Raw genomic sequence first — 123,845 nt, forward strand, 5'->3', positions numbered from 1 at the left:
ATATTTAATCTTTAATTTGGCAATTATATTTGAAATATATTCTATATGCATATTTTTTATAATTTTTTATGATAGGTATTTTTCTATAATAAACAAACATACTTCCTCCGTTTTCTTTTGCTTGCAACTCACCTTTTAGGCACGCAGTTTTAGGAGATGATTAGTGAGGGTAAACGAGCGATTTTATTAATATAATTTTTACACGAAGATTAGAATAGGGTTAAGTATCATTTGTAAAAATTATAATGAATAATTTATCCGTTTACATTACATAAACCCGACATCAAAACACGTGACACAAGGCTGTGTGGCAAGTAAAAAGAAACGAAGGAAGTATAAGGTAATATATTAAATTAGAATAATGTACTAATCCCGTACTCCGTATCATTCTACAATGTATTTTTTCTTTGAAAGTTTTTTTTTTTGCTCCAACCAGGATTAGACACTTTAGCTTTTACTATAAATTTTTTGATTTATTAATGATAATAACACTACAATTCAATAACTATAAACATAAATATATATAAAAAAAATTAAAAAAGCTTAGGGCTTATTTGGCATCATTTTTGGTTTTCAGTTTCCTGTTTTTTTGAAAACTAAAAAACAAAAACAGGAAACAAGAAAAAGGTGTTTCCATTTTTTTCTTGTCAGTTTTCAAAATTATCATGATTTTAATAAGTCTAAATATTTTTTGATCCATTATGTGACATATATAATGTACTTTTAAAAAACAAAAAACTAAAAAACAGAAAACCACAGCGATGCCAAACGGACCCTTAATTATTAATTTTCATAAAAGTTAAGTCAATTAAATTTGTATAAAACATTTTTCCGGTTATAGTATGCTATAAAATATTGTGCCGGTCAAAACATGCCAACAAAATAGGGAAATATGGGGTATATAATTACATTGCACGGGTTATAATTAACATAAATTTTATTCTCATATAAAACAGTATAATCATTAAATTTGAGTGTTTTTGTTTTAATGTTTAATAATCAATAACTTTTGATAACAATATAATATTAATTCAAGTTAATTTTTTTTTTGAAAAGAAATTCAAGTATTTGTTTTAATTTTGTTGTATATATATATAAATATATTTATGTTATTTTAATATTGTAATTCATAATTTGATTAAGTGAAACCGTGCATTGCACGGGACCTTAAACTAGTTAAGGTCATAAAGTTATAACATGACTCTCTTCTCTCATGCAAAGGCTTTATTACCATATCATGTCAATCTTTCAAATATTCCGAAATAGATATTGTTGTTACTAGATCTTTAGAATGAAAGTAGGAACTAAACCATCATTCCAATATAACATCATTGATAAACAATTTGAAACAAAAGTTAATAAATTCCTACAAATTTATATCTATACAAGATGTAGACAACTTCCAACGGTTTTATAGTAACAATAAACATGTATCATCTTCGACATTTTACCTTGACCGAACTCAGGGCCTGTTCACTTCAGCTTAATTTCAGTTCAGTTCAATTCAGCTCCAATCAGTTTAGTTCTTAATTTCCTTCTCTCATAAAATATTCATTTCAACTTTAATCAGTTCAGTTCAGCTCCAATCAGTCCAGTTCCTAATTTCCTTCTCTCATAAAATATCCATTTAAGCTCTATTCAGTTCAGTTCAGTTCGGTTCAGCTCTAATCTGTTCAGTTCTTAATTTCCTTTTCTCATAAAATATTCATTTCAGCTCTATTCATTCCAGCTCAGTTCAATTCAGCTCCAATCAGTTTAGTTCAAATGTGAACATGCCCTCATTCTCTGTTGTTGGGAAGCTATTGGTTTCATTCCCAAACTTTTAAAGTTTTAGTTTCAAATATCAAACAATTACCTAGCATATCATAATGTCAAAATTTTCTCACTATACAGCAGTATTTGAAAAGCAACACCCTCAAAACCTTTTATATACACTCGGATGCACATAGAAGTATGTGCACCCGGATGTATATTCACAACACCCAAGGACATAGCCCTGAGATAAATATATATAATAAATAAAGTATTTCAAGGAATGAGTAATTTTTCAATTTTCAATGTGCATAAGTAGTTTATATTAATGAACATGATTTAGAATCATTGTGTCCCTTGTTACTTTTCCCTTTTAATGTTTTTTCACAAAAATTAGGAAATTAAGAACATGATATAATAAATAGTTTTTAAAAAAGAATTTGACTTTAATAAAATAATGTAAGTGGGGTAGTTACAGTATTTTGTAAATTATTTAAAAAGATAATGGAGTTAATATTTTATTGAAATGTAAGAGGGAAAGAAATAGTTGTATTAGATAGGGCAACTAACGCGCACGTCATATCTAGCGATATTCAGGAAATTTATTTTGGTTTGGCCTTATGTCACAAGACTCACAACTTTAGTTAATTTATATTGTTTTCTAATTTTAAAAAATTATATTCTCCTTGATCAAGCTAGTTTAGCAACATCCCTTTGAAAAAACAATGTTTTGATCTAGACTCTAATAAGATGACGATAATCGAGGCAAGTCTAATTAGAAGCACATTGCATTAGTGTCTATCTTTTTTGAACATCGGGCAATAACATAATAGAGGAGGTCATGAGCAAAGCTTGAGTAACATTATATCCTCTCATTTAAGGATGTAAATTGGGCAAAAACATAATATATTCAAGCTTATTCGTGAGTACTTTATAAACGTACCAACTCATTTACACCCCTAATTGAAAGAAAAGATATACTGATATACACGTTACTCCATAGTCCATAGTCCATAAAAAACGATATCGGTTTTTTTATCCTATACTATTCTCGGAGTACCATAGAATTTGCGCACGGTCTACACGCTCTCATTTATCTTCCCCAATAGAGTTTACACGAGGGAATTACAAAGTTTTCACAAATTTTCGACTTCGAAAGCGACTTTTCTCACAATTCGTACTTTCATAGCCTCTCACATTATATTAGCTTCATCAATGGCAGAACATTCCAAACTACTAACCCCTTTTTAAACCCTCCATTATCACCATCATCATCTTCTCTTTCTTCTCTTCAATGGCAGCTCCGCATTTCTTGGAGCTGAAAATGCGAGGCCTAATTCTAATCTTTCTAATTCTGGGTACTTTCCATCAAACTCCCACATTAGTTTTTGGGGAAGAAGAGTTCAAAGGAGATTACAGAAAACTTTCTGGTATTATAATTCCTGGATTTGCTTCTACCCAGTTGAGAGCTTGGTCTATTCTTGATTGCCCTTATTCTCCTCTTGATTTTAATCCTCTTGATTTAGTTTGGCTTGATACTACCAAGGTAATTAACCCTTTTCCTCTTTTGTACATTCAATAATTTTTATTTATTAATTGGGTTTTTAGGTTTGATTTTGGAAATTATTTCTGGGTTTTTGTTGTTCTTGTTTTGAATTTTCTTGCAAATAATGGGTTTGGGTTAATGGGTTTTGCTTTTAGTGCAATACCCTTCATTTGATTTCTGAATGTGTTAAGGTTGTGCTGTTATTATTGATATAGTTTGTTAATTTAACTTTATGTATCATCTCTATTTAGAATGTTGCTTTATACTGTTCTTGAAGAGATTTTAGTTTGGATATGATTCTGGATCATGGAATTTCAAATGTGTGTTTGTTGCTTTATCTTATACTGAAGAAAATTCGATTGCAAATTTGCAAGGGCTCTGCAAACTGTTCATTATTTCTTTGCAAGATCAATTTTCAAATTAGTGGTTAACCAATACTTCATCAATAGTCACCCCTGTCATTTTCGATGTCTAGAAATTGTCGAATATCCTAAGATACTTCCATTTAACACAATCGACAGAAAGAGTACAGAAAGAAGACAACTAAGTATTATAATTTATATAGGGGTTTAAGTGAAACAACAGTAAAACCTCAATCTGTGGGTAATTGGGATAACGTGGTTAACTGGTTATTGATTCTAGATGGATGGATTTGTATCTTATCTTTGATCATCACCATGGTCAATTTGTCAAATTCCGCAAACCAGATGTAATGTCGAGTTACTAGTTGCCTAGCATGAAAATGTCCTATTATGTCTTAGTGATCAGTTATTGAACTTAATATTGGTAAATTCTAAGTTTAGAACACTCAGGTTTGTTCATTTGGTGACATTAATAAAAAGGGACTAATATAGATCTAAAGCTTTCATATTTGTTTGCAGCTGCTTTCTGCCGTAAATTGCTGGCTCAAATGTATCATGCTAGAGCCTTACAATCAAACAGATCACCCTGAATGCAAATCAAGGCCTGATAGTGGACTATCTGCAATAACAGAACTCGATCCAGGTTACATAACAGGTATACAATCGACATTTCTGTACATTATTATTACATACTTTGTATTTATTTGTAGTTTACTCTTCCTCCTCTCTATGTGTGTGTGTGTGTGTTGGGTGAAGAGCTTGTGTTGTGTAAAGGATCAATGGGGCTTGTTTTGTATAATAATTGATTCCTTTATCGAAGCAACTTTCTGATGGAGAAACTTTGTGAAACATGAATATGTGTATAACTGGAGATGATTTCTGGTCATACAGTCCAAGTGGGTTTTCCCCATCCAAAGAAAGAAAAATGACCAAGTATGAGCAAATATGAAGGGTTCTAACTTGTTAACCTTGGCTGACCAACCTCATGGACCTGTGTTTAAGTTGATACAGAAACATGTTTAAGGCTCAACATAAACTTGTACGGGTCTATTTTTGAAATGTACGTGACAATTACTGTAAACAAGCTGCTTGTTCCTTATATAGTTGCATTTTGTTTCATAAATTGTGATGTTGAGACATTTGTTATCTTAATAACTTATTTTTCACCAAGCGCATGATCTTAATTGTCAGGTCCCCTCTCTTCTGTCTGGAAAGAATGGGTCAAGTGGTGTATTGAGTTTGGGATAGAGGCCAATGCAATAATTGCTGTTCCTTACGATTGGAGATTATCACCATCAAAACTTGAGGAGCGAGACCTCTATTTCCACAAACTCAAGTTTGTATACATCCTATAATTTCATGCACACAACATTTGTTGTTTTTTATTTTTCTGGGTGGCCAATTTTTATTATACATGCTCGTTTACTTTGTAATTCAAACTCTCATGACTGCTGGATGTGTTCTGTGCTAAATATGCCTCTTAAATGAAAAGTGAGTGGGAAATAAGCAAAAATTCTATACGTTATGTGTTTACTCTCAGATCATTGAGAAGAAAGTACGTTGTTATTGTACTTTTCCTGTTGCTGCTGTTTAATCTGTCAAAAATTATTGTAGCATAATTGTTATGAAGTATTTTGTTATTTGACCTGCTTATTTGAAATTAAGGGTGTATAGGTGTACTGCATACATAAATCTAGAGTTCTGGATCATGATCCTCTTCACTTTTCTTTTTCTCTCCTGAATTTTCTTTTTTGGTCAGTGTTTAATTAAGAAGTTAAATTGAACACTACTTACTTTAATATCCATGGTTAATTATAGAAAATTTTCACATTCTTGAGCATATTCTGGGGTGGGGTGGGAATTTTAATGCTGTTTTGTTAGTAACCCTAAAAGACTGACTAAGGTATGGTGAAAATGTGAAATTTTCTTCTATCTTTCCTGTTCTCATAGAAAAGCCATGAATTATCTATGCATTAATAAGATAGAATTTGTTCACTTTTTAGATAACTTTTTCTGGCAGTCGCTTCTCATGCCTTGCCAACTCTCCAGTTTTAGTAGCCATTTTTACTACATGGTTTTCCTATACATATATGCACCCATTTTCATATGGAGTATGTTCAGGAATCAAAAGGTGCATTGGGTCTTTTGATGTTGTTGATGCTCTTTGTAGAAAGTTAGAAGTGATTAATGTAATGATGGTCATGATTCTCATGAAATTCTTCTCTCTGAAAACCTTCGTTGATTGGTAGTTGGTATATGCTATCTTTCCTCTCATACCTCTGTTGTCTATTAATCTTTAAATTTCTACTGATGCTGCAGGCTGACTTTTGAAACTGCTCATAAACTTCGTGGAGGCCCTTCACTAGTATTCGCTCATTCACTTGGAAACAATGTTTTTCGATACTTTCTAGAGTGGTTAAAGCTTGAGGTCGCTCCGAAAGAATATATGAATTGGCTTGATAAACACATCCATGCCTATTTTGCTGTTGGTATGCTTGCTTTAACCATTTATTTGAAAGAAGTTTTTTGCATGCACATATATGAATGATTTTGTCTTTCTACAGGAGCCCCTTTTCTCGGTGCAACTGAAACTATCAAGGCTGCACTTTCTGGATTTACCTTTGGTGTTCCAATTTCTGAGGTTCTTCGTTTCCTTTTGTATTGGGCTCATACGATATATGTTGAGCATAACTTTACCATGTGCTGTTTTTGCCTGCAATGTCCTGATGTCCATTAGACTGCCCATTAAGCATTAACTGGTTGGGAAATTGGAAATGGTCTGGAACCCTCCTTTCTTTGTTTTTTAGACGGGGGTGGGGGTTACAGAATTCAGAGGGGAAAATGGATCAATCCATTGACCAGAACACCTAGAGGGAAAAAGAAAATTAGTGAGCCATACATGTAGAAAAGAAGTTGAGGGGTCAATTCTCTTTCCGTATCCTGCTGACCCTGAACCAAATGGCTGTTTATAACTTTATATCTTTAGTGTCAAGTGCGTTTTCATTCTACATATCTTAAACTCTAAACACGTCTTTCTTATGATTTTATTTTTCTATAAAGATACAAAGAGAAGCTTTATTTAAATGCTATGGGAGATTACATCATAAGAGGACCAGGAGTCCTCTAGAAACTATTTATGATAAGATCATTGGCCAATCACTCTTTACATCATTCAATGGTAACTGCCAGAAAATTCCCCAAGGAATAGCACAACCTTACTCTGTAACCGAAAGATCCATGAATAGCATGTCAACTTGTCATTATATTCAGGAAATCCGAGCTCGCCTTAGACATTGAAGTTAAAAATCTTTCTTGTATATTTGTTCCTACACTCCTTGATTGTACAAAGATACTAACCTAATACAATATTCCATGTAGGGAACGGCTCGTTTAATGTTCAATTCTTTTGGTTCTTCGCCGTGGATGTTGCCATTTTCAAAATACTGTAAAACGGATGATAAATATTGGAAGCACTTTACTGAAAAAGGAAAGGAAGTTCATCATGCCTATCACTGTGAAGAAGAGGAGTTTAAGAGTAACTATTCAGGGTGGCCTACAAATCTGATCAATATTGAAATTCCTTCCTTTCACAGTGAGACTTTTAATACTCATACTGTCATACATATTAGTCTATACATGAAAGATGGAACCGTTTGCAATTCATTTGTTGTTTTCTTAATGTGTAATCAGGTTCTGATGCTCATCCATCTGTTCTGGATGTTATGGAGAATACTAGCATGGAATGTAGTCTTCCAACTCAGTTGTCCTTTACCGCTCGAGAGGTATCAGATGGAACCTTTTTTAAGGCAATCGAGGACTATGACCCAGATAGCAAAAGGCTTTTGCATCAGTTGCAAAAGTAAGCTTTCTGTTAGCTATTTTTGTTTAATTTTGATATTCAAATGGTTAGAGATGTAATCCATGACTTATTATCTACAAGGTATACCTAATGTTATTAACTTGCTCTTTTGAAGCTCTCCAAATGAGCAATATGTGCCCTAAGGTGAACTATGTAGGTTCTGTTAGAAGTAGGTTTCCTTGGAATCTTGCGTTTTATTTGGTTTCGAGAAGCTTAACATAATGTGAGCCATAATTTTGTTAAAAGATAAGAAGCTCTTCTTAGATCTTCTTTGGCTAGAGTCACCTTGGTATTACCAACCGCTATTAAATGGTTAGGGAAATTGTGAAGGTTTTTTTTTGTAACTGTAGTACATTGGTATTTCTGATTGCACTTTCCAGAAAATGTGGTAATAGGTCGTCTGTTTTCTGTGTGAGTGTGTGTTACTGGTAAGTCAGAATAAGCTTGTTTCACTTAATGTGTATACGTATATTTTTATCAGGTCATATCATGGAGATCCTGTTGTAAATCCACTCACTCCTTGGGACAGGCCACCACTAAAAAATGTTTTCTGCATCTATGGAGTAGATTCAAAAACAGAGGTATTGTATCCATTCATGAAAGGTTTGAGCTGGTTTATTTTTGTAAATATATTCTCTACCGTTTAGCTTGCTAATCTGTCATCACACTCATCCAATTTGTAATGTTCCTGTCAAAATTTTATGAAGGCTTTTTCTGATTAAAATTCATGCCCTCACATGTGCCAGAAATTTGATTTTCTATGGAATGTATGTGGTAGGAGGTCTTGATTTCTTTTCTCATTTGTGTGGTTTCTCATCCATATTTCCTTTTGTTTGTCCAATTTTAAGTATGATCCTACATTTAGCTTATAAAATGTGGTGCTGAATGACAGCTCTGGCATCTTGGCAATTGCAAAACAGGTTGGTTACTACTTTGCCCCCAGTGGAAAGCCTTACCCTGATAATTGGATCGTGACTGATATCATCTATGAGATAGAAGGATCTTTATATTCGAGGTAAGAAATACATATCATACATCCTATGCTTTTATATATTCAGCTTAGCTATTGTATGTGCAGATTTCTTTTCTGGAACTCTCTCTGACTTGTGATTTATTAACTTATTCAACATGAATCATTCATTGATGGCACTATATTGTATACCTGAAAGAAGACTACTTGGAAAGCTTTTGATAATACTTCTATTGGCATCTATATTCTATATTTTCAAATTTGTGAAGGGAACTAAATCCCAATTATCTGAAATACATGTCATCTCTGATTACTCTTTAAGTGTCCCTTTTTTATAGTGTTAGAAGTCTTAGAACTTGTTCTATTTTATTTATATAATTTTTTACCTGTAGGTATCACGATCCTGAACTTCTTAAAAGTAACACTATAAATTTATGTTTGTAGGTATGTATGTACATATGATTGATGGATTGATTGCTAATTATCCATTGTTATATCATGTGTGTTCGGTTGTCATCTTTGTGAAGATCACATTTTGATAAATGAATTTGCATTTCGTGAAATGTATTTATGTAATAGACTGGGAAATCTGAATATGAACTTGTAATTATAACAACAGAAATATAGAAGAAAGCTTGAAGGATTTTTGATTAATACGAAGATAACAGCTACAATGAAAGATGGCTAAAGCTACTTCCTTGAGGACTACTTCACTACACTACTACTACTACACTACTTACTACTTTCTCCAATATTAACCTCCCCTCTCCTTTCCCCCTCTTTCTCTATTTATAATAAAACTAAGGACTTAACCTAGAGAGTCTAGAATACCCAAAGTGCCCCTCCTTAAATCAGTTTATTACAGTTTAAGTTTTCTGGTAGTGTATGTATGTGTTTGGAGGCTATCTTATTTACTATTTTCTTACATCCAATATCTTCCACTATGATCTCATTTACTGTCTTAGTTAATAAGCTGTTTCATTTGAAATCCCACTGGTTATATCTTATAAACTACAATTCTGTCTTTTATCATCTCAAAGCATGGACTCTGTTTTAATTGTATTTGGCAAATTATATCTTCCTCTAGGTCAGGAAATCTCGTTGAAGGGAATCCAGGGGTTACAAGTGGTGATGAGACTGTAAGCCTCAAAAAACTTTGATTTCTATTTATTGGTTAAAGCATGCTAACTTTAGGTTGCTTACTTCTTTTGTATATAACCTTGTATCAGGTAGCTTATCATTCCCTTTCTTGGTGCAAAAATTGGCTGGGACCAAATGTTAACATAACAAGGACTCCTCAGGTATGCCAAGTCTTGTGAGGCATTAAAAATTCTACCTTTTCAACATTTAAACCTGTCATTACCTTCCTAGAGCCTATCAGCAAGCATAGTCTCCATTAAGGCATTTAAGGAAAGGTTGTTATCCTTGTTATTATACAGAAACATATTTGAGAAATTTGGAGGCATTCAGCACTGTAGTCAGGTTAGGAACCAAGCACGACATTTGTCAGGTTGGGATTTGTTGGAGGTAAGACCGTAAGATGCTTAGGCTGAGATGGTGTGTACTATGAACAAAACATAAGACCACAAAGTAGATAGGTGCATCGGATTTGGGAATAGTGGTTCACAGCAAGGAAGAGGGAGACCAAAAAATAGTAGAGAGGAGGTAACTATTCATATTTTGACCCACTCTGCGGATGTCTTTGACATTACATTAGATTATGCCTCAACAAGGAAATTTGACTAGAGGAAAGGTGTTATTTCTCAACCATATTGTCCATATACATTAGTATTGGCAAATAACCGAATTGGTCATGGTGGAACAGGTTTATATATGAACAGCAATTTTTTTTTTTTTTTTAAAAAAAAAAAAAAGAACAGCAAATGATTGAAAAGAAAATTCTTGAACACTGTATATTGGCAGTATTCTTTTCTAACTGCATATTTGTAAATGTGGTCCTCTGGCCTGTTCACCACTTTTATTTTAGAATTATGTCCCATTTGCCGCTTGAAGCACTCCTGATTGCTTATGCTTTCTGTATCACTTAGACGAGTAAAAATCATTTTGGGGTATATTTGCTCTAAGTCTACTATGTTGTTATTTTGCAGACAGAGCATGACGGAACAGATGTTCAGGTAGAGCTCAATGTAACACATGATCGTGGAGCTGACATAATTCCAAATATGACAAGGTCACCTAGAGTTAAATACATAACATACTATGAAGATTCTGAGAGCATTCCTGGAAGGAGGACAGCTGTGTGGGAGCTTGATAAAGGTATAAAATCCCTGGACTGGACTTTAGTGCGACAGAGAAGCTAGACACCTTTTATCCAGTTACTCTTTCAACTGATTTTAAGCTTTCCCTGATTTCTGTGGAAGTAGGTTGCTATGTTCATGATCAGTGAAACTGATAATCCATTGCAACTAGACTTTGGAATAGGGTACTACTTGCATTTTCCGGTTACATTATTAATTTATTATGTGTATTTATCATGCTGGGATTTTCGTGATGAAAATCTTAATTCTAGAAGTAGATGTGACAAGAGTTGAAACTTAGTATGCTGAAAGTAGCTCTTCTTTTCTAGAAAATGACTATTGAGATTTGATTGTTGTCCCTGGAGGCATGAGTCCTTAGACCTATGGTTAAAGTTTATTTTCAGTTACAGTAGCTGAGTAAGGTCTCAAGTTTAAAAACCCCACCTATCATTCATACTTTTGAGTTTTCAACTCTTTATCATCTATATGCAGAAAAAGGATTAATTAAGTGCTTGTAACCTTGAGGCATAATTACTACATCAGATATCAGAACTCTCCTTTCCTGTTATCCATGCAGGACAGCGTAGATATTTTTTGTTAAACAATTAGGGAGTATGAGCTTTCTAGTTATGCTGGAATACATGAATTCGTGTCTAACAGAGCTGGAATGCCTTCCTTTCTGTGCATCATGACATCATATTTTCCATGTGAACTTTTCTCATGTAAAGTGTTGTTCTTTCCATGTAGTAAATCACAGGAATATGGTCAGATCCCCTGCATTAATGAGGGAGTTGTGGCTTGAGATGTGGCACGATATTCATCCTGCAGCAAAATCAAAATTTGTCACAAAAGGTGATTTTTTTTTTTTTTTTTTAAAAAAACCTAGTTGGTATCTTAGTTATGTTACGTGTTCCTAAAATATGACATCAAATTGCAACAGCGAAGCGGGGACCTTTAAGAAATGATGACTGTTATTGGGATTATGGTAAAGCTCGTTGCGCATGGCCTGAATATTGTGAATATAGGTATTGTACATAATTATTGTTCTGATAGGTACTGAAGCTATGCCTTTTTATTTCAAATCTCAAGAATTTATTCCCTTGTGATGCAGGTATGCATTCGGTGATGTTCACCTTGGACAGAGCTGTCGGTTAAGGGATTCTTCAGCAGATCTTTTGCTACATTATATATAATTTCTGGTAATGTACTTACAGTTGATTTAGTGTTTGATTTGATTGCACATTTTTGGATGATTGCAGAAGTAATGCCTTTACTGTAAGAAACCAAAGAAAACTACCTAGCAATGAGCTTGGACCTCAGGGACTAGGGTATAGAAAAGCAATGAAACAAAAGAAGAGACCATATCCTCTATTTTTGGTGTTTGCTTAATACGGAGTAGTAGAATGAGTTCAATTTATTCTCCTTCAATAGCCTTGCTTGACAAATCATATATAGCAGTTGACAAATTACATAAGCCATAAAGCCCTTCTGAGCTGTGTTTGATTTCTGCTTATAGGTTATATATTTTCCCCCGTGCTAATCCCAGATTTTCATGTTCAGCTAACCAATTTTCTTGCTGCAGGAATTGATAAAGAAGGCGCTTGTTTGTGCACACAAATTGACTGTGTAGGAATTAGCTGTTGGGAGTTGTAGTCCGGAAATTAGCTGTTGGGAGTTGCACCTATCTCATTCTCTGTTGTATTTTTGCTTAAGCTTCAGATTGCTTAGTGATTCTTGACCACTACTGTGCATCCTAAATCTTCCACGAAGGCAAAACACACATATTATAGATATGAAATAGACATGTAGATCAGTAGACTGATATAATTCATTTCTGCTGTACATAATTCACCTTTGTAATATTTTTGTTGTGGCGAAGTTTTATTCAATGGATTCATGTACTTACATCTATATATTCATCGTCTCCGTAACTGTATTATTACTTGGAGAACTAATCAAATTCCAATTAGAACTACTATCAAACGTACCACGTTTTGAATGCTTCGAACAAATTCCAATTAGAACTAACTGTATTCAGCTCATATGAATGCTTTGAACAACAAACTTGGCATAAATGAATTGCCAATGCTAAGTTGATAGTTGTGCAAAGAGTGCCAATTATCATTTTTGTATCCTCTAAATAAGCCATATCTTGAGGGAACTAGAAGGCAATTAAAGAGACAATTGGAGCTGTAAAGGCAAGGAAAGCGTGGCTATTCCAATGGCAGCAATGATTTAGTTGCTAGCATCCTAGCAGGAAGCAATAGGAAATCGAGTTGAATTATTTGTCTGTACGATTGCAGCAATGACAGATGACATTGTACTTTGAAGATTGTTTTAGTGTGGTAGACCCTTAATCCATAGCCAGAAAGCTTGCATGTTTATAATAACATAACATTACAGGTACCAACTTAGGTGTTTGCGGTGCTGTTTAACTTCTAACCAATTCAAACCAAATCGTTCCGCAAAATGCGGTTCGGCACGGTTTGCAGTTTAATCATAATTTTTTTTCAAAATTATAATTATTCTTTTAGAACAAAACTTTTATTTTATTTTGAGATTGTTAATTTATAATTCAAATATTAAACTACTTTTTTTTTTAACCTTTAATTAGCTAATAGTCAAAGATTACCTCATATATTTTTTTAGTTCTTTAACATATTTTTAATTAAAATATAATATAAAAACCGCAAACCATATCAAAGTGCGATTTGATCTAATTGTTTTTTGAAACTACATCAAACCATGGTTATTTTAAAAAACCGCACCGCAATCATCAAACCACAAACCGCAAAATTACAATTTGGTGCAATTTAAACCGCACTCTGAACAGCCCTACCAACCGCAATTCGCTGCCCAACTCAACTCCATATTAGGTTAAGTTATCGGTGTCTCTCCAATTATACATCATATACTACTTTCTTTTATACTTCACTTCCTTATTTATACTTCATTGAAGAATTCTTCCATTATCTTACATTGTCATATACTACATTCTTTATACTTCACTTCCTTGTTTTACTATATTGAAGCGAATACTATCTTCCATTTTTAAGGAAGCAAATATTATCTTATTATTCTCTCTTTTATACATTTGAAAACAGAGTAGAAAATAACTTGTGACATAATTTGAAAAAAGAAAAAAGAAAAAAAAGAGAAGGTAACTTCATAGTAAAACTATCTTTTCAATTTCTTTAATAAATTGGAGCTGATAATGGCCGAGTTCTTGTCAATGTTTCAGATTCATAGGTATAGCCCTTAGCAATGGAACAACAACTTGAGTTGTAACATTCGGAAATTATCATAAACCTGATATACACACGATAACGAAAGTAACATAGCAGACATGTGCAATGAGACTCCCAGAGAGTATGAGCTAGCTTCTCTTTGTAATTTCAAAAGTGTAACTTAGCTCCATGTGGCATTTCTTGTCATCATCCACAAACTGCAAACAAGGGCAAATGGAATCAGGGAAAAATGCTCGATGAATGAAAGTACAGAAAGAAAGCTGATCTCTTTTTCCTGTTGTTATTGCATTGTGATTTGTGATTACGTGTTTCATTATCTTGTTGTCGATGGCCCTCAGCTTGACAATGACGACTTCAGCTACAGCTAAGGGTTCTAACCCTACTGTTTCAACTTTAACAAAATCTTTTAATACAATTTCAATTTCGTAGGCCATTGGTTGCTAGCATCTTGTCATGTTTGGTAGTAGGATGTATATGTATTAAAAACTTTTGCATAAAAAAGGACAATAAATTAAATAGGCAAACTACAAATTCTGTGGGTCTGTAGAACAATATATAGCCTTCATACGTGTGCACAATAGTGGAACAAAGAATGATATGTGGGTTAGTCTCCCCATTTGTAGTATATAGTTTTACTTGTGCAGTTGAGGGTTTTTTTTTTTCCTTAAACTAAGTGGTGAACCCTCTGCTTAAAACAACACAAATAAAATCTTGGAGAATAGTAGGGTGTACGTAGTGGAACTTAGCAACTTACCTTCAGTTTTGCCGAGTAAACTCCTCTTGCTAGAGCACCAGACGGGGTAATCTCCTCATCTAGGAGGTGCACATAGGGTTGCTGCTGTGGAGCAAAGGTGCCTAGCATTCCCTCACTTTGATCCACTAAAACAAATGGAACAGCTAATGAATACAATTATACATTGGTTAAAGGTAAGCTGAGAAAACCATGATAATGACAAAGTTCTATACACAACTACGACAAAAATGGCAATTGTGCATAAAAGTGACTAGCTTCCTATAATTAGACCTGATGAACAGCCTGAAACATAGAGCAAATTGCACAAGGCATACTCTCACAATAACCCACCAAAACAAAATCAATATCTAATCAAATTCTTCCAACATAGGCCACATTTAAAAGATGAAACACTGCACTTCACATTGAATAACATTTCAGAAAGTCTACTCAGGAAAAGATTTTTCCAAGTCTGTAATGACAGTCACTCACCCTACAGTACATGGGCAGGCGCAGGCCCAAACACATTTTCATAAAAAAAAAAAAAGAGTTTACATATTATCAGCTATTCCTTTTCATTGATGTCACTCTTCCTAAGTTCCTATTATGTTCTTGTACAGTAAATTTCCACTTGAGTTCACTCAGAAGAGGACACTGCAACGGAATAGCGTAATAACAACAATGTAATAGGAGTAAGGTTGGATGATTGATTGATAAAGCTTAAAGCTTGCAAAAGGTTTCCATGGCTTTAGGCCATGACTCTCCAAGGTTCTCTTACAATTTTCTGAATGCCCTCTACTTTCTATCCTTCTACTACTTATACTACTACAGCCTACACCAAAATGGCAATTTAGCCTTAATTAATACAAGTACTATTGTTTGTCATATTACTACTTTAGTCTAGTACAACAAAAGGCTAAAGCTGCATGTCCCCTTGCTGCTCCTTAACGGTTCTCTTCCCTCTCTTGCGCTGCTTGTGTCTTGCTGTTGCTGTTGTTAAGTTGCAGCCCCTGTTTTTGTCTTCTCTGGTACACCAATGTCACGGGAGGCTGAGAGTGTATTGCAATACCGCCCCCCAAAAGTGCCACCTTGTCCTCAAGGTGGAAGCTTGGGAATCGCTCTTGGATTGTCGCTGCATCCTCCCATGTAGACTCAAAATCCAGAACCCCTAGCCACTTGATTAGAACCTCGAGTCTGCCCTGCTGCTGCCCCCCTTTTCTCCGCACCTCAAGCACATTCTCCGGTTCCACTACTAATTCCAACTCTGAGGTGATTTGAGAAGGAATCGTAGGAGAGCTAGGCACAGCACCAATTGCGCGCTTCAACTGAGAAACATGAAACACGGGATGGATTTGGCATTGCTCTGGCAGTAGTAGCTTGTAAGCAACTTGTCCCACTCGCTGCACTATTTCATATGGACCATAGAACCGAGCCGCGAGCTTTTCATAAGGCCTCCTCGCAAGTGAGCGTTGTCTATACGGCTGAAGCTTGAGAAATACGAAATCCCCAACCTGGAATTCCTCGTCCCTACGCTTCCCATCGGCATTTTTCTTCATAATTTGCTGCGCCCTTATGAGATTAAATTTCAATTCATCAAGCATCATATCTCGCTCCTGCAGTAACTCTTCGGCTGACCCAACTGCTGACTGCCCTGCTCCCACCCTAATCAATTTGGGCGGTTCCCTTCCATATACTGCCAGAAAAGGTGTAGTTTGGGTGGATGATTGGGGTGTGGTGTTGTATGAATATTCGGCCCACGGAAGCCACTTAGCCCAAGTTTTCGGTTGACCACTAGCAAAGCAACGGAGATATGTCTCCAATCTCTTGTTCACCACCTCGGATTGGCCGTCCGTTTGGGGGTGATAAGAGGTACTCCGCTTCAAATCCGTACCTTGCAAACGAAATAGCTCTCTCCAAAAAATGCTAAGGAACACACGATCCCTATCCGATACAATGCTAGCCGGAATGCCGTGTAACCTCACAATCTCTCGAACAAAAATCTCAGCCACGGTGAAAGCAGTAAAAGGGTGTTTCAAACCAATGAAATGGGCAAATTTTGACAGTCTATCAACAACCACTAAAATTGTATCGAACCCCTTTGATTTCGGCAAGCCCTCTACAAAATCCATGCTTATATCCTCCCAAATCCTCTCCGGGATTGGTAATGGTTGCAACAACCCCGCCGGAGGTTGTTGTGAAAATTTGTTCCGTTGGCAAACCGTACACCCACGAATGTAATCAGCTACATCCTTCCTTAAACCGCCCCAAAACCAATCCGCACCAATCTTCAAATATGTCTTAGTTTCTCCGGTGTGCCCTCCTTCCGGTGAGTCGTGATAAGCCTTGAACAAGGCTGCCTTGTGTTTAGAGTTCCTAGGAAGAACCACCCTCCCTTTGTACAATAATTGACCATTATCCACAACATAACCACGAGGTCCCTGCCCTTTTTCGATCTCACCATTCAATTTTTGCAGCCCTTCATCCTTCATTATTTCCTCCTTCAAACTACTCCAATCTATTACTTGCGTAGCCACAAGCGCCCCACACTCCAACTCACCTTCTTCTCCTTCATCTCGGCCCCTCCTTGATAGAGCATCCGCCACCCGGTTAGCCACCCCGGGTTTATATTGCAAATCAAAGTCAAACCTGATAAGTTTGCGCACCCATTTTTGGTACTCCATACCAATCTCACGTTGTTGTGTGATATATTTGAGACTTTGTCGATCACTCCGGATAACAAATCTCCTTCCCAAAAGATAATGCTTCCACTTCTCAACCGCTAAGCATACAGCCATCAACTCCTTCTCATAGATGGATTTACTCCGACCTCTAGGGCCGAGTACCTTGCTAAAGAAGGCCACCGGTCTACCTTCTTGCATTAACACGGCTCCGAGCCCTCCCCCGGACGCATCCGACTCTACAATGAAACTCTTGGAGAAGTTCGGCATAGTAAGTACCGGAGCCGACACCATTGCCTCTTTCAAGGCTTGAAACGCTTCCTTGGCTTCCATTGACCAACCGAAACAATCCTTCTTAAGCTGCTCTGTCAAGGGTCGAGCAATATGGGCATAATGATGGATGAATTTTCTATAATAACCCGTTAATCCCAAAAAAACCCCTTAATTCCCTTAGAGTTTTGGGAGTGGGCCATTTAACCATTGCCCCCACCTTCTCAAAGTCCACTGCCACACCCTCACTTGAAATTATATGGCCCAAATAAGCCACCTTAGCTTTCCCAAATTCACATTTTTTATAGTTTGCAAACAGTGAGTGTCTTTCTAGCATGGCTAACACTAATTGCAAGTGAGTTACATGTTCCTCCATACTAGCACTATACACCAAGATATCATCAAAAAATACAAGAACGAATTTGCGTAAAAATGAACGGAATACCTCATTCATCAAGGATTGGAAGGTCGCCGGAGCATTGGTTAAACCGAAAGACATCACCAAAAACTCGTAGTGCCCTTCGTGTGTGCGGAAAGCCGTCTTATGAGTATCCTCCGGCCGAACCAAGATTTGATGATACCCCGCCTTAAGGTCGAGTTTGGTGAACACGCGAGCTCCATGTAATTCATCCAAGAGTTCATCAATCACGGGAATGGGATATTTATCGGTGACCGTCTCCTTATTAAGAGCCCGATAGTCCACGCAAAAGCGCCATGAACCATCCTTCTTCTTGACAAGTAACACGGGGCTAGAGAAAGGGCCGGTAGAGGGGCGAATAATTCCGGCTTCCAACATTTCCCGAATCAACTTTTCAATCTCGTCTTTTTGGAATTGCGGGTACCTATAAGGTCGAACACTCACGGGGTTGCTGCCCTCCTTGAGTATTATCGAGTGCTCGTGGCCCCTAGTTGGTGGTAACCCGTTGGGCTCTTCGAAAACCCCTTTGAATTTCCCCAACAACTCACGAAGAAAACAGGGCACGGCCCCCCCTGTTTCTGCCTTCCCCTGTTCTTCCAGCAAGTTCAACTCAACCAATACCCCACTTCCCTGCTTCCGAATGGTTTTAATCATTGCCTTGAGAGTAATGCCGGTTTTTGCTAGTGTGGGATCCCCTTTAATTGTTACCATTCTCTCTCCTAAAGTGAAACTCATCTCTTGCAATCGCCAATTAGTAAGGACGGAACCCAATTTCTCCAACCATTGGACTCCTAGAATCACATCGGAGTTGCCTAATTTCAGGGGCAAGAAATCCTCCACAATTTCAACCTCGGCGGTGAGCTTCACCCGCACTCCCACGCACTGTCCTTTCCCTTTAACCGTCTCACCATTACCCAAATACACTCCGAAAACTCCATCACCAGCAATTATCAACCCGAGTTTATCCACCGCTTGAAGTGCTATGAAGTTGTGCGTCGCCCCGGGGTCGATCATGACCACCACACTCTGCCCATTAATCTCCCCCAAAAATCGCATGGTTTTCGGGTTGGATAATCCAACAATAGAACACATGGAAACGGAAGTATTTGTGACTTCGTCCTCAGTTCCGTGGTTACTCATGGCTGTCAACTCACCTTGCTCTTCGTCTTCCTCCTCGTCTACAAGAAGCACGCTAAGCCCCTTAGCAGAGCACACGTGCGTGGGTCCAGTCCAATGACCATCGCATTTAAAACACAAGCCCTTGGCTCTTTTTTCTTGGATTTCTCGCTCCGTCAGCCGCCGGACGGTGCCGCTGAATTGGGTGGAGCCTTGGCTGTTGCGGTGTTGGATGGGTGTCGTGGGTTGAGTGACAGAGCCAGAGGGGTAGAATAGCTGGGTTGACTTGCTCGATTTTGAAAGTTGGGTTGGATGGGGGTGTTTGTGAAAGAGGTGGGTTGAAAATTTGGGTTACTAGTTTGGGCTGGGCTCACACCTAACAATGTTGAAGCTGGGCTTTTGTTAAAGTACGAATACGGGCCGGGTTTGGTATATGCTCCACCGGGTCTTTTAAGTGAGCTGACCCGATTCCTTTCCTCGACCCGGATTGCCAGGTCCATGGCATCCTCTAGGGTCATCGGGTTCAACATCCGGATTTCAGCTCGGATCTCCTCTTTAAGTCCATTCACGAACTGCCCCTTCATTATACTCTCCGGAACGTCAGTTAGCGGCGCCGCCTTCTCGATAAACAACCTCCGATACTCCACCACCGTGCTCGTGTGGGTCACCGCCAGCCACTGTTCGTGTAGGGTCCCCGAGTTAACGGGTCGGAACTGGTTCAGAACACGGCTCTTCATGTCGTCCCACCCCACCATGGGTCTCCTCCTACTCTCCCATTGGTACCAAAGAAGCGCGTCGTCGTCCATCGCCACGACTGCTGCTTGTAATTTCTCCGTTTCCGACAAACCGTAGAATTGAAAAAATTGCTCACCCCGGAGGATCCACCCGTCGGGGTCGGAGCCATTAAAGGATGGCATTTCCAGCTTCCGGTATCGCCAATTTCCACCCCCCTCACGGTTCTCTTGGTTGGGCTTTCGAATTCCTCCCCCCGCGCCGGCGTCCCAGTTGCCAAACCTGAGACCTCCACCTACGAGTGGTGTTTCTCCGAAATTCCCCTCCCCAAAAGGCTGATTTATCTCCCTGTTCTGCAAAGCCGCCATCATCGCCCTCATCTCTTCGATAAACTGGTCCTGCTTGCGAGTTAGAGTGTTTTGGATTGAGTTTTCCCCGTCTCCGACTTTCTCGAGAATTTCCTCCATTCGCTCTTCAAGCGCGGCCACCCTCTCCGGGGTCACCGTCAACGACGTCGGCGGCATTCTGCTCTGATACCAAATGCAACGGAATAGCGTAATAACAACAATGTAATAGGAGTAAGGTTGGATGATTGATGATAAAGCTTAAAGCTTGCAAAAGGTTTCCATGGCTTTAGGCCATGACTCTCCAAGGTTCTCTTACAATTTTCTGAATGCCCTCTACTTTCTATCCTTCTACTACTTATACTACTACAGCCTACATCAAAATGGCAATTTAGCCTTAATTAATACAAGTACTATTGTTTGTCATATTACTACTTTAGTCTAGTACAACAAAAGGCTAAAGCTGCATGTCCCCTTGCTGCTCCTTAACGATTCTCTTCCCTCTCTTGCGCTGCTTGTGTCTTGCTGTTGCTGTTGTTAAGTTGCAGCCCCTGTTTTTGTCTTCTCTGGTACACCAATGTCACGGGAGGCTGAGAGTGTATTGCAAACACCCAAACAGTTGCTTACTAGAGTAGCAAAGTTTACATAGGGGATAACAATAGAGGAATACACAGTTGTGGAATCAAATCAGAAGGAGATTTTGAAGCTGCTAGAAACCAGGAACTTGTGCATGCAAGTTCAAGTTGTTCATGTACAATTAACCAAACCAACAGCACAGTAATATCTTTAGTTAATCCACGGATGAGTTCACTAGTAAAATCCATGGATGAGGCTTGTGAAGTGAACTTGGTCAAATTCAGCATAAACATTCTGAATTTTGGTAAAAATATATAGAACACGCATGAAGTGAAATTTTAATAAGATGATCAATTTTCAAAGTAACTTATGAGTTGAGGAACTAGTTTCTATGTTACTAAATCAGTTTAGAAAATTTGAAATCACATGCTGCAACAAAACAGCAAATTTTACTGCAAATGATCTCAACTAAAGCTGAAGTTCAGAGACCAATTTCGTACTTAAACAACAACACTCACCCTGAATTCCTGCTCTCCATACGGTATTAGAATAGGAGAGACCAGAGACGATGTTGTACTTGATGGTGAAGGCTAGCTTAAAACGATATTGAGAACCCTCTTTGAGTGAAAACAGAACTTTGCTGGCCTGGCTTTCGTCCAAAGGCAAAGGAGTATTATTTTCTCCAAGCTCATCAGATATAATTCCTATGGAGTGAAATGTTACTTCAGGTTCCACTTGACCTAACAAAGAAATGCAAAAGGATAATATTTATAATTAGTATACAAGAAATTCAGTGCAAAGAGGCAAAAGAAAGGCAACAAAAGGTATCCAAAGGCCAACCATTTATATCTCCTTCAACACAGCCTAGTAGCTTCTCTTTCCACCTCCTTAAGCTCTCATCATCCTGCGACAATATGTAAATTTAACAATTATACATGATTTGATCCATCAACATGGATGTATAATAAATCTAGAATAAGAGCAAAAAAAAAGTAGATACACTCTATGTGTAAAATCTCCTTCCAATTTCCACAACAAAATGGAGAGAAATTACACATCTATTGCAAAGGATCGTTTTGTAAAATCATGTCATATCTTTAATATTAAAGGTAGAAGCCGTAGGAGTGAGGACAACATGACCACTACCTCGACACATAGGGAGTAAAATAAAGCATATGATATAAAGTGCTAAAATCAATGATTGCAGCATCTAAAAATTCTACAAAATGACAGCGAAGTGTGTTCAGTTTACCCCAAAACTATATACTTACACATTGACAGTATATAGAAGATGAAAATTGAATTATGCCTATAATTTCAGGACAATTTGGGATATTCAAAAATCGAAATTGCATAACACATTCAACTCAGTAACTAAAACACACCCCAAAGTAATCAATTTAAGCCTGCCCGTTGCATTTTCGAATTTCGAATATCCCAAAGTACATCATTCATTTAGCTTGTTCCTGTCCCAAATTCTCAGTACTTCTTTCACACAAAACAAGTGCACTCAAGGGTTCCTAGAAGTAACCATTTAACACATCGAATTTCGAAGTAACACGAAAACAATACGAGTATAATCCTAATACTTGTCCATTTTTGTACTTGATTATACTTAAGTACACTTAATACGTACTATATGCATAGGTAAACAGAGCAAATTAAACCCTAGAATTGACTTTAACCCTCTCCTATTTATTGCATCATTATTCAACTGTACATTAGTTTGATATAAAGTTCGACACAGTTGTTACAAACCCAGGATCAAATTATAAACCCAGAATCAAATTAAAAACCCAGAAAACCCAGAACATTTTATTATAAATTAACATCTCAAAAATCAAAATAGCATAATTTAACCAACAAATTAGTACCCAAAAATTAAAAAATCAAAATTAAAAATAAAAACCTTGTCTTTCTCAAGATGGTGTTGAAGAGGAACAAGAGGGGGAGGAACAAACGTAGCAAAAGACCCATCAATTGCAAACTCTTCAACTTCTTCTTCCACATTCTTCTCTTTGTGTTCTTCCCCAGAAATTGAAGATGACCCAACTTCTTCTCTTTTCCCGTCTGCCATTTTTGACTCACTACCTTTCACTCTCAATCAACCACTCTTTCTCTTTCTAGGATGAAAATGAGCAAAAATCCAAAAAAAAAAAAAAAGTTTGGGGTTTGATTTGGTGGGGCGGGAATGTCCCTGTTGTGTTCTGAATTTGGGTGTATGATTCAAGTGAAAAGAGGTGAACTTTTTTAAGATTTGTCTGCGTCACTCTATATTTTTTGATTTTGTCGGTCTATTCATACTGTGTTTTCTTTGTAGGGACTAAAGACTAACGGCTCGTTTGGGTTGCTGCACCTCGGCCCGAGTGTATCTAGACGAATAGGACTTATGTGTTTTACATGCGCATAAAAAGGTAATTTAGGTTTTTACTACTCCCTTCGTTTTTTTTATATGCATTACTTTTTATTTAGAGTTGTTTTTTTATATATGCATCACTTCTATATTTGGTAACTTTATACTATATTTTATTATCTCTCTCTTCTCAAATACCCAACTCAAAATATTTTATCATTTCACTCTCTTTCATGGTCCCACTTATATAATTAAATAAATCATTCTCTCTCACATACTATCTATTTCATGACCTACATTGTACTTTTATCAAAATAAATTAATCATCCACTTGTCCCACTTGCACAATATAATATTGAAGCAAATAACTTTCCTAAAACTCCGTGTAAATGCAAGTGATGCATATAAAAAAATACGGAGGGAGTAATTTTTTTTCTTTTCTTTTAGTGGTTCAGTGGTACATTTAATAAACCATTATGCATGTAGTGGTAGTTTTTGTCATTAAATTTTCCACCACTGTTTTTTCTCATGTTCTCGATCTCATTAATCACAAAAATGTCATCCTATTTGTTTCATTAGCATGTAGGCCTTATGCATCCATACTTCTCCCCTCGGCCTTCCCACTTCTGGAGTGATGGATTTGTGTGTATATTTGTAAAGAAACTATTTGTAGTAGTTATATTCCGTAGTTGATATGAAGTACATGAATCAAAGACTTGGAAAATAAATTAGGTTGATGCTCTAAAACGTTGTATAAGCTAATTAGGGTAGGTTAGCTATAGCTGTTAGCTTGTTATACAATGGTACATCTTTCACCAATAAGGTAAAGGGGCCAAAGTTTAAACTGAAAACTATTTAACTATTACGGCTTATTATTTTACAATCATATTTACGTAAAACTTTACATGTTAAATTGATAAATTAAAAATTATACAAGGTCTCTAGAGTCTCAATGAAATTCTTCCCAATGAAAATCTTCCCTAGATTTACATATTAAAATACAAATTACTAGTATCATGTGTCCCTTTTGCCATTTTATTTTTATTTCCTTTCCCTTTTAAATTCAATTAAAATTGCTAATGTTATTTCTTTCTTATTAACGATTATATATATTGTATGAATAAAAAATAATGCCCAATACTTCCTTTCACTTTCAATTCTTGTTTTACAATCAATATTGTGTGTGTTACTATCATAAGGATTAAAAAGTATTAGATGTGATTTTAGATATTTCGGATTAGGATTTTAAGAATATATCGTTCAATTCGTGGATATATATTTTTTATATTCATATTAGGATTGATTTGTTAAATAATACAAATATCAAACATTATGATATAATTTACTAAATCAATCCTAATATCTATATCAAAAATATATTGCAATTTACTAATGATATAATTTTCCTAATATCCAATATCACGATATTGTGCCAAAACATAATATAGTACATTAGTACTCCATCTCTTTTGAATCCAACTAGCTTTCTGGCCCGTGCAATGCACGGCTTGTTCATAGAAAATTGCATTGAGAGATGAGTGAGGAAATACCAATAAATAATTATGAGTGTAATATGTAACTGAAAACATAATTAAATAAATAAAAATCTTGGGACTTTAATTTAAAATGAGACTTAATAGAAAGAAGATGGAGGGACTAAAATCAAAGTGAGAAAATAAAAAGGTTGAATTAAAGAGGGGAGATGAAAATAAAGTATTTAATGAAAGATTTAAGAAGAATTGTATAATTAAAAATAAAAAATATAAAACGACATGTGGCACATTAAGTTGAAGAAAATAATAGAGAAGTGTAATAGAAAGATGACATATGTCTTTTTTGGTTTGCCTTTTTAAATACTAAGTATAGATTATTTAGTATATTTGAATTAAACAAATTTGGTGAGAAGTTATGTATTATGTATAGTTAGAAAGAATTAGAGGAATTTGGTGAGAAGTTGGAAAACAACATTTAAATTATCGGAGTATAAAAGATTTAACTATCACTTCATATAAAACACTAAAATATACTTTAACGTAATCATATTGAGTATTATTGAATTTGTCTCAATAAAAATAACAATAAAAAAAACGATTAAAAATAACAGTCAAATGTTCAAATGAATGGAGCTTAACTGTACTATTGTCTCTCTAATACGGGATTTCAAAGTGACATGAATTAACCAAATGATCCAAAAATCATACGTACTTAGGTTTTTCCTAACAACGAGTCATCCACGCCTAGCTACATACCTTGTAGCTAAGATCACTTCCCTCTCTCATAAACAGTTCATTTTAGTTCTATTCAAATTAGTTCAGTTCAGCTCCAATCAGTTTAGCTCAGTAAATCAGAACAGGCCCTAAGTGTAGGGAAATCGAGAAGGTGTCTCAACCCACATAGCTGGTGCACTTCGTACATATGTTGTTCTTAAATGTGATGGACTAATGTAGTCTAATTTTTCGGCCTGAGGTAGACTTGTAATCATAAACGGCCATGGAATTTTCGCTCTGATAAACAGAATCACTGACATAGTAAATGCAGTTAGGCTTACAACCATGGTCGTCTGAGGACGCCTCCACAAAAACAGATGATTTACGACTCAAGAAAAGAGCTTTATTTCCTAAACTATTGACCTCTTTAGTTTCCCCGTTAGCAGTATTCACTTCCCACATCCTGAAATAGAAAGTACCATAACGTGAGGGATTGGGAAGCTTACAACGAACTAGTAGTAGCGCGTCACCTGATTCCACCAAGTATATCTTATGCCTGTCCTCGGCCTCTTCCCATGGAGATTTAATGAGTAGAACCCGAGTGCATATGGCATTGTTTTTTATGACAAATCCAACAACTGTTTTACTGCTCTCATCACAGATATAAAATTCCCCCTTGTGAAAAGTGACAGTAACGTTTGTTCTTGTGTCATCACCGCTTAGTTTCTTCACCACCCAATAACTTTCTTTGCTATTCCAGATCGCGACAGTGTGGACATCATCGCTATCCTCAGCTTTGAAGAAACAGGCTAGGATATAATGAGAAGTGTTTGAAGGACTTTCGGACAAAGCAAAACTCACATTACTGAGAGCATAGGATTCAAAGTATTCATAATTTTTAAGTTTCCACATTAGATCACTTGGGAGCTCAGGGGTTCTAATTGCCTCCTTGGAAATTGGATGCACTAGACTAATCACAATATTCATTGCACCCGTATCGTTTACACAAACTAGCTACCCACGAGATGAAGAAACTATGTGCTGCCACATGCCATCAGGATCATCCTATGTAGTCGGCAAGTCTAGCTTTCTGATCATCTTGCGGCTGTAGAAGCTGTATAATAGTTCCTTTGAATAAATATCGCCGCTTTCAGGTGCAAGCATAATAGTTCCTTTGAATAAATATTGCCACTTTCAGGTGCAAGCATTAGCCAAGGGGTTTGACGTGATGCTGCTGATCTATTAGCAAGTTTCATAGTGCTTCTCCAGCACGTACAGACTTTACCAAATGTCTCAAAAGCTTCATAAAACTCAATGTGTTCAGCTATCTTCGTTATCAATTCTAGGTGAAGTTCGTAGGTCATAGCTTAATTGGAATGTGCAGCTACTAAGATCTTTGATTTGAAGAACCGAAAGTAAAACGAAATTCTGAAGGACTTGGAGAACCCTTGATACTAGTCTTTTTTTTTAATACCTGAAATAGAGAAATAGATAATTAACATAGATAAATAATTTTAGGAGTCTATTAGGAGATAGAAAAGTATACTGATATAATTTGTATTAGATTATGATATTATTGTGAAAGTACGAGTCTAGTATTAAAAGATAAAATTAAGTAAATAGATAAATATTTACCAAAATTCCTTCCTTTTCCTTTCTTTCCCTCCGGTCTTCCTTCCATCATTGCTATCCAAACACCTCTTTTTCCACATGCCACAACCCGAGACAATTCGGAGCAGCAAAATACATGCACGGCTTAGTTCCTCTGTTTCTGAGTTACCTGTGACCCTGTCAAGCTACAAACAGTTTGCATATATAAATATACAACGGTTCATGATATTTATAAAAAGAAATAAAAAAATAACAAGGGAGAGATTCAGAGATGTGATCATTGAATGAAATAACAGCTGAAGTTGAGCTTTACAATTGCATGTCCACTAATTCTTAAACCATCGTATGTAATTATTTACAGAAGCAGACTATCCATTTTACAAAGTATTACAAATGTATACTGGGAAAAAAAGTTATCATTTCCTTTTATTGCTTTTCCAAAAACTTGCAGGATGAAGAAATAAGAGGGTATCCATGTATGATGCTATGAGCAGTATAAGCACTACACTTACACAACCAAGGTTCATTATTATATTTGGTCATCTAAAGGGTTCCACGGGAGCAGTCTCTTCAAGAAACGCAGCAGCTTCAAAGCATTCTGCAGCATCAGAAACCGATGATTCACTATCTGCTTTGCAAAGCAGGCCTAGGTTATACCAAGCAACATGATTAGTCCTGTCAAGCTTGAGTGCGTTCATTAGGTAGGTTCTAATGACTGAATTATGCTTACAACTGAATCGTCTGAGTACCATAGCTAAAGAGATTAAGCTTGGGACATAACAAGGGTCGATATTCAAAGCAGTGTTGAAAGCATCAAGAGCTTGCTTGTAAAGGCCTTTTGCTTCATGATATGAACCTGCGCACAAATATTTACAACATGAATATATGCTTATTTAGACTCATCATTGGACTAGTCTTATTCTTTGACAATGCTTTCAATACTCCCTCAATTGGGAATTAATAACCACACATACTTCATTAGGATGTTCCAAAAATTTGTCAGCTTTCCTAATATAATAATGGTTTATGATCAGATTCCTGTTACTGATATAAGTGGTGGGGAGTGAATAAAAATGATCCACCTATTAAAGGTCTTCTGCTATCTTTTTCTGTTTCTGGCTCTGAGTAGCTTTGGGAAACGGAAACTGCAACAGTAAAGATCATTAACAGGATACTAGCTTGCACAGCAGGATATGGTAGCTCTATGCAACACCTGATTTTTTTAGAGAATTCCGATAGTTCATACAACATGAAGTTACACTCAAAAGCAGCAAATAAGCTAGTACTAGCATCATAACCACAGGGAAAAAAAAAATAATAAAAACTAAATAAATAAAAACATTTTGATGTCTTCCATCATGTGTAATTCATCTAAATCCCTTACACTAGCTTATCGGAATATACATAGGCCTAAAGTCCTAAACACCCATACTTCCTCACTAACCACAATTACATAAAGCATAAGAGTTGGTTCCTATGTCACCCTAAGACAGTAGTCTACTATCTCCAATTCTCCATACTGTAAGAATGACAAGAAACTAGTTCAGTATTGAAGTTAATTACTCTTCTGAACACCAAGCCCTTATAACAAGTTCTAGCACATTTGCCAATGAAAAACTTAACAAGAAGAAAGAAGAAAAGGGGATTAAAGGAACCAGCAATCAAAAAGGACTTTCAAATAGTTGTATCAGGGAGAGAATTCTTTTCAGTTCAAAAGTAATATAAGGGAGAGAATTCCTTTCAGTTAAAAAGTTGTATCAGAAAGGACTTGACATAGAACATGAAATTCAGGTACAGCACACGGTAAAGCAACATTTCTACCCAGAAATTAGACCTATCAACTGATCCTTGGGTTTTTGAATTGAAATTCTGTTATAAGGCTTTATTTGGTTCAACGCATTTTGTCTGAAATTATTTAATTATCTAAAGTCATTTTGTCTGAAAAAACTTCTTTTGTCTGTAATTGCCTAATTTGTGTGTAATTATGTCTAACTTTTTTTTTAAACTAATTATTTTGAACTTATTTTGTCAAAACTTAAAGAACTAATTTAAACTTTATATCGTCTGAAATAAGTCTATACAAGTTAAATAAGATAAAACAAATAGACCCCAAGACTAATATATCACTAAAACCGGATACATTTTGGCTTCTCTGAGTATTAAATTTTAAAAAACAAATCTCAGATGCAATTATGCGATAGCAAGTTGATTAAGCATATATACAAGTTAGTATAAATGACTGCATATGTACCTAAAATGTGCCATCTGGAAGCACTATTAGGACTGATGGCCTTGGCTTTAGACAGACAAATCTCAGCATCATTCCACTGTGACAAGCTGATATATATACATGCCAGATCATGCCATGTTTGCATCTCTAACTGCCGATCGTGATTATCAAGACTCTGTCAAAAAGAACAAACTTGTGAGCAAAAAAGACTAGTTAGACGGTTAATGATCGATATCTAAAACAAGACCGGATTGCAATTCTTTATGTCAGGGATGTAATTCTTTACCACAAAATAGTATCCTTGAAAAAGTTCCTATTTCACACTGCACTGATGTAGATGGAGTAAAAGTAGACATACTCACAAGACACAGCACGCACACTTCTAAGGGCATACTGAAAACTTCTAAAATGTATCCTTGGCGAAATATTCCTATTGTACCTTTAGGTATGTATGTAATAAATTCACACGCGCAAACAAGAGAGTGCGCACAAAGAATTTACGTATGTAATAAATTCACACATGCAAACAAGAGAGTGCACACAAAGAATTTTCTAACAAAGTAGATCTCCTTATCAATTTTCAACTTCATGCAGATTTAAGGATAATAAGTAAATACATTAACGCAAAAGGAGCCAGTTAATAGACCTCAATGTACCTTCCTAGATCCAGAGCTCTTCTTTTTTACTTGTAAAAGGGCAAGAATCTGCATATATGTCTCAATGGCCTTTTTAAGATTGCCCTGAGCAATTTGGATCTTAGCTTTTGTACTCAAAAGCTCTCCCTGATCCCACTTTCCAATTTGATCCAAAGCAGCATCAGTAACTGTTTCTGCATCAACATAATATTTTTGCCCAGATAAAATCCGTGCTAAGAGCAGCCATCCTTTAATGTTAGTTCCGCCATCCAACTTCAGCAATTTCTTAGAATAATATGCTGCAGCATTCAACTTTCTTTGCAAAGCATATTGTAGACTAAGATGGTACACAGATATGGAATCACTAAAATTTGTCAATTTCCCAGCAGATTCCAGAGCCAGAACAGCTTCCGTCTGCCTTGTAACCCGCTCAAAATCAGAGACTGCGGATTCAGCATACTCTGAAAAAGACATGCCTAGAAAAGAGTACATACGACCAGCTGTATGATTACATCTATCCTCCTTGTAAACTAGAGCTCTTTGAGCATATGTAATCCCCTCCTCAGCCAAGTTAGGGCTTTCACTGCAGATTTTTGATGCCATTAGTAGGCCAGATAAGTGATTTGGATCCTCAGAATGATGCAATAACTTTTTTAAAAGATTCAAAGCAGCAAAGTTGTCACCATGTGCATTATAACAAAGAGCTAGAAAGTGATACAAATCCTTTCTCTCAATTATCCCAGGAGGCAATGCTTCTATCACCCAGGCTACAGCCTGCGGTTGATTAGCAACACTTAGAGCAAAAGAAAGATGTTCCACAATTGAGGGATCCCATTCAATTTGTCGCCTAGTCACTTTTATTAACAGAAGCAATAGCAGCAGAGTAGCCTCTTCTATATTGCATTTAGGTACAAATGAACTATCGTTTTGAGAACGCAAATTTGGTGGACTTGCTTCAGCACCACTATACAACAGATAAACAGCAAACTCTTTCTGTATTCTGGCAGAAGTATCAGTGTCAAGGTTCCAACAATGCAGAAGGGCTTTTCGGTACGACAAAATTGCATCCTGTGGACAATCAGCCAGTTTCCATAATTCAGGAAGCAACTCCACAGCCCTGATTATAGTCTCTTGTAGTTTAGACTCAATACCAAAGTTTTCAGGCAAGCCAGCTGGTAATGAAGATTCAACAATGTCTAGAATAATTTTGCACGATTGAGCAGCTTCTGCACAGCAATGATAGGAAAGATTGTTAGCAAGAAAATGATGATCCAGTTCCAGCATACCCAAATATAAATTTCCCACCAATTATGTTGATTTACAACATCGTGAATACAGAATACATTTCACACAACCAATCAGCAATACTGGTTAAATCAGACGAAAAATACCAAAACAAAAGCATATTATTCACAGATTAAGGCAAGATGAATCCATGGACACCAGGTACTACACCTAATATTTGCTTATTTTAGCTTCAGGTGACTGATTTCATGACTAGCAAGACAATGAGGCCAATCATCATTTTCAAACCTGCCAACAATCCTCTACCAAATGAAGGAGAGGGTTTTGAGCAAACAAATGTCAAAATAAGGTCAGAGACAAAGCAACGATACCCCTCTCCTCCCCCAAATAGAGTGAAATAAACTAAAACCTTTCATCTCTGTCCCTTTTTTTTTTCACTAGATTTCATCTCCAGAAAGAGATAAGATTCTAGATTTCAACAAATAACAGTGAGATAATTCAGTATATGACCTGATTATTATTTAACAAACTCTATCTGATAGGATATAAAGTAACAGGCTTGACTAAAACAGGATAATGACCAAGTACTTCACTAAGAATGTGTCCATAAGTTAATAAGCTGTACAGCTCATATTGTTGTCTAGAAACAACCATATGCAGAAATTCAAAGAAATACCTTTAAACCTCCCAAGGGACTGCAATGATTTTGCTTTTAGTAACATGGCCTCAAATAATAGATTAACAGCATGCAGTGACATTGGTGGGGCCGGATCACTTTGAGAACGCCTTTTTGGACGATCTCTAATTCTGGCAAGAGTAAATTTGATCTTGGGAGTAACTGAGGTAACATTAATCCCTTCAAATACCTGCACAGCTTGCTCAATGTTTCCTTTCTGATACTCATATTTTCCTAACAACGCTCTCGCTTCCTGAAAAGTGGAGGGTTCATTTAACAGATTCAGCCATCATCCCTAAATACTTGCTCCTGTATTAATAAGCAACACTTTCACCTATTTTGATATAAAATACATTGACCAAACAAGGCAGACACCTAACAGACTTCCTTTGAACTTGAATCTACTAAAGCTACTCAACAAGGCAGCTCATGCAGTTCAACAAGTAGTTGATCCCAAGACATGGCAACATTCTCTTCAACTCAGATATGTTACAATCAAGTGTAAGACTCATAAAATAATGTAAACAAACATATTGGAAACCCTGGAAGACACAGAGGCCTCTTATCATCTCACAATCATTTCATGTAAACCATGTTGATGAATGCAACACAATTAACATTCTAACAAAGAATACAAAAGGCAAACAAACCTCATAGTTAAGACCACCACTTTCACGAAGCGATGACTCGGCTTCTTCAACATTCATAGTATCTGGCCTAAGCTGGACATCATCAAGCGAATCAGACCCCTTCAAGATCTCATCCACTCTCATCTGTTCTCCAGAACAGAAGCAATGCATGATACTCTGACAATTCCAACAACCACTACTCTTCTTCGGAACTCTTACAGAGCTCCTGTTACTCATATTGCTCGAAACAACGAAAATTTCTGCCACAAGCACATCAACCAAGATCAAACCCAATACCAAGAAAAGTCTCTCATTAACCACATTGCATAGAAATCATTCTTTTACAAACTAACTACTCAAGCCAAAAGTCAATAGAGCAACAGTACAAATGAAATTGAATTCTTAATTAAGTATAGCAACTGATAATACAGCACATAGCTAGAACAGAACATACAACATGATCAAAATTATGAATACCCATTTTTCACAATTATCAAAATTCCACAAAACCCCATCACAAATCCTCAAAACCCCATCATTAATCCCCAGAAACCCATCATAAATCCTCAAAAACCCAGAAGTTGTATCTGTAAAATCAATCCAAACCCCCCCCCCCCCCAACAAATGAATTGAGAGAAAAAACACAAAATTGAGCAAGAAATCAACCAAATATACCTAAATTATAAGTTAAATAATCATAAAATTTCTTCTAAAATTATAAGAACTGAGATTAAAGAAGTAACCTATTGTCAGAAATATTGAGGAAAGAAACAGTGGTGGCCATCATTAATTGAATTGGCCCTTCAATTAAATTTTTTTCTTCATTGATACTGTTTGATTGTCTTTTGAAGGGTTCTCTTGTTTTGATCAAGAACCATGAATTGTTCTACAGTACTTTTTTTATTTTTACTTTTTCAATTATTTAATTTGGGAATTTTGATTTTAACTCTTTTCAGGTAGCCTCTTTTTCTATTCTTCTCTAGGCAGTACTTAGGTAGTAGAGCGGGTATGTTTTGGGAATTGTGAAATTGGAGTTGTTGTAACGTAAAGGGAAAGATTATGTGACCTCACCATTTTTTTTTTTTTTTAAGAAAAATGGAAATAAATAATTTCACCTTTACGGGTTTGACAATAATAATAGGAGGCAATCTCTGGTATGTCATATTCTTTTGATGAATCTTGTATTATTGGTGACCAATTTTTGTAGGTTATATGTGTTAAAATTTAATTAGTTTATTTCATTTTTTTTAATAATAAAAAAAATTAAAACAAGGAAAAATGAAAATAAATAATCTTACCTTTGTGTGATCTAACACTAACCATCCCACTTTTTGGTTATTACGACATACGAGGCAATCCTAATAGCCCTTTAACAAGTATTTCAATATATAACGTGCATGACAACTTGTAAATTGAGTTTTCATAAGTCACATTAAACTGCTAACTTTACTAAGCAATTCAAGAAAAGTGATAGAAAGAATGAATAGAAGAAGTGGTAATAGTGAAAAGGCTACTAGAAAAGTGATAGAGAAAAATAGGGGTGTAAATGAGCCAATACGTTCGTGAATTACTCGCGAACAAGGTCGGTCAAAGCTTGGTCAAAACTCGTTTGTTAAGCTAACAAACAAGGTTGAACAAAAATCTTAAGCTTGTCAAATAGATGAACAAAACTCGAACAACATCATATTCGACTCGGTGATGTTCATGAACAACTCGTTTAAGTCAATTTATAAGTTTTTTTCACGCTCAATTAAAATTCGAAAAATTTAAATACAATATATTTTATTCATACATATTTGTAAAAAGTACTAATTATTTCATCATGTAAAAGCATGAAAACTTCGTCATTACCTTTTTCTTTAGAAAAAATATAAACATCTTATATAAAGTTAAATGGATGTGTTAAACCATTTTTTTAATGATAAATTAAGGCTCGTTTATTTAGTCAAGCCCAATTTAGACCTGTTCAAGCTCGAACTGAAACTCGAAATACAAACAAGTACGTTCATGAACAAAGCTCAAACAAGCCAACTTCTTAACGAGCCCATCTCGAACAAGATTTAAAAAACCTCATTCAAGCTCAAGATAGTTCGAACATGAATAGTTCTTATCAAGTTTAGCTCGAACAAATAACTAAAACTCGGCTTGGCCCGTATCGTTTGCTGCAAAAAGTAGTAATTACCGATTTATTATACTGAAAAGGCTACTAGCATTTGGCTGTATTTACTAGACAAAATTGCATATTTTAACGTTTTTGTCACAATTTATGACGAACAATATATATATATATATATAAATGCCTATGCGAACAATATACGTCATGAATTTTCTTATGAAATAAGGATATGTGAGGGATTTGGCCATCTTTTAGCATTGGAGAGGGAAATCATTCTATTCCTTGCAATGGGGAAGGATGGGTCACATAAAATTTTACACTTTGAAATAACATTACAATAACATTATATATTTTCTTTGTCTCAAAATAACAATTAATTTTAACTTATTGTATTATTTATGTACAAGTATAGAGTATAACCATATCCTTTACTAATATACAAATATAATTATGGGATAAAATATCTACTTTTATAATTTATGCTAATGGATAATTAAAATTTTTGATGTGCTCAAAAGAAAGGGATAAGATATATGAGCCAGGGTGAGTATAAAATATCTTATTGTGTAGCTTTGTTGTCTAAAAGACATAGATGCAACTGAGATATTCTTATGAATCATATCATCAGAAATTCAGAAGTCAGAAGTCATATCATACCATACCAATCCAAGAAAGCCAATTGAAAGTGGCAGTTTGTAGATTCTATCAATACTATATATTAAAAGACACACCATCAATGACGCGTGTCATTTCCTGGTGTGTCCATTATCTTTTTATTTTATTTATTTATTTTTTTTTGAAAAAAAAGTTATATAAGGAAAAAATCTTTCTACATATAAGTAATAATTACATATGAAATATACTATAGTAGAAGATTTGATTTAGCTTTCCAAAAAAAAAATATTGACAACTAATAAGTTAAGCAAAAAAAATTAAAAATAATATTCTTAACATACAAGAAATTTGTGTCATGTGGATGTGGCAATTTTTTTAAGGAATGAAAGACATATTATAAATTATACGAAGTATACGTTTATTACAAAAAAAAAAAAAATTATATATTAATTTCTTGATTTTTTAACCATATAATAGAAGCTACGGGCTTAAATAATAAAATGTGAATATTAAATCAACAAATAATATTTTATCATTTTTTATTTTGTCATGTTTTTAAAATCAATTATTGAAAAGTACCGTGCATGGCACGGGAACTAACCTAGTTAATGTTATAATCAGTGCCCCCTAAAAAATCAACTCATATAAAAACAATTGAGTGCTTCTAGGCGCATAGCACCTATATATTTAGCATGCATATAGGAGAGTATCATGGGGTTTTTATTATTTTTTTCATTTGATGTTTTTTCTACAATGGTACATTTTTGTGTACTATAATGTACCATTAAAGTATAAGTTGTATTAATAGTACTTTTTGTGTACTATTATGCATGCGGTGGTACTTTTTGTCATCCTATGTCGTTGATTATTTTCTCCTAAAATACCTACCACCTGTCACTTATTAGGCTGTAGTGGTACATATAGTCATCCTATATGTTTCTAAAACATATAGGCGCTATGCGCTAATACTTAACCAAAACAATTTACTTCGTATATTCTTGATAAAAATACTCCTCTAATTTCACACTTTACTTTATACTAATTCTGTTATATATTATTTGCAACGATTTAATATAATGTAGAGATGGAAAATGTCTAATTATTAGAAATAATATGTAACGACGGAGGTAGTATATTTTTTTCATGGTATTTAAAACATGGTTTAACCATTGATTTATTTAATCATGTTTTAACCAAATTAACTATTGAGAACTTGAGAAGTGGTAATAGTGGACGAGAGGAATAGAGTAGAGAAAAGAAAGGTAAGGAGTCTGAAGGAGAAAAAACATCTTCCATTTCTTACAACAGAAAAATGGTTTCCACCCAATTAAACAATTTTTTGTTGTGTTCTCATATCCATATAGAAAAATCGTTCATCCGTTCTTACAAATCTTACCAATAAACCATATAAGCTCTTTCACTACAAGCTATGATCGCAAGATCAATGTGTCCTTTAGTGAAGCGTTGTCAGGATAACCAAAAATTTTCAACTGAAGGATAATACAAGAAAAGAGACTGCAGGGAAATAAATCAAGAGTCGTCTATTAGTGACCGCAATTTTTCTCGGAATGCTGGTGCTTTGTCTGCCTCAACAGCCATCACTAGTCCCATTAGTCGATAATTTTTCAACTGCATCCACAATTATCAATAAACAAGCTAAAGTAGTCAGCATTGCTGCCAAATTATCCTTGAGAAAACACCTTCCAAGACTAGTAATTGACATTTATAGAACTTCTAATAGGCTAAATAAGTAAGAAAGCACAGGTGAATAAGAAAAAAGAAGGAATGTATCACGACACCCCTATTTATCTAAAGTATCTAGATCAACAAGAATAAGTAGGAAAATGAAGAAGAAAAGGGTGAATGCGAAGACAGAAAGGAAGTTCCAAACTAACCTCTTGACTTGCTGGAGGCTGAATGTGCAAGGGGAAAGTAAACGACCACGAACAAAGCTGAAAATCCCATAAGAAATCATCAATATCAAGTGGAGACTGGAGAGATTTGATATATTATAATTAAAACAAAGAACTGGGATTTGACAAAAACCTCGAAGAAAAGTTCATCTTCTGGTTTTACATATATAATATCCTCATCATCGCAACTAGAAGATGCCTTCCTCTTTTGTCCTATCTTCTGCTACAGGCAGAACAGCAGGAAAATGCAAAAGATAAATGAACATGAGAGCTGTAACACTGAAATGAACGGCTGAAAAGTTACCGAGAGGACAAAGAAGAAACAGAATTGAATTACCTTATATATTCTGGTGATCAACAAATAATGTTTGAAGCGAAATGATTCACGGAGATCTTTTGTTGGCTTCAGTTATTGCAAAACAAAATGATCAGTTTGTTTAGATCACTAACAGTCAAAACACACAGAAACACAAGCTTTTATAGATAGAATAAACTTCATCTAACCTCATCTTCAGTAGCCCACGAAATTTCATCAAAAAGGGCATTGTAAAGATGTGGCAGAAGCTGGGGAGGAAGATTCGTAACACGCTGAGAAACCACTAGACCAACATGGTCAGCTTGGTCTTCTAGAAGTCTTTTTAGATCACCAACTACATTCTTTTCCTCACATACTTTAAGCAAGTAGTCTCTTGCTTCAGTGATACACTTATTATCCTGGCATCACAAGAACCCAGACTCATTAACTTAGTTGATTGATTGAGTATATCAATATAGAAATGGTGGCAAACTTCGAGTTTTGTTACATGTACTAGTGCAATTTGACTGATCAAGCAATTTAAAGGGTCTTTGATGAAATTCTAAAGGGACAAGCCACACTGAAAATTGAAAATGAGACACCTGTTGTACCTTATATCTTCCTAAGTTCAAAGCTGTAAGAAGTGCAAACAATCCCTCATCTTCATCATCCTCTATCTTGACCACAGAGCCCACTGTTGTTTGCGCTAATATTAAGTCTACAAAACCACTCAAGTCCCACACCTTATCATCAAGATAGCTCTGTAGCAACATCTTTACTCCATGAAAGTCATCAGGCTTGGGGTCAAAAAAGGCAAAATCTGCCTGAATTACTTCCTTTGAGAAGAAATCAAAAAGAAGAAAATAATTAGAGCAAATAAAGATAACTTGAATGGAAGGATTCAGCTAGAATGGACATTCACAACAACCAACAACAACTAAATGCTTACTTCAGGTGCTTCTTCTTCAGAAGATTCAGATTCTGAAATGTTCTCCTTCAAATTGTGCTTCCTACTAGATCTATTGGCTGAAAATATACAGTAGAAAAGATTTCCAAAAGTCATGTTAGATCAGCACATGAGCTGCTAATCATAAACAGTATAAACAGGGCACCTATATAGGACAATGTTTTTGATAGAAAAAATACCTATTAGTTTTGAGGAAGATGTTCTGTCAGATTTTGAATTAGAAACTTTGTGCTTTGATAAACAAGCTGTGGCAACTCTAGTTACTGAACGAGCAAATGGTGAAAATGCAAAAGGTCGAGGCACCAGCTGGCCACTTCTTCGTGGTTTTCGAGGCATCCCCTTATATCTGCAAATAAGTAAAATTTGGTTAAAATCCATCTTAAAACATCAGACTTTTTTTCTCCCTTCTTTCCTCTTTCTGAATGCAAATGAAAAGGGGGGAAAAGAATCGGGCAAAGAGCATCAAAGCACTCCAACAGTAAGAATTTCAGCTAAGTAATAAGTTTAATTGGTACAAAGAGAAAGTACTATGTAACAAACACAGCTCAAAAGTTAATCTCATATGCATATCTACACATCAGAGAAACTCAAACATCCATAAGACACAAACAATTGCCTAAAGCTCATCATACCATTTTACGATATTTAACAATGACCTTTTTCAATAATTTTATAATTTTATTTTTTAGAATCTATTACTATGAAAGGATCCAAAGCTCATCATACCATGAAACCGAAACTTAAAACCAAACCAACTACCCCTCCATACACCCAAACCGCTAAAATTAGCAACACCCATCTAGTTAAAAATCAATAATCTAATCAACTAGCTACAGTCATTTAATTGGAAACTCATTACACCCTTTATTTTGAGGCAAAACCAATCTCAGGCAAAACCTCGGGCTCATCCATGAAATATTTTTATTGCTCAAGCAAAATGCATTAGTAACCCAAAAGTGATCATTTCCTGCCAAACAACTCCACATCATAAGGGACTGAACATCGAATTTAAACACCCCCATCAAATTAACTCCTCAAAACCTTGCCTCTTGATTCCCCAAATCAATCAAATTTGTAATGCACTTATGCAAATAAAACAAACCCACATAGAACTACCACAGAACAGCTAGGTTACCATAATACTCTAAACCAACAATCCCAATTCAACCAATACAAGGGGTGGCTGCATTTAGCCCAGGAGAAAAGGTCCGTTTTTATAGTTCTGTCCTAACATTAAAGAGTTATAAACAGATTCTGTAACACATTAGCAAACAAATTTGACTCAATTATCAAATTACTCCCAAAAAACAACACAAAATTCTTCTCATTTAAGCATATCAATGTAAACAGCACATAGCAAAACTATAGCAACAAAATCCCACATTATAATCATTCATAACTTGAGTAATTATAATCAATATTTCAATAATACACCTTAGAAAAACCCTAAATTGACTATACTGACAATTAAATTACTGATAGTGTGAAACTAAACCCTTGATTGTGAAATTAATATTCGATGAATAATGAAATAAAAGGGAAAAGTAGCTTACCTCAGAAGCTGCTTCAATGGAGGAGAGAAAAGCTCAGAAGCCGGTTCAATGGAGAACTCAGAGTACGCTTCAATGGAGGAGAAAGGGGTGTGCAGCGGTCCGAGTGAAAAAGCTCCCGACGAAAATTAATAATCGTAGTTAAGTACTTAAGCGTTTAACATCACGCATATTACTTCGACGGGCATAATAAATTTTCATTTTTTTAAAGGGAATTTTCATTTTAGTTTTTAGTGCGTTTCCTGTGTAGTCCGCTGACACACTTTAAAACATTGATCGAGTAATCCATTACCAAGTAACTTCTAGGCTCTGACGGTAACTCCTGACCTGCTGGCCAAGTAACATTTTTTGTATAGCCGGCTGACACACTTTAAAACATTGGCCGAGTAATCCCTTACTAAGTAACTTCTAGGCTTTAACTGTAACTCCTGACCAAGTAACTCATGATCAACTGAGTAATCCCTAATCGTACAACACTTGAATAAGTAATCCCGACCACACAGTGTGGCTAGCCATATATGAAACTTTGTGCTTAGTTTTAGTTATCGTCTCTTTATTCTTTATATTTTTTGTTTTTATTTTTATCACCTTATAGAAAAAAAAAATCTCAAATTAACTTTTACCACCTAAACAAAAATAAAATTGTATTTTGCCACATTTGAAATAAAATTTAACTTTGGTCACTAATAAAATTTAACTTTGGTCACTAATATTGTATTTTACATTTTACCACTTGCTTGAACAAATTAAGGGCCTGTTCATATTTACTGAATTGAGCTGAACTGAACTGAACTGATTGAAGCTGAACTGAACTGAACTGAACTGATTGGAACTGAACTGAACTGAATTGAGCTGAAATGAATATTTTATGTGAGAGGGAAATTAAGAGCTGAACTGAACTGAACTGAACTGATTGGAACTGAACCGAACTGAACTGATTGGAGCTGAACTGAACTGAACTGAACTGAAATTAAGTAAATGTGAACAGGCCCTAAGTTTGTAAATGTCAACTTTGGTCACTAATATTCTTAATTCCGCTAGTGGATTTCGCGTTGTCAATCCCAAGCCTAAATAAAGGAGGATGACTACGGTAGGTTAGTGACAACTAGTGTAAAGCTTGATCACATCGCTTGACATAAGCCACAATAATTGATAGTGGTGCTAGGATATGTGACCTCCTGAAAAGTTCATATGTTGGTTCATGTAGTCGACCTCACTTATGGGATTAAGGCGTTCAAACAAAAGAAGAAGAAAAACATTTATTAATTGACACATTAATGGTAGAATATTAAATTAACTTTATAAACATCAATTTATTGTCAACGATTAGTAGTGTGCACAACACAAAATTTGAAAGATAAACTAATATCATTTTTAATTGTGTTTAAAATTTTAAATAGGTCTTCAAAAGTTTAATTTTGATTGATTGACAACACTAGAGATTTTTTCCTCCCAATTTGTTGTTATTTTAGGCAAAAACTAACGAGCGTTTCAAAGGCGATGGCAACATAAAAGATCTAAAAGTGGAGATATTAAAGTAACATAAATATGAATTAGACCGATGGAAGCTTGAATTTGGTAAGCATTCCAAACTTAATTTATTTTAGGTAATATATTAATTAGGTATCTAAAGTATTGAGGTTGCTCATCAAGTTCCTTTTTATAATAATTTTGGGATAAAGTAGTAGTTATCATTATTAAGCTACAACTTAGAGTCGTGTATGATTTTAGGAACAAAATATGCCAAAAAAAATGAAGAACAGTACGAGGTAATAAAAGGTATAAGTAACATCATTGTCATGGTCTTGTTTGTTAAATGACTTTTTGGTTTGCTTTTGACTTTTTTATGTGGTTAAACAATCAAAAATCATGTTTGGTTTATGCTTTTTAGTTTAGCTGAAAAGTTGGCTAAAATGCCAAATTAAAAAAGCTAGTATGCATAGTTTTTGGCTTTTGTAATGTCAGAAGACTTTTTTACCCATAATTAATAATTAATTAGGGCTAAAAAAGTCATTTAGCATTATAAAAGCCATAAACAACTACCAATAGCCTTTTCAATTTGGCTTAAAAGCCAACTTTTCAGGCAACTAAAAAACCATTAACCAAACATGTTTTTGACTGATTAACTACAAAAAAGCCTAAAGCCATTTACCAAACGACGCTAATAAGTTGACGTCAAAATAAAAACAAAAAAAACAAGGCTAATAAGTTGTTTGCCAAACAGATTTCAATAAGTTATAAGCTCTCCAAAAACCTCTTTACCGAATAAGACCATTAAATATATTAAAAATACGGAAAATTTATTATGAGACAAATGATGAAGCGTTAGAAAAAATTAATCCCGCTAGCAGTAACTCTCGTTGGCACTATGGAGGAACTGAAAATTTCAACCTTCACTTCCATTTGTAAACTTTAACTACTATAATAATCCTATAAGATCATTACTTAATTGAGACAAATCATGCATATAAACATTCCTGCTATTTAGCATTTGCCAGATTGTTGAAGGGTTCTTCTTAACTTCATCTTGGCACTGTGTACTGTCCTCCATGGCAGCCGAAGCCGCCTTTTTCGCAGCCTCATAGGCCTTAACATTTAAAGATTTTACAGCAGCAGGAACATCATTGTTAGTAGCTAAGGTATAGAAGTGAACACAAACACCAACTGCTGTCTTCAGCTTGGGAGGGCAGGCTTTTTGCAGTCCTTGAATATAGGTTGACGTTTCCTTTGCATGAGCTTCAAGCTTGCCAAGGGCTATCTGGGCTAGCCCTTGGACACTTGCTTTGGCACTTCTTGGACCTGACCGGAGTGTAAAGACACAAAAGCCAAAGTCAGTTGTCTTCCGGCATGTTAGCACCACTGGATCAGTCTCGCTGTTCAACTTCCTCATCAGCCCATTGCATAGAGTTGATGGTGAAGCGATGAAAACAAAAAAGAGAGCCATGTTTACAATGATGGAATGCATTGTGCCTAGTTTAATTGCGTATAATACTAGACACAGAGAGAGATGAGAATACTCAACATACAAAACTGACTTATATAGACAAAAAAAGATTAGCTTGATACAGGTAATCAACCAGATGCCCACAAATCCGCAGTATATGGATGTTTTTCTCAAGCATTAAATTTCTCATGATTTTTGTCCAAATATAACAATATTGATATCTGAAGTGATATAAGTTCTCCTCATTTGTCCAAGTATAACAATATTGATATCTGAAGTAATATCCTCCAGATATTGTGCTAAAACCCAATAAAGAAGCAAATAACAAGAATCAAAATAAAATGATAACCTTCTAAATAAGCACTTAAATTCATGTCAAATAATGCCAAGCTAAAAATTTATTTCAGCAGATAGAAACTAAGCTAACATAAAACTAGACGCCTTATTTTTCTTCCTTGTTAACCTCATCCTTCGGCTCCTGCTCATAACGGCGCTTGAACTTGGCAATCTGCCCCAAGCTTTGAGCCATCTGACGTTTTGCTCTGAAGTGATAAACTTTGGGTTCTCGGTGAATTTTACTCATCATGACATTGATCAACCTACCACTCTGGGTTACATAGGATATCCATTGCATCTGAGGGTGCAATCCTTTCTTCATTTTCAAATTCTGCAGATGCCAAACAAAGCTAAATAAGAGAAGGAAAAATTGAAAAATATTCATACATGCAGCTGGTGAAACTACAATTCTTCGATATAAAACCTAACATAATCAGTGAATTTTATTCAGTCAAACTACAGATCAAGAAGAAATCTCACATAGCATCGACTACATTTTGTAAAATGTAAGTCTATCAAATAATTATCAGGCACTTGAAATGAGATAAAGTGTCTCAAAAGACACAGACACAGACACAGACACAGACACAGACACAGATTTTGCTCAGTCCAGAACACAGCCACCTCAGAGCTTTTGTGGTAGAAAAAGAAAGTGAGGATGAGAAGTTCCTATGCATAACAGTGATTGAGAAACTAGTTAAAGGGGTAGAGAAGAACAAACTTAATAGCTCAAAGAATTTTACATTTTTTTTTCTTCTGCTTCCTTATTTTGTTACATAATTATTTTTTGGCCTCTTCTTTTCCATATTTTAATAGTGTGATAACAGGAACAGGATTCTGGCTCAAGGTTCAAAACAGTATGAACACATAAATAAAGAGAATGATGGGTAAACATCCAATAAAACTTGGGTCACTATTATGGGATGTGAGATAGTTTTCAGAGGTGAACTTTATGAGGAGAAACCGAGAAATGACCTTAGTAAAATATGAGGTGACTTTGTAAAAGTTGTGGAAATTGACCACCCTTGTGTTTGAATTAATAAAACAATCTAACACACACATTTGTGAAAAACGAATACACAAGATAAATGTATTTCCACCCAAAGATAAATTTATTTCCAACCCTCTCCTTTTCCTAAGAAAACAAGAGGCTCAAAGTGCACTGGATGAGTGGATGCTAGATGGCGATGGAATTCCATTCTGACCATGGACATGGCAGGTAGACAATGCCAAGTCTTTTGGAGTATTACTATTTTTTCTATGAGATTCGTTTGGAGAATTACTATACAGTGACAATGGAAGATTATTGATTGTCAAAACATGAAAGTGTGCAGTTCATGGATCGATACTTTCCTATACATATTCTACAAAAGAACGGATTTTAGCCTAAAATTTAAGTTTTAAACAACTTGACAATAAATAAAAAATGCAGTAGATCTTTATGTTGTTTAAGTTAAAACAATCTTCTGTTTATGAGAATTATCCAATAAGACTCAAAATGAGAGGAAACACAGGAGACAAATTCACAAAAATTGGGAGGAACCAGGAAAAGGTGAATTTTAAGCATGGCGAAAATGGAAGAAATTCCTCAAAAGATCAAGAATCACGACACAAGAAATATCTATAACTGTGACATGAGTACTCTTTGAGCTTTGAAGCCTGCTTAGAAAGGACAATGGAGTAGGCCAGGGTAAAATAAGGTACTACCTCCGTTACATATTATTTGCAACGATTTGACATAAAGTAGAGAGGGAAAATGTCTAATCGTTGCAAATAATATGTAACGGAGGTAGTAAATTAAACCAGGCAAGAATACTCATTCAACAATACAAACAGATGAAAAGGTTATAGGCTGACAATTTACAGTTCTTGGATAGATGCATTCATGACTTTTTTCGCTCACCCTCAATATAAGGTGTACATGTCAACATAGCACACTTGTGTGATTGTGTCACGCTGAAACAACTGAACAATGAATAAGTCGATCAAAACATGAAGTGCAACTAGACAGGTCAATTCCCTTTTTTTTTTCCATTCTGATTAGGGGTTGGATCTTCCACAGGCTTTTTCTCATTTATTTGCTCAGCTCTATATTGGTTTTGGGGAATTCATTGGATGTATAAGGCATCAATCGCTAAGATATTCTAATATTAACAGTCATATCCATGGTACAATATATCAATAATTGTTCGTCTTAACCATCTGCATTAAGCAGTTATCAGATCAGAATGGCCGATCTAAAATTGAGCAATATTGGTTCTACAAATGAAATTCGTGTATTAGTAGTAGTTTGACTCTGGCAAGTGCATCAATAAGCTATATATAAACGCTGCGAGTGATAGAATAGCATTCAATAAGCAATTCAAGGGAATATAACAATATATGCTTTATAAAACACACTAAAATTAGTATATTGACCTAACTAGAAGAATTACTAGTAGCTCCAAATTTGCTAAATGCTCTTCAATACACCCTTTATCAAACAACCCTAATCAGCAATTTGAAACCCTTATGCCCACATTCGGCAACTATCAAGTCAAATTGCAATGTAGGATTTCGGTTAACGAATCGCAGGCAATAATCAATAATCACTTTGATTAGTAAGATTAGCTGCAAATAAACAACTGAAAATGGCGGCCGCCCTCGGCCCAGGACAATAAATTAGCAATTAAATTTGCCTAAATTGAATAAGAATATGAATAGCGAAATTCTGGAAATGTAATCGCAAGTTATAATGTTTCATAGCTTCAGCAATAGTTCAATAATCCATTTTAGAAGAACCCTAAATTGAGTATAGTGACTATTAAATTAACCAATAACATTAGATTGTAAAATTTAAATTCGATGATTAGAAGAAATTAGGTTACCTCAGAAGCTGCTTCAATGGAGAAAAGGAAGCTCACTAGCTTAGAAACCGCTTCAATGGAGGACTAAGAGTACGATGAAATGGAGGAGACAGATGGTAATGGGTTTTGTAAGCTCTAAAGCTCTGTTTTTACTGACAATTAATTAATTTTTTTTTTTCTTTTTACTAAAACTTTTTTATTTTTTGAATTTTTTTTGGTTCATTTTTTTTTTTTTTTTTTTTTTACTAAATTTATGTTATTATTTTGCTAAATCAAAGAATTTTTACAAATTAATCCGTTATTTTTTTGTTGCACCACTTGCCTTTTAAGAAAGTTTCACAAATATTGCACCATTTTCATTTTGAGAAACAAAAATGCGTGTTCACACTATATATATACTCTTACATTTAACATTTGATTCTTTATTTTATGCTACATCACATGGCTTTTTTGTACTTTTACCCTTCTCTCTCCTCATTTTTTCCCACTACCAAAAAATGTGTTCCCAACATGTATGGTGCAATAATAAAAAAACGGAAAAAGTATTTTTTATTAAAAAAAACGAATGAAGTATTTTTTATTATTGTTATTATTATTATTATTATTTTTGTTGAGCTTAATTTTGCTGAATTAACTTATTTTGGCTTAATTAAATTGAGTTTGAAGTGTGTTTTTAAAAAAATGAGTTTGAAGTAAGCAAGAGTACAAGTGAAATATAAATCACTAGTGTCATGTGTATTGCACCAAAAAAGTGAAATATTAATCATAAGTGTTACGTATATTGCACTAAAAAGGTGAAATATTAATAACAAGTGTCATTTATATTGCACCAAAAAAAAAAGTGTCATGTATATTGCACCAAAAAAACAAGTGTCATGTATATAATATACTGCACTAAAAAAGTGAAATATAAATAACAAGTGTCATTTATATTGCACATAAAAAAAAACAAATGCCATGTATATAATATCAACCGTCATAATTCATTCTCATTTATATTTTGTGTTTTCTAAATAACCAATTTCAATATTTACTTTACTCTCACGTACACTACTTTGATATTGGACTAGGTTTGCTTACCCCTATACATAACAGCCTTTTATATCATTCATGATATGAAGCAAATTCAATGGTACATCAAAATGATTAAAGGAAGACTATGGAGCAATACCAAAGAAACGAAGAAAGTATCATGATTTTATATATCTATGCTAGACTTAAACCCATGCATCAATAAACGAGTCTCTTTTTCATTTTATCCACTTTGAGCAACAATCAATTATCTTTTAACATCAAATATAGAGTAGTATATTTGTTTTAATTGCTTTAGAAGAATAATTTATAAACAATTATCATTAAACATTTATCTTTTGAAGCGGTATAATATTTAAATATTATTAAAGTACAAAGAAGATATAAAATGAAATTAGGCTAAATTACAAATTCATACATTATATTCATTAATCCTTTATCCACAATCTCACTTATGTTGCCCCCTTGCATTGTGTTGTGCACTTGTGCTTACCCACAACAAGATTCTCTAAAAAGCCAAGGTCGTGAGTGCCCTAGAAGGACCAATTGGAAACTTTGGGATCTCAACTACTTACAAAAGTAAAGGATAAATTCTCAGCCTCTAATAACTTGAGTCTTCAAGGACCCAAATAATAATTGTTGGTACTAAAAGTCGTATTTGAATGATATCAACTTAATATTAACAAATTATTTAGTTGATACCAACAAAACTTATATTTTAATTTTGTGCTTGTTGGTACTTGGTATACCAATGAAAACTATTTTGTGCTAGGGTGATACCATCTAGGCACATTTAGTACCAATGGACAGTCGGACACTATTAGGGGCTTTAGTCAATTTCTCTATGAAATACTTTATTCGAATGCAAGAGCAACATGCTCCTCAAACCTAAGGATGACAAATCTTTATTGGGATTTAAATTTGACTTTATCATCCAACATGCTCCTCAAACCAAAGTGTGCAAAACCCAAACATGACTTTCATTTAGGGACAAAGATGTGTAGTTTAATTCTCTATAATACAGTATAACAACACATTATAGTATAACAACACATTATATAACATTTTATTGTAGATATTGAATTAAACACAAGTCCTAAACTCCTAATGTGTCTAAGAACTTTATTACAGTGCTATGCAGAGGTCAAATATGTCATTATAAAACAACTGGTTGTATAATGAAGCCATCTTTATCTAAATCAAATAAACAATGTGAAGTTTAAATGTACTCACTTCTTTGTTCATTCTATATTTCCATCTTTAAGGGCTCTTGCAATTCTTCTAGAAATGCAGTAAGCTGTTGATTCAATAGTAATCATAGGATTAACTCCTAAAGCAGTTGGCAGAACACTTCCATCACATACATACAGTCCCTTGGCTTCCCAAGTTTCTCCATTTTCATCCACTGCCCCTTCCTCCTCGGACGCCCCCATTCTGCAGCTGCTCATCTGATGAGCATTCCCATATATTGTCCACTTCTCGGTCCTAGACCTTGCACCCCCTGGTGCAATAACTGAGTCCAGAAACTCTTCCACCTCCTCTTCTTTCACCCCATCACATTTTAACCTCTGCCCATCACTTCTGTATGTTCCAACTTCAGCAGCTCCTGCTGCTATTAGAATCCTGATACACTGTCTTAACCCTATCTTCAGATTTTCCTTATCAAATTCGTTTAAGCGATACTTAACTCTGCCCTCTTTTTTAACTTCACCTGTACTCTGATCTCTGACTAATGAGAAAAGTGTAGCTGTTCTTCCATACTTTACCATCCTCTCTTTGAAATCAAGCCCTGAGACCCATGGCACTAAGGCGGAAAATGCTGCAGGACCTAGTGCAGACGCTTCTATGATAGCATGAACGTTGGAATTTTCAGAAGTTACTTTATGTAGTGAAGTAATGATTCCTCCTTCATAGCATTTTCCTTTAAAAGCCGAGGCAGATTCAGGAAAGTAACCCCAGGCTAACAGTGTAGGATGCAGATGAAGGTTTGTGCCAATGTTCGAGTTCTGCAGTCCACTACGTATCAATAGAGGGGGTGTTGAGAGAGATCCACAAGCTGAAATCGAGACTTTGGCTTCGATAAGAAGCTTCATTGATACATTCTTGCTCAATGATGTTGCTAAGACTCCAACACATTTCTTTCTTCCTCCATTCTCATCCTGATTTACTATGAACTTCTCTGCTTTGCATCCTGTCAAAATTATAGCACCTTGATTAACTGCATCTACCAGCCAAGTAGTATCAGTTCCTTTCTTGTCTCCGGTCCTACATCCATAACAGCATGAACCACAATAATGATCCTTAGATGAATTCCTCGGCACTCTCTCAGCCTTCAAGCCAAGACCTTCACACCCTTTTCGAAGAACTTGATTCTGAAACCCTTCTTCTGAACAATCTTCTGTGACTCCTAACCTATCCCACACCTCATTCATGGCTGATTTGTACTCAGGGCTTCCAAAAACAGGTAACTTGTGATTCACTGACCATTCTCTGAGGACATTATCCGGTGTTTTTATGGACGCTGACCAATTCACAGCAGACCCCCCACCAACTGTTGATCCAGCAAAGATTGTCATTTTCCCATCAAGAGTCGTAAGCAATCCTCCTGACATGTATAGTTCATCGAATGATGGTCCCTCCAAAGAGGAGTAATCACCTGGAGCAAAGTAGTTCCCTCTCTCAAGGACCACTACTTTATGGCCTTGACTTGCAAGAATGGCAGCTGCAACTCCTCCTCCACAACCAGAACCAACTATAACAGCGTCACATTGTATCTTTAAAACTCTCTGGTTGACATCCTCTTCAACTTTTAGGCCTTTTTCTTCGAGAGCTTTAACAATAGTTGAGTCATTCATCTTCCTACACTCAACTAGTCCCTTCTGAAGTGGTCTTCGTTCTTGGGAGTTCACCAGTGGCGGCTCTCTAGAGTCCACCTTGTAACCGATGGCTTTCCATGTTGGATTTTCAGCCTTGTCATCAGCCTACAAAATTACAAGAAAAAGAAAGGCATGAGTTCAGATATGACTTCGAAACACAGATAAATATATATGTACATAAGGTATTAGTAAAATTAATACAGTTCCATGCCAATGAACACATTTAAACAAGTGATGTATCCAAAATAAAACGAGAATCTCTTGAATCCTCAAAGAAAAGATACACTAATGAAGTTAATCATATTAAAATTTGTTCATTTTACTACAAGACGAATATAGTCTGAAGGTTCAGATGAATGAACTGCCAGAGGCTGTCATTGGAGCTTACAAGTTGCACAGGTTGCTCTAACAATGTCCTATACTTCGGATACTAATATCATGAGAAAAATACTCACACTAGCCTGTCTGCATTTCTAACAATCATCACTATGGTTAGCGTACCACATCTAAGAAGTACCGAGCCCAAAGATCAGAAGATATATGTTTCCTGTAGTTAATTATTGGTTAATCTTATAACTAGTGACCTTCAATTTGTGTAAAATAACAACATAGTAAATGGTTGATATAGCGTGACAACTTATTACTTCAAATGGTGGACGATTGGGCACATATAAGAATATAACTCGGGTTTAAGTTGGCTGTAAGGTAAAATTTGATGATTGCTAAAGACAGCCCAATGATGTAGATGATATTCCATCCCAGTTTCTTAAGTCTCGGATACCACCCTCCTAAACTTTGAACACCTAAGCAAGTTGGCAGTACTGCGTAGCATTGAATCAATCATCTAAAACTAATCAGAATATACCGAGGTATGAAAAGACAATTAAAAAGGACAATCAACCAAGAGTATGAGGAACGTGGTGGAGTGAAACTGTCAGTCTGTTGTTTTTATCTCTTCAGAACACAAAATAACAGAAGGTCCTTCCTTTATCATTCCAAACCTTCACCTTATCTTCCCAAACCCATACCCGGTTGTCAATTTGTTACGATTATCAATCTTAGACACAAGCGTAATATTAACTACAGATTCATGGCGGTAAAACAATTAACAATCCTCCTCCTAGAAATAAAATGCTAATGATCTAAACTATATAACATTAGAGGTGTCTAAACTTATAATCAACTAAAAAAGTCTAAATATTTTTGTTTTACACTCTTTTTCAACGAAGTTCAATTTTTTTTTTTCACTTGCATTGCTTGTTTCTTTACATAATTTCATCTTTAAAAGTCAGAAAAGAGACATAATGTTAGGTAATATGTTCCATATGTTACAATTGATTAGTAAATGAAAACTCTTATATTGAACATGTATTGAAACCTTTGATTTTCAAAACGTAATGCCACATACAAAGTAATTCTTATGAAGTTATGATAGTAGTCATTTTGGTTCATTACTTGAGATTGCAATCACACTTCACTTACATTTATTTGTGCCAAATCGTTTTCGTGTGATTTATAAGGAAGCATAAAAGCTTCATAGAAAAATATATACAAGTTATACAAAATAAGAAAGCATAAATTAATCTCAATTTAACATTTAGACATGTTCAAACTTCAAACCCACATCTTTCGTACAAAATTAATACTTTACTTGTTCAAAATCTAGTTGTTTATTGTGTTGAGTAGACTTGCATACTAAGTTATAATTAAACTAACAATTTTCCCTGTTTCAGGAAACATAATATGCCTACTATCAAGGGGTAAGAAAACTAAAAACTATCAAATCAAATAAAAATTTACTAACTACTTTAGGCTTTTCTTTTGGGCTACCATTTGTTTATTTCCTAGACTAATGGTAGGATGGTTAGAGTTGGCTTTGCTAATTTAGCTACATCTAACTACTCCCTCTATGGCTCCGTCCCATAACACACTGCTCATTTCTTTCTTTTTTCACGGGAATTATGGAAATTGTACGTACGGAATATTACTTAACAAGCATTGTATGACATTAATTGCTGGTACTTGCCTACTAGGAGGTTTAGGACCATGGTTTTTCCTTTAAAATAAAAATAAAATTTATCATTAATGGTTTGTTTTCTTTTTGTCCAATATTAGTTTTTAGTTGTCAACTTGTCATGCTATTAACCCTTCATAATTAAGGATATGATCGATATGATTTTTTTTTTAAAAATCTATATTTAACACAATTAATTGTTACGGAATATGTTTAATTTCTATCCTTTCCCCATCAATTATCTATGTGGTAGAATTAGTAGCATATGAGAAATCGATCATATGAAGTAATTTGTAAGACATTACAGCAATACTATATTAAGAAAAAGACAACTAGTTTCAGACATAAGTCCAAAAACAACAGCTGTAGATGTAATTATCTGTTCTAGAATATCTGTAACAATTTCACTCTTTCATTGTTTATACATTCACTTTGATCACGTTTATTACTAGTTACTACCATAAAAAACTACTCCTTAAATGTACAATAATATATTGTTAAATCAGTTTCAATGTACGTATATATTACAACTACTAATATTTATAAGTTTTACTGTATTATGGAGTAATACGTAATCACATACAAGCAGTAATATAGTTACGTTCAAACTTATACATTGACATATGTGTTAGTCAAACTATTTCCTAACACGAAATATAATAAATTGCAAGTAAGAATTAGGAGCATTACCCGGGAGAAGAAGACGAAGCAACAAGCAACTTTGAGGAAAAGAAAAACAACTTTTAAGGAAGTCCAATAACTTTCTTTAGACCAAGTTTGTAGCAATTTTTCTCTTTTCTCCAAACTCATTTCAGTTAATTTGTGAATAAAAGGCCATTTCCATTCCAAACAAAGCCTCCCACAAATCAAAAGTGTTCCTAATCTTGTTGATAGCAGTTTCATCACCAATTTCATTAGAAGTACTGCTTCTTTTACTCCTCTTTTGGCTATCAACTCAGCCACCTGCAAAATTTTATTTACATGAATTTATAACTACCTCTTTGACAAACTATTCACTTACTACTATTGCAAATTCACAATCCTGTGTGTTCTTTTTTGTTCTTCCCACTTTGAGGTATCAGAGCATTCTTGTTAGCATAAATATAAATAGACAATTTACTACGTATATTTGAAAGTGTGAAGTTGGATTCCACTATCACCAATCTCTATTAGAAGTAGATGAACCAGATTTTTCCGTATGTTTTTCTCTATTAATGAAAGTATTTTAAAGGCAAATCAATAAATAATGTTTGTATAATTTAAACTATTCAAAAGCTTATGGCTTTTAAGTATTAAAGGTCTATGTTTGCTAAAATTTGATGATTAAAGTCTAAGAACAAAGTATATGCCAAATAATAAACAGGATTCAACCTATGTCAAATTAAAACTCAAACTTTAGTACTAAGGTGTTCCAATTTCAATATGACCACTTAAAATTGGTGTTTACATTCCACTACACGGTGGTTAGTAGGGTGGGGCGAGCACCGGAGCAACACTATGTCGCGGTAACACAGTTTATGTCAAGGTTGGACCCCGGGGATAAAGACTAACGGCAAAAACCAGAATGTACAATAAATTTCTTAAACCAACTGGCTACTAGCTAGCATGAAAGAGACATGGACGTATAAATTCATCAAATAAATAATTCAACTATTATTGTATATTTTTGCTGAAATTAAGATGGGAGGGTCCAAAGTCAGATTAAATGGGTTAATCATTGCAAAAAAAAAAAAAAAAAAAAAAAAAAAAAAAAAAAAAAAAAAAAAAAAGAAAAACTAATTTGGTACCATTAAATCAATATTATCCCGACAAAATTATACGAATTATCTATTTTCGCTATTCATACTTTTGTAAGAGGATTACACTAACACGGTGTAGTCGTTTTACTAGAAATTTTCTATTTATTTCTCAACGCGATATATATTAATTATGAAATCAAAAGTCATCCACCTAGATAACGAAAGAAGTGGACACTTTTGTGATCGTCAAAAGCGTTGATTAGAAATTGGTGGTCAATAGTCAATACTCAATACTTTCGCAACCAGCATCACAAACATACAATTAAACTTAAATATCTAAATAGTACATAATCATCATAAAAATCTTAGAAAATATCATGCAATCATGCTCCATCTTTTATAATCCCTCAATTTTTTTTTTCACGATTTTCAATGCACATATTTGACTATTACTCTATTAATTTCTTAAATTATACTCCATATATTATTAATAAAAAAGTTAACAATTTGGATATTTGCAAGGTACATGTCAAAACAAATTCACGTGACAAGAGATGAGTAATGAGTTACATGACTAGAAGCGAAAAGAACACTATGAAACGGAGGAAGTTATATTACCTCATCTGGAATAGTAGGCTGAGAAGCAGAGGCAGTAAAAAAGGTAAAAACGGCTTCTTCAGGATTAACAGATCGAATTTCATCAGTCACAGACGAACTTGGTAGCGAAGGGATAATAGCTTCAACCAACTTAGCCAATGTTTGAATTTCAGATGATGTGAATCCATGCTTAAACCCACCACCACTGCTGCTTTTTTCGTCATCGTCACCGCCTCGCTTCCGCCCTCCCTTCAACAAGGGATGGCAATCCATCGCAGCAGCGGTGGGTGCTCGAGTAATTATCAGCAACAAATTAGATAATAAACAAATAATTATTAGTAACAGGGTTTGAATGCAGAAATTGTAGGAAGGTTTGACTAGTTATGATTTTGAGTGTTATTTTTTTGTTGTGGGAGTTTGTTTAATTGGTTGGTTTTCCCTCGTTTAAATAGAAAAAGGTTGGAGATTTGAGGGTGACGTGGCAGCCTAATAGCAGAAATCTTATTCCAACTGCATCTTCACTGCACTGTATGACTACTAAATAGATTAACTACTTCCCTACCCAACATTGAGGTAATGTGTGTTCAATTTAGGGGGCCTCTTGTAAATGATAAATTAAAATCCTGACTTTTATTTATAGTTGAAAAATTAATTTTGAGGAGTATATATAGTTTGTACTGTATTGCAGAGTAACAGAAATAATTGGTTGAAATTAATTAGCATATGGACAAAAAAAAATGAAATAAAAATTGCAGTTCAATTTAGTTTTTGAGTTGTGATAGAATTTGGCCTACTTGGAAATTTTAGATAATACTTTGTAATTAAAAGATTATATTGAAAAAGAGTTTCTAAGAATTCTATCTACACTAAAATATTTCAAAATAAAGCAATTTTTTGTGTGGCTAACTAACACACGAGTAACCCCTAACCAGGTGATCTGACCGACCAAGTAACCCTTTACCAGCTGAGAAACTCTTAGCCAAGTAACCCTTAGCCAAGTAAATAACCCCATATGAAAGTTTGTGTTCAAAATATTAAGGAAATAAATTTTTTTATAAGATAATGGAAAAATGGACTACGGAATAATTATATACTTACAAAGTATATAAAGAATTAAAGATAATAGCACATCAACAATGTTATTGTAATATGAATAATTTCTAGTTCAAGTGTTATTCCCGCAACTTTGGTATTTTGAAGAGTAAAATAGGCATAACCACTTTCCAAAATTCTCATTAGTTGGGATTGAATTTGAGCAAAAAAAAGGCCAAGGAAAAAAATGAAATGCAAAAGTATATGATAATGATGCACCTTTTCAAATCTTAAGATGACTTTTTAATTTCTTTTACGGCCAACAAGGGTAACTCACTAACTCTCTAAAATCTAGAAAGATGACTCAAAATCTACATCAAATACTCCAGAATTTGTTAGGCTAACCACAATATCAATTAAAACTTCCCAGGGAAGGTAATATCTTTTTTATGCTGTATGTACAAGCTCTTATCAGTCTGTACGTGGATCATATGCGACAGTGTGTGTACAGCTATGACGCAATACAAGTATGCCATGTGAGATTGACTTACTTGACAGAACACGAGTTGCGTTTGCAAGCAGGAGCACACAGCAAGGGAGCAGGGGTATAGCCCTATAGGTGCTCCTCTAAGCATGAAGAACCTCAATGTAACATCAGCAATTGACATGTGCATGAACAACCTCAACCTCAATCAAGAACCACAATCTCAAACAGATAAATAATTCCATTAATGTTGGAACTTTTCCTAATTGTTTATGAATTGTTCATATAGCTCTAGCAATTAATTCTACGCGTCTTAAAATCTTAGAAACCAAAGTGATATTACATGATGCAGTAGTTTTACAGTGCAGATTCAAGGATGCTCAAGGAACTCAATTTATAAAAAAGATAACAATTGGTAAAGATTCAGAATTTGGACCCAAGGATGCTCATGAAAACATAACAACCGCATTAGATAGAATGATTATTGATTTAAAAAAATGCAGTGGATTTTCAATTTCAGTGATTTCTCATATTTCATACAGAATTTTTCTAAATCCCTGTTATTATAATATGTTTTTACATATCAATGACTTCAATAGTAAAATGTCATCAAATATCTTCTTTTCAAGCAAGGAAGAAAGTTAACACCTACGATAGATGGAACTATGGAAGTTCAAACAGAAGCACCAGTAGTTATCATACTATGTCGAAGAAGAACAAACATCAGCCAAAAGGAAATGCAACTGTTTACGCAAATGCAGTATCTGCAAAAAATCAAAAGCACACAAAATTACTGAGGCTGCTTTAGAAGATCTTGGGGAAGGAACATACTAAGTAGCAGGGTCCATAATGGACCATAAACAACACTAGCTGTAAGAACTGAAATATATCAAGATAAAAGGCTTCTACACTGTTTAAGGAGATAAGAGGAAAATGACTTTTACAGCACAAATTGCCAAAATGGTAGTATAAATGCCCTAAAACTAAAGCTTCGTCATCACTTATCATATATCAGTAACTAACGTGCACCTTAAAACAAACAAAACATTGACACAAATTTTCAAATAGGGGTAGGGACTAGGGAGAGGGGAGGAAGAAGATGGATCATTGGAGACTTAATATTTATTTCAGGTGCAGATTTATATTTGCTTTTGTTTTCTATTCGGCAATGATAGTTCTACCCTTCTACTAGTGGAACATCTGAAATCAAGCGAAAAGCCTGAAGGTTTTCTCCTGCTTCCTTAAGCCATTTGGCTTTTTATCTGTTAACCATAAACTTCAATTACATTACATACTTTCTTCATCATCTTCTTTCAGAACATACAACAGAACACTACATAAGATATGTTTTTTCGACATAGCATTACATATATACACGTGTTTCAGTGTTTGTGTCATGATAATGCTCCTCCTTAATACTCCTTATAATACCATGTAAACAAGCTTAGAATCCAACACAAAATTTTCATTAATTTTACTTCTAAGATTAAAATCTTATGGGTTTTCCAAGTTCCTCAAGCCCTGTTCCAACTCTATATTCTCTTTTTGCATCAATAAGTCTACAGTCTACACAAGTTCCAGCAACTTTGAAATTATAAGAGAACACAAAATACATTTATCTAGTAACATTAACTAACCTCATGTTGGAGTAAGTCCGGGAGATTTTTGGTGAGCACTATAAGACAAAAATCTTCTCGCAGCTTTGGATTTTTAAGACGATACCATGTATCAGGAGGCAGGGTCAAAATTAATATGGTTAGAGCATCAACCACTGATGGATGGTGCCTATTAGAACAACAAGAATTTCTTTGACAGTACGGGACCAGCAATTCTACTCCACATTCAGAATTTTCCACAATCACTTTGCCAGATATTACAGTGGTCGACTCAACAATGTCACAATCTGAGGATCTCAATTCTGTTGTTCTACAGCAAGTTGCATTGCAAGAGCCAACCTTGCCACGGAAAACCTTAGCACCTTGGCAGCACACTTCGGAAGCAATTTTGTCTATAGAATTATGACCATCTAAATTTGCATTGTACATGAAATCTGCTCCAGATGAAAGCCATACTAATATGTGTTTAAAAAGTTCTGTTTCCTGTAGTTGTTTCAACACCTCTTCCTGAAACCAATAAAAATCATATAGAGGAAAATTTAAAGAGAGTGAAAAGGAGAAAAGGTTAAAAAAAAAAGTCCTACCTTAATGCTCAACCTTCCCCGTTCCTCTTCATTAATAAAATTACTCTCACCCTCCTGTCTTCGAACTTCAGCAACCCAATTTATGATATAAGTCAGATTTGCAGGAGCAGATGTAAATATAACAGATAGTATATCTTGTATGTTGTTGATTTCTTCATAAGATACAAGCCGTGGGACCTCTTTAGTCAAGTACACAGCCGTAGTGTCCCAGCCATCATGACGACAACTCTGCCAAAAATCTAGATGTTTAGCTCTTCCAATGCTATGATAGACCATCAGAACACCAATTTATAAAATTTATGATAGTTTTCAAAGAAATAAAACCACAAACAAACAAACAAACAAAATGACAAAACATGTTTCCGCTCAATTTAAACATATTTTACACAAAATAATTACATTCTATTGTGATGGAAATAATGAATTAGGCCATATTCTGTTCTCTTTTTTTTCCACTTGTTTCAAGAAATATAAGTTATAGTAAGAAAAAAATAAGTTCAGTTAAATACAGGAAAAATAAGGACTGCCCAAATTCAATTCAAAACTAGACTAAGTTCAAACAAATGAAAAGCAGGTGAATCAAAAGCACCCTTAAAGCTCATGTTGAAACAATCACATGTAATTTTCACAAAATTCATTTACTATATTGTAAATATGCAAAGAAAGTATTATAAGTTTCATGAAACAAAAATAGGGTATAAAGGATAAAAAAATTAAATAAAAAAAAAGTACCAGAGTATACAGAATTGATGATGCTCTCTCAGGCCTTGATAGAAGCATGAACCTGACAAAAGTGTAAGCTAGATTTTAAAAAATGCCAAAGTGTTAAATCAATCAAAATTTCATCAATGGTGACATAACTAAATATGAACTAGAGATCGTCTTCCTTTTCTAGGTATTCGTATTTTCTTTGATTCCATATAAATCTACTTTCTATTCATCTTGTTTTTTGGCTTGTGTTGAGGGGCCAATGAGGATATTGTGAAGGGTAAAGTGTGAGGATAGAGAAAGGTACCAGCACATAGAGGTGAATCACCTACATACAGGAAAATTGGGGAATAAATCCCCGAGACTGTTGAAACTATATACTTATGGTTTCAATCTCCCCTACTCCTTATAGGCATCTATCCCACAACCAATATATGTTTCTCCATTAAGAGTAACATCATACATGCAATTAGAACAAGCAGGTTATACAACAAATAAATGATTGATATAATGAATGAGTTGGCTGGATCAAAGATTATAGGTTGACAATATGACTGCTGAATCTTGCTATTGATCGAACAAGAGGCAAGCTGAAAACTAAGTAACTCTTCCAAGGAGACTGCACATGAGAAGCAATCTAATTTCACAGCTTACTGTGAATTAATTGTTTAATGAAGAACTAGAATCTAAAACCACAAGCATCAGATCTACAGCCAACTCATTCCTTGGATGAACATTGGATTTGTGAAGCCTTCAGTGACATTCAATCAGAAAAAGACGGCTTCTTAAAGAGAGAGCACACTGATATAGAGATTCAGTGAAGAATTTCAAACAACATTGCCCCCTCATATCAGCAAGCAACTAGTAATATTACATATGTGTTCACACTTCACATACCCCCTATAAAATCCAGTAGCTTCATCAACTGTGTTCATAGCATCCCATAAAAGTGTGAGGGGCACCCAATGAGGAGGGTACTTGAATCGAGCAACATCTAAAATAAGAATCATATCCTTTCCAGCATGGTAACCACCAATTGGAGAAAAATGACCACTTCCTGTCTGCCAAACAAAAGTAAGAAATGCCCTTCTTTTACCAAGTTCAGCATGACATCACAAGTAAACTATACAAAGATGGCCAAACATGTGATAGTGGATTCCCCCTCAAAATTTAAACCTCTACTGGAAGTGATCTGCTTTGTTACAATCACAATAACCCAAACAGTTTGAATAACCTTCGATTCGGTGTACTAGAGAGTGTAAACAATAGTGATTTATACACAAGGTCAGATGTACACTTGGAGTACATTTATTTATACACCAAAATACTATTATCTGGCAGGGAAGCACACACTATTTCAAGGTGACATTTAAAACAGCACAAGTTCAGAAATAATTACTTCAGTTAGCAAATTTAGTATTGCATAGAGAATCTAAAAATAAACATTTTAATTTTTTACTTAATTTTTTCAGCTATCTCAAAGAGGGTCCAAATGCAGCATTTTTCTTCAATTGTTTGATAAAACTGGAGAATATTAATTAGTAAGATATCCAGCACAAAGTACAAACATTATTAATACACAGTAATACTTTTAGGATAAATCCCAGAATTTTTACGATTTTATACGAAATGTCAATAAACAATAAAAGAGACTTGCAGTTTATGATGGGTCAGTTAATTCGGAAAAGCTACACTGCTACTACAGTTAAATTGAACTTATTATATCTTACAAGATTGTATCTGACAACCAACTTTGACACATAAGCTTTAATCATTAGCTACATGTGTTTCAAGGCTTTAATCAAGACAGTAAGGAGTGACTATTAAATACCTGCTTCAGATACATTCTGTGGTAAGAGACGATCATGTGAAAATTTTCAGAAGAAGAACTGGAAATCACATAGCTCCGGAAGTTGTCTATTGTACTTTCATTTGTGCGGAATGCTTCTACTTCTGCTCCATTACAATGAGCCAGACATGCAACTTTGCTAAATGTGATACCATTAGCCTTAATTTTCTCCACAGGCTCACAACAATCTAACATAGAATCATCAAACCATCTCCAAGGACCTAAGAGCATACAACCCATCTGAGAAATATATTTAATTATACTAAGCAACAAAAAAAATGAGAAGTTCACATCAAGAAAAGAAAAAAATTAAATTGAAAGATCTACATGAAAAGCAGCATCTATCTTCTTAGAAACTTTTGTTGGTTATCAGATACTGAGAATCTGAGATACAACAGGATCATTAGCATTAGCAACATAATGTAGTATACTCACTGACATAGCAACTGTACTAAATCATGTTTTTAAAAAGTATACAGTTTGTTGATTATTTGCTTTTTGGGAATTATTCCAGAAACTCCTTATGAAAGAACAATGTTAAAATGAACCAGCGAACATAGCTTATTTGAGAATTCCCTTAGCGCCACAAGTGGCCAATAATGAAGTCAAGAGTCAAACAAGCTTTAATTGGATTAAGAACATTCTCTAAGCCCTCGGATTCTACTCCAAATCAGTTTTGAAATGTAAAGTTCACCTTTCCACTTCCTCCTGGGGTCAATTGCAAGGGCATTTAAGACCACAGCAAGGGTAGCCAGCCCACAATATGCAGGTTCTGATTGAGTCTGGTAATACGACACCAACTTAAAAAAGCCTTCCATGTTTCCTTCCAGGAGAGCTTCTGAAAAGAGAATCTGCAATTTTGAATAACTCAAGAAAGACAGAAATGAGAGTTTAAAAGACAAAACTTAACTTATACAGGTATATGAGGTATATGAGGAATTCCATGTAGAGATAGCCAACATTTTTAGTTTATTCTATGGTTGGCTTGGTTGCACAAGTTCTTACCAACCAATCAATGCAGTGAAAGAACTATTATTGACATGAATGATGGCATCAATGATATACATCACAAACTTCAGCACAATGAAGGTTTATGGATAGCAAATTTATGGTTAATATCTAATTTTACCCTTAAATGATCAATCAGTAAGGAGTTTATACGTTGTACGAATTTTTATACATATTGTACAGTTGCAAAGAACATGGTGGCACTGGCAAGTTTGCTATGTTTACAGTAATTTATTCTAGAGCTTTGCAAGCTGCGTATTAATTTAGTTTTAATGAATTTAGCTTACATGTTCAGCTCTAAACTCTACATGGGAAACAAGGAGAGATCTTCTCAATTCAGCAATTGCACAAAATGAAGGCGTAGGAAACAATGCAATCAAACATTAAAAATGATATGCAGTCTCTAGTCCATTTACTTCCCAATTTCACCTCACTCGCCACTCTCTTTCTGCTTAATAGCTGACATAATCAAGCAAATTCTTACAACATTTTAGTGTTTGTAACATCATATAAGACCTTCAAAGTCAACATCATAGCAATTTGGAGAGCTCGTTCTCACCTGTGGGTTTTCCATTTACTCAATACAATTCTTTCTTGTCCAGAAAAATATCACGACCACTCTCTTTTATAATGGCTCCATTTATTTTACTAGAAAATTTTGTATTTAGATGTCTACGGCCCTCTAAGCCCAAATTTAATTGTTCAAAGGACCACAAGTTGAAGAGTTGTAACAATATGAACAAAATAGGTTCACTTTATTCACCTATCCGCATACTCAAACTTTATGAGTTGAAGATCAAGACCCTCAACAATTTGTTATTATTCAAACCCTAGCCAAAATTAGCATGTAACCATTGAAGACCTAGACCCATCTAACTAATTACCTATAAATCTATAATAATAAACAAGTTTTCATTCTCCCATTTAATAGTTATAATATACAATTTTATACCACAATTAGGAAACTATTCTAAAGATTATTACAAAGACTATTCACATAATTAATCTACATTCGATGACAACTAACTTAGTTGGTTAAAGTGGATGACATCCAAAACCCGAGACCAAATCTCCTAACATTAAACAAATTATTTTTTCTTCGATTCTCCATCATTACTCACAAGTCACAATTGACCAAAGTTTCATGAATGATAGAAAAATTAGCTGTAAAAAAAAGTGATCTTTCACTTAATTTCAGAGTCATTCATCTAAAACAAATTCCACAAATAATGATAAAAATTAACCAGAAAATATATTGAGGAGAGAGAATTTAACCTTGCCTTCTGAAGAAGCAAATTCAATGGCAGGTGAAGGAAGCGTTCTTCTGTAAAATCCAGCCACTGCCGCCATTTAATTATCGAATTATGATCAGAAATTGCAGTCCTCGCTATTGGAAAACTGAATTGAATTAGAAATTTTAAAATTGAAACAATTTTGAATTTAGGGTTTTAAAAATTGGGGGATTTGATCAGCTTTTGAATGGAAGCTTGTTCAATATAAAAATGGCGGGTAAATGTTGACTTTTGATTTTTTTTTTTTTTCTTTTTTTTTTTTTTTAAGTTGCAATATTTGTGACTGGTTTTTGTAAACTAAAATTTACCAAGTTGGTTTTTTTGAAAGTTGGTCAATACATTTGAGATCGAATAAACTCAAAAGACAATTTAGGGCGCAAAACTAAATTTAATTTGTAAAAGTATCCTCACTTTTGGATTTTCTTGCTTATCTCTTCATTCTAGCGTCCTTTCTCGACATCATTTTTCATTAATTTTACTCTATATTTAGGGCTTGTTTACATTTACTTATTAATTTCAGTTCAGTTCAGTTCAGCTCCAATCAGTTTAATTAAGTTAAGTTAAGTTCAGTTCAGTTCAGCTCTTATTTTCCCTCTCTCATAAAATATTCATTTCAGCTTAGTTAAGTTCAGTTCAGCTCAGCTCTTAATTTCTTTCTCTCATAAAATATTCATTTCAGCTTAGTTCAGTTCAGTTCAGTTCAGTTCAGTTCACTTCAGCTCCAATCAGTTCAGTTCAGTTCAGCTCATTTCAGTAAATGTGAACGGGCCCTTACTATCCTCCTCAATTATATATATTGTTCCCCATACTATTAGGTGCCTAGGATTGCCGTAACACTATATCTTCTATTTTATACACCATCATATTTTCTCTCGCCCTACAAAACACTAGAATTATTACTGCTTAGGCTCGCCTTGTAAAATTAATTTAATAATAATTCGCTAAAAATGTAAACACAAATAAGCATCTTCAATGTAGAATAGGTGAAAAAAGCGTTAATAATGTGTGAATAACATTGAAGTGAGGTTGAGATAGTGGAGTAGTGGCAGCAATTATAAATTTTATTAATCTATATTGAAAGTAGGGTCAATGTGAGAATAACAAACTACAAATGCTTCTCTCAAAGTGTCACATCAGCAATGGCGTCATACCATATCAAATTATGCTAGAATGGAGGTAGCAAATAATGAGGCAGTGAGCAAACCACTTGTCATCAAATGATTGGACAGAAAATAAAGGGAAAAAAAATAAGAATTTATTTTGGGGGGGGGGGGGGGCCTTTTGTTCTAGAAGTGTGCCCCAAAATCTCAATCTCCCCCATCATTGGAAGAGTCATTGGGTATGCTCTAAATGAGCAACAGCAACAGTAAATAAATGAGTAAAAAAAAATCAAAAATTTATCAGTTGTCATTATGAATTTGCGTTTGCTCTTGTCAATTATGAATATAAACTATGTTACTTGGACTTGGGTACCCATCTCCAACATGGATACGTGTTCAAGCGTCCAACTCGGCTATTTTGTGAAAAAATTCCATGATTTTGAACTAAAAATGAAGTGTCCAGGTGTCATATCAATGTCCGAGTGTCAAGGGTCCGACACTGGTACGTGAGGTGAAATGAAGTTTCCGAGTAACATAGAATATAAATAAATGTCAACAAAAAGTTCTTATTACAAAAATTGTTGAAAAAGCATATTCAAGAAGCATTTAAAGTCAAGATATCCATTGATGGCTTGTTAAACATATAATTGTATTACTATACTAACTGACCCCCCACACTAAATTATTGTACATGTTAATTATTATGGTTGTAAATCAACAAGGATTACATATTAAAAACTGTCAAAAAAAAAAAAAAAAAAAAAAAGGATTACATATTAGGAAGAAAATTAGGAAATAGATAGTTTTCCATAGTTATTTTCGTAGAATAATTATAAAGAGATTAGAAAGATCAAATGGAGAAATAAAGATTGATATAGGACCAGGGTATAGGTGCTCTTGTATTAATGAACTACATACTTTTACTTCAATTTTTGTAGTTGTTTAGAGAAAAACCTCAATTTATTTCGAGGAATTGACAGGACAATCAGTTGGGCATTACACCAGCAACTTCAATACATGTTGGAGCAGATGAGTATCTGTATACAAAGAGTGCTTCTTTATGTAACAATATGCCGTGGCTTCTGATTCTCATCATGCTTATGCGATTCAATGTGCAGCAATAACAGTATCTCCAAAAGCAAACTTGTTTCTATCATGTTAATTGCCGACTTAGATGCCAAGTTTAGAAAAAAGATCACCAAAAGTCATCATATCATGTCGCAGAACAGCAGACATCGGTCACCAGGAAATACAGTTGCTTTCGCAAATGCAGTATCTGCAACAAATCACAACCACGTAAACATTGTTGAGACTGCATAAAAATGAATCTGAAACCTTTAGAAATCAGAAGTTCCAATTACTGAAAAATTTTAAAGGAAAATATAAAGCAGTCATCTTGCAAGATTGTAGTTACCTCCTGTTGGAGCAAGTCGGGGAGATTTTTGGGGGAAATTATACCAGAAAATTCTTTTAGCAGCTTTGCATCTTTAAGACAAGACCATGTATCAGGAGGCAGGGCCAATAGTAGTACAGTAAGACCATCAACCACCGATGGATGTTCCCTATCAGAAGTATTCGAACCACACTCACAAGGATTACCAGGGCTCTTTTGGCAGCTTGGGACCAGTATTTCTGCTCCACACTCTGAATCTTCCACAAAAACTTTGGCAGATACTACCGTGACAGACTTAGCATTGTCACAGTCTGAGGATCTTAATTGTGTTGTTTTAGAGCTTATTGCATTGCAAGAGCCAACCTTGCCGCAAAACAGTTGAGCACCTTGGCAACATACTTCAGAAGCAATTTTTTCTAGTGAATCTGTACCATCTAGAATAGCTTTGGGCATGCAAGATGATCCAGATAAAAACCATCTGGTTAGGTGTTTGAAGAGTTCAGTCTCTCGCACTTGCTGCAACACCTCTTCCTGGAACCAAAATAAATATAAAAAACAATTTTAAAAACTAAGGAAGAATGTATGGGAAAAGCACAAAACTACAAAGGAGTGAGCAAGGCCAAAGGTAAGAGAAAACGTCCAACCTTGGTAACCAACCTTCCCTGTTCCTCTTCACTCACAATATTACTCCCGTTCTCCTGTTTTCGAACTTCAGCAACCCAATTGATGAAATTACTCAGATCTGCAGGAGCTGATGTCACAATAACAGATAGTATATCCTGAATATTGTGAATTTCTTCAGAAGATAGGAGTTGTTGTAGTTTTTTACTCAAGTACTTAGCAATAGTGTCCCAGCCATCATGACGACAACTCTGCAAAAAAAATTGAGATGTTCAGCTCCTCCGATGCTACAATAGGCCAGCAGAGCACCACAAAAAACAATAGACTTAACTACTTAATTCACAACATAAGGATACCAGTGACTTTAGACTGTTACAGAAGCTATGATAATTTTCAATATACTATATTCATTGGCTTGAGCCTGAGCAGAAAAATTAAACAATTATACCTAGTGTAATGTGTGATGGACAGTGAATACTGTGAATTAGAGTTCCTGTTGAGCTAGCTACACAAATTTTGCACAATATTCATCGTTTGTATTTTAACAAACAAGAAAGTTGGAAGAGATTCAAGGAATTTTAAGGGAGATAGAGACAAGATTAAAAAATATATATACCAGAGTATAAAGGATTGATGATGATCCCTGAAACCTCGTTAGAAGCATAAACCTGAAACAATAATCTAATATTCATAAGGTTTCAAGCCTTTGAAGTCAAGCCAAATTAATCATATTTCAATAGTGATAAACACTGAAGATTCCACTCTTTCACTCTTTTTGCTTACACTTGGCTTGGAATGAGGGACAGTGAGTGGTGTGATTGAGATTTGAGAAGGCAGACCTTGAGGGACAAAACATGATACTAGCACTAAAATGGGAAGAAAAGGGAAAGAAAAACCCCCAAAGATTAAGTATTCAAAGGGTGATCTAATCAAATTAACTAAACTTCATACATCCAGTTAGAAAGTTTTATCCAAAGATCATGAACATGGGTATGACAGCTAAAAATTTGCTATTGACCAAACGAGAAACATTCCTAAAACTAAAAAAAATCCTCTTACAACGGACATTGTATATGAGCAGTACTGAGCTAATGACATTTCATGACGTATAAGTCCTATGTCAACTCATCAGCTGGATGAGGATTGTAATTGTGAAAAAATTAGCAAGAGACAATCACAACAAGAGGACAACTTACAGAAACAACACACTGATATAGTATTTATATAAATTATAAACAACACTAATGTATGTAAGTGTAATCAATCAATCAATCAATCAATCAAAGCCTTAATCCCAAAAGTGGGTATGTAAGTGTAATATATTAGAGAAATAAAAATAGTGAATTGAAGAAGATAAGTATTTAGGAGAGAGTATATAAGTGGTTGCAATTTAATGCAATTAAGATTTGGCTTAAAATAAATCCAAGATCTTCAAATAGCTGGCCATTACCAAGAGTACCAACTATGAGCTGAAACAAAGTAAATTCACTCCACAATTTTTCTGAATATTTTTTCTCTCACCAATCCCTCTATATAATAACATAAAGATACCCTGCATTTAAAGCGATAAAAAACTTACTGAACAGGCATTGCACATACCCCCTGTAAAATCCAGTATCTTTATCAACCGTGTTCATGGCATCCCATAGAAGTGTGAGGGGTACCCAGTGAGGAGGATACTTGAATCGAGCAACATCCAAAATAAGAACCATATCCTTTCCAGCATGGTAACCACCAATTGGAGAAAAATGACCACCTCCAGTCTGCCAAAAGAAAAGTATGAATTGTAATTGTTTTCAACAGGTTCAGATAAAATCACAATTAAACTGTACAAAGATGGCCAAGCACTTAGTACTGAATATTTTATAGTTTTCTTACTCCAGGCACAAACCTACCTTAGCAAGAATCTGATCCGTCATAATTCCAACACCCTACTAGACTCGACAAATGGTGCTTCACAAAATACATTATGCACACAAGAAATTTGAAACATACAAAAGAAAGCAATGACTCAAACATGCTCTTGGGTGCATAAAATCAGAAAGAAAAAAAAAAAAAAAAACAAAAACAAAAACAAAAAAAAACAAAAACAAAAAAAATGGTGGGTCCAAAGTAATGTCAACTACATTTGCATCAAAATGTGTAAAAGAGACAGTACGGATTGAGTACCTGCTTCAGAAATGATCTGTGGTATGAGACGATCATGTGACAATTTTCTGAGGAAGTACATGAGATTACATAGTTTCGGAAGTTGTCCAGGGTACTTTCATTTGTATGATATGTGTCAACTTCTGCTCCATTACAATGAGCCAAGCATGCAACTTTGTTAAATGAGATGCCGCTGACCTTAACCTTCTCAAGGGGCTCACAGCAGTCCAACATAGAATCATCAAACCATCTCCATGGACCTATTCATAGTTTAATATGTACCCACATGATTTGGTTTAAAGTAATTATACAAAGCAGGAAATACATATCATATTATAAACTTCAGTAAGTTATCAGGTATGACAAGATCGTCAACAAATAGTTACAAAGAATGTGATGTGGACAGAAAATTTTCAGAAAGCAGCAATGCATAACCACTGACATAACAGCCGTATCATGTCGTATTTCTTTAAAGTAATAAAGATTGACGATAAACCAATAATATGCTTTGCTTTGTGGATTACAGTCCAAAACTCCTTGTGAAACGAAAAAAAAATAAAAAAACTGAAACAACCAGTGAGCATAGGTCATTTTCAAATGCCCTTAGCATCACTGGTAGTAAAATGATCATGTCAAAGGTAAAGAGTCTTGAGCAAATAAGCACTAAGTAACTATTTCATTCAATGGAGTATCAGTGTATTTAAGTAATTAAAGGAGAAAGAACATTAAACAACATTTAAGCAATCGGTTTTTCTTAATTTCACTTCTGGAATGCAAAGGTCACCTTTCCACTTCCTTCCAGGGTCAATTGCAAGGGCATTTAAGACCACAGCAAGGGTAGCCAACCCACAGTATGCAGGTTCGGATTGAGTCTTGTAATATGACACCAACTTGAAAAAGCCTTCCATATTTCCTTCCAGGAGAGCTTCAGAAAAGAGTTTCTGCAAATTTGAACAACTGATTAAATATATACCAAATTTCTTATAAAACCAGCATGAGAAATTCCAGGTAAAGACAACCACGACTTTGCTTTGCATTGCACTTAAATATTACCTGTCAGTACAATGACAAAGCTATTATTGATGTCAGTGAGATACATCAGACCCATACACATCCACAGTTTCAGATATATGCTAAACACACAATTCACTAGCCAAAGAAAAATTAAAAATAAAAAATAAATAAATAAGTTCTGAACCACAAAATCAAATGCTTCATTAGTAGTCCAGCTTAAGTTTCTCTAGTACAAATTTATTTACTTCCTCCCTTGATAAACAAGGCATTTGGGTTAGGATGCACATCAATTAAGGCAATCATAACATTGCTCAAGATGCCATAAACCCCTTTAAAAACTTTATACTTGTAGGCAACATTATTTGTGAATGGTCCCTCCAATGATTGTGCTCCTTAAGTAACACATATATGAATGTAGGTAGTAACTAACGCAGTGATGCCATATAACGTAAGCCATAACGACCAAGATTGGAGGGATAAATGTGCGGACACTAAGAGAAGAGGTAAATATGAGTTGGAATCGGTGCACATGCTTTCTTCTAATCTAGAAGCCTTAAGATGACTCAATCACAAATGTCAAGTACGCTTCCTCCACCAACTAATTATTCTTCATCATTTATATGCTTAAATCAACACCAACAATGTCCAAGCATAATGTATTAATATTAATAGCATGTGTAAAGATAATGTCCATTGTGATATGTGGGGTGCATGTCATCAATGCTAATCGGTTGAAAAGTCCCTCCCAATCCAAGGAACAGGTAAAACCATTAACAATGTACATCATGACCTTTATTCCAACACTTTATATCAGGGTAGGACTGTAGGAGACACCACCACCACCTTGGTTGGAAAGAAAATCGAACTCAAGAGTATGGAATTCGCAAAACCAAGGGTGTTTCTTAGAAACACCCGGAATCATGCAACTTTCCATAACAAGAGAACTTTCAAGCTCAAATTGGCCAAGTTAATCTTAATGGCCAATGCTACAACAATAACCAATGCCAATTCTTTAACCAAGGAAGATATTGGGGGCAAGACAATCATAGTGGCCAAGACAAAACTCGAGTCTTCGTAATCAAGGCCAAGAGTTCCCAAATAATTTTCAAGGCTCTAGAATTTCAATCAATCCTCCTCCCAATTTTACAAACACCCTCCCAAAAAGTAATCCATAAAATTTGTGGTAAAGGTCATTAGGCAATTGACCCTAAAGTAGGATTCCATAGTCACAAGAATTTAGAGACTCAATTTGCCCAACAAAGCACATCTCATTCTAAGCAACCCAGATTGTATCATAAAAAAATAACTAAGACTTGATTTGTTAGTATCCTTGTTGAAAATTCACCAAGGCTTTGTTCTCCTCCACTAATCTAGATAAATTTTAGCATAAACAAGTTAAGTTTAGAAAAATTAATTTCAATTCAACAAAAATAAGTTAAATTCAACCCCAAAAAAAAAACAACAACAAATTAAGATAACTTCAACAAAAACAAGCTCAAGTAAACAAAGCTCAAGTAAACAAAGCCCAAGCATAAATCAATACTGATAATAATGTATTATGATCATGGTTACATTATAACAATGACCATTTGACAATTCTATAAAATAATACTTGGTTTAGTTTTTTAATGATAGTTATAAGGAGTGATAAACATAGTCATGTTAATACAAAGTAATTTTAAATGATCAGAAAATTACTCCCCCACATAACTTTTTTAAATAATAAACAAGTAAAAAAAAAACTGAACAAATATGATTAGTTTCGAGGTACTCGTATCTCATACATCATTTTACATAATTAAAGATATTAATGATCAAAGCATATATCGGGATTATGGTAAACCCGTAAATAAGCAAAAAGAGAAGAAAGTAAAGGAGAGAGAAATCAAACAAACCTTGCCATCCTTAGAAGCAAATTCAATACAAGGTGGCGAAGGAAGCGCCCTTCTGTAGAGTCCAGCCACTGCTGCCATTCTTGTTTTTGCACACCAATCAATTTCGGACCTAATATTGTTTTTTTTTTTTTTTTTTTGATTCAAATTTCGGACCTAATATTGTCGTAGTCGATCGAATACTAATTATTCAAAAAGATGATGAAAAAAGAAGGAATATGTAATTCCCACTTTCTGTGGTAATATGTACGCATGTATCATGTATACATGTACTTTCTGGTAAATTGGATTTTTTTTTAAAGTTGGTGTTGGACTTGTAGACTTGGCTAGTTGGCTCCACTTGCACTATGGAAAATAATTAAAAACAAAACGATATGTGTTTTTTTTAAAAAAAATTGGTGAGAAAAAAGAATTTTATTGTGTATTTGTAAGTTGTATTTTGAAGGTATGAAGAATAATTTGACCGAAACTCATGACCTTGTTATAAGGTGAAATCCCTATCAACTACATAAGTACGGAGTACTACTTAGTACTACTCGTAGTAAATTATTATGAATTGTTAAGTACTATGGAACGATAGATCCATAGCTGTACGAATACAGTAGTCAGTAGGAAAAGAAAAGCTGGAAGTGTGAAAATTCGATACACTACTATCTCAAATTTGAAAGGTAGTTAAGGTGTTACACAAATCATGTAATCCCTACTCCCTAGTAGTATAAGTCCCTAGTAGTATTAGACAAGCAGTTGAGAAATTGCTTCTATAAATGTCCATCAGAAAGCTTGATTTACATTGTGACATGATTGGATTCATCATACATGAAGTCTTCCTGCTCGTCATATTTGTCATAGGACCCCCGGAAATGTTTTATGGGAATGTATCTTGTTGGTTTTGGCAATCAGCACGAGGGCTTTGATGAAGAAGTTTAGTCAGTTAATAATCTCAGCACACGAATTTAACTCAGAAGTGTTAGACAAAACTCACAAAAGAGAGCTTACTTGCACTCTCCGGTCTTCAGTAATGTGTGTCTTGTATCATTCAGTACCTGCTTACTGACAATTGGTTTTTGCATCCTACTGATTATTGTGAAAAGCTTTACAGCATTATCGCTGTAAAAAATGGTTCTTGGAAAGAATAAAAAGGAGACAAAGGCAGCAGATCAATATTACTCTCCTCGTTTCAAAGCATCAAAAAGGAAAGTTTGCTGCTCTCTTTGATGTTATACACCACTACAGGCCACACCCGATAACAGGTATAGCAAATACTATGATCAAGCAAGTTGCTGCAGGTGCTGAAACCATTTCACTGAAAAGAAAAAGTACTGTGCATGCACGGCCTTTCTAATGTCATCTCTTTGTCATAAATTAACACCAAGTACTTTACAAAGTTTCAATCAGCAGTATGAGTCTATGACTATTAGTTACCTGTGCTTAATCTCTTATAATGATCATTAAGAAAGGGATTTCAACCCATAGAGACCACCTAACTTTAAGAGTCAGATGAATAAATAGCTATTCCCAAGTTCAATCAATTTGTAGACGTGGTTTGTTTTCCAATATATAATGAGGGACGTCAGGAAGAATGTACATTACATGGCAGATACACTAAGTTGGCCATCCACCTCATTATCTTGACATTGCTTGAGAAGAATTAGCTGACGTCGCAAGTGCAATACCTAACATACCAGATAGCAAGGATGAGATTCTTTTATTAACTGAAGCAATTATACTTGCAAAGAACAGGTAAAAAGGGTAGCTGGTCTTTTTCAAGAATTTACCTTCATTTCAAATTAATAGGCTAATAGAATTCTGTTATTAAAACTCATTAATTTTGACAACTAATTTAATACATCATGTATGGAGTGAAAATGTAAAGGTGTCATTGATGCAATTATCAGAAAAATGTGTTCATAACATCGTTACTAATTTATACTCTGTAGTTTTTACTATAAATTACTGTAGTCACAATTGACTAGGTTTTCACCATAAAAATCAGAGATTGCACAATTTTTCGAAACTAGGGTGATATTAAAACAAACCGAAGTAGCTATAAATTTCATTGTACATACAGGGATGCAGTCCTGCATCATCAGATACCCCAAGTTAGTCTTTAGTGCTGCTCTTCTACAAGAATTGAGAACAGCACAAAACATATACTAGTATTGCCGATATTGTTAAAGAAAATAAGAAAATACACCCCGAATGCACGGAGTGATATCAAATTTGCAAAGTTAAACAGCATTGGAAGTTATGGGAATTTTTTTGTAAAAATGAGGGAGTGGGGTGCGGAATTGCACGAAAATTAAAGTAATGGGTTTGGAGACATTTGCATTTATACATAGGATGTCTCCAGCTCACTTTTCTTTTTTTGTTTTTCTTTTGAAGAAATGTCTCCAGCTCACTTGTGATTGCTGAATAAACAGATTTGGAGATGTGTCTCCAGACTATGTGAGACTGACCATAAAACCATGAAGTTAGAAAATTGCTATGAGCCTAGGATAACACTTCAATGTTGACCTTCATAGTATGAGAAGACACATATAATACCAGTCCAATGAATATTAATGATTGGTGAATCAAATGGTTGCTCACATGACTCATCATTAAGAAAAGTAGTAAAATTAAAAGATTATATTTCTTACCTCCTCCTTGAGTAAAGTGGGAAGATGTTCAGTAGAAACCAGCCTTGTCAATTCTTGGACAAGCATTTTATCCTTGATACCAGACCACGTTTGCATAGGCAGTGCAAGCAAAAGAACAGTTAGAACATCATTTCCAGCAGGGTGCATTCCAGAACAATTTGGGTCGGAGCAGCAATTGGATTGTTGTTGAGTTACAGGGACCAAAATTTGCAATCCTTGCTTACTTGCACCATCCTTTACTGTTCCCGAGACAAGAGTCACAGGCTTGCCACCATCACCCCTTATCTGTTTCACACATGTTTTCTCACAACAAAATCCACCAGAAGATCCAGGCTGACCAGTTAAAAGCTCTGCTCCCTCGCAACAAACAGCCGCTGCAACATCAGATAAACTGTGCTCATGACCCAACATGGCACTTTTTCTGGAACACATATGTAGTGAGGATAGAAATTTAGTCACTTGCTTATATAGACCAGTATCGTGAACTTGTTTGAGTAGCTCTTCCTGCAAAAGGAATTTTCAGGTCTGCAGTAATGCAATATGAAATGGGAGATTTTAAAGCTGCAGCTACAAAGTACAAACCTTCAGCAAATGCCTTCTCATTTCCTCCTGGCTTAGACTTTGACCATCATCTTCATGCCTTCGAACTTCAGCTACCCACTTAATAAAGTCCCTAAAGTTTGAAGGTAAAGACATGCAAACAGCAGAGATGGCACTCTCTATGTCCTTCACATTCTCTAACTTTAAGAGAAGAGGTACATCCTCCATTAAGTACTTCGCTATACTAGCCCTGTTTTCATGCTTACAGCTCTACAAAGAAATAATCCGAGTAAAATTTCTATTTTGGCAAACGATATGGTAAAAGAATTAAATTCTATGCAGTGTCACATTGTGTTTACCACAACAACTGGAATATTTATGTGATAAACAAAATCTGTACAAAATAACTGTATTTCACGCTATCTAGAGTTCTAGAAAGAGGTATCAATAATTAGTGTTGCTACTTTTTACACGTTTCACAGCACAATTTACAAGCAGGTTAGTGAATTAAGCAACAATGTCACATAGCTTTTTATCGAAGTGGTTGTTTAAGAGGGCATGAATGTAATGTCTGATAAGCTTGTAAGAAGATTGCATCTAAACTTGTAATACTAGGCGCCATAAGGGAATTCTCCAGTACTTTCTTAGTCAGATGTCCTCTATAACTCTTGCAATTGTAAAGTTTATACATCAGTAATGTGTGGCGTTGTCTAAGAACAAGAAAAGTGTAATAATCTGAAACAAATCATCATTCAGCAGATCAGACAAGGAAAGACAAAGGGGCATTTAACATTAAACAGCATTAAGCCATTAACTATCAGGGCAACTAAAAAAAATACCACACATGGTCTACAAACCCCACTTACACTATAAGTATTTCTGGTCAATTGTCTCTATACAGAACCTAACAATCTCATGTTGAAAAACTTCCTCCCCTTCACTTTATACAAGGACAAAGAGAGCAAAAGAGTTATTAGCACAGAGCTAATTTGTTATATCCTAGTGCATAATATTGTTAGCTTAGGTCATCATACGCATAATATCAGAAGACAATTTTTAACATAATTCTAGGAAAGAGAGCTTTCCTATAAATCATCTTTCACAAGAAATACTCACTGATGTGAATACAGGCATCATGAAGTCAAAATCCATGGTTCATAGTGATATATACTGCAGCCAGCATATCATACCAAGGTATAAAGAAGTCCTGGCTCATGCTGTTGTCTTGATATGAGTACATACCTGGAAAACAGACACTTCAATAGTAAGAAGAAAAGGTTACTCAAGGGTTAGGGGATGAAAAAAGACGAGTGCGCCAAATTACATCTCAAAAATTATTTTTTAACAAAAAAAAAAAAAAAAAAAAAAAACTGTTGAAAACTTTTCTGTTGGTAGATGAAACATTATCTAGCTTTCTTTCCCAAATCAAGTATTAGAATAACCTTAAATTGGTTTGCCCCTTACAAACTACCCAGCATAAGGGGTCTTATTTCCTAGGTCATTAACCTAGCCTACTCATATATATTGTATTTCCTCAAGATCAATAAAAACACACTCTGCATGTGCTCATAGCTAACACATTTTAGTGAACCACATAAATCTGTGTGTATTGTGCATCTTCTTTGTTGTTCTTCGTCAGTCCTTTGCATCTGCTACAACATCAAATTAGACACTAGTAATACAAAACCAGCAACATTCACTATATTTGCTGCTTAAATTTCATAAGCCTATTTTTATGTCAGTAGTGGCTTTATAACAATAATTATGTCTATATTGAAGAGAGATCAACAACCTTAAAAGTCTCCTATATAGTCAATAAGAATATATTATGAGACCCCTTAAAAATACATTAATGGATCGAATTGTAGAATGTCGCACATTGATCAGTCTCAATGTAATGATTCATTCTAGCAAACAACCTAGTGCACATATTGTTCACCTTTGTAGGCTATCTCCACTATATTCTATTTTCTTAATATATTCGTTTTCTTTCTTACTTATGTCAAATCCTTTATCGTTCTGCATGAGTATACAACTAAGGGTGTGTTCTTTTCGCCTCAAATTTACTCGAATTGAAGTTATTTGAACTTATTGGAATTCACCTTAAATTATCTGGACTTTTTTGGACTTTGGCAGCCCTTTTTAGAATTTATATAACTTTATTGGTTCTCATCTGAATAATTTCTTCTATAATCAGTTTTTGAAAGTGAAAAGAACAGAGCCTAAATTATAGACAAAATCAACAGTATCTTATCTGTGGAAAGCAGACTGAGTACAAGAATGCAATTTGTTAATTGATAATCTAATCTGAAAGTTTTAGCACTTTAACAAAAATAATGATTTATATTGGATCATATTTTGAGAGGGGACAGAGAGTTGGGTACAAAGTATTTGATAAACAAGTAGATTGTGGGGGAAGGAGGGAATCATAGACAAATTCCTACCCTCTGCGTTGGCCACTTGCTTCAACAACCGTATCCATGGCTTCCCAGAGAAGTGATAATGGGACCCAATGAGGGGGGTACTTAAAACGTGCAACATCCAGAATCAGTGCCATGTCCCTTCCACCATGATAACCACCAATAGGAGAGAAGTGACCGGTTCCAGTCTGAGATTGTAGAGTAGTAAGATCAATTACAATATATACATTAGAGAAAAAAGGAACACAGAAATCTGTAGAAGTCAGATTATATATTCTTATTCGAAAGAAAAAAAAACCTACTTCATTGCTATGCTGACATAGTGACATGAACAAAGTCAGTAAGTAAAAAACTGAAAATTGGTAAGAAAAACTAGAGGCCGTAATTCTTACTGTGTATGCCACTGAGCTAATTTTAAATACTTGGTTTTTACTTCGTTTCTTATGCTTCTTTTAATTTTATTTTTCCAAATTTGTGATGATCTATTGTCAAAGATTGGTTTAAATTACAGCAGATTTTATAAGTAAATAGGCATTCTTCTCTTTTAGGGAGGATAAAGAGTTGGCTATCAAGATCATCCCTAGAAAGCCAGGCAATGTTGAAAGACACATTCTACAACAATTAAACAAAAAGTTTCATAATAATCATCAAGAGACACAAAGTCAGATAAACACAAAAAAATGCAAATAACAACTCCTTGGTATGAATCCTGCACCAATAGCAAAACTAAGCCATCAATAATTGTAAAAGATGTAGAGAAGCACACTATGAGTTTATTAATACCTGTTTGAAAATCCCCCTATGGTAGGATGAGATGACATGACACTCATCTGAGATGGAGCATGCCTTGACATAATTCCTAAACTCACTAATTGAACTCTCACTCGTACGAAAAGCTTGAACATTTGCACCAGCACACTGAGCCAGACAAGTAAGTTTCCCAAAGGGAATCCCTTTAGATTTAACTTTTTCTAGAGGCTCGCAACAGTCTAGCATTGATTCATCAAACCATCTCCATGGTCCTATAGAAAGAAAAAATAAAAATGGATTTGGAAGTTAACAAGAAGTGAAAAGTTTAAATGTCAAAGCTTAAATTTTAGAAAAATATGGATTCCTTATGTTGAAATCTATGACAGACAATCTATCTTTTCATATCTTTTATATTAAATAAAAGGAAATGAGAAGCACACTTTCTTTCTATCCAATAGCTCATCTAAAATTCTGGGGAGAAACGTGAGTTCATAACAATATCATACCTCACTACATAATACTGAATCATATTTACAAGTTAGAACAATAGAGATACTAAAGAAGAACTACCAGGTAGTAGTAAAGTAGCAACTTTGGTTCAGCTTCTACAACTGTGCCCATTTCTAAATAACAAGTCACATATTTATTTCAAGACATCCCAAAATAATACAGATGAGGCCACTGATTTTTTAGGTTGAATTTTATAATTTTCTCATAATACCCAAGAATAGATAATTCATCATGAATATAATTGGGAACTTCAAAGCGTGAAGGATTACCATATTCAAATGATTAAAATTGGCCCTAGATCAAATGTGGCCTCATCAGAGACATTCCACATCTGTATTCGATTTTAAGACCTCCTTCCGAGTTCCAATTTCCATATTTCACATTTATGCTACTCATACAGGCCTTATGTATATATTCTAAGATTGTCTGATACCATAAAGCTATTGTCTATCTGACTTTGAAATGTTCAGCTTACTTTAAGGAATGTATTCGTTTCTGATCTCCTATTGACTTTTACCCCTGATAACGTTGATTTACAGTCCATACCAACCCGCTTAATCTTAGCCTCTGTTCACTTCACCTTAAAAAATAATATTAAGTAAAAATAAGTTCTGTTCAATAAAATTAATTTCAATTCAGTAAAGATAATTTCAGTTCAGTAAAAATAAGTTCAGTTTAAGTAAAATTCAGTTTTCTTAAAGAAGAATTATAATAGAATACCAATAAAAATAATTTCAGTTTAGCAAAAATAATTTCAATTCAGTAAAATTAATTTAAGTTTAGTAAAAATAATTTAAGTTCAACAAATGTAATTTTGTTTCAGTAAAAATAATTTCAGTTTAGCAAAAATAAGGTGAAAAGAACGGGGCCTTACACAATATAATACGGAGTACTTCGTAGTACTTAAGTCATTAGCTTGTCTTCTCCATTCAACCACGTTATCTTACATAATAATCTGACTTACTACCTCTCACCAGACCTCCTTCTATTGTCAATAACTTCCCGCCCTGCTGATAGAGTGATAGCCAATGCAATGAAACAAATTCAAACTGCTGCACTATAATCCTCATTCAGCAATCATTATAATGCTTAAGCAAATTAACCTTATAATTTCCCTTGTGGGTTAATGTACCCTTATAAGATGTTGTCTTCAATCATGCTTCAGATTTTCAAAATTCTACAGCATATTTGTACTCACCACGAATAACAAAAACATTAAAATCTAAAATAAACATCAACTGCAAGGCAACTACAAAGACAAAGGGGAAATGGGGGTGGTTGAAAATGTATCTAATATAAGTTCAAGCAAGTATGCAAAATGGAATTCTACTAATAGTTTTGCACCTTTCCAAGTCCTCCCGGGATCGATAGCCAACGCATTTAAGACCATCAAAAGGCTAGCTAATCCACAATAAGCAGGCTCGGACTGCGTTTGGAAGTAAGAAATCAATTTGAAAAAACCCTCCATTGTTCCATCTTGAACAGCTTCTATGAAAAGTTTCTGCATAACCATAAAAATTATAAGGACAAGGTGAATATACAAAGGCCAAAAAATCCTATTAACATTAAATTTTAACAATCATATCCACTCAAGAAACCTCATCTCCTCTCATGAAACTTCAAAGTGACATCAATCTAGCACGACGAAACAGCGAAAATTTGGAGAAAGGCAAGCCCTTGTTTCTAATCATGCACTTCAAACCATAAACGAAAATCATGAAAACAATTCCTTCAAATTTTTTGAACTCTCAGCGCAAACAAACAAAGAAAAAAAAAACAAAAAATTAATCAAATTAACACATTGACTCCAATTTCAGGCACAAAGGGCTTCAATTACAGGATCATGAACAATTAATTGCCAAAAAACAAAGACTTTATAAAAATTAAGCATCAATTTATCCAAAATTGACACAATTTAGCCAAATTAAACGCACTTTAACTGTGATTGCAACTAAAAAAAAAAATTACTGAAAATGAGAATTTTGAAGATGAAATATTCAGCACAGAATTTGTGAAAACCTAACCTTGCCTTCAGTGGAAGCAAAATCAATGGCGGGAGGAGATGGAAGAACACGACGATATAATCCAGCCGTCGCCATTGTTGTTGCTTGTGAATTTCTCTCACTTTGTCTCTCTCCCTCCCTAATTGGGGTTTAATGCGGGAGAAAGATCCCCGCCAAATCTTTTGTTTCGAAAATACCAACTTTTTTTCTTTACCAAGTGATACACTTCCTACTATAAAAAAAAAAAAGTGATACACTTCCTTTTTTGGCAAAAAAATACATTAAAATATTATATATCTCTCCTGTTATAGTCCCCATCCAAACCCATAACTATTTTGTTTTATTATATCTTTCCTCTCACATTTATTACTTTTCAATAAACTATTAACCCCACTATCTTTCTTTAACAATTTTTTAATACTCCACTACCCCACTTACCTCTTATTTTATTTAAGTCAATTAAATTGTCTAAAACTAGGTGCCGGTCAGAGTGTATCACTTAAAAAAAAACACGGCGGGAGTACCATAGTTGTGTCGCGTGGTGAGGTCTTATTCTCTTCACCTTATTTTTGTTGAATTGAAATTATTTTTACTGAACTGAAATTATTTTTGCTGAATTTTAATTAATTTTACTTAGCTGAAATTAACTTTACTGAATTGAAATTATTTTTGCTAATTTTATATTATATTTCTTCTTTTAGTTTACTGAATTTTACTAAATTAAATTATTTTTACTTAACTGTAATTATTTTTTCTGAATTGGACTTATTTATTGAACTGAAATTAATTTTACTGAACTGAAATTAATTTTACTAAATTTTATTTTTTTTTAAGGTGAAGAGAACATGGCCTTAGAATTTTTGGAGAAAGTAAGTAAAGAACACAGATTTTACAGGGTTTTTGGAAAAAAAAAAATAAGTAAAGAACACGGATTTTAAATTAAGTTGAAAGGTAAGTAATTGTGTCACGTAAAATATACAACGGTTGCATTAGATATTTTCTATTTTGTAGGCCTTATTTGGCAATTAGCTTTTAGTTGTTAGTTGTTTATTGTTTTTGCATTGCCTTTTTTTACTAGTTAATTGCAATTAGTTGTTTTGTATAATAATGTTTGACAATTAGTTATTAGATGTCTTAGTGTATATAGCACAATAAAACTAAAAACGCTTTCAAAAGCTCTTTTTCTCTTTCAAAATAGCTCTTAACCAACACCAGTAAATAGCTTTTAAAATGATTAGACATCTTTTGTTACTTTAAAACACTATTTTTGCTCCAAAAAACTCGTAACTAAACACCCTATAATCTTTTTTAGTTTGATGGTGTCGAATTGTCAACATTATCACCTTTCATCATGCTAACGTCTTAATATGTATAACCACGTCAATTGATATGATGTAAAACATATTTCGTGAAACCGTCTCATTATTATAAAAACAAATAAATAAATAAATAAATAAATAAATAAGAGAGATTACTTGCAACAAAAATATTTTAAATCCCTTAAATACCTAACTCCATTGTTTACCCATATGTAAAAAGCAAAAAGTAGTGCGCAAAGTATCATCCACTCTAATTCCCAAAGGATACCTAACTAGCAACATTTATTGAAGTCTCACATCTTCACCACAGAAAAATAGCACCTAAACCATGTAACACTAAACCAAGCTAATTTGCAGAACAACAGCTCTGAATCCAGTAACTTTTTACAAAAACAAAATAATTAAATTTTACTCCATTTAATTAAATATGGTAAAAAATACAAAAAGAGAGAAAATAACCAAAAATTACCCGCAGAAGGTAAGACACTGTTACCAGTACTCATAACATCCTCATTATTCTCTTTTCCACTTTAGTCGATTACTTCCAACATTCACCAAAAAGTTAAAAATAAAATCAGAATTTCCCACCAAAATACTATAACAAATAAAATGATAAATTAATAAATAAAAAAATTCCTTAGAAGTGGGCCCCACTAACCTTGTTTGGTTGGTGGGAAATTTTTTTTCAAGTTTTATGTAAAAATGAGAAATCCCAAAGTCACATGCTGTTGAGATTTGGATTAAAAAACAAAAATATGTATCTTTGCCAAAATGTACCTTAAGATTTTATAAACCAGGTGGATATCCAATGAATGAAATACACGTGTTAATAAAATATTTTTGTATTTTGTTTTTTAAATTTTGTAGAGTATTTATTTGTGTGTGTATGTAGCTTGGTCGCTTTCAAGGGGAGTAGACAGAGTGACAAACCGGCGGCGATGGAAATTTTGTGATTGGTGTTAAAGGTCTTGCTTTTTCTTCTATTACAAGGTTGTCTCATCAATATGGCGAATAATATAAATATGGTCCTGTTTTAAAATAATTGTACCATTTCTCTTTTAAACTTATGGTATTAATGTACTCGTATTAGTAACTTATAGTTTTAGGGCATGTTCTGATTTACTGAATTGAGATGAATTGAACTAAATATTTTATGAGAGGAGAAAATTAGGAACTGAACTGAAGCTGAAAAGAACAAGCCCTTTGTGTTAAATTATCTCTATATACTTTCTCTATTTTATTTTACGAAGTAGATAAATTTTTGCTTTTACACTATTCACAAACTCTATTTTTTTTTTTTGGGTGTTTAGAAAGCCACAAGGGCGGATGTGAGAATTTATCCCAGAATATCATGAAATCGGGAAGGAGCACTAACCACTTGAGTTATCCCTCATTCTCTTCACAAACTCTACTTTATTAACTTTTGTGATTTTATAAGTGGTAAAATATACTTCGTATGAAGTATATAATCAAGTGCGATTTTACTCAAATCGTTTTAACTTTAATCTATAACCTTATACTAAAGCCGAAATCCGGAATGACACATGTCATATCCTGGTTAAAAATTTTCCCTCCAAAAGTTTTTTTCTAATTTTTTTTTAATTTTGTTAGCCAAAGCTTCTTAGAGAAGTTTTTAATACAAACTGTACAATAATATTTCACTTCCTATTTGATAAGTATATTCCATTTGTACGCATTCAAAAAAACATATTAATTTTTTTGTACAATACTTTGCAATGTAATTATTTTCTATCTATGACTTTGTAATGTAGTTTATATTTATTTTTATTAGTCGTGCACATATTATTCTCTAGGTATTCTTTAGTGTGATAATTTTTTTTTTAATATTCCTTGCAATTACAGAATTTTCATCCGATTTTGCAATTAGGAATAATTTTTTATAATTAAATAATAGTGTTAAACTAATGATAAGTATTAAGTAATGAAAATACCGTGCATGGCAATAATAGTGTTAAATTAATGATAAGTATTAAGTAATAAAAAATACCGTGCATGGCACGGGACTTAACCTAGTATACATATATATTCAAAACTAACTTTTTATTCGAAGTATTTTCTTCTTATTAAGGACAATCACAGATAAGTAGTAGTTGAACTAAAATATATGGAGGAAGTATATTTTTAAGGTCAAATTAATACATTATTGGAGATCATTAAAAACAAGTATTCGGTAGAGTAAAATGATCTTCTCAACTGATTTAAAACATTTCACAGGTCAACTCGACTTGACTTAACCAATAAGTATATTTATCCCTGATGGAGATTATACCCCTAACCTCAATGTTGGAAATTATATTCCTTACCCTCTATAAGGTACTTTTTTTGGACTTATTTTTAGCCAGTATTATATTAACTTAGTTCATTTCAATTCAACCTAAAAGAATAGGGCATAATAGACAAATTCTTGATTGATCAACCATTAAAAATTAAACAATGGTTACATAGGTGAAACTATTACTCGTAAAAGGGAATGTAATGGTGTAATACGGAGTCATGAGAATATGTGAGAGCTACTTATTAATCAATTTTTTTTCCCCTTCAAGTTATGTCATATTAAATTGTCTGATTTGAAAGCAATTTAATATGTACAAAATCATTATAAAGAAGATGCTTTAATATGTGAGGATTATGTCATGAAGTCAGTTATGATGTTCTTATAAATTGGAATTGGTGACATAATAGGAATAATATGGGACTTCCATGAGTTCCATCATGCAAAGCGATTACCCCCTTTCAAATTCACAATTCAAGTGCACTAGTCACGACTCACGAAGGAGGGACTTGAATTAGATCAGATCAATTAATTAATGTTTAAAGTAGGTTAAAACACATGGCAACTATTACATGCATCCACTTCAAAATTTCACTTTATTAAATATTATATTAATATTAATTAATTGGATATATAGGCTTTTATTTTAATTTTTTTCTTATTATTTTATTTTTCTTTGTAAGTATCTAAACGATTGCTCAAAAATAAATAAATAATGGATCAATCATTAAGAGGCAATAATATATGGCCAAACCACTGAACACGTACGTGTAACGTGTTCATCAATAAATAAAAAAGTACTCCGTAGTAATGAACTAAGTCTTAAATTTTGAACTAATTTAAGATCGAGTTACCTAATTATAAATTCTCCTTTTTTTTTTACTGAGTACTCAATAATATATCTTTATTTCAATTACATGCAATACAATACGGAGTAAAAGATTAAAGTTTGTATGACAAGACAATTTTCCCACAAAGTTTGTAATTCACTATTTGTTAATTTACTTTACCACAAACCCAACAAAAGAGCTATCAAAAACAAGGACAAGAGAATGGTAACTAATGTATACATCATGCATGCGTGAAATGTGGTTAACAATGCACAAGACATGTAAAAGCCCTAAGTTTATTACGAGTACATGATAAATCCAGTAACTAGTTTCTTGGTAACTTGGTAAAAGCTCTAAAAGAAGGAATTGAGGAGACAAGAAGTAACTAGGAGCAATAACTATGCTTGCATCAATGGCATGCTTAGATTAGCTAGCTTAGGCATGTATTAGTTTCTTACTTTACCTTGTTTTTCCTCATTGTAACAAGGTAAATTGCATGCTGCTGATACATTGATGCCCATATTTTATAAAGCTCCACCGCTTTGTTAAAATGGCAATGAAACAATCGACTCCTTCTGTTTCTTTTTGTTGTTTTGACTTTTGTTGTCTCAGAAACTTGTACAAATTAAGGGAAATATGGTCGAGAGTTTTAATTAAGAGGAAGTTTGTTAAGGAAAATAAATAGATAAAAAAAAAAAAGAAATATCTGGGAGTAATTTTGTAATTGGATTGGTGAATCAGATTTAAAATTAACTTAAGGAAGCCTAATAATTAGGAATAATTATCTTGTAGAAGTTGAAGTGCAGAAAATTAGAAATAAGTTCACTAAACTCTAAAATCCATTGTGATGTAATTATAATTAAACTCCACTTAGTTTAGCTAGTTAGAATTAACCGCAATCTCAATCTATATGTTGATTATATATATTTAACAGTAATTAAGGTAAAACCTAATGATTACCATTTGAACACACAAATATCATTGATTTTTTTTTTTTTTTAGAGTGCTAGATTATGTAGAAGAGAGTAGCAATAAACAAAAGAAATGTAGATTATATTTGATTTCATATCTTGCATCTTACCATTATTAATGATCTTACCAAACACATTTTGGTTAGATCAAGTAACTTTTTATTTTTACTTTTCACCTCTTTTACTTATGAGCAATTTTTAACTTTGAGCAATTTTTTTTGACTTTGTACTTCGTAATTTTTAAGATGAAAATGAAAACATAAATACTCGTCAATCTATCTTTATTACTCACTTTATAAGCAAGTAATCACAATATCACATACTCTGAAAATAGTTTTTCTTCCCAAAATTGATGCATATTTCTATTCTATGATCCTTAAAATTCCTTCCAAATGTCCCAAACTACACAAACTAGAAAAAAAATTTCCTTACCTCATTGATGAGACCAACCAAAAAACCTTCGGACAATCCCCTCCCGTCTCATCTCTCTTTCCCTTTTCCCAATAACCTCCAAAACTTGGGTCAAATCATCAACTCAAATCAACATCTCAACCCAGTGTGAAAAAAAAAACAACCTTACCTAATTTTTTTATATAAAAAAATTTATTTATTCTTACATCTTCGTAAAATCGTATTGCATACAAGTATTAGTTAATTTGTGTCCGAGTATTTGTTACATAATACAGAATATCAAATGTTTTAAATTCCAATTTGCTACATAATATTACACATAGGGGCTTGAAGTAAACAATTACTCGTACCGAAATATACTCATAATCTCATATCTGTAGTATTCCTAATTCATTCTAAAAATGTGATATTTTTTTTTAAACATAGGGCCTGTTTATATTTACTGAACTGAGCTGAACTGAACTGAACTGAACTGAACTGAACTGAACTGAATTGAGCTGAAATGAATATTTTATGTGAGAGGGAAATTAAGAGCTGAACTGAACTGAACTGATTGGAACTGAACTGAATTGAACTGAACTGATTGGAACTGAACTGAACTGAAATTAAGTAAATGTGAACAGGCCCATAGTCTCATAGATGAATCAAATAAAACACCACTTGACTATGGTTTTCTTAAGATACTTCATATAAAGTTATACTCATTTCATTCTAAAATAATTGACACGTTTAACTTTTTTTTTTCACTATATTTTTAGTAATATAATAAAACATATTTTAATCATAAATATAATGTTAATTAAATAAGTATTAATATAAGGTTTTATGATTTAATTATTGCTCTAATGTAAAATGGGCGAGAAATAACTTTAAGTCATTTAGTTGACGGATGAGACACTAGAGATTGTGATGAGTTTATTTGTTTTGGACCCTTTCCCCAAAGCCTCACAACTTTGGCCGAATTGGATTTAATATAATCCCACTTCAGGTATATCAACCATTCAACCTGTATAAATTTTCATTGTATCTAAGGGTCTCTTTCAGTTCAGTTCATTTCAATTCAAAACAGTTCAGTTCTATTCCTAATTTCCTTCTCTCGTAAAATATTCCGTTCAGCTTAGTTCAGTAAATATAAACAGACCATAATAACGGATGAAGTAAATAGTGCTATTTAGAACAAAAGGGGTGTAACGAGTATAAAAACAAAACAAAAAACCCAACTGTATTAGTGTATTACTGTGCACCCTACTCTTCTTCAACAAACCTCCTCAATCCTCCCTCTTTAAAACCCCTCTTAAAACCCCATTTTCTCTCTCCTCCTCAATCCTCTCCAACAATGGCGTTTTCTCTCTCCTCCTCTTCTTCATCTTCAACCATCTTCCTCACTCTCACCCTCTTCTCTCTTCTCCTCCTCTCCCACCAACAACAACAACAACTCCCACCACTCAACTCAGCAGAGCAAGAATCCGTCTACCTCGCTCTCGAATCAATCAACCCACAACTTCCATGGCGAACTCTCTACCCAGACGACCTCTGTCTCTCCGCCCCACACGGCGTCGTTTGCGGCTACCTCCAAAACCCCAACTCAAACGACACCGTTTTCACCCCCCACATTGTCGAGCTCAATTTCGGGTATGTTCTAGATTCTTCTGATAATCCTCCTTGTTCTTCTAACTCCTCTTTCCCTCTTTCTCTCTCCTCTTTCTCTCACCTCCGTAAACTCTTCTTCTACCGTTGTTTTACGGGGTCCCCTGTTTTGATTCCTTCGCTCAAAACGGTGTCGTCTGAGCTTGAGGAGCTCGTTTTCATGGAGAATCCCGCGCTTTTTGGGTCGCTCAGTGGTATTTTTGGTAATTTTACTTCGTTGAGGAGGTTTATTTTGACTGGTAGTAACGTCTCTGGTGGGGTACCTGATGAAATTACGAAATTACCCTCGCTTGAACAGCTTACTATTTCTGGAAATGGGAATTTGGGAATGGTGATTCCAAATGATTTGGGATGTTTGGAGAAATTAAGGGTACTTGATTTGAGTAGAAATGGGTTAACGGGTACAATCCCAAATTCTTTGGGTAATCTCAAGTTTTTGCTTAAACTTGATTTGAGTTGGAATAATTTTGTGGGTAAAATTCCAGAAGACTTGAAGAATCTGCAAAACCTTGAATTTCTTGATTTAGGGTTCAACAAATTTGGGAATTTTGGGATTCCTCTGTTTTTGGGTAACATGCCCAGATTAAGGGAAGTTTACTTGAGTGGGAATCCACTGGGAGGGGCAATTCCGGAAATATGGAAAAATCTCGGGGGTCTTTTAGGAATTGGACTTTCCGGGGTCGGTCTCGTTGGTAATATACCTTCTTCTATGGGGGTATTTTTGACAAATGTGAGCTATATTGGGCTAGACAATAACAAACTTGAAGGAACAATACCAAAAGAATTGGGGTTGTTGGAACATGTAAATGAGATGAATTTGCAAAATAACCAATTAAGTGGTGGAATTCCCTTTTCTACCCCTTTTGTTGCTAGAATTGGTGGGAAGCTTAAACTTGAGGGTAATTTTGGAATTTGCTTGGATAAGAGTATGAAATGGTCTGTCGATCAAGTTAAGGGTAGTTTGAGAAATTTGAGAATTTGCAAATCTACAACAGAAATTCCCAATGCTGCCCTTTTCGTCGATGGCAATGACGGTGTCTCTCTCCGTCGCAATTGGTTTTTGATCGCCGTATTGGGGGTATTTTGGTCATTTTATGTTGTGGGATGTTAGTATACGTGACTGACACTTTACTATGTTAGTGCACACCAATTTTTTGTGAAGAGGGGAAGACTTAGGTCATCTTCTGTTTTAGGCTAACCTTGGGTAGAAATGAAAATGTAAAATTTCAGATTTGCATTTTGCTGTAATTAAAGGGCTAACTAAGCTGCAAATCTTTGTAATTATCAAATTTTGCTATATTACAAGTATTAAAGTACTTTAGTATATATTTATCATGTGTTTGAAAATCATTTGCTACATTTAAATTTTCAATTTCCAAACGTGACAATAAACTATCGAAAGGTGCTTCATTTTCATGTACGGTGGATGGTATCATGGTAGTAGCACTTTGGATGGGTTATGAGTGACTTATGAGCTATATAGCAGTAAAGCCGTATGTACAAATTAATACTACTAGCCGTTAATTGTGGTGTAATTATCGAGCATTTACATGATCATAAAAGTCTTTACATGCCTTATTAATTACAAGTACGGTAATACTTAGCAATATGTCCGAATTTAGTTATCATATTAGTACGACAGTACGAGTAGTACTGCATTAACCGTACAAAACTTTTCAATGGAAGGAAATTACATGTTGACGATCTAGTTTGAGCTTGTGCTTGTGCAAATGAAAAAGAAAGGAGATATAGCATGAATTTCAATTGTCATGAAAATCAGATAACAGCACTTCTTGCCTATGAAGGTATTTAGCCGTAAGAGTAGGTCTGCTATAGGCTGGATTATGTCGATTAAAGTTTGTAAGGCTAGACTAAAGTCCAAAGTTATAAATGTTGGGGGCAAACAGCAAAATGTGTGTGTTCTTTTCTGCCCACTTTTTCTTTTTGTTGGGAGTGTGGTGTTTCTGTGGATAGAGATGGCTTTTATTACTACTGTCAAACAGTAATTTTTTATTTTTGATTTTTGAAAGAAGAGTGATATACAAATACAACAAATGATTTGCATTAACCAACTTGATTTGTCTGAAATTAGGCTTGTTTTCACTATATCTAAACATGTAAAAGTGGAGACCATATATGGGAACAATCTCGTATTAGAGCACCCACAGGGCCACATTACTCTCTTATTTTGAGATAGCTAACTACTGTGAAAGGTGACTCATGGGGTGAGGCTCCTCCCTCTTCCAAGTCACTAACTATCTCGGCACACGAGCCCAGTGACAAACAAGAAGATGACAAGTGGCTAGTTATTGCATTTTTCATTTAATTTTTTTGCACAAAATTAACATAAAACAATTTGTAGTGAGCTAGCTCACCATTGTGACTCGTGATAATGGCTCAATTTAGTGGAATATGATGTGGAAGGGTAATTTGGAGAGAGAAATGGTGAGCAGAAATAGGGCTTCACAAAGTGAGGTTGTGGATTATAAAAATGTTGTTATAAAAGAAATATAGTAAAAGTGAGTTGAACTTAGAAAAATGGATGAAAACGAAAAAAGGATAAGACTTTGAAAAACGGAGGTAGTACTTGTATGCTATTTTTGTCTAATATTTAACTGAAATAAATCAAAAAAGATAATCTAAGGTGAAATGTTTATGAACATAATCTTTTAAGCCCTATTTCAGAGTTTCTACTACAACATGCCCCTTACAAGTTCTCCCACCTCCAAAGAAGACAAGTTTGACATCTCTAAACAAGATTCAGACGGACTTAATTGTCAATCATAGTTGTGGAGTATTAAATGTTTAATTAGTCAATTCAAATTGCACAAATTAAGCTCAATTTGAAACTGAATTTCAAAAATTAAATACAGCTAGGAACGTAAGCAGTAGTATATTACACAAAACACTATATACAATACAATATTACTGGTCCACTGAATACAATTTTTGTTGTTAAATATTGACGAACTCAATCGGAAAGATGGCTCAGGAAAACAACTGCTTGGTCATTAAAATGCATATGAATTATACAAATGACAACTAACGAGAAGAAAATCAGCTCGCTAAGCTTCCTCCCTTACCGTAAGGTATATCCGTAGCACATCGGAGTAAGTACTAGTAAGCATCAATTTGCAATAACTAATGGAGGCTTGCATTGAAAGATTCATGTACCCCTAAGTGCAGCCAGTCTCTCCTCTAGATCATCAATGCCGGACCTGAAGAGATAGAGGAAACAATTGATAAATCTAGTTAATCAATGTAATGTTCCACCAGTAGTTAGATGAGACATAAGAACAGGTCACACAGAACTGGCACCCAACATGCCCCAAATAATACTGAATGTCCGAATCCCTAACTAGAAACTAAAACCATATATTGCTATATCAAATGATGAGAGGGTGATGACTGACAAGAACTAAATATTCAATACTTGAAATTCACGGGTAATGAAAAGATACCCAAAGACAAATAAGGTCCATTTCAACATTTCACTATATGTATCATTGTTATCAAATATGCATGTCCTACATTAAAACCCTTTTTTTCCAGTAATCTACCACAACATAAATAGTTCAGCCAGCAAATAAAGCAAGCATAGTTTAGAATCAATTGCTTCCATGTACATGAAGATCCCTGATTCTTGAACACAGAAGAAATGTGCACGTAGAGCAAAGTAAGCCAGGACATCTAGGACTCATCAGCTACATTAAAAACTAAAAAGCTCAGAGACATGAGCATATACATATACACATACAAGCGGAAACTCAAGGGCCAACTTTCAGATGATCAACAATGATTCTGCTAAAAAGTTTGGCCCTTAGGCTGACAGCCATCAACATTCCATCTCATCACCTTCATAATAAAACATTTCAGCTCAAACTCTAAAGTAAAGTTAACCAAAGAGAACAGCATTAAAAGAGAAAGGAAAGCCTGTGAGCAAAGTTGGAATAGCCAATGATCATGGTAGGCCTGTAGCAAGTGGTCATTGTAAAAAGAGCCTAATTGAAAGTGATGAAAATCTTAAGCCAGCTGCAGCAAATTATAAAGATGGTTAAGGCTAAAGAGCGGTCACAAACTCATTGATATTGTCCATATATCAGTAGCAATCAAAGAAACATAAGATGGCAGTATCAAGTAATATACTCCCTCCGTTTTTAAATACTTGCTCCATTTCTCTATGCGCGGAGTTAGAAGAAATTGGAGAAAGTAATAAAATATGAAGGTAGTGGGGTTGGTGGAAGGTAATTTGGAGAGCGAATCTAAAGGTAATAAAATATAATTCTATTGGGTCTCACTAGTTGAGAGAAATTAATTAAATATTGTAAAAACTTTCCAAATAAGCAAATGGAGCAAGTATTTAAACACGGCCAGAAATGGAAAGTGGAGCAAGTATTTAAAAACGGAGGGAGTAATAGCATTTGCTTTATACAAAGAGCTAAAAGTTTGTTTAATGCACTACCTAAAGAAGATTTTTAACAAGGAAAAACGCTGCTGATATATTGCTACAACAGATGGAATTTTTTCTCAAGATATTATCAAGTTTAAACATAACATGCAGGAAATTTTTTGGAGGGGAAAAAAAAATGATGTTTTGTATTGCCGGATAGAGGATACAATTACAAGGGTGTTATTACCCTCAATACAGTAATTTTGTTCCCCGGCTCCACCTCCCCTAAAGAGTAATTTTTCCCCTTTAAACAAATTAACCTCTCCACCCACCCACGACCACCAACACAACCACTACCTCTGCTTTTGTCTTCCTCTTACTCCGTTTATCTCTTGTTCACTCAGTTCTTGATGATCTTGCCTCTGCCATGATTTATGTGGGTTACATTTTAAGTCTAAGGTGGTTGAAATTGACCGGAGATGATAAAAAACCTCCACTGCCAATTTTAAGAGTTGGATTAAGCCAAAGTGGTGATAATTGCATCTCTATCTTATTTACTCTTTCTTTTTGGACAACTTTGTGAATTACCATTGCCAAACTTAAGGAAAGGATATAAAGTTCTTTGATTGATCCTCCAAGTGAAAGTTACTCTATTAAATTTCGCCCCTTTATTTTAGGGAAATCAGGCATGCCCTAAATAAGAAAGATGAATAAAAAAAATGTACGCATTTTGAATGATCGAAAGGAACACATTGCTCTCTATGTTGAAAATATTTTATCCAGGTAGAGTTATAGTTGAACACAATTGACAGAATGTCAGTATATCTAAAAGTGTCATCATGTAAAACCATAATGAAAGCATGAAATGAAGTCAAGGAAACTCTAGAAATCTAACTGTTGCCCCAAAAGTACGAATCGAAGAGGAATAAAACCAGATGAAAAGCCAAAAGGATGAGTGAATATTTTGTGAGAATATAATGTACCATAATTTATATACATCAAAAATTAGTTGCATTAGGTTGGTATCCTGGGGTGCAACAAAAAGTAGGAAGCATATCATGGAGGATAAAATGAGAGAATTTGATTTTAGTACAAGAGAAAGCCCCTAGAGAAAATGGTACATAGTACCAGCCAACCATGAGAGCACACACTTCTATGTCCCACGGTCCCACCAACTTTGCCTAAAGAAGACCCATATCTTCCACGACCACTACGACTCTACGAGACAAGTAGGTTTGACTACTCCACATTACAATTCACATGATACTAGTTTGTTTGGTATTCCCTCCGTATTTTATTACTTGCTCCACTTTTCTTTTGCGGCCGTATCTAATTACTTGCTCCATTTCCTTTTTTGGAAACATATCACAGTATTTTACTAATTTCTTCTCTCCTAGTGGACCCCCAACTATCATACTTTAATACTCCCTCCGTCCCTTATTTAGTGGCCTATTTGGTTTTATTCATGAATTAAGAAAGTTGTATATTCCTTAAAACTAATGATTGGGAGTAAAAATATGCATTTGGGGTTAGAGAAAAAGAAAAGGTAATTGGTAACTATTAAAGAAAGGGAGAGAAAAAGTGTTAGGAAATTATGTCAAAAGTATATAAAAATAAAAGAAAAAAGTTGACAACTCATCAAAAAGAGTGTAATTTGTCAAAAAAAGTACTCTTTGAAAAGAAATAGGCCACTAATTTTGGCTACCCAAAAATGGAATATAAGCGACTAAATAGGGGACTGAGCAAGTATTTCCAAATTCTCTCCACCCAATTATCATACTTTATTCTTTCACCAATCTCACTTCCTTTATGTTTTATTACTCCGTACTTTCTATTATTTCTCCTAAAACTCCACGCATAGAGAAATGGAGCAAGTAATAAAATACGGAGGAAATAGCTAGTTATAAGTAGCAGAAATGGAATGAATTTAAGTGTAATTTGACAGGCAAAATAACGCCCTTATATCCATAGATTTGCAATCTCATCCCCAAACTTGTGTTTTTCTTCATAAATATCCTTTACTACCCAAACCACCACCAAATGGTAATGGATGGTATTGGTAATGAAATTTTATGAAGAAAAAGTAATATTTTGGGGGTGAACTTGCATTACTATGGGAATGAGCATTAATTTTCTTACAAAATTATACAAAAAAATCCATTTTCTTTATCACTATTAATAACTAATCACCAAACACGCAGTTCTAACTTCTGAAATTTATAATGTTTTTAATCTCCCCCACTTATATCATTATCATTTGCTGCCATTATCCACAATCTTACCACAGCCATCAAAAAATTCGTATTTGTTGTTTAGCCACGCCACGGCACATAAACAAACACCCCTAGATCCTCAACTCTTATGAATTTTTTCTAAAGTAAATAAGGAACCTATATAAGTAATGTAAGGGGGGTTTATCATCATGATAAACAATGATCGTTTATCTAGTGACATTTTGGTAAATAAATCAACAAAAAAAAATCCAATTTAGCATCGCATTTTCGTAGATAAATCAACATTTGTGGGCCCATATTTAATAAAAGTTGTTGATTTACTTAAAAAATGCCACTAGATAAATGTTTTTTTTTTGGTTTATCATGATGATAAACTTGTATTTTCCCGTAATGTATAAGCAGACAAAAGATTCCATATTTCCATTTAAGTGAAAATTAGCAATGCTGATTGTTACATGGAAACCAATGAGGAAGATCAAGAGTCTCATAGATAGATTTTTGAAAAGAAGAAAGATAGACACAAGGCTAAAATAGGATAGTACTTCTTAGCATGGCAGTATGTCAAAGCAGAAAAAGAGTGACAGGCAAGTTTTGTTTATGCTGCCAGGTTGAGCTTGGGTTGTGTGCCGAAAGTTGGGAAACGTGACTGAAATTAAATTCAACAATTTGAGGACAAAATAAAGAAGTAACCTATGCAGTTCTTGTAAAGGTGATTGAAAAAGTAAACTGAGTGTGAGTATCTGATCTCAGCTCTATGTGAGGCTAATAGTTAGCAGAAGCTACCCAACTACTAAAATGACTTGTTGAAAACTAAAGCGAGAAAAGGGAGTATATTTCATCAATCTAATGAAAGTATAGTTGCAATGTGAATTTGATGAACCAAGGGCAGTCATGGTTGATTTTCAGCTTTTCAAGTTATATGAAACATGAACAAGACAGGACTTGTGTTAGAATGTACTAAGGGACAGCAAATTCTTTTCTAAAAATATTATTTAAAATCCTATTCATTATTAAGTTCTAAGTGGTCTTCAATGTGTTCAGGCCATTAGTTAATTCTTGATGAGTGCTCTGGAGCATTGCTTGCTATTGTTTCAAAGTCTGTAGGGGAGGAAGGGCCAGGGGAGTGTGTGCCAACATTAGGTTACACAAAAGTACCATTTAGAGTTGGTTGGGTAAAAACCCAATATGGAAGTTGTTAGGGTATAAATAGTGGGTCTCGATCAAAGAGTTGGACCTGTTAGGCTTGAGGGGAGAATTTTATGGATATGACAAGCTCAACATGGTTAGTGGGGTGACTTGTCAGAAGACACATGGTAGCTTATGAATTCTTTTGCAAAAGAGGTCAAAGATCATAGCAAATGAAACAAGAAACTGAAGCAAAAGCAATAAAGCATTACGAACAATCACGGTGCCGCAACTGAGACCATGGCCCATGTTTTTTTTGGAGAAAAGAAGAGGTGGCTATGCAGGTTTTGCTTGCATAGTAACTTAGTTTCCTTAGTTAAAAGTAGCTAATGCTACCAGCTATTGACCTTCTGCTATGCTGGAATTACAAAATAAATAATGCAAGTGCCCGACACATAATGAATTTTAATATAAAAAGGGGCCAGAGAGAGGTTACTTACGTGCTGACTTCTTCAGATTTCTTTCCAGCAATTTTCCCCTTTGGAGCTGCTGACAACTGCAATTAAAAAAAAAAAGGAAATAACCATCAAAATTGTTTCAACATAGCTTGAGAAGTTCAAAAAAAAATTTGGACCAATACCAACCTGTGAAGCAACATCAACTCCAATTTCATCAAGCACCTGAACAGAGATGAACACATTATTAAATTAATGTATAAATGAGAAGGTGAGGCACTTTTAAGTCTGTTTCATCCATATATCACTAACTCACATGAAAATCAACAAAATCAGTGTTCCCATGATAGTAGAATGCAGACAATTTGAAGCGTTTTCTACAACAAATTCTAATTTTTGAAATTTAAACTCATGTTACCTTAATATAGCAACTAACATAAACCAAACAATGTACAAAACGTCTACCATACATATCACTAACAGTGTTTTCAAGATGACGGAAGACGAGGATACGTGAGAAGGTTAAACCATAAACTATAAGCAATCTCATACACTACAAATTATTTCCTTGGCTCAATATCAAAATGAGTTAATAGAACAAAGCACACTCTCATTCGTCAGATAACGATACAAACCTGATTTGTTAACTCGTCTGTTTCCTCTTCAGCCTCATCATTGTCTAAAGCATCGTCAATTGCATCAGACATCATTTCAGTCTGCACAGAAGATTGAAAATCAAGGTCCACACTTCCCTGTCAAAAAAAGGGATGCATACTTCACAGAGGAATGCGGCAGCATTGGTAAAACTTACTGTCATGTCCATCTGGGTGGATTGTTTCTGAAAATCTTGCAATATTTTCATTTGTTTTGCGGGTGCCATTTGCTGACAAAATAGAAAACCATAAATCAATTCTGATGCCTGTGCACCTTTTTTTTTTTTTTTTTGGGGGGGTGGGGGGGGGGGGGAATTTATGATAATTACTTATCAGTAATATTTATAAGAATTTAAACAGATATATCCAATTGAACATGAAAATATATCCATTGTATGTAAAATTGTAAATGGTGTGTGTTCAAACCTTATTCATTGCTGACATAGCTTTAGTGGCACCCTTCAAGCCAGTAGCAACAGAGGATTGGGCATGCATGGCCTGTAGAGGAACAATACATTGTCAAGATCAGAGATTTGCTAATGTAAATTTTAACTAATGACTCTCAGAAAATAGAAGGGAGTTCAAAGGTGCACCTGTGTGTGTGTCGCTATACCTCTCATTTGTGCTCGACTGCCTTGCAGATTAGCAATTTGTTTTCTAAGTCTAACCAGCTGACGGGCAAGAATCTTAGTTGCAGCCTGCATATTAGATACTACTTAAGTAAAGTTATCAAATTGAAGGCCAAAAATTAGAACACTGAGATGGATGTATTCCAATATAAGTGTAAGCAACCGAAATACACACACTTCCGACATTCCCATATACAATTACCATTGAGAGATTTATTCCTTCCATTTTGAAGTGTGATTTTTTTTGGGTGGGGGGTGGAGTATGTATGCCCTACCTCATTGCCTGTTTTTGCAGTTTTTTTAATTTCAGCAACCAGCCTCTTTTCCTGTAATCATAGCATATTACATCAGACTATATACTCAAGCAGTCAAGTCTAATAAAAAAAGTCAGATCCAATAACATAATTGGCATACTTCCACTTGTAGTGCAGAAATTTCCTTTTCGATGCCTGAAATAACGGCAAGCACACCACACAAATCAGCATAGATTATTACATGACGATGGCAGCACAAGATATTGGAATTATAATCATTAGCAATTTAGCACAATAGCTTAATTGAAAAAACAAGTATCACAATCGCGCATGTAGTCTAGTCGATCAAATTTCAAAGTTTGTACATGATTAAGAAGTTTTGTTCAATGAAACCCCAATTCAACAATTACCCACTTATGAAGACTTCCCTAGGTAAAGTGATGATCTTCAAATGAAGAAATCGAAAGTCGAAACTTAGAACTCATAACTTCATAAGAAATATAAGAGCACTAATGTATTCCCATTTCACATACAGTAATACAACAAATTGAAGTATAATTACTACTTCGTATAATAATCACTTAATTTACTAAAAATAAACTCCGAAGTAGTATATAACATCAATTAATCAACAATTCAAGAAAATCAATTGAGTAAAATTAAAAATCAAACAATACCTCGGGTAGCATTTGCCATTTCTCTCTTACTTTCCCGAAGTGCCTCTGTAATTAAAGATCATGACAACTCCATAAACTTAGTAAAAATAATTGATCAAATACCAAATTTAAAAGGGTTGAATACTTATAATCAAGCTTAACTAAAATAAAATAAAATAAATAAATAAATAAACCCAGAAATTGCAGTAATTCAAGCTTTAAAAGTGAGGAAATCAATCAAAAAATAGGAAAATTAGGGCAAAAAAAAAGTACCTTTGGCAGTAGGTTTCTTCTTAAAGATGTTCATGGTGGGTGAAACCTGTAAAATTGGGAATTTTTGAAATTTGAATCCCTTTTATGGTTTTTGGGAGGAGAGAGAAAGGGAAGAAATCGAACGTTGGAAGACTTTTTGATGAGTTTGGGAAGAAGAGGTTTTTTTATCTTTCCGGTTTACTTTTTGTTTTTTTGACGGTTACTAAAAGCTACTTAAAAAAAAGTGTTGTTGGTGAGCTCTCACAGTCAATTAGTGTGACGGAGTGACCCAATTATGAGAAACCTTATAAATTTGATATGGTGAAAACTTTAACAGAATCACCCTAATATTTCGAAGTAGTCAATCGCAAGTGATATCATCCGAACAAGAACGATTGAGAAGGAAAATAGTGGTGTGTGATCCCGTGTAGATAAGAAGGCGCAGGTAACCACTAGCAGCCAACACTCAGACATAGGAACCTTTGGGAAAGGAAGCTGACACCTATGGGAGGATGACTGCTGGCATGAAAAAATACCATGCAATCTACTAAGCGGAGAGAGGGTAAACCGTAGCGGGAGAGCTAATTGCTTTTTAGAAAATAATCTGATTACGAATTTACGAGTAAGCCAAATAGCACACAAGAAGGATACAAAAGAAAGCCCTCCCAATTTCTAGATTTCCCATATTCCGAGACCAAATTCGTGAACCATTGATTAAACGGCTTGGCGTGTAAAAAAATGCCTTCAAACCCTAAGGGCCCATATACCAAAAAACGACTAATAAAAGCACAATCAAGAAACTAGTGAGAAGTCGTCTCAAAATGTTGATGACAAAACACAAACCGGATTAAAAGAAGAAAAACGATTTGGAGGTTTTTTTTGTTATTAAGGACATCATATACTTCTTCCGTTTTTTTAATAGCATCACTTTGTAAATTGCGTGTTCCTAGGCAATTTTTGGAGACAAGCGAGATAAAGATAATAATTACAAAAAATGGATCCATATGATAAGAGAGATATAGAGAGAGTTTATTAACTAATAAAAAGGAAAGTGATGCAACTAATTTGAAACTTTCGTTTTAGGAAAGTGATGCAACTAAAAGGAAACAGACGAAATATTAAAATAGATGATAGATCTTAGAGCTGGCAATCTTTGACACGACACGACAACACGACCGAAACCGGCACGACACGAACACGAAGTTACTGAGAGAAAACACGAAGTCGACACGACACGACACGAAATCAACCCGAACACGACCCATTTAGATAAAGTGGTCAAATTATGCATTTATCTTGCATTTTACATAGTTTTTGATAGATTTTATGAACAACACGAAATTGACACGAGACCAAACACGAACACGACACGACACGACTTTTTGCCAGCTCTAATAGATCTTGTTTCTTGACCATGCTCGCCGCTGATGAGACTGCCATTGAAGCTTCACCACCAACTTTTGTCTCCACCGCCATTGTCATCGCCTTTGAAACTAATGAACTTATATGCTTAACCTGGGTTGAAGTTCACACGTTTCTTAATCACCGTCGTCGGAGATAGAACTTCTTGTGGTTTGGTCTACCTCCTTAAATCTAGCTTCTTTAGGAAATTTCAGCAATAATATTTATTTAACATTTTTTTTTCATATTTTTTAGTTCATGTAATTTTATTTTAGCCTTGTTTGGGAGAAAGTTGAAAACTGAAAGCTGAAGCTGATTGAGTTAGCTGATTTTGACTAGCTGATTTTATTAACTGATTTGACTAACTTATTGTATTAACTGATTTTATAAAAGTGTTTGGTAAATAGCTGATAGCTTAAAGGTGATTGAGCATGTGAAATGACCAATAAGCTAATTGTGGGGTAGGTAGTTTAGATAAGATTTTAAATTAAATGAGGTTATAAGTGTCATTTCACAATAATTAATGAATAAGCTAATTGAAAAAGCTCCTAAAATGAGCTTTTTCAAAAAGAGCTTATTTAGTGGAATAAGCTCTTTCAATAAGCTTACTACCAAACACTTGTATTAGCTTGTTTGACTAGTCAATCAGCTAAAGTTAGTCAAATAAGCTAATATACCCCCAATAAGCTTTCTCCCAAACATGGCCTTTATCTTTTGTATATTACTCTTTTTCTAAGATATGGAACTACACTTTTAAATTCTAGTGAACCTTTCTTGAGATAAGGGTACGATATTGTTTGACCATGCACCTCTTTAATAAAAATAAAATAGTGAAAAATAAGGGTACTTTAACCTTTAAATATAATGGTAGTTAGATTCTTCATATCAAAACATGTCATGAATTGACCTTGGTTCACCAAAAAAATAAAATAATAAATTAACCTTGCACTTTGATTTTATTTCATTGCACGAATGACTAGTTTATTACATAGGCTATTGCCAAACATAATAAAGTTCATATTTACCAGTATCTAAATTATGTAAGTACATACCATCACTTCGTGCATACCATAAGCAATCTTTAAAACCACAAGCTGTCTCAAATTTCACATTGTCAGAAAATACAAAAAAGTCACCGTGGCCTTAGACCATTTACAATTGCAGCTAAACTCTGTTGGTTGCGGTTTTAAACTTAATGTAAACTTCCAATTTAATTCTTCTGAGAATTTGAGTGTATGATCATCGAGATCGTCATCTCTTGATCTACAATGAATTGTAAGGATTTCATTGTTGGGCAAGTCGTTGTTTATGTGCACTCGAAAAGTCGGTAAGAAACCGTTTGATGAACTCAGCGGCTTGTGTGGATCACCAATACACAACTAACTAATGAAGAGAAACACCAACAGAAGAAGATGACAATTTAGGAAAGCCATGCTACGACTTCAAATTGTTATAGAGTTATAGTTTGTCTTTTTTGAGGCTTTAAACATTAGCATGCACACCTATTTATACTATTGTGCTTTGTATTAGGTTGTAAAATATCATATTAAAGTCAAAGAGTAATATTACAATATACTTGCTTCATTTCTTATTAGTAGACACACTTCATGTCTTCATAAACGCACATACGCAATTTAAGGGAGTGTGTGAACAAATGTGAAGAGGCAATAAATAACCCTCACCCACCAAACTACAAACTAGTCTAAAGTTGTTTTAGTAAGGGCAAAATAGAAATTATACATTCATGAATGAAATTACCAAAAATAAAAAAAACGTATCAACTATCTTAATTAAAAGCTAAGAGAATACATGTCAACTAGGGCCTGTTCTCTTCAAATTATTTTCAGTTTAGTTCAGTTCATTTCTTAATTTCCTTCTCTTATAAAATATTCAGTTCATTTCAGTTCAGCACAGTTCAGTCGATTAGAACATGCCCTAAAAAGACGGAGAAAGTACAATACACAAAAAAATCTAATAAAGTAAATAAATCAACTAACTTAGGGTATGTTTGGCATCATTGTGGATTTTTGTTTTTTGATTTTTTGTTTTTCAAAATCATATGATGCATATCATATCATGAATCAAAAAATAGTCAAACTTGTTAAAATCATGATAATTTTGAAAATTGACAATAAAAAAGCAAAAACATCATTTTCTTGTTTCCTATTTTTGGTTTTTTGTTTTGACAAAAACTAAAAACAAAAAACAATGTCAAACAAGCCCTTAAGTAAGAGAATAATAAATGAGGATACTATATACAGCTAAGAGGGGATATGTATCAAAGATAAAATATCACATAAGAAGATTTTCAATCAAAGTTAATGCTCCCCCCCCCCCCCCCTCATCTCACAATGATGTTCACATTTATGTTCATATCGATACAAATCTTTTACTGCAGATATCCTTAATTTCACACTGGCAAAAACTATTAAATTTGAATATAAATAATATACTAATCAAAGCGAATCAAACTAGACCCTATATGACTATATTTTATTTTATACATAGAGATTAATTTACAAAATTTTCTCTCATTTTAAATAATCATTAGATCATTAGATAAGATTCTTGTCACTTGTCTATTGTTACACTTGCATTACATCAGGTAGTTACATCTTACACGTAACAAGTGTAATAAAATTTAGCAAAGAGCAAATTAGAATCCACAATATAATTTATGTGGTTCCATCTAGAGGTGTCAATTCGGATAACCGGATGGAGTTTGGGTCGGGTCTGTTCGGGTCGGATATGTTCGGATCAAAATTATCCTTTTAACTCGGATCGGGTCAAATTCGGGTCATGGTCTATCGAGTTCGGGTCGGATATGGGTCGGGTCAACTCCAGATCGGTTCACTTTCGGTTCGGATAAATTTGGATCTGGTTTAAAATGGGTTTAACCGGATAACTTCGGGTCGGATGAATTTGGGTCGGGTTGATTTCGGTTCGGTCAAGTTCAGTTTAATTAAGATAAGGTTGATCCGTTGATTCATTAAATGGTCAGTTTCGATTCAATTCCTTTTTGTGTTTGGCTGGATTTTGGTCGAGCTGACCAAATTCATATCCAAATAAGGTTATTTTTAATCTAGAGATATTATTGAGTTTTTACCTTATTATTGGTTCAATATGATTATTAATTATGAAGCACGAAGTTTTAGTTTTCTCATTTGATCAAATTATGTATAATTTTTATCTTAAAGGAAAATTGAGATTGAATAATTATCGATAACTTATCGTACCTATATAAGTGAGACCGAGCTAGTGATTGATGAGTAATAATAGTTACATATAGTGATGTATACAAAATAGAATATCAATTTTTTTAAGGTTATTACAAGGCTACAACTCTTCATCAATTGTACAATCTTGCGAGGTTATGAGTTCTGTACTATTAGTTTAGTTTATTACTAATTCAATTTGTATAAGATATTTGTTAGAGTTGTTAGAATTACTTTATCACTAATTCAATTTTTATATTAAAAACTTGATATTATACATAGTGATAGTTAATTGTTACTATGTACATTCTTTTTATTTGAGCATAAATTATTGCATAGTGTGTATATAACCGTATGATGTATAATGCCTATAATTTTAGGATAATGCACAGTTGTAGAGGAAGTAGTAATGAAGGAATGTTATTTGTAAATACATAACAACGATTAAAATATTCTAAAAACACATGGTAGAGAGAGAAAAAAGGAAAGAGATAGGAAGAGAGGGCTCTTTATATGGACCCCACCTACTTTTTGGTCAGATTGTCTCACGTGATGGGTTTGTAGTAAACTTAAGACTATTTCTTTGTAGTAAAAAAGTTAACTTATTAATAATTAGTAAATATATAGTATAAGAACTTGAATAAAAAGGTCAATAATCAATCATGGTCGGGTTAAATTCGGATCGGGTAAAAATCAAATCGAGTTAAAATCGGGTCGGGTTAATATCAGTTCGGGTCAAAACAGATCGGATCTGATCGGTTATTTGTCGGGTCAATTTCGGATCGGGTTGAGCTTGGGTCGGGTCAAATCGGTTCGGTTTGAGTTCAGGTCGGGTCAAATCGGATTCGGGTTGAGTTCAGGTCGGATCAAATCGGTGCCGGGTTGAGTTCAGATCGGGTCAAGTTCTCTAATAATAGGCCCAAATAGAGAATCGTAACCTAGATTAGGGGTGTCCGTTTGGTTTTCGATTTGAATTAGGCCCAAAAAATTCTCTAATAATAGGCTCAAATAGAAAATCCAACCCGATTGGTAAGATAATTCGATTTTTAATTTTTCATTCCGATCCATATTACTTTCTCAATTCAATCCGAATTATAATCTAGTTATTTGGATCCGATTCGAAAATCCGAATTGAATACCTTATTTGAATCTAAATATCTAATAGACTCATATGATAATAAATATAAATAAAAAAAGTAGAATTATAAAAAAAAAATAACATTTGTCCAATCCTTAATATTAATACAACTTTTTAGTTGTAATATGTTGGTTTTCAATTTTTTTTTTTTTGGTGTTTCACCCGGTTCATCCTTTGGGCTAATCCGGATTTGGGGATCAGTTCTAGGTGGTTAGGTTCCAGTCCCCTCCCAATTGTTGTTGTGGGGGATCGAACACGGGTCCCCCCTACCAAGTATAGTCCCAATCACCACTACACCAAGTCACCAACAGCCAACTAGTTGTTTGTTTTCAATTTCTTTGTGCTTCTTGTTAATTTGGATTTTCTAACTTTTTTTTAAAAAAACAAAGTGACCTTGGGAGCCATCCCATAAGTCCATGAGACCTATGTTCACCGGACTCGACTGAAACCCCAGAGTGTCCGTGTCATGTTGGACACGAAATTCGCGTCAAATTCGGCAGTGTGCACTCGGACACTTCAAAGCAGGGGCAGTGAGCGAAATTTTCTTCGACTCCATTGAAACTAGAGAGTGAAAAGGAAAGAAGGGGAAGAGAGAGAGAGAAGGGCAGGAAGAGGAAATGGGTGCCATTTGAGTAGGGCTGTCAAAAAGGTGGGGGGGGGGTAGGGTAATGAGTATAGGACAGATGTTATTTTCAATACCACTTGTTTTGCTTTTGACCTTTTGATTACTAACTTTAACCAAAATTTTATGTGTTACGTTACCCAATGTTACAGTAGTAAACAATTCTTTTTACAGAAAGTACTATAATACTTATAATAAAAAATAGTAATCATTTAATTTTTATCAGAAGAATATGATATAAAAATTTAATTTTTAAAATTTTTGAGTATTGAAATATTTTGTAATGTATAACTTTTTTTACAAAAAGAATAAAAGTGTCGTCTCTACTTAAAATTTTGAAAATTAACGAATCGGACATTTGGACACGTGTCTGAGTGATCGAGTCTGACATACATACCCGAATCCATATAATGAGACCATGACGCCCACACACGTTAGACCCCACCCTTGCAAATAAACAAAATGGGGGTCTATTAATTACCAATAATTTTTTTTTCGAAACCAATAATTATCAATAATTTAATTTATTTTGATTGTTGATTATTGATAGTTCAAACTGAGGAGGGAAGGAAACCGTTAACAGTACAAACCACCTTCTCATTTCATCTTCTTTCATCTTCCTCTTTCTCCCTCTCCATTTTCTCTCTCTTCGTGTTTTTTTTTTTTTTCTTTTCGGATCATTCAAAAACCCTATAATTTCCAGTATCCTTCAAATTTATATACTGAAAATTCGAAGAAATTTGAATCATTCATTGAATCGAGTCGAGGATTATGTCCATTTAATTGAAATTCAACCTTACATTTAAGGTTTCAATTCATTCTCTCTCTCCTCCTTTTTCGATTAATACCTTAATTAATGACATGTTTTGAGGTAAGAAAATTTCGTAATTTATTTATTTATTTATTTTTTTTTTTTTTGTTTGATCTGCCTTTTTTTTTTTTTTTTTTTTTGTAATTTTTTAGAATTACTTCGTAATTTTTAGTTAATTTGAATCTATTGAATCTGTTATTTGTAATTTTGTGGATGATGAATGATTGAAGTTAGGGTTCATGCTGTAAACAATATGTTTGTTTGTTAGCTTGTATTGTTCTTATGACTAAAGGTTGCCTTTAGGATTGTTGTTTTAGTTCATTTGTTGTGAAGTAATTATCATTATTTCGGGTTTTGATTCGAATTGTTTTGGTTATTTGAATTGATTCTTTAAGCTATAGAGCTGATTACATATTATTGGAGCAATAAGGATCCTTGACTTTAGCTCTATGATGCTCTTATTCCAGTATTCACTAAGTATGGTATCGACATTGGTCCATTACCTCAATTTTGACATTGAAATCATTATCTTAATTTAGTTGCCCTCGAATTTACCTGAACATTCGGAGGCAGGAGAAATTTGATGTATAAGTGGGGATTATAATAGACTAGTAGTGTACACATTCGGAAGGATATTTTCGTTCAAGGGTTAGTGAGGATATTTTGTTATAAGGGTAAGTGTGGTCATTTAATGTATGTCTTAATTAGGCCGCCGTTGGATTAGCCTGCATAATCAAATGTATAAGCTAGCGATCGTTGCCTTTGGAAGCAAATACTCGCTTGTATGTGCTCTATAATCTTGGATTTTTGGTCATGGAGAGGAACTAAGCTGCTTAAAATATAGAAAATTGAACTATTTAAGACACAGAGAAAGGATTATGATGATGTTATTAAAATGGTCTAGAAGTTTAAGTGATGCTAGATAGCACTTTGGTTATCATGGTGTATTAGTTAAAGAATTTTATCTTTTACTTTTGTTAATTTGCTTGAATCTCTTATATGTGAAATTGAAGTTTGGACGCTTTTGGTGCTGATACAGATGATGTTTTTGAAAAGAACTACCCAAGCTGAGTTGGATGCATTTTATCCGGTTAGACCAGAGTGCCAAGACAGTGTCCCGAAGCCCCGATTCAAATTGAGGGTGAGAACATTGCTTTTTCATCTTGTTTAGTGAGGGGGTTTTCATCTTTTGGTATATGAAAAGCCATTGTTGTGTTTATCAAGTACTTTTCCCGTCAACATTAAGGCTAGAATTTTCTGCCCCTTGCTATTCAGAAGTAGAGTATTATCATCACCTGATTCATTATCCTTTATGCTCATAATTGTTGCAAACTTGGGGTGGAAAATTTAAAGCTATCAGTTTTATGGTTGAAAAAAAAAAACTGCATTAAGTTTTATCTGTTTTTTTTCCTGTGTCAGACCGATAATTTGTTTTGTTATGTATCTCTGCAGACAGGAAAAACTCTCAGCGCAAGGAGGTGGCATTCTTCATTCTCTGAAGAGGGTCAGCTGGACATTGCAAAAGTTCTAAGACGGATTCAACGTGGGGTAAATTCTTGATGTGGTGTCATTATTGTTTTTTCTATTTGAGTCCAGCTTCTTTTGTTAGCTAGCACAGGGATTTTAATTTATTTATTTTATTTCATTTTTTTTTTCTTATGTGTGTATCTTACTTTAGCAAGTGGTAAAGCTTATGCTATCACTCTAGTTATTTTCTTGCCTTTCACTTCATTGATGTTATTAGTGATGATGCATAATAAACAGATTGTTTTTGTTGATTACTGAGTTGATCATTGGCTATGTGAATGCTACTAAGTACTGATGCTATGCTGTTTTTCTTTTCAAATTGTGTACTGGTAGTAGATAATTGGTGCATATCTCTAATTGAAAATTAATTCTGTTTAATTTTTTTTACACTTTTATTTGTGCTAGGGTGTCCACCCTTCTATCCGAGGTGCTGTCTGGGAGTTTTTGCTGGGCTGTTACGGTCCAAATAGTACTTTTGATGACAGAAGTGTAATTAGGCAACGCCGCAGGTAGTGGTAGCTTGCAATTGCGGTTACGCACTTGTATTTATTTATATATTTTTTTCTGTTTATTTGTGCATGTGTGACCATTGAATTATATGAATGAACTTAAGTTGCATGTGATGTGACTTTTGAATTATAGTTCTTAGTCCCTAGTATCTATCACCCAATACACCCTGTTTATCCAAAATATTTTTATTGCTAATAGCTGATTGGCTGCAACATGGTATTCAGTGATAGGCTTAACAAAAGCTTGATCATGGACTCAATCATGTCAGATAGAAACTTTTATATCTGCATTGTGTGCAATATGCATAAAATGAAAATTTTCAGAAGAACCTGTTTCTAAATTCATTTGGCTAGTCGCTGATAATCTAGTATATGTACTCTTGGAATCTTAACAGCAGTTGCATATTGTTTAACATGCTGCTGAAGCTGTTCTTTTAGGATGAATATGTGCTTTTTGTTTGTTATCATGTAATGGTTGTATGCGGATCAAAGTATTCGTGAAAATATGTTTGTGCACGTGAGTTGACAGTATCTGCTATATTATATGCACTTAGAGAGCAATATGAAGAATGGAAAGCAGAGTGCAAGAAGATGGTGCCTGTTATTGGTAGTGGAAAGTTTCTCACAACACCTATCGTAACTGATGATGGACAACCAATAGAAGGTGCCCCCGGCGCACAAGGTGATCAACAACAGAATAACAATCCTGCTTTTGAGAAGAAAGTGATACAATGGAAGCAGGTTTTGCCTCAAATTGGTACATAAAGCTGCTTTTTAAAGATTTAGTACCTCTTCCAATCCTCTTCAAATTCATAATTATCTGTTTGTATTTCATGTTTGTTCTCTTGGTCATTTTGCCATTGTTTTTACTGTTAGTGTTGATATATAGCGTGTGAGAACCTCAGTGCTTGTAGTGAACTCTTCTTTAGGGAGAGGTAAGGGGGTCAAAGGCAAGCCTTAAAGGTATGCAGCCTAATTAGTGGAATTGCAAAGAGGTCTATCAGCCTTAGTATCACTAGTGCAAAAAGAATTTATGTAGTGTCGCTGTTTCAAAAGGCAGCAACCATACTAGTAACGTAAATTTTATTCAGAGATAGTGATTAATTATCTTCCTAATTACTCTAATATACATTGATATTATGTAAAATGGACCTGGAGTAAACTGGACTAACGTATTACATTCAAAGATTGTTGATGGGATGTTTGGAAGTAAAAAAAAAATTGTATACCTCTGGGAGAGCAGCATTTAAAACATTAATATTATCTCCTTTTTAAATTGATGGTTTGGGTATGAGCTTGATAGCTATAGGGTCTTACATGATTTTGACTGGTTTGCTTGGGTAAGGAAGACGGAATTTACGGGAGCATATCTTTTATAGCAGGAGGGGAATGAATTGAGCCCAATCCATCTATACTCCTTACTTGAACAGTCTCTGCCAGTCCTCCTTGCTTTCCTCCTTTTTTCCCCCCTCAAACTTATATAAAGTGAACCTCTATTTCCAAAAACTAATTTTGTTTCTAAATAAGCTTAAAGAAGGCACATGAGCTGCGTTATAGATAAAATTATTCAAAGCAGCATGTTAAACACACTTTTCAAGTGAATAACCTGTAAAGTTCATTTTTTCGAGGAATTTCTGTAGGTTCTTCTGTACAACAGCTTGCTGTTTGTTAGAGAAAGCCATTGGAGACCTTACTTGAGTTTGCTTTTTGTAAATTTAAGTAAAAATAAATGTCCAATGTCGATTCCTATGAATTAAGGTAACTTGGATTTTATTAGAAGGCAATCTGTAGAGTTTATATACTCTATGTTGCTAGTGTGATCTGCCTCAGATCTCATCATAAATTGGGCATAAATTGACCTTTATCAAAATGCTGCTTTCATTTGAGAATATGTAGATTAGCAAATCTGTTGCTTAAAGGTCAATTGAGAAAACCTGTGTTTATAATCTGATTTGTTTTTTATTGCACTTAAATTTTGGCAAGAAGCTTTCCAATTAATATTCTTACCTTTGATTGCGTGTAAGATATGACAATTGAAAGCTTAAGAACCTGGAAATTTATTAGCCTAAAAATTGAGAAATCTGAACTTCTTTGATTTAACAAAGCTTATGTGAAATTTTTCAAACTGTTTTAGCTCTATTCGATAGCTTGGTTGTTTTTAAGCCAGGATATTATGGTATCTGCTTGTTGATCATTACTGTAATTGTTGTAGGGTTGGATGTAGTACGAACAGATCAGCCACTTGTGTTTTATCAGAATGAACGTAACCAGGCAAAACTCTGGAATATTCTTTCTATATACGCTTGGGAGGACAGTGACATTAGTTATGTTCAAGGTACAAACTCTGATTTTCAATCTCTTTTCACGATGCCTAAGAATGGGTACCCTTATTGTTAAAAAATTTCTCTCCATTGGCTTGATGTATAGATTTTTTGCATGAGATACTTATTTGTCTAACCAGTCTAGTCATTGACAAAGGTCAATAACCCTCCATGCCCCTGCATTTATAAAGTTAATTATACTTGTTTAACTTGATGTAGTACTGTATGAGATTTTCTACAGTGAATTACTTTGACTTGTGTGCAGGGATGAATGATATTTGTTCTCCAATGGTAGTACTTCTTGAAAATGAAGCAGATGCCTACTGGTGCTTTGAGCGTGCTATGCGTAGATTGGTAAGAATGCTATCTGTGTTTACTAACTTGTCATTTGTCAAAGTGTAGATTATGTAATCTTGAGTTATAGCTTTTTGCTTTAAAGTTTCTAGTGTAAAACTGTTGAAATGGCAGACTGGTTGCATAATATACTCCCATAATCGTATTTTGGGTTTACCTTTTTAAAAAGAATATGCATATTAACACAAAATCTGTTTGACTTCTCACCAACTTGTTAGAGTTAAGGAACAATCTTTTTTATTTTTTTTATTAATATTTTTTTGCTTTCAGCTCTTAATTTTTAATGATTTTCAATTGAAATGAAGTACTATGAAACATTAGCAGTTAAGCTACAATCCATTTTATTTCATATAAACTTGTTAGCTAGTAATCATTGTCACATTCGTTAGTTGATTGTGGCGGAGATGCATGTGTTATGTTGGATTTGTGGCCTTACAAGAAAGGAATAGTTGAGGAATGAGATAATTAGGGAGAAAGTAGGAGTTAATTGAGAACAAGATGAGGGACAATTGCCTATGGTGGTTCGGCCATGTAAGATAGAGATCGAGTTAAGCTTTGGTAAGGAGGCTTGATGAGTGGCAAAGTGAAGGAATCGTGAGGGCCTGAGGGGTAAGAGAAGACCGAAGAAAACTTGGTAGAGGGTGATTGAGAGTGATATGAGTCTTTTGGGGAACGAGGAAAGTATGGTGTTGGATAAGGTGTGAGGAAGAAAATTTACGAATTTGGTTGGTTTGTTCTTGAAATGTTATTAGATAAACCACATCTGGATTACCAAATTTCAAATGGAAGTAAAATCCGTGGTTTATTGACAATTTGTAAAAGGTGTGTAATGGACCAAGAAATTGGGCCCGTTAAGCCACCTATTCTCAAGCAATATCAGAGAAGGAGTAAGGCTGTCAAATCAAGTCTTCCACCAATCACGGCAGCGGCAACAAATGAGGAGGTGGCGCAAGTGGACAAAAGCAATTAAAAGGCCTGAGGAGCAGAGGGCAGTAGTAACTTTGGGTAGTGGAACCTTGGCAAAACAATGGTAGTGAGTGAAGGACAGCTAGTACTATTTTGTAATCCTTGTTGTATACGAAGTATAAATTAAAGGGTTTTTGTGAAAAAAATAAAAAATTAAATTAAAGGGTTAGGGTGAGAAGTTTTGGCATGTGTTTAGACTAGTTTGAATTGAGACTTGTATCCTAAAGATGCTATCTTGGAGATTGGTAGGCTGAAGCTAGCGTTGCTTTCTTTTCTGTTAATGAAACACCACTACTAGCTGCCTTATTTGCTCTGTTATTTGCTTAGTTTTCCCTGTCTTTCTTGTGTAGTAGAGTAGGTGAGGGTTGAGTTCCTCACAAGGTGGTGCATGAATATGATTTGTTGCTTTTATGGAAATAAATAATAAACTGAATGTCCAGCATCTGCGGTGCTTGTTTCAGTCTCCCTCTTTTTTTATGCTTCTCTTTGTTACTCCTTTAGTCCCTTTTTGTTTGCGCCATTCCACTTTTTGTGAGAGCTTTTTGGGTCAAATGGTGCAAACAATAAGGGACGGAGGGACTACCCTTTTTCATCTCTCTCTCTCTCTCCCAAATTCTGAAAGTTTAATCTTTGTACTACATCCCTCAACATTCCTTTACTATTTGTCCACAAGCAGTCAAGCAGTGCACTTAAACCAGCAACCTTACTTCGGTGCAGGCACTGCCTTTAGTTATTTATTATTATTATTTATTTTTCCACATTTCCAGACCTAGCTTGTTTTCTGGTAATGCAACATCAGTGAAGCTACTGCCTTCTCCATTTTTTGTAGACTGATTTTCTGATTGTAAATAATATATGAATACTAAGAATTAATAAAGGTGAAAGCTTTATATTTTGATTGATAATGGCTGAAAGGTTACAAAACGATAGGGTAATAGCTTTAGGCTATCACTCTCAACCAATGGTTTGATGCCATAACTCAGACCCCAGGCGGTAGAACATAAATTTAGGTGTTGTTTGGTTGCACATACGAAATAAAGGAATTGAAAATTCCCATGAATTTGGAAATAAGGGGCTTGTTTGGTAGACCATTAAAAGTGAGAATGTGGGAAGTGTAAAATTATGGGAATTTCCCATTCCCACAAAACATGGGAATTTAATTACCAAGCCCCTCTTGGTAATTCAAAATTCCCATGATTTGTAAATACCCATACAACAACCAAACAAGTTTAGTTAATTCCTAGAAAAATTGATGTGGGATTTTAATTCCCATGAAATACAAATGCCTATAGAAAATTAATTCCTTTGTCAACCAAACAAGCCCGTAGTTTCTTTTTCTTGTTATCATGCTGGGTATTTCTTTCCAAAATACAGTCACTGTGACTCTTCTCAGTTCTCCTGCACAGCATGCTAAAAATTTATATTTGTGAGTCTTTGAGATTTATTTGTCAAGCTCTTTACTTTTTGTGAGAGATTGGGAGCTAGTAGCTTATTTAAAAAAAATGCCTTAATTTACATTTTAGGCTAAAATACCTTGGAGTGAAGAAACCAAAAAACTTGAGTGAATTTTATTTGGGCCTAATCAATAAGTTATCCTTTATCAGTTTTAACAGTACTCAGTTGTGCTATCATCTCGGTTCATATGTGTGTGAATAATGTTGGGAATATTTTCATTCTCAAAGACGGTACCAGAAATTTATCTGGATTCCTGAATAATATTAGTGTAGATAAATATAGTTTCTGATGTAGTTGGATGGAAGAAATTGAAAACCTAATTGGATTTGACTCTGGCTAATAATCAAGATATTTTTACTCAATTTTAAGCTGACAGCCTGACACCATTGCTGTTTTGGTTCTGTTGATGCATGTACTTTGGAAAGAGGGATAATTTCAAGACAACTTCAACTTCAATTGGAGTGCAAACTCGACTGAGTACACTTTCAGGAATAATCAAAGTTATTGATCCAAAGCTGCACCAACACCTTGGTATGTTTGCTCTGTTATCCTTGATGTCGTTTATTTAGTTCATGACAATCTGTTTGTGTTTAATCTGCAGTTCATGATATTTATTTTGGTTACAATGAAATATCTGTTGGACAAAGCTAGCTCAAGTGAGGCCTGTTACCATTTTAATTTACTCGTCCTCTTACCCCCTTCCCTTCCCCCCACTCCCCAAAAAATAAAAAAATAAAAAATAAAAAAATTCATATATCCATTGATTACACAAATAGCTTCCTCTTTAGTTGCTCCACTCTAACTTTCTTGTTTTCCAATGCACAAATTTGATGATCAACATCTTTACTAATTGTTTACTACGAAGTACATATTACTATAAGCAGTAAGTTGATATTATATACACTGTGACCAAAAATCCACCCTTTATTTTTTTTAATTTTTTTTAATTTTTATACCTTATAACTTTTTTTATTTTATTTTATACTTTATGTATTTATAAAAATATATAAAATTTAAAAAATGGTGAAAATACAATATAAATTTCCACTTTATGATACCAATGCAAATTAAATTAAATTTAAGCAAGTTTCTACTAATGTTTGAAAATTGCTTAGCGACTTATGTTTTGGATGAGAAAAAGTACAAGCTACAAGCGATGGTAACCTTCTTTTCCCTTCTGGATATAAGAAAGAATAAGACGAGAAACCTTGTGCTTAATAGACTTTTTAGAAGCCTGTGCTTTTAAGTTGCACCAGACTAGTTTTAGGCTCGGTGGAGCTTGATGCATCTGCATCTGAACAAGATATCATGTGGTGGAGGTTTCTAGGAGTTCATACTTCACAAATTCACAGTTTGGTTCATAAAAAGAGGAATGTTATATAGTTCTGTTGGAGATTTTGAGTAGAATAAGAAAATGCATGGGAGCAATAATCTATGAAGATTTGAGATTCACAACTCCACATTTGATTTTTATGTGTGCAAGAATAATCAAAAGCATAACATTATTAATATATAAATGTTAAATACTTTTGGTTTGATCTAATACTATTGGTTTTACTGCTGCTACATTTTTGCAGAGGAATTAGATGGGGGCGAGTATTTGTTTGCATTTCGTATGTTGATGGTGCTTTTCAGAAGAGAGTTCTCATTTATGGATGCTTTGTATCTTTGGGAGGTAAGAGGATTTATACATTTTAATTGCCTCATTGCTGTCGTAACTATTAAGTTGCCAACTAAAGTAATGGGCTTTGTTAGATAAATATGACCTTGGTTTTAGAGTTGTCTATGTGTGAGGCACATTGAGGGATTTTTTTTTTTTTCAGTCTCAACCAGTCCTAGACAATGATAAGACAAGAGTTGCACCCATGGAGCATTGTGTCAGGGACTCGGTTTCGCTCAATGTAATTTGTAACTAATTAGCAATAATTTGGAGGTAAACTTGAGTACTTTGATTAATTAATTAAACTAAAGGATTACAAGATACAATAGCTTTAGGCTATTAGTCTCAAGCAGCTTTAGGCTCCAACTCTCATGAGGGTTCTCATACAATTTTCTGGATAAGTGGCTATTACTACTACAATTACAATTTATACTCAAGTTCAAACATAACCTAAGGGCTAAGAATGGTTGACCTCCAAGCTTAGGGAATAACAAACTTTTTGCCATTGTTACTAAACTAGTGAAGCTTCTTTGTCAAACTTGTCTTCTTTCCTGAAATGGCTTCCTTGTCAAAAGTTACTGCTCCTCTTGTTCCACCAATTCAATCTCAGCTTCTGTCCTCTCTCTTTGGTTACCGTTGGTGTTGACTTGCCCATGAGCATGACCCGAATTTCCCTTTTGACCCTTGGCCCTTCGATGATAGACCTTAATGGGCTGGCCCAAGTTTGGATCCATCACAATACCGCCCGCCTCGAGATTCACCTTGTCCTCAAGGTGGAAAGCCGGAAAACGCTCCGCCACGGTGGCTGCATCCTCCCACGTGGCTTCGAATTGAGGTAACCCTTGCCATTTGATTAGCACTTCTGGTTTAGCTTCCTGCCCCGCTGCTCTGACCTCCAAAACCGCCTCTAGCTCCACCACCAACTCCATTTCTGCTGTGAGTTGTGGAGGGATGGTCGGATTCACCGGAGTATCCCCAATCGCGCGTTTGAGCTGCAAGATATGAAACACTGGATGGATTTTGCAAGTGGGGGGAAGAGTCAAGCGATATGCTACCTTCCCGATTCTCTCCTCCACCTGAAACGGACCATAAAAGCGCGCCCCCAACTTCTCATGAGGACGGTTGGCCAGCGATTTATGCCGATATGGCTGCAATTTCAGGAACACCTCATCTCCGACCCCGAATTCTTTATCTCGCCTCTTTCTGTCAGCATAAGCCTTCATCAATTGCTGTGCTTTGAACAAATTAACCCGCAATTCATCCAACATCTCATCCCTTCCTTTAACGACACCTCCAACTGGTCCACCGGTGTCTGACCGTTCCCCAGACGCCACAGCTTGGGCGGATCCCGCCCATACACCACCTTAAATGGAGTTAGTTTGGTGGAGGTATGGGGGGAAGTATTATAGGCGTATTCCGCCTAATGGAGCCAATACGCCCATTTCTTGGGCTGATCGGAGCTGAAGCAGCGCAAGTAAGATTCCAATCCCTTGTTCACGATTTCAGTTTGGCCGTCCGATTGCGGGTGGTACGCCGTACTGCGCTTGAGGTGAGTCCCCTGCAATCGGAAAAGTTCCCGCTAGAAAATACTCATGAAGACCCGATCCCTATCGGAGACAATCGTTGAGGGAAACCCGTGCAACCTTACCACTTCTCGAACAAAGTAATCAGCGACCTTGAGAGCACTGTACGGGTGTCGCAAGCCAATGAAGTGGCTATATTTTGATAACCGATCAACCACTACAAGCATCGAGTTAATTCCCTTGGAAAGAGGCAGCCCTTCCACAAAATCCATCGAAATATCCTCCCAAATAGCCTCCGGAATCGGTAAAGGTTGCAACAACCCCAAAGGGCTCCGTTGAACCGCCTTACTTCGTTGACAAACGGAGCATTTCCGAACATACTCACCCACCGCCTTTCGCATTCCCACCCAAAACCACTGAGCGGCAAGGCGGAGGTAGGTTTTAACCTCCCCGTCATGGCCACCGGAAGTCGTGTCATGGTACTCGTGGAGCAACAGAGGTATAAACTTGGAAGCTTTGGGTAGCACCAACCTTCCCTTAAACAAAACTCTCTGCCCATCTATGTGGAAGCCAATTGGGCTTTCCTCCCCTTTTTGCAAGCCCGTTCTGATTTGGGCCAGCCACCCATCTTGTTCAATTTCACGCTTGATGCTCCCGGCCTATATTGCACCTCAAAGTCAAACCCCACAAGCTTTCTCATCCATTTTTGATACTCCCCACCCACTTCCCTTTGTTGTGTGATGAACCGGAGACTTTGTTGATCGGTTCTCACCACAAAGTGTCTTCCAAGGAGGTAGTGTTTCCACCTTACAATGGCTAAGCATATAGCCATAAGTTCCTTCTCATAGATGGACTTCTCTCTAGCCCTTACTCCCAACAACTTGCTAAAGTATGCTATAGGCCTTCCATCTTGCACCATTACCGCCCCAACTCCAAATCCCGACGCATCGGTCTCTACTACAAAGCTCTTAGTGAAATCCGGCATTGCTAGGACGGGAGCTCTCACCATAGCCTCCTTAAGACTCTCAAAAGCACGTGTAGCCTCCAAGGACCACCCAAAGCAATCCTTCCTTAAGTGAGAAGTTAAGGGTGCCGCAATTTGGGCATAATTTGCCACAAACTTGCGATAATACCCGGTTAAGCCTAAGAATCCCCTCAATTCTCTCAAGTTTTTCGAAATTTCCCACTTCATAATGGCCTCCACCTTCTCACTATCCATGGCTACTCCATGAGCCGAAATTATGTGACCAAGATAGGCCACCTCCTTTTGCCCAAACTCACACTTCTTAATGTTGGCATAAAGGCTATTCTCGGCCAACTTCTCTAGTACCATTCTCACATGCCCTACATGATCCTCCTCACTCCTACTATATATCAAGATATCATAAAAAAACACCAACACAAACTTCCTCAAGAATGGCCTAAACACATCGTTCATCAAAGATTGGAATGTGGCCGGAGCATTAGTTAACCCGAATGGCATTACTAGAAATTCGTAATGGCCCTCATGGGTTCTAAAAGCCGTCTTATGAGCATCTTCGGGCCTCACCTGAATTTGATGGTATCCGGACTTGAAGTCCAACTTAGAAAAAATCACCGCCCCATGTAGCTCATCAATCACCGGAATCGGGTATTTATCCGGCACCGTCTCTTTGTTCAAGGCCCTATAATCAACACAAAATCGCCAAGACCCATCCTTCTTCTTAACAAGTAAAACGGGGCTACTAAAAGGGCTAGTAGAAGGCCGAATAATACCGGCGTCCATCATCTCCTTGATGAGCTTTTCAATCTCATCTTTTTGTGCTTGTGGATACCGGTAAGGTCTTACGCTCACCGGGTTACTACCTCCCTTGAGAGTGATGGCGTGTTCATGGTTGCGGTGGGGTGGTAATCTGGCGGGCATGTTGAACACCTCCCTAAACTCCTCGATGACCCCTCCCAAAAGTTGAGGCACCTCACTCTTCTTTTGCGCCTCTACTCCCTCTTCCAACCAATTAATCTCCACCAAAACACCTCCCTTGTTTTTGCATAAGTTTCGGATCATTGCCTTAAGAGATACCCGAGTTTTCTCCAAAGTGGGATCACCTAAAATTGTAATCGGCACCCCTCCCATTTTAAAACTCATCACATGTGTTTTCCAATTGGTCGTCACCGCTCCTAACTTCTCTAACCATTGTACTCCAAGTATGACATCCACATTTCCCAACCCCAAAGGCAAGAAGTCCTCTACTATCACCACTCCTCCGCTCAAGCTCAACTCCACTCCTCTACACACACCTCTCCCTCGAATGGTCTCACCGTTTCCCAAAGACACTTCGAACTCACTCCCTTTCTCCATCATCATTCCCATCTCCTCCACCACTCTAAGTGACAAAAAATTGTGAGTTGCACCCGGGTCTATCATGACTAACACTTCTCTCCCTCGAATCAACCCTCCTAGTTTCATTGTTTTTGGATTAGTCAATCCCACCACGGAGCATAGTGAAGCTTGTACCGCCTCCTCCTCTTCTTCGCACCCTTCATCATCGATTTCCTCCGGTCCTTCGGCCACCATTAACACACTAAGGCCCTTGCGGTTACACCGGTGCCCAACCCCCCAACGTTCATCACACCGGAAGCATAATCCCTTAGCTCGTCGGTCTTGCAATTCAGCTTCGGTAAGGCGTCGTGGCTCGTTGACAGACTTTGTGGAATAGCTTGCACTGGGTTTATTCATGCTAACAGACCCCTGAGATTCACCTCCCTTGGCCCAGCTCCTATTTGGGCTTGGATTGGTGGGTAGCCCATAGGTGGAGATGAGGCCCCCACCCGTTTTACTACCGGATCCCCCAAACCCGGATCCGCTTGAACTGGGTCCACTCCGCCAAGATCCGACCCCCATTTTTCCCTTGCTAACCCGATCTCGTTCCTCAATCTTGCCAGCCAAATCCATGGCTCGGTCCAAGGTTGTTGGGCCCAACAACCGGATCTCAGCCCGAATATTCTCCTTCAGCCCGTTTATGAAATGGCCCTTCATGATCTCTTTGGGTATATCATCAACAGGAAAAACCGTTTCAATGAACTTCCTCCTGTACTCTTCCACCGTGCCCGTCTGAGTAACAGCCAACCACTGCCCTGCAACGTGCCGGAGTTAGGTGGTCGGAATTCTTTCAGTAACCGACACCGGAGATCTGTCCAGTGAGCAAAGGGCCGGCGACGATTCTCCCAATGATACCACTGCAACGCCGGTCCATCCATCGCCACCACCGCTGCGGTGACTCTCTCTTCGTCGGCGACCTGATGAACGTCAAAATACAACTTTGCTCGCATCACCCAATTGTCTGGGTCCTTCCCCTCGAACACCGGCATGTCTGTCTTCCTCGGTCTCCACCGGACTTCGCCCCCACCACCGTCGTCATTCCACCCCCGTGGATCCCTGTTCCTCCACTCCGGCATCCCGAAACCTCCTTCGCGTGGAGTCCGCACCTCGTTCTCCCCATTGGCCAGGCTGTTCTCTCCGGGGTCCAAATGAATAAGCGGTGGTTGATTCTTGGGTGCTGTGGCAGCGGCGGTTATGGCGGCCTTCACCTCTTCTCGAAATTTCTCATTCTCCTTGGCCACCACGGTCGCCCTGAGGTCTTGGTCGTTCCGAAATCGGTCAAGGCGTCCTTCCAACCGAATTCTTTCCTCCTCCTGCCGCTTCCTCTCCGCTTCAAATAACGCCGTGAAATTGTCAGTGATGGCCTTCTGGGTATCCAACATCGCCTTGCTCACCGCCTCTCCAACGGCACACCCAATGGTGGCTTCCTGGGCTGTGAGCGCTTCTTCAATCGACTTCAGCCGTGACTCGACCACTTCCAGCCTCTCTTCCGCCGCGTCGGCGCGTTGACTCAGCGACGGTCCTCCGGCCATGACCGCCTGCTCTGATACCAAGTTGTCAGGGACTCGGTTTCGCTCAATGTAATTTGTAATTAATTAGCAATAATTTGGAGGTAAACTTGAGTACTTTGATTAATTAATTAAACTAAAGGATTACAAGATACAATAGCTTTAGGCTATTAGTCTCAAGCAGCTTTAGGCTCCAACTCTCATGAGGGTTCTCATACAATTTTCTGGATAAGTGGCTATTACTACTACAATTACAATTTATACTCAAGTTCAAACATAACCTAAGGGCTAAGAATGGTTGACCTCCAAGCTTAGGGAATAACAAACTTTTTGCCATTGTTACTAAACTAGTGAAGCTTCTTTGTCAAACTTGTCTTCTTTCCTGAAATGGCTTCCTTGTCAAAAGTTACTGCTCCTCTTGTTCCACCAATTCAATCTCAGCTTCTGTCCTCTCTCTTTGGTTACCGTTGGTGTTGACTTGCCCATGAGCATGACCCGAATTTCCCTTTTGACCCTTGGCCCTTCGATGATAGACCTTAATGGGCTGGCCCAAGTTTGGATCCATCACACATTGGTCTCTTATACCCCCTCTCTCTCTCCCTTAAAGCTCCAAAAAAGTACCTATTTTGTTAAAATTTTCGAGGGCATTGTAATGGACTGATGTATTTTCTGATTTAAAGGCTAATTAAGATATAAATGCTTGATAATTTAGATTAATAATGGCAGAATTTGGATACAAAATGATAGATTACTAGCTTAAGGCTATCACTCTCTTGATAACTTTAGGTTATCACTCTCCTAGTAACTTGAGGTTACTACTCTCAACATTTTTCCTCACAATTCACATGATATCTTAGTGCATATACTATCCCCTATTTATACTAAGGCCAAGGAGTCAAGGACTACTACCCTAGAAGCATAAGACTTCCCAAAATACCCTTCCTAATGTTGGTCTATTACAGGCATATGGAACAAAAATATTTTATAAGCATTTCAAAAAATGTGGCTCATGTGTGATACATGCACCTTTATATCGTGTCTTACACCTCTACAACTTATTGTGTTTGTGCCTTGGAATGCATCACCTTTTAAAACCAAGAAGATGGGAATATGGCATGCATTTCGTGCTATCAAATGACTGGTTAATGATAAGGATTTGTACACCTTAATGCTTGCATGCCCCATCAATGGCATTTTTGTTTACATTTTTTTTTCACTGGATGAAGCTTAACTTAGTAATGAAGATTGGTTACAGCTGATGTGGGCCATGGAGTACAACCCAAATACTTTCTTGTTATATGAAACCAGTGCTGCGGCGGAAACCACAGCTAATGTAAGTGAGAAACTGCTGAAGCAATATGGGAAATATGAAAGGAACAATGTCAGAACTGGGTTCAAGGATTATCAGAGTGGATTAGCTGTGTTTCTTGCTGCAAGCATCCTTGAGAACAAGCACAAGCGAATCTTGAAAGAAGCAAAGGGTCTTGATGATGTCGTTGAGGTTTCTCTCTCTATCTTTCTGTCCTTATTCTTTTCATATCTACTGCTACATATGTGCGTGCTAAGAGTTTTTGTTGTTTCTACAGATTCTAGGGGATGTAACAGGGAATATAGATGCAAAAAAAGCATGTAAAGAGGCATTGAACATCCAGAAAAAGTTTTTTAAAAAGGTGAGCTTCATTCATATGATCATATCTAACTCATAATTCGTTATTTTAACAATCAATGTCATCAGAAAAGTCTCTTTTCTAACTCGTGCAGGCGCAGCTGCAAACACAATAGGGTCTTACTGTACCTCCTTTTTGAACCCAAGATATTGATACTTTGTGAACTATATATCCAATCATTTTAGACCTTGTTGTAAAAAATTTTAAACATTGTTTTTGGATTAAACAAAAGCCGGAACGCCAAAAAAAAAAAAAAAAAAGAACCTCCAGTCTGATTATTGTCTGTAACATTTTTGCCCTGCTCTTTTGTATGTGGGAGGTTAGAGACAGGCTAAATGTAGCCTTATGTTTTATTATTTTGTTGTGAGGAGTGTTGTAAGTTGTAGCAAACCAATGATTTTTTGTAATGTCAGGACATTTTTGCATAAATGTAAAGGACAAGGAATTTTTAGATGATAATTGTTCTTTCTGTTGATTTCTTGATAAATTCCATATTTCTTTTGATTTTCAGTTCCTTATGGTACATTGTACAGACATTGCTAGTAAGTTGGGTTATTTTTGTTTTCAAATTATATTCTCTTTGAAGTAAGTAATCCGAAACTAATGTCCAATGGTATGAGTAATGATTAACATATCTCTTGAGCTTTTCTATGGTAAATTTATAACGATGCAAAAAGAAATTACATTTATTACCTTTTCTATCGGAGGGAGAAAAAAAGCGTGTTGGGATTTAGAGCATCAATAGTGGATTAGTAGGGAGTAATTTAGGAGGAGGTTCTTAATTACCCTCCTATTCCACATTTTCACCAGCTTCTACTAAAACCTTTTAAATAACCAAAGAAATGCACTGACTCCTAAAGTCCCAAGTGTCACCCTAGCAGGTTTTGTACAACTTTTCAATTTGACAGTTTCTCCGATGCCTCAGCACAATAAGTCTTATACGAAGTATGAGGCAACTTTCCTATGCTAGATAATTACATTTAGATTAGTTTCCCCTTGAATTATACATGGGCCAAATGAAAATTTTGCTTTTCATCTTCCACCTTTTGGTCCCAAACAAAAATTTTATTTTATATTATACTAAAACAATAACCATTTTTTTTTTTTTTTTGAAAAAATGTAGAAGTATTTCTTTTAGTTTTGAATGTTTCGATTTTATTCTTTTCTTTTTTTTTTAAAAAAAAAAACTATTTACCTCACTTACAGAGTATTTCATATTCATTGGCAGGAAATTGTAAAGTTGTTAAATTTCATTTCAACATACTCTTAACAAATAAACGTTGTACGGAGTAACTTATTACGAATATAATGGTTCGCTAATTGAATAATATGAGGGATTAGCAGATAGAAGTTAGGTTTGATTATTAAGTGTGCGTATTGGATGCTTCAAATGCCTTAGATTTTTTTAGTAAAGATAAAGGTTTTGTTTAGCATCATTGTAGTTTTCTGTTTTTATTTTTATTTTTATTTAACCCGTTCTCTATTCTCGGTGTGAAAATTATTTGGATTAAATTGCTCGTTTACCTACACTAATCAACTCCTAAAAAGCATGCCCAAAGGATGTATTGATTTTAAAAGAAAGTACTATACTTCCAAAGCAAGTAATGCAATTTTAAGTAGCTAATCATAAGCAAAATTTATCAGAAAGGTACTTATATGTTCACTGTTTTGCGAAAAAGGACCTTATATATTCAAAGTGGTGAAAAAGATCCTTATAACTTTATAAGTCACTTTTGTTTTGAGGAGGGACCTTGACGGTCGAAATATGGCCGTTGACTTTATTTATTTTTCCAGTGTTGATCATCACACATGTGGCACGTGATGTTTTAAAAAGGCCCTTCCATTCTTTTTCTCCCACGTTTTCACCTTCTCTTTAGCTCTTTCTATCCCCAAATTTTCTCTTAAAATTCCTTCTCTTTCCTCAAAATCATGGGAAAAAAAGGAAGAAAAAGGTTTTTTTTTTTTTTTTCTAAACATCACGTGCATTTCACATGCATGATGACCAATGCCTGAAAAGTGAAGTCAGTGGCCATATTCCGATGTCAAATGTCTCTCCTCACAACAAAAGTGACTTATAAGGACAATTTTCACCATTTTAAACATATAAGGCCCTTCTTCGCAATAAATGAACATATAAGTACCTTTTGGACAAATTTTTCTATCATAAAATTCATTTCTTCATTTATGATCAAATTTAAGTTTTTAGCATTTGCTCGGGAATTATCTAGGACAAGTATAAAGTACTACACTAACTCTAATACGACATTGATTGTTTGAAATCTTTGCCACATAAATAATTCCCTTAAAATATTTTTTTGAAGAAATAATTCCCTTAAAATATAAATAAAAAGTATTTAGATTATTCTTCAAAAAAAAAAAAAAAGTATTTAGATAAAAAAAAAACCCTTAAATTAATATAACCGATTATCTCTCCTTTTGGTTGCATTTCAACCTAGAACTATCCCTCTCTTTCTCCCATTCTCCTAACAATTTTCATCGTCCTGGTAATGCTTGATCCTTTTCTTTTCATTTTGCTTACATTTATTTCTTTTTTTTGATCAATTTATGCTATAACAATGAATTGAATCACATGTATGATGACTTAATATATTGTATGATTTTTTGCATTTTTTTTGTTTCACGTTATATAATCATGAATATCCTCATCAATCTATCTTTTGTGTCTTTTTTTCACACAAGAAAATTGGGTGCATATTGTTTTTGCGTCTCATTTTTATTTTTTTTAATGTTTATGGGAAATGTAAACTTTTATTCTTTACTAATGTAGTTTTTATTCTA

General features: G+C 35.0%; 12 protein-coding genes and 1 long non-coding RNA gene across 21 annotated transcripts; 3 read left to right on the forward strand and 10 right to left on the reverse strand.

Moving 5' to 3' along the window:
- Positions 1-2,824: 2,824 nt before the first annotated feature.
- On the forward strand, positions 2,825-12,658 carry LOC145616629 (phospholipid--sterol O-acyltransferase-like). Of its 2 annotated transcripts, XM_081671386.1 has the most exons (16): positions 2,830-3,298; positions 4,180-4,315; positions 4,852-4,996; positions 5,980-6,149; positions 6,225-6,301; positions 7,039-7,252; positions 7,351-7,519; positions 8,001-8,100; positions 8,440-8,534; positions 9,577-9,628; positions 9,719-9,790; positions 10,598-10,766; positions 11,495-11,599; positions 11,688-11,772; positions 11,859-11,946; positions 12,330-12,658. In XM_081671386.1, exons 1-15 carry the CDS (start codon positions 3,047-3,049, stop codon positions 11,938-11,940), a joined length of 1,923 nt encoding a protein of 640 aa, XP_081527512.1. In that variant the 5' UTR covers positions 2,830-3,046; the 3' UTR covers positions 11,941-11,946; positions 12,330-12,658. The 2 variants fall into 2 exon arrangements, 1 of the variants encoding a protein (XP_081527512.1); XR_014107669.1 differs by lacking the exons at positions 11,859-11,946; positions 12,330-12,658 and having other exon boundaries at positions 2,825-3,298; positions 11,505-11,599.
- Positions 12,659-13,963: 1,305 nt separating this feature from the next.
- Positions 13,964-23,036, reverse strand: LOC145618198 (rho GDP-dissociation inhibitor 1-like). Its single transcript, XM_081672981.1, has 5 exons — positions 22,772-23,036; positions 21,703-21,766; positions 21,381-21,602; positions 14,750-14,874; positions 13,964-14,192 (listed from the first exon to the last, which is right to left on the reverse strand). Exons 1-5 carry the CDS (start codon positions 22,937-22,939, stop codon positions 14,124-14,126), a joined length of 648 nt encoding a protein of 215 aa, XP_081529107.1. The 5' UTR covers positions 22,940-23,036; the 3' UTR covers positions 13,964-14,123.
- A 2,330-nt stretch (positions 23,037-25,366) lies between these two features.
- LOC145617237 (protein NPGR2-like) lies at positions 25,367-33,341 on the reverse strand. Of its 4 annotated transcripts, XR_014107686.1 has the most exons (7): positions 32,470-33,338; positions 31,820-32,072; positions 29,920-31,124; positions 29,285-29,438; positions 27,546-27,889; positions 27,058-27,218; positions 25,367-26,896 (listed from the first exon to the last, which is right to left on the reverse strand). XR_014107686.1 is itself a non-coding variant. In XM_081671928.1 (6 exons), the coding sequence occupies exons 1-5, from the start codon at positions 32,683-32,685 to the stop codon at positions 27,573-27,575; spliced, it is 2,145 nt and encodes a 714-aa protein (XP_081528054.1). In that variant the 5' UTR covers positions 32,686-33,338; the 3' UTR covers positions 27,055-27,218; positions 27,546-27,572. The 4 variants fall into 4 exon arrangements, 3 of the variants coding, with proteins under 3 accessions (XP_081528054.1, XP_081528055.1, XP_081528053.1); XM_081671928.1 differs by lacking the exon at positions 25,367-26,896 and having other exon boundaries at positions 27,055-27,218; XM_081671927.1 differs by lacking the exons at positions 25,367-26,896; positions 27,058-27,218 and having other exon boundaries at positions 27,252-27,889; positions 32,470-32,708; positions 33,192-33,341.
- A 3,163-nt stretch (positions 33,342-36,504) lies between these two features.
- Positions 36,505-40,057, reverse strand: LOC145617821 (protein BCCIP homolog). Its single transcript, XM_081672573.1, has 9 exons — positions 39,908-40,057; positions 38,534-38,700; positions 38,337-38,413; positions 37,999-38,223; positions 37,597-37,806; positions 37,430-37,495; positions 37,226-37,312; positions 37,075-37,131; positions 36,505-36,808 (listed from the first exon to the last, which is right to left on the reverse strand). The coding sequence occupies exons 2-9, from the start codon at positions 38,688-38,690 to the stop codon at positions 36,710-36,712; spliced, it is 978 nt and encodes a 325-aa protein (XP_081528699.1). The 5' UTR covers positions 38,691-38,700; positions 39,908-40,057; the 3' UTR covers positions 36,505-36,709.
- A 2,266-nt stretch (positions 40,058-42,323) lies between these two features.
- On the reverse strand, positions 42,324-42,848 carry LOC145616797 (putative invertase inhibitor). Its single transcript, XM_081671523.1, has one exon. It carries the CDS (start codon positions 42,846-42,848, stop codon positions 42,324-42,326), a length of 525 nt encoding a protein of 174 aa, XP_081527649.1.
- Positions 42,849-43,062: 214 nt separating this feature from the next.
- LOC145618367 (uncharacterized) lies at positions 43,063-46,302 on the reverse strand. Its single transcript, XR_014107907.1, has 2 exons — positions 46,052-46,302; positions 43,063-43,515 (listed from the first exon to the last, which is right to left on the reverse strand). It is a non-coding gene; the product is annotated as an uncharacterized LOC145618367 (long non-coding RNA).
- A 1,719-nt stretch (positions 46,303-48,021) lies between these two features.
- LOC145618261 (long-chain-alcohol oxidase FAO2-like) lies at positions 48,022-54,599 on the reverse strand. The gene is made up of 3 exons (XM_081673037.1): positions 54,310-54,599; positions 52,643-52,915; positions 48,022-50,043 (listed from the first exon to the last, which is right to left on the reverse strand). The coding sequence occupies exons 1-3, from the start codon at positions 54,559-54,561 to the stop codon at positions 48,304-48,306; spliced, it is 2,265 nt and encodes a 754-aa protein (XP_081529163.1). The 5' UTR covers positions 54,562-54,599; the 3' UTR covers positions 48,022-48,303.
- An 85-nt stretch (positions 54,600-54,684) lies between these two features.
- On the reverse strand, positions 54,685-63,183 carry LOC145618262 (glutathione gamma-glutamylcysteinyltransferase 3-like). 3 transcript variants are annotated; one of them, XM_081673039.1, is made up of 8 exons: positions 62,845-63,183; positions 61,256-61,399; positions 60,544-60,782; positions 59,610-59,773; positions 58,737-58,788; positions 58,005-58,232; positions 57,442-57,927; positions 54,685-56,568 (listed from the first exon to the last, which is right to left on the reverse strand). In XM_081673039.1, the coding sequence occupies exons 2-8, from the start codon at positions 61,377-61,379 to the stop codon at positions 56,506-56,508; spliced, it is 1,356 nt and encodes a 451-aa protein (XP_081529165.1). In that variant the 5' UTR covers positions 61,380-61,399; positions 62,845-63,183; the 3' UTR covers positions 54,685-56,505. The 3 variants fall into 3 exon arrangements, with proteins under 3 accessions (XP_081529165.1, XP_081529164.1, XP_081529166.1); XM_081673038.1 differs by having other exon boundaries at positions 61,256-61,412; XM_081673040.1 differs by having other exon boundaries at positions 60,544-60,801; positions 61,256-61,412.
- Positions 63,184-64,836: 1,653 nt separating this feature from the next.
- Positions 64,837-71,260, reverse strand: LOC145618639 (glutathione gamma-glutamylcysteinyltransferase 3-like). Its single transcript, XM_081673412.1, has 8 exons — positions 71,033-71,260; positions 68,908-69,064; positions 68,145-68,383; positions 67,575-67,738; positions 66,592-66,643; positions 65,999-66,226; positions 65,376-65,885; positions 64,837-65,237 (listed from the first exon to the last, which is right to left on the reverse strand). Exons 1-8 carry the CDS (start codon positions 71,108-71,110, stop codon positions 65,175-65,177), a joined length of 1,491 nt encoding a protein of 496 aa, XP_081529538.1. The 5' UTR covers positions 71,111-71,260; the 3' UTR covers positions 64,837-65,174.
- A 1,355-nt stretch (positions 71,261-72,615) lies between these two features.
- On the reverse strand, positions 72,616-79,992 carry LOC145616620 (glutathione gamma-glutamylcysteinyltransferase 1-like). The gene is made up of 8 exons (XM_081671373.1): positions 79,913-79,992; positions 79,233-79,389; positions 77,412-77,650; positions 76,653-76,816; positions 75,399-75,450; positions 74,251-74,478; positions 73,669-74,172; positions 72,616-72,702 (listed from the first exon to the last, which is right to left on the reverse strand). The coding sequence occupies exons 1-8, from the start codon at positions 79,985-79,987 to the stop codon at positions 72,616-72,618; spliced, it is 1,506 nt and encodes a 501-aa protein (XP_081527499.1). The 5' UTR covers positions 79,988-79,992.
- Positions 79,993-87,051: 7,059 nt separating this feature from the next.
- On the forward strand, positions 87,052-88,473 carry LOC145616798 (uncharacterized). The gene has a single exon (XM_081671525.1). It carries the CDS (start codon positions 87,052-87,054, stop codon positions 88,471-88,473), a length of 1,422 nt encoding a protein of 473 aa, XP_081527651.1.
- A 1,691-nt stretch (positions 88,474-90,164) lies between these two features.
- Positions 90,165-98,299, reverse strand: LOC145617474 (vacuolar protein sorting-associated protein 2 homolog 3-like). The gene is made up of 11 exons (XM_081672176.1): positions 98,032-98,299; positions 97,780-97,824; positions 97,263-97,297; positions 97,124-97,174; positions 96,813-96,917; positions 96,646-96,717; positions 96,378-96,449; positions 96,202-96,282; positions 95,756-95,791; positions 95,612-95,667; positions 90,165-90,580 (listed from the first exon to the last, which is right to left on the reverse strand). Exons 1-11 carry the CDS (start codon positions 98,063-98,065, stop codon positions 90,529-90,531), a joined length of 639 nt encoding a protein of 212 aa, XP_081528302.1. The 5' UTR covers positions 98,066-98,299; the 3' UTR covers positions 90,165-90,528.
- Positions 98,300-104,828: 6,529 nt separating this feature from the next.
- Positions 104,829-121,533, forward strand: LOC145616292 (uncharacterized). Of its 3 annotated transcripts, none has more exons than XM_081670989.1 (12): positions 104,884-105,257; positions 106,237-106,338; positions 106,650-106,745; positions 107,130-107,233; positions 107,788-107,990; positions 109,446-109,568; positions 109,820-109,908; positions 112,755-112,860; positions 113,907-114,004; positions 120,635-120,880; positions 120,966-121,049; positions 121,141-121,533. In XM_081670989.1, exons 1-12 carry the CDS (start codon positions 105,243-105,245, stop codon positions 121,159-121,161), a joined length of 1,287 nt encoding a protein of 428 aa, XP_081527115.1. In that variant the 5' UTR covers positions 104,884-105,242; the 3' UTR covers positions 121,162-121,533. The 3 variants fall into 3 exon arrangements, with proteins under 3 accessions (XP_081527117.1, XP_081527115.1, XP_081527116.1); XM_081670990.1 differs by having other exon boundaries at positions 104,884-105,193; XM_081670991.1 differs by lacking the exons at positions 120,966-121,049; positions 121,141-121,533 and having other exon boundaries at positions 104,829-105,257; positions 120,606-120,742.
- The last annotated feature ends 2,312 nt before the right edge of the window (positions 121,534-123,845 follow it).

This window comes from Chenopodium album, chromosome 26 (assembly GCF_948465745.1).
Source record: "Chenopodium album chromosome 26, dcCheAlbu1.1, whole genome shotgun sequence".
Lineage (NCBI taxonomy): Eukaryota > Viridiplantae > Streptophyta > Magnoliopsida > Caryophyllales > Amaranthaceae > Chenopodium > Chenopodium album.

What these genes read in the sequence shown, in the direction of transcription:
- LOC145617821 (XM_081672573.1), bottom strand. Translation starts at nt 38,690, where the DNA reads ATGCCTCGAAAACCACGAAGAAGTGGCCAGCTGGTGCCTCGACCTTTT. An exon ending in CTGAAGAAGAAGCACCTGAA is followed by an intron (nt 38,224 to 38,336) that starts GTAAGCATTTAG and finishes TTCTTCTCAAAG; the next exon opens with GAAGTAATTCAGGCAGATTT. An exon ending in CGTGGGCTACTGAAGATGAG is followed by an intron (nt 37,496 to 37,596) that starts GTTAGATGAAGT and finishes CAATAACTGAAG; the next exon opens with CCAACAAAAGATCTCCGTGA.
- LOC145617474 (XM_081672176.1), bottom strand. Translation starts at nt 98,065, where the DNA reads ATGAACATCTTTAAGAAGAAACCTACTGCCAAAG. An exon ending in GAAGAAACCTACTGCCAAAG is followed by an intron (nt 97,825 to 98,031) that starts GTACTTTTTTTT and finishes CTTTAATTACAG; the next exon opens with AGGCACTTCGGGAAAGTAAG. An exon ending in CAGACGAGTTAACAAATCAG is followed by an intron (nt 95,792 to 96,201) that starts GTTTGTATCGTT and finishes ATCTCTGTTCAG; the next exon opens with GTGCTTGATGAAATTGGAGT.
- LOC145616798 (XM_081671525.1), top strand. Translation starts at nt 87,052, where the DNA reads ATGGCGTTTTCTCTCTCCTCCTCTTCTTCATCTTCAACCATCTTCCTC.
- LOC145616620 (XM_081671373.1), bottom strand. Translation starts at nt 79,987, where the DNA reads ATGGCGACGGCTGGATTATATCGTCGTGTTCTTCCATCTCCTCCCGCC. An exon ending in TTGCTTCCACTGAAGGCAAG is followed by an intron (nt 79,390 to 79,912) that starts GTTAGGTTTTCA and finishes ATGGTTATGCAG; the next exon opens with AAACTTTTCATAGAAGCTGT. An exon ending in CAGGACTTCTTTATACCTTG is followed by an intron (nt 74,479 to 75,398) that starts GTATGATATGCT and finishes ATTTCTTTGTAG; the next exon opens with AGCTGTAAGCATGAAAACAG.
- LOC145618262 (XM_081673038.1), bottom strand. Translation starts at nt 62,919, where the DNA reads ATGGCGGCAGTGGCTGGATTTTACAGAAGAACGCTTCCTTCACCTGCC. An exon ending in ACAGAATGTATCTGAAGCAG is followed by an intron (nt 59,774 to 60,543) that starts GTATTTAATAGT and finishes TTTGTTTGGCAG; the next exon opens with ACAGGAAGTGGTCATTTTTC. An exon ending in GCTACTGGATTTTATAGGGG is followed by an intron (nt 58,789 to 59,609) that starts GTATGTGAAGTG and finishes CACTTTTGTCAG; the next exon opens with GTTCATGCTTCTATCAAGGC.
- LOC145617237 (XM_081671928.1), bottom strand. Translation starts at nt 32,685, where the DNA reads ATGAGTAACAGGAGCTCTGTAAGAGTTCCGAAGAAGAGTAGTGGTTGT. An exon ending in GTGGTGGTCTTAACTATGAG is followed by an intron (nt 32,073 to 32,469) that starts GTTTGTTTGCCT and finishes TCCACTTTTCAG; the next exon opens with GAAGCGAGAGCGTTGTTAGG. An exon ending in GTCCCTTGGGAGGTTTAAAG is followed by an intron (nt 31,125 to 31,819) that starts GTATTTCTTTGA and finishes ATTGCTGTGCAG; the next exon opens with AAGCTGCTCAATCGTGCAAA.
- LOC145618261 (XM_081673037.1), bottom strand. Translation starts at nt 54,561, where the DNA reads ATGGATTGCCATCCCTTGTTGAAGGGAGGGCGGAAGCGAGGCGGTGAC. An exon ending in AGCCTACTATTCCAGATGAG is followed by an intron (nt 52,916 to 54,309) that starts GTAATATAACTT and finishes AAAATTTTGCAG; the next exon opens with GTGGCTGAGTTGATAGCCAA. An exon ending in GCTTCGTCTTCTTCTCCCGG is followed by an intron (nt 50,044 to 52,642) that starts GTAATGCTCCTA and finishes GTAATTTTGTAG; the next exon opens with GCTGATGACAAGGCTGAAAA.
- LOC145618198 (XM_081672981.1), bottom strand. Translation starts at nt 22,939, where the DNA reads ATGGCAGACGGGAAAAGAGAAGAAGTTGGGTCATCTTCAATTTCTGGG. An exon ending in ACCATCTTGAGAAAGACAAG is followed by an intron (nt 21,767 to 22,771) that starts GTTTTTATTTTT and finishes ATATTGTCGCAG; the next exon opens with GATGATGAGAGCTTAAGGAG. An exon ending in ATGGAGAGCAGGAATTCAGG is followed by an intron (nt 14,875 to 21,380) that starts GTGAGTGTTGTT and finishes CATTTGTTTTAG; the next exon opens with TGGATCAAAGTGAGGGAATG.
- LOC145616292 (XM_081670989.1), top strand. An exon ending in AGCGTGCTATGCGTAGATTG is followed by an intron (nt 109,909 to 112,754) that starts GTAAGAATGCTA and finishes TACTTTGGAAAG; the next exon opens with AGGGATAATTTCAAGACAAC. An exon ending in AAAGCTGCACCAACACCTTG is followed by an intron (nt 112,861 to 113,906) that starts GTATGTTTGCTC and finishes ACATTTTTGCAG; the next exon opens with AGGAATTAGATGGGGGCGAG.
- LOC145616629 (XM_081671386.1), top strand. Translation starts at nt 3,047, where the DNA reads ATGGCAGCTCCGCATTTCTTGGAGCTGAAAATGCGAGGCCTAATTCTA. An exon ending in TTGGTGTTCCAATTTCTGAG is followed by an intron (nt 6,302 to 7,038) that starts GTTCTTCGTTTC and finishes TATTCCATGTAG; the next exon opens with GGAACGGCTCGTTTAATGTT. An exon ending in CTTTTGCATCAGTTGCAAAA is followed by an intron (nt 7,520 to 8,000) that starts GTAAGCTTTCTG and finishes TATTTTTATCAG; the next exon opens with GTCATATCATGGAGATCCTG.
- LOC145618639 (XM_081673412.1), bottom strand. Translation starts at nt 71,110, where the DNA reads ATGGCAGCAGTGGCTGGACTCTACAGAAGGGCGCTTCCTTCGCCACCT. An exon ending in TTGCTTCTAAGGATGGCAAG is followed by an intron (nt 69,065 to 71,032) that starts GTTTGTTTGATT and finishes TCAAATTTGCAG; the next exon opens with AAACTCTTTTCTGAAGCTCT. An exon ending in ACAGATCATTTCTGAAGCAG is followed by an intron (nt 67,739 to 68,144) that starts GTACTCAATCCG and finishes TTCTTTTGGCAG; the next exon opens with ACTGGAGGTGGTCATTTTTC.
- LOC145616797 (XM_081671523.1), bottom strand. Translation starts at nt 42,848, where the DNA reads ATGGCTCTCTTTTTTGTTTTCATCGCTTCACCATCAACTCTATGCAAT.